The sequence below is a fragment of the Mesoplodon mirus genome (genome assembly GCF_964341445.2).
Source record: "Mesoplodon mirus genome assembly, chromosome: 5".
NCBI lineage: Eukaryota > Metazoa > Chordata > Mammalia > Artiodactyla > Ziphiidae > Mesoplodon > Mesoplodon mirus.
The window spans coordinates 58367285-58511463 of record NC_138980.1 but is presented as its reverse complement, the minus strand read 5'-3'; the positions used below and the strand labels follow the sequence as shown (position 1 = coordinate 58511463).

General features: G+C 46.1%; 4 protein-coding genes across 5 annotated transcripts; 3 read left to right on the top strand and 1 right to left on the bottom strand.

Annotated features, from left to right (window-relative positions):
• Positions 1–23393: 23393 nt before the first annotated feature.
• AFAP1L1 (actin filament associated protein 1 like 1) lies at positions 23394–97039 on the top strand (the record flags this gene model as incomplete). The annotated part of the gene is given in 20 exon segments (XM_082623086.1): positions 23394–23599; positions 23601–23683; positions 49599–49727; positions 50767–50850; positions 51653–51750; positions 52404–52512; positions 56420–56518; positions 57197–57408; positions 59559–59738; positions 61679–61771; positions 64677–64758; positions 65004–65156; positions 66274–66485; positions 68354–68499; positions 69401–69473; positions 71040–71151; positions 88344–88508; positions 90888–91066; positions 93052–93180; positions 95164–97039. Coding segments are annotated over 20 exon segments (2568 nt in total). The 3' UTR covers positions 95188–97039.
• A 2343-nt stretch (positions 97040–99382) lies between these two features.
• On the top strand, positions 99383–109936 carry GRPEL2 (GrpE like 2, mitochondrial). Its single transcript, XM_082623087.1, has 4 exons — positions 99383–99537; positions 102136–102289; positions 103240–103321; positions 106684–109936. Exons 1-4 carry the CDS (start codon positions 99461–99463, stop codon positions 107046–107048), a joined length of 678 nt encoding a protein of 225 aa, XP_082479213.1. The 5' UTR covers positions 99383–99460; the 3' UTR covers positions 107049–109936.
• Positions 109937–112331: 2395 nt separating this feature from the next.
• On the top strand, positions 112332–124579 carry PCYOX1L (prenylcysteine oxidase 1 like). Its single transcript, XM_082620588.1, has 6 exons — positions 112332–112484; positions 116663–116869; positions 118711–118885; positions 120611–120822; positions 123010–123150; positions 123621–124579. Exons 1-6 carry the CDS (start codon positions 112400–112402, stop codon positions 124277–124279), a joined length of 1479 nt encoding a protein of 492 aa, XP_082476714.1. The 5' UTR covers positions 112332–112399; the 3' UTR covers positions 124280–124579.
• Positions 124580–128292: 3713 nt separating this feature from the next.
• Positions 128293–133075, bottom strand: IL17B (interleukin 17B). 2 transcript variants are annotated; one of them, XM_082622877.1, is made up of 4 exons: positions 133040–133075; positions 130441–130730; positions 128916–129190; positions 128293–128365 (listed from the first exon to the last, which is right to left on the bottom strand). In XM_082622877.1, exons 1-3 carry the CDS (start codon positions 133058–133060, stop codon positions 128959–128961), a joined length of 543 nt encoding a protein of 180 aa, XP_082479003.1. In that variant the 5' UTR covers positions 133061–133075; the 3' UTR covers positions 128293–128365; positions 128916–128958. The 2 variants fall into 2 exon arrangements, with proteins under 2 accessions (XP_082479003.1, XP_082479002.1); XM_082622876.1 differs by lacking the exon at positions 133040–133075 and having other exon boundaries at positions 130441–131492.
• Between the last annotated feature and the right edge of the window lie 11104 nt (positions 133076–144179).

Here is a 144179-nt window from a genome sequence, read left to right as displayed (position 1 = left end):
TGATTCACTTTGTTATAAAGCAGAAACTAACACACCATTGTAAAGCAAGTATACTCCAATAAAGATGTTAAAAAATAAATAAATGAAATAATTATATTAAATGTCAATGGACTAAATGCTCCAATAAAAAAACACAGAGTGTTAAAGCAGAAACTAATAAAAAAAAAAACACAGAGTGGCAGATTGGATAAAAAAACAATAACCTACAATGTGCTGCCCACAAGAGACTCACTTTAGGGCAGAAGACATACACAGATTGATGAAAGTGAGGGGACACAAAAGATATTTCACAAACAGAAATGAGAAGAAAGCAGGGGTAGTAATACCCATATCAGACAAAATAAACTTGAAAACAAAGTCCATAAAGAAAGACAAAGAAGGACATTATATAATGATAAAGGGATCAATACAGGAAGAGGACATTACACTCATTAAAATATATGCACCTAATATAGGAGTACCTAAATATACAAAACAAATACTAAGAGATATAAAGGGAGAAGCTGACAGGAATACAATAATAGTAGGAGACTTCAACAAGATCAATGGACACAACTTCCAGGCAGAAAATCAATAAGGCAACAGAGATACTAAATGACACAACACCAGCTGGATTTAATTGATATCTATAGGACACTACATCCAAAAAAAAAAAAAACAGAATGCACATTCTTCTGAAGCGTGCATGGAACAGTCTCTAGGATAGACCACATACTAAGACACAAAACAAACCACAAGAACTTAATAGGATAGAAATTATTTCAAGCATCTTTTCTGACCACAGTATGAAATTAGAAATCAACCACAGAAAGGAAAATGGAAAAAAACTATCACATGGAGACTAAACAATATGCTACTAAAAAAAACCAATGAGTCAATGATGAAATCAAAGAGGAAACCAGAAAATACCTCACGAGAAATGATAATGAAAAAACAATCATACACAATCTATGGGGATGTAGCAAAAGCAGTTCTAAGAACAAAGTTCATAGCAATACAGGTCTGCCCTAAGAAACAAGAAAAACCTCAAATAAACAACCTAACCTACCACCTAAAAGAATTAGAAAAAGAAGAACAAACAAAATCCAAAGTCAGCAGAAGAAATGAAATAAAAAATATCAGAAAGGAAATAAATAAAATAGAGATTAAAAAAAACAATAGAAAAGATCAATAAACCAAGAGCTGGTTTTTTGAAAGGATAAACAAAATTGACAAATCTCTAGCCAGGCTCACCAAGAAGAAGATAAAGAGGACCCAAATAAGCAAAATAAGAAATGAAAGAGGAGAAATAACAACCCATACTACAGGAAAAAATTTTAAGAAAATGCTATGAACAGTTATATGCCAACAAATTGGACAACCTAGAAGAAATGGACAAGTTTCCAGAAACATACAGCCTTCCAAAACTTAGTGAAGAAGAAACAGATAATTTGAAGAGACTGATCACTAAAAGTGGAATAGAACCTATAATTTAAAAATTCCCTACAAACAAAAGTCCAGGGCTGGATGGCTTCACTGGGGGATTCTACAATCAACTACAAACATCAAAGAAGTTATACCTAGCCTTCTCAAAATATTTCAGAAGACTGAAGAGGAGGGAACACTCCCCAAGTAATTCTATGAAGCCACCATCACCCTGATACCAAAACCAAGGACACTACAGAAAAATTACAGACCAATACTTTTGATGAATATAGATGCAGAAATCCTCAACAAAGCATTAGCAAACTTAATCCAACAATATATGAAAAGGATCATACACCATGATCAAGTTCAATTCATTCAGGGTCACAAGGATGGTTCAACATATGCAAATCAATCAATGTGATACACCACATTAACAAAAGAAAAGACAAAAACCACAGGATCATCTCAAAAGATGCAGAAAAAGTATTTGACAAAATTCAGCATCCATTCATGATAAAAAAAATAAATAAAAAACTCACCAGAGTGGGTACAGAGGGAACTTATCTCAACATAATAAAAGCTATTTATGACAAAACCACAGCCAACATAATACTCAATGGTGAAAAGCTGAAAGCCTTCCTGCTAAATTCTGGATCAAGACGGGATGCCCACTCTCACCGCTTCTATTCAACATAGTATTGGAATTCTTAGCAACAGCAATCAGACAAGAAAAAGAAATAAAAGGTATACAAATTGGAAGGGAAAAGGTAGAACTGTTATTATATGCAAATAATATGATAATCTCTCTATATAGAAAACCCTCCACACAAAAAGTATTAGAATAAATGAATTCAGCAAAGTAGCAGGATACAAGATTAACATACAGAAATCTGTTGCATTTCTTTTCACTAACAATAAAATAGAAAAAGAGAGTAAAAAAACAATCCTGTTTAAAATTCCTTCAAAAAAAAATACCTAGGAAAAAACCTAGCCAAAGAGATGAAAGACCTAGACCCTAAGAACTATAAAACTTTGTTAGGAGATCGGATCAAGATCTAAGGCATAGGACATGGAGCTCCCCTCCTCCCATAAATACATCAAAAATAAATGTGGAACAATTCTCACAGAACATCTACTGAATGCTGTCAGAAGACCTCAGACTTCCAAAAGGGCAAAAAAATAGCCATGTAACTGGATAGGACAAAAAAAAAAAGAGAGAGAGAGAGAAAGGAATATGGATGGGACCTGTGCCACTGGGAGGGAGCTGTGAAAGAGTAAAGGTCTTGACACGCTGGTAAGTCCCTCTGCTGGTGGGGAGATCAGCAGGGAGAGGGTGGAGCTTTGGAGCCTCGGAGGAGAGTGCAGCAACCAGTATACAGAAGGCAAAGCAGAGAGAGACATGCACAGACAGTCAGTGCCACTGCCCTGCACTCCCCAGCTTGAGATGCTGGTCTGCTGGTGCAGGAGGGGTTTGGGTGCTGAGGCTTGGGCTTCGGACATCAGACCTGGGGAGAAGACTGGAACTGGCTGCAAGGAGGAGCCCCCTGAAAGGGCTATGTTGTACACCATAAGAGAGGGTGTACAGGAAAGAGCCTGGGCCTGCCAGAAAGGCAAGGTACCATTGTTGGGGGGCAGGCAAGGAGAGGGGCAGTACCACCATAGGAGCTTTCTTCTCTGCACACACGCTCTCAGGCAACAGGACACCACCTACACGAGCTCTGGGGGCAGGCAGGAGGCACCACTGCCATCTCAGGCTCCAAAGGTGGGCGTGGGCCACTGCTGCCACCAAGAGTCCTATGAGCAGGTGCCAATCGCTGCACCCAACTTCCTGGGAGTGCTTTTTGGCCACTGCCGATGAGAGTCCCACAACCAGGTGCCAATCACTGCCCCCGCCTTCCTGGGAGCACATATAGACCACGCACCTACACACCCCCTATCAAGGGGATAACGGCCAGCACACACTGAGGAAAGAGATGGCAAGCATCCAAATGAAAGCAGCCCTCATGCCAAAAAATTATTAAACCCACACAAGCTACACAGGGATGCTCCCACATATAAATAGCCCTCTAAGACTACAATAGATAACTGTTTCTCCTAAACTCACAGAGTAAGAGAAATATAAGTAAAATGAAGAAGCAGAGAAACCACTCCCAGTTAAAAGACCAAGAGATTTCCCCTGAAGGAAGAAACAATGAAACAGACCTCTTCAAGCTAATAAACACCAAACTCAAAAAGGAAGTAATGGCACTTCCCTGGTGGTGCAATGGTTAAGAATCCGCCTGCCAATGCAGGGGACACGGGTTCGAGCCCTGGTCTGGGAAGATCCCACATGCCGCGGAGCAACTAAGCCCATGTGCCACAACTACTGAGCCCACACGCCTAGAACCCATGCTCTGCGACAAGAGAAACCACTGCAATGAGAAGCCTGCACACCACAACAAAGAGTAGCCCCCACTTGCCACAACTAGAGAGAGCCCAGGTGCAGCAACAAAGACCCAGTGCAGCCAAAACTAAATTAATTAATTAATTAATTTTTAAAAATTTTGTTTAAAAAAAAAGGAGGTAATGAAAATACTGCAGGAATTAAGAAAGGCAATTGACAGAAATGCAGATTACTGTAAAAAGGAACTAGAAACTATGAGGAGCAGCCAAGAAAACTTAGAAAACTCATTTGCCAAGACGAAAGCTGAAAAGGTAATGTACAGCAGAATGAATAATGGAGAAGAAAGAAAAAGTGATCTGGAAGAGAGAATAACAGAAATTACCCAATCAGAACAGCAGACAGAAAGCCAAATGAAACAAAAAAGAAAGCAATATAAGAGACCTATGGGTCTAGCGTAGTAGTGTAGACCACACTACTGTAGCGTAGACATATGGGTCTACACTACCAAAGTGTGCCAATCCACACATAATAGGGATTCCAGAAGGAGATGAAAGAGAAAAGGTGATTGAAAATGTATGTGAAGAAATTATGGCTGAAAACTTCCCAAACCTAAAGAAGGAAATAGATATCCAGATACAAGAAGCACAGAGGGTCCCAAACAAGATGAACAAGCAGACCTACACCAAGAAATATTATAATAAAAATGGCAAAAGTTAAAGAGAGGATTCTAAAGGCAGCAAGAAAAAAACAAAGAGTTAATTACAAGGAACCCCCATAAGGCTGATTTCTCTACAGAAACGATACAGGCCAGAAGGGAGTGGCAAAATATTATTCAGAGTCTTGAAAGGGAAAAATCTGCAACCAACAATATTCTACCCAGCAAGATTATCATTTAAAATAGGAGGAGGGACTTCCCTGGTGGCACAGTGGTTAAGAATCCACCTGCCAATGCAGGGGACACGTGTTTGAGCCCTGGTCTGGGAAGATCCCACATGCTGTGGAGCAACTAAGCCCATGTGCCACAACTACTGAGCCTGTGTGCCACAGCTATTGAAGCCCGCGCGCCTAGAGCCCATGCTCTGCAGCAAGAGAAGCCACCGCGGTGAGAAACCTGCACACTGCAACAAAGAGTAGCTCCCACTCGCCGCAACTAGAGAAAGCCCACGCGCAGCAACGAAGACCCAACATAGCCAAAATTAATTAATTAATTAATTAATTTTAAAAAAATAATAGGAGAGGGACTTCCCTAGGGGTTCAGTGGTTAAGACTTCACCTTCCAATGCAGGGGGTGCAGGTTCGATGCCTGGTCAGGGAGCTAAGATCCCATATGCCTTGTAGCCAAAAAACCAAAACAAAAAACAGTAGCGATACTCTAACAAATTCAGTAAAGACTTTAAAAATGGTCCACATCAAAAAAAATCTTTAAAAAAAAAAATTAAATAGGAGGAGAGATAAATAATTTCTCAGACAAGCAAAAACTAAAAGAATACAGCAATACTAAACCTATCCTAAAAGAAATATTGAAAGGTCTTCTCTAAATAGAAAAGAAGCAAGAAGACATAGGAAAGAGAAAATTACAATTGGAAAATAAATCACTTAAATAAGCCAGTATACAGATCAAAAAGAAAAAAAAACCTATTTGGAAAGTGATGATAAACACAGGAACAGCAAAAGGATAAACATGAAGATGTAAAAGAGGACATCTTTCTTTTTGGAATGTGTTTGAGCCTATATGACTATCAGTCTAAAGCAAGCAGATATAGGAAAGGGTTAACATACTTGAAAAACAGAGTAGTCACAAATCAAACACATACAGTAGATCCATAAAAACCAAAAAGAACACAAGCATAAGATAAAAGAAATCATCAAACCACAAAAAGAAAAAGAAAGGAACAAGAAGAAACATAGAATCAACTGGAAAACAAGGTTTAAAATGGCAATAAATACATATTTATCAATAATTACCTTCAATGTCAATGGACTAAATGCTCCAATCAAAAGACACAGAGTGGCAAACTGGATTAAAAAACAAGAGCCTAGGGCTTCCCTGGTGGTGCAGTGGTTGAGAATCTGCCTGCCAATGCAGGGGACACGGGTTTGAGCCCTGGTCTGGGAAGATCCCACATGCCACGGAGCAACTAGCCCCATGAGCCACAATTACTGAGCCTGCGCATCTGGAGCCTGTGCTCCGCAACAAGAGAGGCTGCGATAGTGAGAGGCCCGTGCACCGCGATGAGGAGTGGCCCCCACTTGCCACAACTAGAGAAAGCCCTCGCACAGAAACGAAGACCCAACACAGCCATAAATAAATAAATTTTAAAAATATTAAAAAAAAAAACAAGAGCCTACAATACGCTGCCTACAAGAGACTCACTTTACAGCAAAGGATACACAAAGATTGAAAGTGAGGGAATGGAAAAATATATTTCAGGCAAGTGGAAATGACAAGAAAGCAGGAGTCACAATACTCATACCAGACAAAATAAACTTTAAAACAAAGGCCATAAAGGAAGACAAAGAAGGACACTATATAATGATAAAATGCTCAATAAAAGAAGAGGATTTTACACTCATCAACATATATGCACCCAATATAGGAGCACCCAAATACATAAAACAAATACTAACAGACATAAAGGGAGAAATTGATGGGAATACAATAATAGTAGGAGACTTTATCACCTCACTCACATCAATGGACAGATCTTCCAGACAGAAAACAAGGCAACAGAGGTCCTAAATGATACAATAGAACAGTTAGACTTAATTTATATTTCCAGGATATTACATCCAAAAAAACCCAGAATACACATTCTTTTCAAGTGCACATGGAAGATTCTCTAGGAATGACCACATACTAGGGCACAAAACAAACCTCAACAAATTCAAGAGTACAGAAATTATTTCAAGCATATTCTCTGACCACAACGGCATGAAACTAGAAATCAGCCACAGGAAAAGAAATGAGAAAAAAAAAAAAAAAACGATTACATGGAGACTAAACAACATGCTACTAAAAAACCAATGGGTCGAGACAAGGAAATCACAAAGGAAAATAAAAAATACCTTGAGACAAATTACAATGAAAACACAGCCATACAAAATCTATGGGATTCAGCAAGAGCAGATCTTAGAGGGAAGTTCATAGTGATACAGGCCTTCCTCAAAAAACAAGAAAAGTCTCAAATAAACAACCTAACCTACCTCCTAAAAGAATTAGAAAAAGAAGGACAAACAAAACCTAAAGTCAGCAGAAGGAAGGACATAATAAAGCTCAGAGAGGAAATAAATAAAAGAGATTTAAAAGATAGAAAAAAGTCAATAAAACCAAGAGCTGGTTCTTTGAAAGGGTAAACATAATTGACAAACCTTTGGTCAGGCTCACCAAGAAGAAAAGAGAACCCAAATATACAAAATAAGAAATGAAAAAGGAGAAATCTCAATACCACATAAGTGCAAAAAAACATAAAAGAATACTATATGAACAATTATATGCCAACAAATTTGACAGCCTAGAAGAAATGGACAACATTCTAGAAACACACGATCCACCAAAACTGAATCAAGAAGTAGATAATTTGAACAAACCGATCACTAGAAGTGAAATAGAATCTGTAATTTAAAAAAAAAAACTCCCTACAAACAAAAGTCTAGGAACAGATGGCTTCACAGGCAAATTCTACCAAACACAAAGAACTTATATCAATCCTTCTGAAAGACTGAAGAGGAGGGAAAACTCCCAAAGACATCCTATGAAGTCACCATCACCCTGATATCAAAACCAGACAAAGATATCACCAAAAAAGAAAATTACAGGCCAATATCTTTGATGAATATAGATGCAAAAATTCTCAACAAAATATTAGCAAACCGACTCCAACAACACATAAAAAAGATCATACACCACAACCAAGTGGGTTTCATCCCAAGTTCACAAGGATGGTTCAACCACTGTGATACACCACATTAACAGAAGAAAAAAACAAAAACCACATGATCACCTCAATAGATGCAGAGAAAGCATTTGATAAAATTCAGCATCCATTCATGATAAAAACTCTTAGCAAAGTGGGTATAGAAGGAACATATCTCAACATAATAAAAGCCATTTATGACAAACCCACAGCCAACATAATACTCAATGGTGAAAAGCTAAATTCTGGATCAAGATAAGGATGCCGACTCTCACCACTTCTATTCGACAAAGTATTGGAAGTCCTAGCAACAGCAATCAGACAAGAAAAAGAAATAAAATGTATCCAAATTGGAAGGAAAAAGGTAAAATTGTCACTATATGCAGATATTATGATACTATATATAGAAAACCCTAAAGACTCCACACAAAAACTACTAGAACTGATAAATGAATTCAGCAAAGTATCAGGATACAAGATTAACACTCAGAAATGAACTGCATTTCTTTACACTAACAATGAAATATCAGAAAGGGAATGTAAAAAAAAAACAAACAAAAACCTGTATCCTTTAAAATCACATCAAAGAAAGTACCTAGGAATAAACCTGACCAAGGAGGTGAAAGACTTATACACTGAGAACTATAAAACGTTAATAAAGGAAATTAAAGATGACTCAAAGAAATGGAAAGACATTCCATGCTCTTGGATTAGAAGAATTAGTATTGTTAAAATGGCAATACTGTCCAAAGCAATCTACAGATTTAATGTGATCTGTATCAAATTACTCATGACATTTTTCACAGAACTATAACAACCCTAAAATTTACATGGAACCATATAAGACCCATAATTGTGAAAGCAATCCTGAGGGAAGAAAAAAAGCAGGAGGCATAAGCTTCCCAGACTTTAGACAATACTACAAAGTTCCTGTAATCGAAACAGTGTGGTATTGGTACAAAAACAGACATATGGATCAATGGAACAGACTAGAGAGCCCAGAAACAAACCCACACACCTGTGGTCAATTAATCTTCAACAAAGGAGGCAAGAATATAAAATGGGAAAAAGTCTCTTCAGCAAGTGGTGCTAGGAAAGTTGGACAGCTGCACGTAAATCAATGAAGTTAGAACACAGCCTCACACCATGCAAAAAAATAAACTCAAAATGGTTTAAAGACTTAAAACATAAGACATGACATCATAAAATTCCTAGAAGAGAGCACAGGCAAAACATTCTCTGACATAAATCATACCAATGTTTTCTTAGGTCTGTCTCCCAAGGCAATAAAAACAGAAACAAAAATAAACAAATGGGACCTAATCAAACTTACAAGCTTTTGCACAGCAAAGGAAACCAGAAACAAAACAAAAAGACAAGCTATGGAATGGGAGAAAATATTAGCAAATGATGTGGCTGACAAGGGCTTAACCTCCAACATACAAACAGCTCATACAACTCAACAGAAACAAAAACAAAATGACCCAATCAAAAACTGGGCAGAAAAGGCTTCCCTGGTGGAGCAGTGGTTAAGAATCTGCCTGCCAATGCAGGGGACACGGCTTCGAGCCCTGGTCCGGGAAGATCCCACATGCCATGAAGCAACTAAGCCCATGTGCCGCAACTACTGAGCCTGCACTCTAGAGCCAGCATGCCACAACTACTGAAGCCTGCGTGCCTAGAGCCTGTGCTAGGCAACAAGAGAAGCCACCGCAGTGAGAAGCCTGCACACCACAACGAAGAGTAGCCCCCAGTCGCTGCAACTAGAGAAAGCCCACGCGCAGCAATGAAGAGTCAACCCAGCCAAAAATTAATTAATTATTTTTTTTTAAGTGAGCAGAAGACCTAAGTAGACATTTTTCCAAAGAAGACATACAGATGGTCAATAGGCACATGAAAAGATGCTCAACATCACTATTAGAGAAATGAAAGTCAAAACTACAATGAGGCACCACCTCACACCAATCAGAATGGCCATCATTAAAAAGTCTACAAATAACAAATGCTGAAGAGGATGTGGAGAAAAGGGAAACCTCCTACACTGTTGGTGGGAATGTAAATTGGTACAGCCACTATGGAAAACAGTATGGAGATTCCTCAGAAAACTAAATATAGAATTACCATATGATCCAGCAATTCCACTCCTGGGAATATACCCAGACAAAAATATAATTTAAAAAGATACATGCACCCCTATGTTCATAGCAGCACCGTTCACAACAGCCAAAACATGGAAACAACCTAAATGTCCATTGACAGATGAATGGATAAAGAAGATGTGGTACATATATACAATGGAATACTACTCAGCCATAAAAAAGAATGAATAATACCATTTACAGCAACATGGATGCAACCAGAGATTATCATACTAAGTGAAATAAGAAAGAGAAAGATAAATACCACATGATATCACTTACATATGGAATCTAAAATATGGCACAAATGAACATATGTACAAAACAGAAGCAGACTCACAGACATAGAAAACAGATTTGTGGTTGCCAACGGGGAGGAAGGTAGGGGAGGGATGGACTGGGAGTTTGGGGTTAGTAGATGCAAACTATTACATACAGAATGGATTAACAACAAGGTCCTACTGTATAGCACAGGGAATTATATCCAATATCCTGGGATAAACCATAAAACTGAGTCACTTTGCTGTGTAGCAGAAATTAACACAACACTGTAAACCAACTATGCTTCAATTTATAAAAAAGCAGATCAGGATTGCTTGGGGATGGGAGTGGGGAATAGAGAGGATTACTTTACAAAGGGGGAGGAGGAACTTTGGGGGTTGATGGTTTCATGGGTGTATTCATATATCAAAATTCATCAAATAGTACATTTTAAATATGTGCTGCTTATTATATGTTAATTATACTTCAATAAAGTTGTAAAATATATTTTAAAAGATAAAACACTGTTAAAGGAAATTGAAGATTCAAAGAGATGGAAAGATATCCCATGCTCTTGGATGGGAAGAACTAATATTGTTAAAATGGCAATACTACCTAAAGCAAACTACAGGTTTAACGTGATCCCTATCAAATTACCCATGACATTTTTCACGGAACCATAACAAATAATCCCAAAATTTATATGGAAACATAAAAGACCCAGAATTGCCAAAGCAATCCTGAGGGAAAAAAACAAACAAGTAGGAGGCATAACCCTCCCAGACTTCAGACAATACTAGAAAGCTCCTGTAATCAAAACAGTGTGGTATTGGTACAAAAACAGACATACAGATCAACGGAACAGACTAGAGAGCCCAGAAATAAACCTACACACCTACAGTCAATTCATCTTTGACAAAGAAGGCAAGAATATAAAATGGGAAAAAGTCTCTTCATCAAATGGTGTTGGGAAAGCTGGACAGCCTCATGTAAATCAATAAAATTAGAACACTTCCTCAAGCCATATACAAAAATAAACTCAAAATGGTTTAAAGACTTAAATATAAGACATGACCTCATAAAATTCCTAAAAGAGAGCACAGGCAATACATTCTCTGACATAAATCGTAGAATATTTTCTTAGATCAATCTCCCAAAGGAAAAGAAATAAAAGCAAAAATAAATAAATGGGACCTAATCAAGCTTAAAAGATTTTCCACAAGACAAAAAGACAACCTTATGGAATGGGAGAAAATATTTGCAAATGATGCAACCAACAAGGGGTTAATTTCCAAAATATACAAACAGCTCATACAATTCAATATCAAAAAAACAAACAACTCAATCAAAAGACAGGCAGAAGACCTAAATAGACATTTCTCCAAAGAAGACATAAAGACGGCCAACAGGCACATGAAAGGATGCTCAACATTGCTAATTATTAGAAAAATGCAAATAAAAACCACAATGAGGTATCACCTTACACAGGTCAGGATGGCTATCATCAGAAAGTCTGCAAATAGGACTTCCCTGGCAGTTCAGTGGTTGGGACTCTGAACTTCCACTGCAGGGGGCGCAGGTTCAATCCCTGGTTGGGGAGCTAGGATCCTGCATGCCACATGGTGTGGCCAAAATAAATGAATAAATTAAAAAAAAAATTTTAATGTCTGTAAATAATAAATGTTGGACAGGATGTGGAAAAAAGGGAACCCTCCTTTGCTGTTGGTGGGAATATAAATTGGTGCAGTCACTATGGAGAACAGTATGAAGGTTCCTTAAGAAACTAAAAATAGAAAAAAAAATAAAAATAGAGCTACCATATGATCCAGCAATCCCACTTCTGGGCATACATGTGAAAAACACAAAACCCTAACTCCTAATTCGAAAAGATACATGCACCCCAATGTTCACTGCAGCACTATTAACAATAGTCAAGACATGGAAGCAACTTAAATGTCCATCAACAGAGGAATGGATAAAGAAGATGTGGTATATATATATACAATGGAATATTACTCAGTTACAAAAAAGAATGAAATATTGCCCATTTGCAGCAACATGGATGGACCTAGAGAATATCACAGTAAGTGAAGTCAGACAGAGAAAGCAAATATTATATGATATCACTTATATATGGAATATAGAAAATAATATAGGGCTTCCCTGGTGACGCAGTGGTTGAGAGTCCGCCTGCCGATGCAGGGGACACGGGTTCGTGCCCCAGTCCGGGAAGATCCCACATGCCACGGAGCGGCTGGGCCCGTGAGCCATGGCCGCCGAGCCTGCATGTCCGGAGCCTGTGCTCCGCAACGGGAGAGGCCACAACAGTGAGAGGCCCGCGTACGGAAAAAAAAAAAAAATGATAATAATAATAATAATACAAATGAATCTGTTTACAAATCAGAAACAGATTCACAGACATAAAAAACAAGCTTATGGTTACCAAAACGGAAAGGGAGTCGGCGGGGAAGGATAAATTAGGAGTTTGGGATTAACAGACACACACTATTCTATACAAAATAGATAAGCAACAAAGGTTTACTGTATGACACAGGGAACAATATTCAATACCTTGTACTAACCTATAATGAAAAATAATCTGAATAAAAAATAATACATATATATGTAACTGAATCACTTTGCTGTATACCCGAAACTAACTCAAAATTGTAAACCAACTATACTTCAGTTTTAAAATAATAATAACAGTTCCTCATTATTAAGTACCGACAATGTGCCAAGTTCTGTGCTGAGGACTTTCCACCCATCATCTCGTTTAAGCCTCTGTAACAACCCAAGAGGTAGCCATTCTTCTTACCTGTGTCTCACAGAGGAGGAAGCAGCTTTGAAGAGGACATATAATTCCTGTGGTGGAGCCAGGAGCCAATTCCCTCCTCATTGACTGAAGCAACCAGTTTAACCACTCTTATCAGTCAGGACGCTTTTGGCTGCCAAGTAAAGAGTGCCTCTTAAAAGTGGCTTAGGGCTTCCCTGGTGGCGCAGTGGTTGAGAGTCCGCCTGCCAATGCAGGGGACACAGGTTCGTGCCCTGGTCCGGGAAAATCCCACATGCCGCGGTGCGGCTGGGCCCGTGAGCCATGGCCGCTGAGCCTGCGCGTCTGGAGCCTGTGCTCCCCAACGGGAGAGGCCACAACGGTGAGAGGCTCGCGTATCGCAAAAAAAAAAAAAAAAAAAAAAGTGTCTTAGGGCTTCCCTGGTGGTGCAGTGGTTGAGAGTCCGCCTGCCGATGCAGGGGACGTGGGTTCATGCCCCGGTCCGGGAGGATCCCACATGCCACGGAGCGGCTGGGCCCGTGAGCCATGGCCGCTGAGCCTGTGCGTCCGGAGCCTGTGCTCTGCAACGGGAGGGGCCACAGCAGTGAGAGGCCCGCGTACCGAAAAAAAAAAAAAAAAAATGGCTTAAACAAGGAGAACACATATCATCTTCCACAACCAGAGAGAGGTCCAAGGTGCAGGGCTAGTCGATTCAGCAGCTCAGTGATGCCGTCGGGAGCCCAGATTCTTGGCACCTCTTCATTCCATCCTTGCCCAGGTTCTTTGCATTGCTCCACTCCACCATTCTCAGGTGTGACTCGTCAGGTTTACAAGAGCCTGCTGTGGCTCCAGGCATCATGTCCTCACACAATCACATCGAAAAACAGGAAAGAAATTTCCCTTTGAGTGTCTCTTTTAAGCAGAAAAACCTTCCCAGAAGTCCTCAGTAGGCTTCTCTGCAGATTCTGCTGGCAGAACTGCGTAAGAGGCTCATGCTCTTGCTGCAAAAACAGATGGGAAATTGAGTAATTGGCATTTTCAGCCTCGATAGTTGGAGGCAGGTGTCCCACTGGCAAAGAAGAGAAACGGGGCAGACAGGGAATGGCCACTGGGTAAGTGAATCACAGGGTCTCGGCCACAGCCACTGTCTCTCCCCTCAGAGAATCACAAGCACATTGCCAAAAGTCCTATGAAGTTCTTTGTTTAATTTAATGTTGCAAAAACTAATTTGACATAACTGTTTAAGAAACGTTACACTTACTTTATTTCATCCCTTCTAAGATATATACTTTTTTCACTTTGACATCTCTGATGATGAGATGTGGCTTAAAAGGAGCTCCTTTCCTGACCTTTCATTCTATGATTCTTCTAAGTATCATCCCCACCACAGCCCCTTAAGACAGGTGGCTCAAATGTGCAAAAGTAAACTCAAGAATGTTCCCTTGCTCCCTGGCTACACACAGGCCCAGCAAATATTTACGTATTGAGCATCTGCTGTGAAGCAGGAGCACTGAGGATACAACTGTGTGTGCAAGGCAGGTGTGAGCTCTCATGTAGCTCTGGTCTAAAAGAGGAAACAGATTGTAAATAAGTAAACAGAAAAAGAGATGGCGCACAAAGTTAACTGCCACAGAGACACAAATAGGGCACCAGAAAAGAGGAGCAGAAAGAAACTCACTTCATGCCCTTACTGAAGGATGACAACAAAGTACCAAGGGAAAAGTGGGGATGGGAGCATTCTGGGCACAGAGAACAGCGTATGCAAAGGGACTGAGATGAGTAAAAGCTTGATGTACCTGAGGAACTAAAATACATTGGGGCAAAGCAAAGCAAGGGGAGAGTGACATCACAAGAGGTGGGAAGGCAGGCAGAGACCAGAACATGCAGAGGGAATGGGAGGACACCTCTCATTCATGCAGGCTTCGTGGAGACTGTCTGGCTTGCACTATGGTTGTTAACCTACCAGAAGCAGGGAGAATTGCTCTAAGTCTAGCCACTCAAAGTGTGGTCCCTAACCAGCGCACTGGAGTCACCAGGGAGCTTGTGAGGAATGTAGAATCTCAGGCCCCCTCTCAACCTACTCAATCCGAACCCTTTTTTTTTTTTTTTTTTTTTTTTTTTTTGCGGGCCTCTCACTGTTGTGGCCTCTCCCATTGCGGAGCACAGGCTCCGGACGCGCAGGCTCAGCGGCCATGGCTCACGGGCCCAGCCGCTCCGTGGTATGTGGGATCTTCCCGGACCGGGGCACGAACCCGTGTCCCCTGCATCGGCAGGCGGACTCTCAACCACTGCGCCACCAGGGAAGCCCCAAACCCATATTTTAATAAGACTCCCAGGTGATTCACACACACAGTGAAGTTTGAGAATTGCTGCTATAAACCATCTTTCTTTTTTTGGACAGACATAACAACATTTTGTGTCTGACTTTCTGAAGTTCTAGAAGGGATCCCTTTACCTGTGCACATGACCTCTCTGAACACTGGAGGGCAACCTTATGTTAATAAAGCAGAACACAACCTGGGGGGCCACAGAAATCACAGAAGGTTAGAGCTGAAAGCCAATACAATGGTTGCATTTTGCAGCCACAGAACAGGCCCGCTGAGCATTTGAGCAGATCAGGACAAGCAGCCAGCTCTCCTGCATCCAGAGCTGCTCGTCCTCACAAGGCACCTGGTGTGGAAACATGGGGTCTGGCTGTGGATGGTGTCAGCAGCTGCAGCTGGCCACTGAACAGAGCCAAATGTAGAGTAGAAGGGCTTGGAATTTAAGGGTAACAAAGAACGGCTAAAATTCAGAGATTATTAATTGAGTTTGCAGAGTTATGCCAATTCTGTTAATGCCCCATGTGTAATTAAATTTTAAATACTTCATTCCACATCAGACTTCAAGTTGCCAAAACTCTTGATCTCACAGTGATAAATACCTGCCTTTACACACAGAGCTGTGGGCCACTGCCAAGCTATTCAAAAGCCCTAGAGCAAGACTCTAAATAAATAAAACCCAGAAGCCATGATGACAAGGGCTGGCATCTCACTATCACCCAAGCGTCCACTTGCCTCTTCACCTGGCCTCCAATGTGATTGGCACAGGGGCACAGACAGAGACAGCAAAGGCCTGCAGTCACCCCCATGGTTAGTCCTCAGGGCAAATGAGGGCCAAGTGTATAGGTAAATCAGGTCAAAAAAGTAAGGTGGACATCTATGCCCATGACCAAAAGGGTTTCCTCCTCGGGGGGAAATTATCCTAGTGTTTCCCAAATTTCAGTCACTCAAACACCACCTCCACAAGTTTCATCAGATTATTTATTTACTTAATGCTATTTATGTGATATTTTTCTTTCAATTGACTCATTCCTGACTCTTCTGTTTATCAATATCAAATAAGGACCGATTTTATGCTTTTAATGCACATTCAAATAAATTCATAACTCTTCAAATATGTTGGCCTGAGTCACATCTACACTTACCTTACATATTCAGCACTAGTCTGAATTCCACACTTTGGGAAATATTGTTCCCTCTGACAGAAGTGGGAGGGAAGTAAGGATGAGTATTCCCTCACTTTCTTCATGAGGAGTGGTCTTCAGGAAGCTAAAGGAAAACAAACTGAAGATGCTTCAGGGAAAAGAAAACACAAGTACTTGGACAATCAGGCAGGGCCTGGTTAGCCCCAGCCACCCCAGGGAGCCAAAGCTCTCATATTCCACCAGGGACTTCCTGTTTCCTAAGGTTTTCATTAGATACCATCCCTCCCGCTGCTGGTCTAGGTTGTAAAGACTTTGCCTGTGTGGGCACTACCCTGAGCTGTGGCAGAAACATGACAGCACCATGGCTAGACTCAGTCTCTCTGAGTACAAATCTCAGCCTCACCATTTACTAGGGAGGGTTATGGGCTAAACTGGGTCCCCCCCAAATTCATATGTTGAAGCCCTAACCCCCATTTCCTCAGAATGTGGCTGTATTTGAGACAGGGCCTTTAAAGAGGTGATAAGTTAAAATGAGGCTGTGAGGATGAGCCCTATTCCAATTTGACTGATATCCTTATAAGAAGAGGAGAGTAGGACACAGGGAGAGACGCCAGGGATGTAGGTGCACAGAGGAAAGACCAGGTGATGAGGCAGCAGGAAGGCTACCATCTGCAAAGCCAAAGACAGAAGCCTCAGAGGAAACCAACTCTGCTAACACCTGGCTTGTGGACTTCCAGTCTCTAGAACTAGGAGAACATAAATTTCCACTGTTTAAGCCACCCAGTCTGTGGTACTAACATGTTTTGGGGGGGGGGGTTGTTTGTTTTATTTTTGGCTGCGTTGGGTCTTCGTTGCTGTGCACAGGCTTTCTCTAGTTGCGGCGAGCAGGGGCTACCCTTCATTGTGGTGCACAGGCTTCTCATTGCAGTGGCTTCTCTTGTTGCAGAGCATGGGCTCTAGGCACGCGGGCTTCAGTAGTTGTGGCTTGCGGGCTCTAGAGCGCAGGCTCACCAGTTGTGGCACACAGGCTCTAGAGCACAGGCTCAGTAGTTGTGGCACACGGGCTTAGTTGCTCCGCAGCATGTGGGATCTTCCCGGACCAGGAATCGAACCCATGGCCCCTGCATTGGCAGGCAGATTCTTAACCACTGCACCACCAGGGAAGTCCAGCCTGTGGTATTTTGTTACAACAACTCTAGCAAACTAATACACCACATGAAATTAGACTTGCAAAACAGGAATAACAGTACTTATTTCACTAGCTGGTAAGGACTGAATGATGTGCTTCAGGCACAGCACCTGGCTGCAGGGGAGGTGTGTTTGCTCAGCATCTCCCCCATTCTTAGATCAGGTGCTTCACCCAATCAGTGCCCCCTCTGGGCCGGTGCTGGAACTACAGGATGAGAGGCAAGCCTTTCTCACCTTAATTTCCACCAGTAAAGGTGTGCAGGTCTGGAGCCTTGTGGCCTTCTTTGTTACAGACTGAGGCACCACCTGAAGACTAAACAGAGGAGGGTGGAGTCAGGAGATGGAAAGAAAGTAGCAACCACTCTGTTTGTTTTCCTGGATCTAAGCTTACCTTAAATCCAACTTCACCCTTCAAATCCCCAGTTACCTTCCGAGCTAGTAAACTGCCGTTTTGGTTTTAGCTGGTTTGAGTTGTGATTATGTCACTTGCCACTAACAGAGCTGTGACAAACACAGTGGCCCCCAGGGTGAATTAATATTGTCAGCTTTGCTCTCTGTGTGAGGGAGATCACGCGATCCCAGTTTAAGTAGTACAGGCATCTGCCCTCGCCAGAGCGACCGACGGGCCATGGGACTCACTAGGGAAGCCTAATGAGCACATGTGAAGGGGTCAAAATGTGCCTCAGTCATGGAAAGTGCTTGTAGGGCCTGGACCAAAAGCCTTTTTTACTCCCAAAGCTCTCTTGTGGATAAAGAATTCATTGTCATACAAAAGAAATGGGACTGCCTAGCACACAGGGTCTTGCCCACCTGGTTCAGGAGAAACTGTCAATTTGTCCTTCTGACAAAATAACAGCACTATTTAATTTTTTTAAATATACCTACAAAATGCCACCCCTTCTTAGACTCTGTGGGTAACAGGAGCTAGAAGCTCCATAGTCCTCGTATCTAAGGGTATCAGATGTGCCTACAGGGAAGGAGGAAGCTGGCAGAATCTATCACATTTCCAATGGTCTGGTTTACACAAAACTCCCTGCAGGGGGCAGCCTGGATGTGTGGCTGAGATTTCAGTGTTCCTTATATTTCCATAAGCATCTGACAATGTCTCCAGAGGAAACCCACTTGATTACAATAACTTGCACTTTTACACTAAGCACTTTACAGATCTCACTTAATCCTCTGGGTATGACTTTCATCCTCATTTTACAGATGAGGAAATTGAGCCCTTGATAAGTAATTCATTCAAGGTTGAGCCTTTGGTAAGTAATTCATTCAAGGTTTCACAGCTGTATGTGGCAGAACCTGACATCAAGTCTAGCGCCCTGGGCACCACTCCTGGTTCTGTCTCTAAGATCTTGTGTGATTTCAGGCAAGCTTTCTTCCCCTCTCTTGGCCTCAGTTTCCTCAGCGGACAAACGAAGCAACCAGACTGGCTAATCTCTAAAGTTCTAACGAGACTGGCTAAGCTCTAAAGTTTTTCTAGTTCCAGGTTTAAGAAATTTGCTTTGGACTCTGCACCCTGGCGTCAGCCTGCAGCCTAGAGATGAACAGGGAGCGTGCAGCACAGCCTTTCAAAAGAGAGTTAGTCCCTGCTGCAGTGTTAAGGGTTGGGTATCACCTTGGCCCCCATGTAGAGGCACCCAGCTGGACAGACTCTCTAGAAGTCTTCATGGACCCACAGTTTTTCTCAGGGTTCCAAAGGCGTAGCCTGTATTCCAGCTTAAGCCCACAGGGGTATTTTAGTTGGCCCTTGCAATGTTTTAAAACAGTTGAACTTAGTTACCAACATTTTAAAATCAAAAGCTGAAATCTGGATTCCCGGGTTCTCCTGCAAAGTCGGAAGATCTGGCCGCTGCGGGCCCATGCTCCCCCGGCCACACTTCCCTGAGCTGCTGGCTCCTGGCCTTTCAGCTGGAACAACAGTGCTCTGCTTTGCCAGGTGGTCGGCTCCCACACAGACCTCCCCTGACTGGTCCTGTGGGCACTTCGGCCTGTGAGCCTCACTTAAGGAGCCAAGAGTGCTCTTTTCTTGAGGAAGGACCTGAGGGGAAGGGATGTGCAGCATTGGGGCACAAGAATAAAAGCTCCTTTTCCTCCAGACACAACAGTGCTCTGGGCTCTGTGACAGTTGAAGGTGAACCTGTGGCCTGGGTGCAGGTAGGAGCCAGGTGCCTTGGAACCGAAACCTGAAGGTACAACAAAAGGAGAGGTTTTCATCCAGCCATGAAACTCTCCTTCTCCCAGCAGCCGCCACTCAGATCTCTATCTGCTTTCCGGGGCCCAGGGTGGACCAGCAGGCATGTGTCATTTCCCTGGATAGGGGCTATAATGGGGACATTGTGCTGAGTGGAAAAAGAGAGGTTTTCATCCAGCGACCAGCATTGGGCAGACACTCGAGCAAGGGGCTCTGGGGCTCACCCTGCACAAAGGAGTTTGGGAGCAGGGCCCTGAGCCAAGAAGAAGCCCCATGGGTTGGGCTGCATGTCCACAGTGGCAGGCAGTGGGGCTGGGAAACACAGAGGCATTGCTCCCAGAACACATTATTGCAATCTCAATTTCCTCTGCAAATAGATAAGCAAATGAACAATCCCAGAGGATAAAGGAGACCACCCCAAAAATACCTGCATTAATAGAAACCTCGTTGAGTCCTTGAGCATTTATTCACTGACTCACCCCACAATACTTGCTACCACTTACTAGGTTCCGGGCACTGTGCTAGGCCCTAGGGACCTCGCAATAAGTAAGACACAGCACCCACCCTCATAGTACTTGCAATCTGGGGGGCCATGGAGAGGTAAGGAGAGACCTAAGTAGGAAATTATACATTGATGACCCAACGGAAGAACTGAGAGTGACACAGTAACAGAGTCAGTTCAAGAACCCAGATCTGAGTCCCCAATCGGTAGTTTTTCTTACTCTTCCCAGGGCCTCCTGAGATCACAGCTTGTCTGCTCTGAGGAATGGCGGGTTGGAGCTTAGTGAGGAAGGCACCCCAAATACTATAGTAAGGAATTTTAACTCTACACTGAGGGCAAAGGAGAGCCATCAAGTATTTTTAAGGGGGGTCTGATTCGAACCATGGAACGGTCACTGTAGCAGCCATGATGGAAGCAGACCCGGAGGCAAAGTGACAGGTTAGAAGGCTAAAGTATGCTTCTCTCACTGGGACAAAGAACATTTAGCCTCCAAAATTTTCTTTCCCAGGGCTTCCCAGTTCCACCTGATAAGCTAAGAATGAGACTGGGGAGTATCATTTGTTTTCACAAGACTAGGAGCATGTGGGAGCTGAAAGCTTTTTTCCTGGAATTGTTCACTGGGACCAAATTTGATATCTTTTTACAGAGCTGGAGCTCTCTGCACAGACTTCTTTAGACAAGTACCAGGCAAACCTAGAAAACTTAGTACAACAATAAGAAAAGGGAAGATACGAGGCAGATCCTAAAAATCCTTTCCAGAGAATTGCATTCATACAGGGAAGTGGAAAAGGGAGGAGAAACCAGGCATTGGCATCCACAACTTCCATCCCCATTCTCATTCCAGCACTTCCTACCTGATACCCTACAATCTAGCCAGACCAAACTTCTTTACAGACACATCCTGCCGTTTTCTATCTCTATGTCTTTGCTCTCCCTGTTTTCGCTGCCTGTAACGTTATCTTCTCATTGCAGGCTCACCCAAGTGTCTGTCATCCATTACTGTCTCCATGATCAGTAAGATATTCTTGCTTTGTCTGAATGAATTCCAAGAACACTTTATCTCTCCTCTGGCACTTTTCACATAATAATTTTTAATTAAATTATTTTGTACATATTTATCTCCTCTACTAGATTGTAGGTTCCTTAAGGATGGAGATCATTTCTACTTAGCATTAGTTCTCCCAATAGAAATTGGCACAGAATGCAACAAACATTCCTAAGTGGACTGATGAAAAGTGGGGATAGTTTTTACGGTGACTATAGGCCTAAGTAAAGGAAAAGTACAGAAAAAATATATAGCTATTCCTTGTCCCAAACCCACAGCCTCCTCATCCACCTCACCCAGTTTCCTAACAGCAACCAAGCTGTAGTCAATTGAGTCAACAGTGCCACCTAGTGGGAATTATGGGTAATTATTAAACCAGAACCACTACACCTTCAGAGCGACTTCTTTTTGTTAATCCTTAGGAAAACTGTGCACAGACTGTGTTCTCCCATTTTTACATCTTTCCTAGACCACAGCTCAGTTAATTCCACTCCACAAATTCTTCCATAGGTGCATATAAATTCCCTTTCGCTTTTTTTATTTTTCTGTTCCAATTCTCTTCTAAACATCCAGAGTCTGAAAGTTTCTTAAAGTTTCTAAAAGTTCTAAGCCTCCATCTGTTCTTGCAACAGTTACGTTTTACATATTTTTAAAATTTACTTCAAGTGAAATATTATGCTTTTTAAAGTATAAATGGGCTAGCCTGGAAACTTGACTACAATTTATAGCCTTGTTTCCAAGTGTTTCAGAATTCAAACAGTGAACTTTTAGAAGTTAACCCACTTGTAAATCGTTGGTTGTCTGCTTTAGAATTTAAACTGACCTTTTCAAATTGGAAAAGTGGGCAGGAACAAAGAGGAATTGGCAAACAATAACGGCTCACAGCTATTTAAGGATTACAAAGTGGGTTTGTACCATCATTTCATTTGCCCTCCTAACAGCCTTGTGAGGTCAGTATGAGGTTTCCCACAGCACAGATGAGCAAGCAAACCTCAAAGGCTTAAAGTTGTACACTTAGTAATTAGAAGAGCAAGAGCTCACACACAAGTTTTCAGACTCCAATCCCGTTGTTTTTTCACTACACCATATTTCCTCTGTGCTCATACACAGATATACTAAACAAATTACTGATGCAATCTGGCGAAGCCAGGGCTAATTTCAACTTGCCCATCAAAGCAATGGAGGAAATAGTCCCAGGCCAGGAAAACGCAGGATGCTTTTTCCCAAGTCCTCCCTTGTGCCTTTGCATAAGATGGTCCCAATGACAGAATGTTCTAAGTAAAGGAGTGGCCTAGCCAAAACTTCAAACTGTGACCTGGTCTATCCTGGGGAGGAGGAGTGTCTAGAAGGAGAACTAGGCCTGGACTTCACTTTATGAAGGGTCTTAAATTTAGACATTTCATATTGTCTATAAACGGTTTGGACCTACTTTCACAGAGACACACTAATAGGATGAAAGATGTTGACATTCTTCAGACAACTTTAAACTTAAATCCCATTCCTGACCACACTGGCCATAGCAATATTTTTTCTACATCCTGTAATCATTTTGGGAAGAGCACACTTAACATTGCACTGCATTTGTATGCTAAAAAAGTGTTCATTTCCACAATTTTTATCACTCCGTGTTGGCATTCTTCACGTTTTAGTGCACAGGGAACCTCGAAAGTTGGATGTGTCCCAAGCCACTGCCCACCTTTTAGCAATCCTCTCTTTCTCTCCTTTTCCTAGGTGGTTTTATTTTTTAAAGATCTTTATTACTTCACTCCTCTTTTACACCATTATTGACACTGTACCAGCATAGAGTTTGGTCCACTGTCTTGCACTAGAAGGTGCCCAGGAAAGACCTGTTTAATGGAGAAGATGAACCGAAAGCCAGGAAATGGGTGGCAGCGGCAGGCAAAGAGATTTTGATTCCTCTGTTGAAAAACAGGCTCTAACAGTCTGTACAATCTGAAAATGGACCGGGTTGGGAAGTGCAGTAGTAAGCCCCTCGTCACTAGCAGAATGCAAGCAGAGCTGAACAACGCCTTGGTCTGGGCTGGGGTGGGAAGCGCGGGCGCGGGTACGAAAGAAAGCGTGTGAACTGGGATGTGGGTCCTCTAGCCCCTCACGGAGGGGCATGAGGACTTGCGAAAGGCAGGGCGTGACGCGGAGCGTGTGTGCGGGACAAGGGACACCGGCGGCCCAGGGGGTGAGGCGGGCTCCGGGTCTATTCCGGGAGCGGCGTGCAGGGGCAGGCGAGGGCGGGCGGGGGCGCTGGGCGAGCATCCTGTCGGGGGAGGGGACGCGCGGAGGGCGCTCCAGCGGGCGGGACTGGAGAGCGCCGCTCGCCCGCAGCCGCCCGCCCCGCTGGAGGCACCGCGCCCTGCTCCGCGCAATCGATCGCCGGCGCCATGGACCGAGGCCGCGGTAAGAAGAAAAGTGGTGCCCACACTTGTTGCTTGGTGGGGAGGGGAGAACCGAGAGATCTAGAGGCCAGAGAGGACGAGGGAGAGACGGGCGGTGGGCCCGGGGTGAGGAGTGTGGGCGCGTGGGCGCGTGGAGCGGGTAGGGGGGGTCGAAGGCCGGGCGCTGTGGGTACAGGTGCCTCCTGGGCCAGGGCTGCTAGGGGTCTGTTAGGAACTCATGTGTTAGGGACTCGTCCCGGAGCTGAGTCGCCTCCTGTTTGTGAAACCAGCGTTTTCATACACTTGGAGTCTTAACTTCATAAAAGAATGCCCCACAGGATTCCTGAGGACGGCGAGCTCCTCTGACCCCATCCCACCTCCCCCCCACCCCCGCGGAAAGTAAAATAGGGCTAACGAGTCACACTCCTGAAAACCACCGGACATGCGAAGCCCCTACTGTTCGCTCGCTGAGAAGCCCCAGGAGACGAAGTGTGCAGCTACCCAGGGTATCGGGAGGAGGAGCTGCAGGAGTGCATGTGGGTGGCACATGGGTGTCGGAGCCCTGGCTCTGTTCCTGACAAGCTGCGTGACCTTAACCTACCCTTTTTCTCTCTGGGCTAGTGACGAGGTTAGACCACATGGTCTCTGAGACCCTTTCTTGCTTGGACTCTTTTTCAGGAGACTAGAGTATTTGATAAAGTTTCACAGACATGGTGGGGGCTTGTTGAAACTGCAATTGACAGGAGCAAAGAGAGGGCATTTATGGGGGGCATTCATTGGGGCCTGTGCTTAAGTAAAGGCCTGGACACCTCAATGGGCTCATGTCTGTAAAAAAGGTGGCCTGGGCTTCCCTGGTGGCGCAGTGGTTGAGAGTCCGCCTGCCGATGCAGGGGACACGGGTTCGTGCCCCGGTCCGGGAAGATCCCACATGCCGCGGAGCGGCTGGGCCCGTGAGCCATGGCCGCTGAGCCTGCGCGTCCGGAGCCTGTGCTCCACAACGGGAGAGGCCACAACAGTGAGAGGCCCGCATACCACAAAAAAAAAAAAAGGTGGCCTGCTTGAACATGGGGGCAGTGTCAAAGGCTGACAACCAGAACACCAGTGTCATAACTTCCCACCTCTGGAATCCAAGGAGATCACAGGTGTGAATGCACTTGGTAAACTGGCGAGTGCTGTGCCAACATGAGAAGCATTATCATTCTTGTTATAATTATTATTATTAATGGAAAATTCCTCCCCTTCCCTACAATAATCTTACACCCTTCCTCCATCTGCCTGTTTGCTGTGCTAAGGCCTCCAAGGGGAAAAAAAGGAGTGGCCAGGGGTGTGGAAGCAATTAGGAAGGGCAGTGGGGGCAGGGATGAGAAGAAGAGCAGGTGTCAGGGTAACCTCTCTGCACCCCTGTTACACGGGTAAAGCCAGAGTTCAGACTTCCAGGTCAAGGTGCTGGGGACAACTTCCCCACCCACACCATCTCCAACACACAAAATGCTGCATCCACCCTCTATTAGGAGCTGGAAGGGCAGGAAAAAAATGGAGGGGGCTTCCGTTTGGCTCTCTGGGGACCGAGGCTGTGATTTGTAAAGCAGTTCTCACCTGTTAACTGACTCCTGGACAAGTCTGCAAAGAGCAGACGCACTCGCCAGGGAGGAAAAAGAAAAGAGAGAAGAGGCACCTCTAATATCCCTCAGTCCCCCATCCCCACTTCCCACATTGTACATTTAAAGCAAAGAGCACTGCCCTTCACCCCATCACACCCCAAAAGCTGCCAAATACCACCCTGTCCCCAGTACAAAATCCCCATAACTAGCCTACCTGGAGCTGTGGAAAACAGACCACCCAGAGCTTTGACAGACCATGAGTGATAATAATTCACTCAGTTTAAAATGCTTAATAACTGATGCCTCACTCAAGAAGGCTGCTTCCAGACCACTCTTCCTAGGAAGCCAGACTTCCCGGGAATCTATTAGTACTCAGAATGCTCTAGGGCTCTGACCTTCTCCCCTGCTACGGGCTTTCCTAGCCTACTTTCCTTCTCCTTCATAGCCCTTGTCATGATGTGCCATTACTCTAAGAGCTAGTTATCTGACTATGTGTTTAGTATCGACCTTCCCTGCCAGAATGTAAGCTTCCGGAAGGTTGAGAGTGGATCTGAGTGGTCACCGTGCTGACACCAATGCCTGGCACACAGTAGGAGCTCACTAACAGTGGTTCAAGTAGTTCATTAGTAATATGAAACACACTTTATAGTGTATCCCAAGTTGATTAATTGTAATGCTGATTTTTAAAAATACATACCACAAAATCCTCACATCAGAACCATTCTTTGTGACTTGCAAAGGCCTTCTCAAATGCGAGTGAAGTGGATGAGGCACAACAGGACCAGGTCATCTGTCTAGATCCTAAGCTGTCTACCCTGAGAAACCACTGCAAACACTGTACGAATTAAAACTATATAATGAACTAGAATGCAAAATCTGTGTGGGTTTTTAAGATAAAATGTGAGAGACTTCACAAATCATTCCAGTGGAAATTCCTTCTTGTGCCCATATCCCCAGGAGGGTGTGAACACTCTCTTCTTTTGCCAGGGAAATTTTAAGAAGCACAGGTCTCATTTCAGCCCCATACCGACCACGTGGGGAGTGAGACTGTCATGCCCAGGGAAGGAAACCACACTTCACTAGTAATAACAGTAACAACTGAAATCATCAAGGTCTTATCATGTGCCAGGCAACATGCTCAGCTTTTTACATGGCTTCTCTTGGAAAAAGCGATGAGATGGGGCTATGACTAGGTTCTATCATTAATCCCTACCTCACAGGAAAGCAGGCTTGGCAGTGTATTAGTCAGCTAGGGCTGCCATAACAAAATACCACAGACTGGGTGGCTCAAACAACAAATTATATCCTTACAGTTCAGGAAGCTAGAAGTCCAAGATCAAGGTGCCATCTGGGTTGATTTCTGGTGAAGCCTCTCTTCCAGGCTTGTATATGGCTGCCTTCTCACTGTGTCCTCACATGGCCTCTTCCCTGTGCACAGAGAGAGAGAAAAAGAGAGAGATCTCTCGTGTCTCTTCCTCTTCTTGGAAGGGCATCAGTCCTATTAGATTAGGGACCACCTTTATGACCTCATTTAACCTTAATTACCTCCTTAAAGGCCCTATCTCCAAATGCAGTCACACTGGGGGTTAGGGCTTCAATGTATGGACTGGGTGGGTGGGGGACACAATTCAGTCCGTAACAGCAGGATTAGATCAATGACATTAACTTATACAGTCACTTGCCATGTGAGAGACAGAGCTGGGTTTGAACCAAAGTCCTGATCTTAAGCTTGCTGCTGGCTGCCTCTATAGTGGCAGGTGACCTGCCCAAGCCCTAGAGTAGGGCTTGGACGCCAAATCTTCCTGCTGCAGGTCCAGGCACCTCCATTATGCCACAACTATACTGTTCAGATCTTCAGTAGCAATTACAGCATAGAAGCTCGTCATCGAAGTCAACTGACTTGAGAATGAAAACAAACCTGGGAAGTAGGATTTCTAGTCTAACAGGATATGTGTCTTCCCATGAGTAAAGCAGGATTCATATAACATAGTAACAGATGCAGAAACCACTTACATTATAATGAAATTCCTTCCAGCAGGACTTCCCAATTCATGAATATCATTCAAAGAGAATCAGCCATTGGTGAAGGTAACACCTTCACTATAGACTAATGATTATGGCCACCACCTTCTACAGGACCAGTAACTTAACTCTTTATCCTCTAATGAGGATAAAATATGGATACTGATGATGCCTACTTCTTGGGGTTGTTATAAATATTAAGTATATGGAAAATACTTCAAATAATGCCTAGCATATAAGAACCAATCAATAAATGCTGGCTATTGTAATAATTACAGTCTTTCGTTAATCAGATTCAACATAATAAAATTCTATTGGCCCCAAGCTGGTCTGACTCTGAGGACACTTTTTGAGTCCCTACTCCGTTTTAAGAACTGGGCTAGACAACTTTGTATACAACTCAAAGACAGGGACCATGTCATAATTTCTGTATCCTTGGAGCTCCTTCATGGTGCTTGTCTCTCGGAAATCCATCTCTGACGTGCAATAACTGAACCATCTGATGGGCGTTTCTGAGTGACTGATAAAATATTAATACATAAGGCCAATGTGTCTATTTTCTCTTATTTATTCTATTTATTCCTGCCTACTAACTATGGTTGTGTCTTCACAATTTTGCTTTTGCGAACTTTCTAGTCTTCTCGAGTTATCTTTGCTTTAAAGCCTTTGGTCTAAATTTTCTCTAATTTTTAATACACCTTCTTAATGTCCAAGGTTGTATCTGATATGCCTGGCTCATATGAAACAATCAATTTCCCCAAAGTTCCTTTCCTTTCTACTTGACAACTAGTTCTTTTTCAACTAGTTGCATTCAACCCAAGATGGGAGTTTCTTTTGCTGAATTATATTCTCTGGGAGATCATATTGTCTCCTGGGCAACTCAAGACATAATCTGAAGCTCTGCTTTTCATTAAGTGATATTTTTATTATTTAAGAGATGCTAGAAGAGCCTACTCGTGTCTTGCCTTTGTTGGACCAGCTTTGAGATCTATACTAGGAAAGCCACATCTTCCCTATCTGCGGCTTCCATTGGCCAAGTAGCCCATAGCCATTCCTATGATGAGCTCCCATCCATGACTCATTGCCCAACTTCTGTCCCCAAGGCTGTAAATTCCCATACCTCTTTCCTGACATCTGAGTTCATGCTCTCCTCCTATCAATTACTGTTCTTCCAAAAGGAACATGCACCCATATTCATGTTTTCCCTCCAAACATGTTCCATAAGGTCATCTTTGTCGGCCTGGAGACTCAGTAGAGCTGAGTCATTCAGAGAATGGACAAATTTAGGCTTTCACCACGACTTCCTAGCTGTATGATCTTGTATGAATTGGATAAATTACTTAATTTCTCTGAATGTCAGTTTCATTTCATTTGGAGTGTCATGGGAAAAGGTAATGCAGGTAAGGTAGCACTTAGGAAACATTCAGTAGATGACAGATGTTACATTTATCAAATATAATTACTTGGATTTTAGCCACACTCTGCAATGGGTGTATGTATAGGATTTAACCTTACTCTCTTCCCTGAAGAGGCTTCTGCTGGCACTAGACATCACTTCCACTGCCTTGTCCCACACAGGGTTTATTCTGCCTCTCCCTCAACTATCAGTTTCAAACCCCACTTCTCACATGGGTGAGTACCCTGCCGAGTAAGTTCTTCCCTCCCCACTCTCTGCCAAGAGCCTATCATTATTTCATTCTGATCTTTGGTTCAGAAAAACAACCCTGTTTTTGGATACCATTAGCTTCTCATACCCTTCTTACCCTTCTACAAAAACCTTGCAATTGAACAGAAATATAAAACCCCACCACCATACACACAAACGGCAGCTTCCCGTTTCTTCCTACATACTTCTCTCCCTCCCTGCAGTCTCACTTCCGGTCACACCTTCTGCTGAAAGCCCACATCTAAGGGTCACAAACGGCTTCCATTTTGTCTAATTTTTCACCCTTCCCAGTCCCATCTTCTGGGCTTCTCTGTAGCTCTGACCCTCTACTCTTTTCTAAATGGATTCTCCTATTTGCAAAGATGGAGAAAGCATGGATTTTGCAATCCAATAAACCTAGGTTAACCACTGCTCCATCCCTCTGCCAGAAGCCTTTTCTGCCTCTCCTTCTCCCACCTCCAATCCCACTGTTATAGGTGCTCATAGCCTCTGGGCTTCTCTTGCTCTAAGGCAAGTGACCCAACTAAGTCTTATTCTGCTAGTCTGCAAAGCAGGAATAATGACACCCAAAATTGGGAGACTGCAATTTGGTAATATTTGCACAGCATCCAGCGCCTGGCCCATGATAAGTGCTTACTAACTGTTATTTCCCATCTTTTCTCTAGCTCACTTTTTCTTCTTTGATGGCTCTTGCCCCTCTCTCCCCACCACCTCAGCCCTCTCTCTAAACTCACACCTGTGGACAACGAAGCCCCGTTATGACGTCTACTCTTTTCTGGCTTCTCACTGTTGCGGCCTCTCCCGTTGCGGAGCACAGGCTCCAGACGCGCAGGCTCAGCGGCCATGGCTCACGGGCCCAGCCGCTCCGCTGCATGTGGGATCTTCCCGGACCGGGGCACGAACCCGTGTCCCCTGCATCGGCAGGCGGACTCTCAACCACTGCGCCACCAGGGAAGCCCATGACGTCTACTCTTAATGTCCATTTTCAGCCATGAGTTGAGCTCCACTCTCCTGCACTGGCTCCTGCCTGTGGAAGTTTCCATTTGGAAGTCAACTCAACCTCCAAGTGACCCAATTTTGAACTCATCTTATTCACCACCAAATCAGATCACCCTTCCTGTTTCTCTTTTTCTGTTAACAACACAATCACGTGAGGAGCTATTGAAGGAAATGGGGCTGTTTTTGAATGAGACTAAATTTGAAGGGGGTACATGAGATCAGTTCTCAAACTAGCTGTCCTATAGAAGAGGTGATAGAAAGACTCTCCAGAAGGCTATACAAGAGGTTAAACACAGACCAACTGGGGCACAATCTGGGAGAAGCATACAAATGAAAAGAGCTATTCAGTGACAGAGTAGGAGGTGCCCAGGAACATAATGAAGCAGAGGCTGAGTGGCCACAGATCAGGGAGCCCCAGAGTGGCTCCTATCATAGTAATAGGGATCACAGTAATATATAAGTTAAAACAACTGTCACTCAATTCAAGAGGTTTCCATAGGCATGACCCTTTTGCAAACTATAGAGAACAGGACTTGTAGGAGTATATACTTCAACCTGAAGCATTCATCTTTTTTTGGCGGGGGGGTGGTACGCGGGCCTCTCACTGCTGTGGCCTCTCCCGTTGCAGAGCACAGGCTCCGGACGCACAGGCTCAGCGGCCATGGCTCACGGGCCCAGCCGCTCCGCGGCATGTGGGACCTTCCCTGGCCGGGGCACAAACCCGTGTCCCCTGCATCAGCAGGCGGACTGTCAACCACTGCGCCACCAGGGAAGCCCTGAAGCATTCATCTTTTATTCAAATGTGCAATATATCATAGATTTTAATGGGACTTATGAATTATCTATGCTTGTGGATAGAATTTGGGAAGAAGAGGATGCAATTAAAGATAGTTACTTAAAGCTGTAGATCTGATCGTACTTAAACTCTTTAATGGTTTCTCATTGTTCTTAAGATATAGACTACAGTCCTGGTGGTGGCCCTCAAGGACCCACCCTGCCTGTCACCAACTCACTTTGGGCCCCTGCCCATCTCTTACTATGGGCTCTCCTCACACTGGCCTTTGTACCTTCACCAGGTTAACTCCTTCCTGCTCATCCTTAGCGATCTGCTCAAACATTACTTCCTCAAGACAATCTTTCCCTGTCTCCCAAGCTACATCCCCCATTACAGGTAACCCTAGCACTCTGTACGTCTCATTGGTTACCATCTTTGCAGTTATGATTAATTATGGGAATGAATTAGCTGTTAATGTGAGCTCTGTGAGGGCAGGGTCCTTCTTCCCTTGTTCATAGTTCTTTTCCTAGCTCCCAGTGTAGTGCTTTGCATGTAGTATATTCGCAAAAAATGTTGAGGTGATGAATAAATAAAAGAAAAAATACAAAATTCACAGAGTAGAGTTGGATACGGCCACTTTCAGCTCCAGGATTTTCCATGTCAATGATTCCTATTTTGGGGACAGAAACAGAGACTTCGTCATTATTCATTGTTTCCTTTGCTTTCATCCTTTCTGCAATCACACCCCTAATTCTGTTGACTGTTATTGAAAAACGTATCCTGGATGGCTTCTTCTCCTATATCCCGTCATCTCCTATAGGAGTTTCCTGTTTCTACTCTTGCATGTCCAGCCTCCCTTAAGGACCACTCTCTATTGTCTAAAGCAGTGGTTCTCGAATCCAGCTGGGCCCAGAATCATCTCCTAGGGAGCCTACTGAAACTATACCCCCAGAGGTCTGATCAGTGGGTCTGGAGTGAGGTTTGGGAATGTGTACTTCTTGCAAAGCTTCACGTGAGTCTGATATGCTCACTGTTCTAGTGCACTGGTTTATCATAACCCTTGACCTTGCTCAAACACCTTGCTTGATTCCATTACTTGCTCTAGCACTGCCTTTCACACTTTTCAACCAAGTGAAACTCTAGGGTTTGGGTCTGTTACCCAAAGTGTTTTCCAAAAGCTTGAAATGTCTCATTTTATCTAAAGTCAAACAAATTTCTATTATCGTCCATAACATAACTGAACAAACACCCCCAAAAAATCTTTGTGCAGTGGACTTCCAGAGACACACTGTCTTTTTCTCGGGGTTTCTTCCCTAACCCCACCCTGCCCTCTGCCATGGACTCCCAGGGTCTGTGAACTCTAGCCTGAGAAGACAAACCTCCAATAAATGTGCCAGCACACAGGGCCAGCTGGGAAATGGATCTGGACACAGAAGCAGAAATCCCATGTCCTAGCACTGGCTCAGCCACTCACTTCTGCAATATAAGTACATATATTTTTATAAAGCTTTTAAATTCTAGAAACCTTTTCACATTCATCAGTCGTGTCCATTCCCACGTAGTGTCAGGGTTGTTGATCATGGAGTGCTTCCTTTGGCGCTTGGGCAACCTCTGGTAATCATGCATGCTCTCACTCGTCAGTCATCCACAGGGGGGTCACTCTGGGCCAGAAGGAACCTGTGTTAATAGCAGGGATATTCAGACAGAGAATTGACCACTAAAATCCTTTCTCTGGAACCCTTTCAGCCTTGTGTTTCTCTTCTTTTCTTAACTCTGGCAAAAGCCTTGTGAAGGGATCAGCTGAGACATTCTCCCCATTGGACAGATGTAAAAACTGAGGTTCAAAAAGATGACTCTGCTAGTCCCTCTCCCTGAAAGAGACCACTCAGCATCACCTCCATGAAAACTACCTGCCACATCCTCCCTCGACCTTCCCACTGACTTTGGGTCAGCACCACCCTCCTCAGTCTCAGCTTTTAGAAGATTTTATTGTACTAACTTAAATGCCTCCTCTGTGTGTATATGAACCTGTGCTCTGAGACTGTCTCTACATCTCACTTCCAGTGTCTAGCACATAGAAGATGTTTAATAATAGCCAACTGAGCGCTCACCATGAGTCAGGCAGTTTACATATGTACATTGAGCCATTTAATTCTCTCAACAATCATGAAGTTGATGCAGTTTGACTTTTCATGTACATAAAATATGCCATTAATTTTACTGGGGGAGAAATTCCATCCAAAAATGTTGCCAGCAGTTGTGAGTGGACAGTGTCTGTACAGAGTACAGCTTTTATTTTCTAAAATCACGGCTAGGGCATGTATATCAATTATAAACATATAAATACAACTTTGTATTAAACATTTTGTAGTTTATGGCAAAGTCTGGTTCTGTGGTAGACTAATAAGTACAGTTCTTGTGAAGGCATGTTTGTGGCCCATGTCAGTGTGTGAATGCATAGGTAATTTGAAGCTTTGGATACATTTGTGATATTTATCTTCCCTGAGCCCTGCAGTCTCACCACCACCACCTCCCAACAGAATTCGATGGGAATGTTCATCATGACTTTGTCATCTGATGCATTTTAAGTTTATTTACTGTAATTTATTTTCGGCACCTACTTTAAAATGTGTTGTATATGTATTTTTAAAAATATCCCCATTTTACAGATGAAGAAACTGAGGCTCAGAAAGGTCGATTTATTCACCCAGCCCTGCCCACCTCCAAACATAAATTCTTTACCATTGCTCTCCACTGCTTCTCCAGTGGAGAGGGGCATTCCCAGGTCAATTATGTGAAGGACTTGCCAGATAAGCCACAAGGACTTACTAGGTAAAGATTTCAAGGTGAGAAGCATGGGAGGGAAAGGGGATCTAAACAATTCCGGGATAGACGCCCTCCATCAATGAACGGTATGGCCAGGCAGCTGGTGTGAGATTTTTGTTTCTTACCCTTTACACTCTTCCCACTGTGGCCCTTGGAGTTTTGGTGTTTAGAATTCAAGAAACTCATCCTCCTGGAACTGGCAAAGAGCCTGCCCCAGGAGGGCCCAGGCAGGGTTTGTCCTCCATCTAAAATTCCACTTGGGGAATCCCAGCCACACCCCAAGTGGGGGAGGAGAGGCAGAGCCTGCCAGGCCTGATTCTTCTCCCTGCACAGCTGTCAGGCTGCAGAGGGGGCAGAATGTGGCACCACATTGCAGTCATTCCAGCTCTGGGGAATTTACCGACAGCACATCCCACAGGAGGCAAGCTCAGGGGCTTTTTATAGCCCTGTAGGAACCGAGGAGAAAACTGATATCCTGAGAGGGAGAAGTGGGCACGTGTCTTTTCCAGGCACCATTCCCTCAACCATGTAATCTCAGATGCCCGCAATCCAAATCAGGGTAAGGGTCATGGCTAAGTGAGCAGTGTGGAATGATGGAAGCACGCTCGCTGTCCGGGGGACAGGGGTTCCAACCAAATCCAGTTCCTTGAATCCCCTCCTTGGGCTTCAATTTCTTCACCTGTCAGACTGAAGTATTTATTATAGCACAGGTATCAGCACACCTCAGCTGGTAGACCAAATCCAGTCCACCATGTCTTTTTTTAAATAAAGTTTTATTGGCACACAGCCATGGGCATTCATTATATATTGTCTATGGCTACTTTCTTGCTATTGAGTATTTGCAACAGAGGTCCCGCCCACACATGGCCTGAAAAGCCCAAAATAGCTACTATCTGGTCCTTTACACAAAAAGCTTGCCAACCCCTGGATTAAACTGCAGTGATTCTGGGAGTGTCTGCCTGGAGCACTGTGATGAGGATTCTGAGGGTGTGTCCAGGCTGAGGAATGAAGCACTGCCCTTAGATCATACAAGAGTATATATTCAAGACTAATGTTGGAAAGATGCCAGAATGCCATTTACCAGTGCTTTTCAAACTACTTTTTGCCAACAAAATCTTAAGCAAAGACTTGCTCTGGGGGAAGTGGGAATGAAAATACTGAGTACAGTCCATTCCATCTTCCTACTCCCAAAGGCAGCCCCTAAAGAAGCCTCCCAGATCCCAAAGCTCCATCTGAAGAACATTTGGAAACCGCCTATCTAATCTTATGCCTCTCACTTTACAACTGGGAAAACTGAGGCTCAAGCAGTGGTGTCTTGCCTAAGATCACATGATGGACTCCTAGTCAGCTTTCCCCAGAACCGCTAACATGGTCATGAGGTGTCAGCAGAGCATGGACATAGTTCTGCTGGGGAGAAAACCTGTCCACTGGCCTTGGGGGCCTCAGGGCTGCCATTGGTATATGATTGGTCTGCCATGCCCTTGTTGACCCAGCAACCCCCAGGGGTTCAGGGCTGGGACATGGCTGACACCTGCCCATGCTTCACAGTGATTTAGTCAAGGCTTGGAGCCTTCTTTCTGAGACCACCAGAATCAAAAGAAAAAAATCAATATCGAATTGGACCATATTTTAAAAAACATTTCATTGATACCAGGACATATTTTTTAAATCAGAACGTATCCTAAATTTGATATATTAATTTGTTCATTTTTCTGATTTTTTTTTCAAATAGCTATTATTTAGTAGATAAGATATCTTTAAATCAGTGAAATCTTAGAACGGAGAAATTATGATAATTTATACTAAGGCTTTCTTTTGAAGATGGAATCGGATTTATTCATTTGTAGAATAAATATTTATTCTTCCTGCCCATTCTTGCTGAAGGGTTTGCAAAGAGCAGATCCAGCTGATATGAAACCAAGGGGGATTTTATTTTAGCTTTACTTGAACCAAGAAGAAAACTGATCTAGGAGTGCGCTGGGAAGCTGGAGGGACAAATCGCATTTCCTCACCTCCAGCCAGCAATCAGCTGTAGCTCTAAGGAGTAACAGAGGGGAAGCATAGGGTCCCTGCACCTCCAAATCTCCTAGTGAGGCTGAGAAACTAAGACTCTGTCACCAATTCCTGTGACATGAGGTCATATCTGGCAAGTGTCCATCAAAGAGAATAAATAAAGGCCCAGAAGACTCAAGGGACACTTTCTAGCCAGGAACCTCAGAAACACTGGGGGAACGGCATTCCAGGTGGAGAAAATGTCAGAGTAGAAAGAAGAGAGGCACAGAAGCCATGCTCAGGGCACAAAATGGTCAGCATGCGTACAGCCCAGAGAAGCAGGTAGAGGTAAAATGGAGCCTCAAGTAGGGCCTTATCATCCAGGTCCATAACTGAGAGTGTGACTGGTAACTAATAATAGAGGCAGCATAATGTGGGAGCCGAGTGCACTGGCTGCAGTGTCAGGTTGCCAGGGTTTGAACCCCAGCTCTACTCCTTCCACTTAGTCCCAAGTCTCAGTTTCTTCAACTAAAAATGGAGATAACAATCTCCTGTCTACTATGGGGGATAATTGGATTTGTGCAAGGAAAGCATTCAGCATGCAGGAAGCATACAATTAAAAAAAAAAAAGTTAATGCTTAAACTACAGGTCTACAAATGATCGCCTTTCTTAAAAAATCAGAATGGATTCCAAGTTCTCTCTCTGATGCTTTCCCTGGCACTTCTTGCCTGCCCATCCTGGGAAGGGATGGAATTACAGAGGGAATGATGATAAACCACAGGGAATACAGGGAGCATGTGAAGATCTTTCATCATCTGAGTCACAAAGGAAACTGGTATCTGGGCCCTGGGGAGCTATTGACAAGGTACAAGCAGGAGGGGGTTATGCTATGTGTTGCCATTTGGGGGCAATGAAAGCTCACATCAGAGTAGAAAGGGAGAGATTGAAGAGAGGAGACCAGTTAGGAACTACAGCAAATACTGCAGGTGAGCAGCAAATTGTGTAAGATTAACTCACCTTCATGTTTAAGTTAAGAACAGGGAAACATAAAACTTCACACTCTGTCCATTTTCAAATAGAGTTGAGTGTATAGAATTGTTGATCTAATGGGAGAGCAAAGGAGACACCTGTCTGGGGTTCTTTAAGACTCAAGACATTCTTTCCCAGGACCTTCAACCATCATTTTCTTGATCCCACCCCCAGCCCTGGAGGCAGGAATCACCCTAGGCATCTCTGAAAGCCTGCCCGGGGTGGCTGGGCTCTCTGTGGGCTGCATTCGCAGGGACCTGGCCCAGAACATAATCCAAGGTTACCACTGGAACGCTTTTGCAGGCAAGGTGAAGGAAGGAAGAGAGGGAAGAGGGTGGACCTTCCACCTGGGCAGCAGTCAGGGTGGCCATTCTGAGCCTAACATTTAGCCTCCCATCTAGAATGTCTAGACTAACCTCTGGGTAATGCTTGAATCCCCTGTGATTACTAGCAACAGCAACAACATTAATAGTAATAACCAACCTTTGCAGAAGGTTTCATATGTGCTTGGCACAGAGCTTCACACTTTTCATACATTATCTCCCTTTCTGCTCACCACAGCCTTCTGATATGACTGCTCTCCTTACCTCTGCTTCACAGATGAGAAAACTGACGTCACCTGCCTCGGGTCGCTGGGCTAGGGAGGACAAATCCCAGGTGTGATCCTGCATGTTTCTCAACCCAGTCACCCAGTGTCACAGTTACCCACCGACTCACACCCCCCCACATTCCTGCCAAGGCACTGTCCACCTGGGCTCAGCCCACCTGGCTCTCTTCTTAGTTCAGACTTCTGGAGAGTTCCTATATACAGTGAACCTAATAATATGGTCTTAAGCGGCCACCACTCTTCCAGGACTGCCCTCCAGAGCCCCAGAGAACAAGTGTGCCCCACCTTCCTTCTTCCCCCATCCCCATGAGCCCTTCTGCTCTTGGAGATGGTTGTCATAGACAGGATTAATAGCCCCCTCCTTCGTCTGTGGTTGTTCCTCTGAATTCGGGCTGTTAGTTAATCCCTCTGCAGTGCACCTGCTGTGTGCCCATTACGGTACTGGGCACTGGGCAGCAGTGGCAGATATTAAATCAGGCATCATCCCTACTCTCACTGTTCACACTTTAAGGGAGGACGCTGAACAAATTGTCTGCTCTGGAGGCTATAACAGGGTGACCTTACCTGTGCAGGAAGGCAGGACGGGCCTCCTGGAGGAAGTGGCCTCTAAACCAATTGTCAAAAAATAAGTGGGCACTCTCGGGGGAGTAGGGGAGATTTTAAATAATAACAATAGTCAATTCTGTATGTGTCAGGAACTGTTCTAAACAGTCCATATAACACCTCACTGGATCCTCATGGCAGCCCTGTAAGGTGTAGGTATTGTTATTATCCCCACTATTCAGATGAGGTGACACAGAGAAGTGAAGTAACTTGCCCAGGGTCATACAGCTAATAGGGGATAGTGGTTGGAGAACAAGCCATGCAGAGGAAACACCACAAGCAAAGAGTAATGGGGTAGGGCCTCAGATATTGAAAATAGGTAAGAAATAGTAAAAAAAAAAAAAAAAAAAAAAAAAAAAGTAATATTTTTTTAAACTCCATTGAACAGAACAAAGATAAATACATACTCTGTTCCCATTAGTGCAGCCTGAGGCCTCTACTGACGATTTTCTGATTCTTTAATCACACTAAGACTTCTGTGGGCTGATTGTCAACCTAATCCTTGCCTTTCTGAATAGGGATGCTATTCAGTCTCATCTCTTGAATCCTACACAGGTTACTTTTGTTTGACTGGTGGGGAGGGGAGCAGATGGCACATAGATCACTAATCACAATGTACCGATTTACACAACTTCAGTTTACAGAGTGCTGTCGCTTTTCACAGACATTGTCAAATTTGAGTCTCACAACAGGCCTGAGAGGCAGATAGGGCAGTTACCATCACCCCACTTCAATGTTGAGGAAATTGAGGCTCAGAGGCATGAGGCAACTTGCCCAAGGCCACACAGCCAGTAAGTGTGGAGCTGGACCTTGAGCCCGGGGCTTTTGGCTCTAGTTCCTATGCTTTCTCCTCTACACCAAAACACAGCATACAGTGGGGGCCAGAAAGATGCAAACCTGGCACCTATGACCTCCAGCAAGTTCCTTAGCCTCTCTAGGGCTCAGAGTTTCTTGGCAGTAAAACTGTGATAAGAAGAGCTCCTACCACATGGGGTTGTTGCAAAGATTAAATAACGTTAATAGGCACAGAGTGTTAGGCATGGAGAATCTTCCCACAGTGGAATATCATACAGCACAATGAATGAACACAATGACAGGCAATGATATGGATAAACCTTAGCAGTATCATGGTAAAGGAAAAAGTCACAAAAGATTACCTATAGCATTATGCCATTTTAATAAAGTTTAAAACAACTAAAATTTTGTATGGGTATATCTAGTTGCAATCTACAAGGGAAAGCAAGGATGTGTTGAATACAGCATTCAGGATGGCAGTTAGGTTGGAGGGGGAAGCAGAAGCATGGGATCATAGTTAGATGATGATATCATCTGGATTCAGGCTTTTGCTTTGAATGGTAGATTTGTGGGTACTTACTACATTAGCAAAAATAACTGATTACATAAATAAATAACTAAATAAAAGTGGAGCATGCATGGACCAATGATGAGTGTCTCATGAAGCAAGGATTAGGATTAACCGAAGTTTTGTCCACATGAAGTCCTAATTTATAAAAAGAAATAAAAGTGTTAGGCCCAGAGCCCAGATTGTAAGAAGTGTTCAATAAATGTTCACTGCCATCCTTGGATATCTTTATTATTATGTGCATTATTCACAAACCCCTAGCCAGACATCTTCAATGTCTGTCCCAGGCTATTGGTGAGATGGGTCCTCAAACTCAAACTTCTCAGAAGCAGAAAGCCCAGCCCCATCTAGGCTTCAGACCATGCACCCATCCTATGAATGGGCACCAGTGGGGAATGGTTGTGAGGGACTCACTCACTGCTGGTTCCATCAAGCTTTGGAGGTAGGGAACCTCTGTTAGAAGAAGGCGGCAAGAAGGAATTATGATGCAGCAACTGGAAGTTTAGGCCTTAGACTTAGGTCTAGGTTTGAATCTTGGTTCTGCTTGCCATGTGCCTTTTGACAAACAACTGTGCCTCTCTGAGCCTCATTTGGTTCATGTGTAAAACAGAGGGTGAAGAACAGCAACTACCTCACAGGGCCATTATGAGAATTAAATGAGGCAGTCCATGCAAAATGCTTAGCATAACATCTTGAACATCACTTAAGAGCTCAAAAATACGACCTGCCTTTATCGTTGGGTATCCCAGGCCACTCCTTTTAGTGAAGGAGATGATAGGGACTGCCGCAAATGGAAACAGCTGCCATCTTGTGTGTGAGGCGTGAGCATGTGTGTGTCACAGTTTTCCACTTCCTCCTGGAACCATTTCCTTTGTGAGCTAAACAGGGAGGAATCTGCACACAAAGGAACAATTCTGGGAGAGCCCAGTCCCACAGCCAAAACTTATTTCCTCGGAAGTCAGTGGCTTGCCCCACCCCCTCCTGTCTGGAAATGTCTTGATGAGAGGGAGCTACCGCTTCCCTGGCCGCCCAGGGCTGAGAAACAAGGTTTCCAGAACGAGAGCTGTCCTGGTGGATGACAAGACCTGGGCAGAGCTGCTGCTCAAAAGGCCATTAAGATGCAGGGTGTTTCCCTGAGCCTGTCACCCTGGCCTGATGACTCCCAGGAAGTGAGTCGCCCCAAAACATCCCCACAACCTGCTTCCCCACTGACCTGCAACCCCCCTGACCTCTTGCCTCCCTGTCTTCCTGAAACGAGTGCATCAGAGAATTGTGCTACAGAGGAACGTGTCTATCCCCAGTAAAAATCCCTACAGTTTACAAACTCTTACCCCACCATTCCCCGTTTCCCCTCCCACAAACCTGCACGTGGGGATTCTAAATCCCTTCTTAACAGAAGAGGAAAATGATGCTCAGAGGGGCTGACTGACTTACCCCAGATTCCACACTAGCAAGTAGGAGGAGTCAGAACCCAAACCAGATACTCTCCTACCAAATCCCAAATCTTCCACTCTTCTTTACCACTTCCCTAAGGATTCTGGGTTTCTCTCCCAGGGAGTCAAACTGTACTATTTTCTTCAGCATGAAGGATATTCAGTTTAGTGCACAAGCTGTAATTAACACACACAAAAGCCTTTCAAGGTGACCTCGCCACCCCCTCTGCCTCCCTCACACAGGAGCTATATTTAACTCCTGGAAAGCAGTCAGCACAAGGCAGTGGCTTTGCAGCTGGGTTTCTTTGCTGCTCCTTTTTCATTCTTTTCCAGCCCATATGAACCATGGTCTTCCCTGTATGCTCTGGGACAACAGGAAGTGTTTGTTTTAGTGATCAACAATGCTAGTCCAACCAGTGAGGTCCCCTCCAACGTCCTGCCCACTGTTTGGCCTTCATTTGGACTCAGAGAAGTGCTTGTAAATTCAGAGGAAGGAAGTGAAACATCTCCATGGCCCCAGATGGGTAGATGTGCAGTAACTTGGAAGAGACTATGGGCAGGGGAAGGAGAGATTTCTGTACCCACGAAGTGAAGGGGCAATTCCACCCGCCTCACCTGTGTGACTGGGGGCCTCTCTGCAGAGTTAACCCAGGGCTTAACATAGATGGAAGCAGCATCCTGAAGGAGCACTGGGAGAGGCAACTCTAAGTAGCCTCAGTAGTCTTCCCATTCTGCATTCCTCAGTTCCCACACCTGTAAGAATTAAATTATGGATTTCATTAATAATTATGTAAATAACACATGTAAATCTCTTAAAGCAAGGTATGACATATAATAGTAAAGGAAGAGTAATGCAAATAGCTAATATTTATTCAGTACTTACTATGTGCCAGACACTGTTTAAGGCACATTTTCATGTACTAGGGCCCATTCCCACTGCTGAGGTAGATATGCTCATAGGTCACCAATGATGTGCACCGGGAGGTTATATAAGTGTCCCAAAGGTGCACAGCTAGAAAATGGGGAACAAGACTTGAACTCAAGTAGTTCATATATTAATGTTAATTATTATCATTTATTTGTTAGGGTTAAAATCCACCAATTACAAAATACCCATCAGTAAACCAACTGGCAGCCATATTCACACAAGGGTTACAAGTTCAACCAAATAGGGTTTGAGGAGCTTGGCCACATGAGAAATTGGGCTTCTGCTCCCTTTTGTGCCCTGGGGCTTTTTGTTACCTGTGGGGTTTTTTTTTTTTTTTTCGAGCATCTTCTTACTATCCTGAGTCACCATGAGGACAGACATGGTTTTAAAATCACATTGACTAGCTGTTAGACTTTATCAAGTCCTAGGAAAACTCTGCTTCAAGAATTCACTCATTCCACAAATACTTAAGCACTTATTCTGTGTCAGGCACCAGAAGACGCTGGCACTATTCCTACCCTCAAGGAGTTAAGGCTCAGGTGGGGGAAACTGACATTAATCAGAGAAATACATACTTAAATACAGCCATCCTTTGGTATCTGCAGGGAACTGATTCCAGGACCCTCGCAGCTACCAAAATCCTCAGATGCTCAAGTCCCTCACAGTCAGTCCCATGGGTCCTGCATCCATGGGTTTTGCATCCAGGGATCCGGAAGACCAGTGAAAAGTATAACATTTCACCATGATAAGTACCACAGGGAGAGTGATGCTATGTCAGCATAAAATAGAGGGAATGTATGTGGTCAAGAGGACAGGGAAGGTTTCCGTGAGGAAGTCATGAGTGAGTAGAGGATTGAAGGGGGCCATTACTGGTTAGCAGAAGGGAATTCTGACAGGAAGAGGGAACAGCATATGCAACGACCTGGGGTTAAGAGGCTGAGGAACATAGCATAAAGCAGCCTGGAGGGAGGTCTGTCTGGAAGGGCCTGCAGGGTTGGAAGCCACAGAAAAGGCTCCTCTTTCCTTCCTTCCTCCTACCCAACTATTGAGACCACACCTGCTAAGTATACTGCTTTCCTTTCCAAGGTCAGTCACCGCCCCAGTGCTATAATAGGTCATACCTCATTAATGTGCTAGCTTGTTTAAACAGTATACTAAAAGTCATCTCTAAAATCATGATCAAAAAATTTTTAAGTAATGCACTGGTTCTTTCTCCAGGTAAGGAGCCCTTATGAGATGGAAACTCGGTTATTTTGTGGTTGGGAAATGAGAAAGGAAATTTGAGTGAACCAAAAGAAAAATTGCATATCCTTCATAAAACCACATTCTGACAACTCTTCCTATTTCCATTTTTAAATCATGCTGGTTGCATTTTCTCTGACTTTGATAACAAAGAAGGATGAGTTATCTTTGTCCTAAAGAGGCTTGTCAAGTAGTGAAATGGGGAAAAGAGAAATTGGTTTCGTCCTACTGCTTTGCATTTAATGAAATTGTAACTTGCAAGCTGTTTCCAAGAATTTTTGTGAACTCCAGAGACTAAAAGGTGCCCAGGAATGAGATCACAAGTCAAAGTGCCCACCGGCTAGCTTGGTAGGAGCCCAAACAGGGTTTATTATTCCTGTGGTTTGCTGAAGATGAATTATTCACTTGACTTTTGTCATGGAAATTAGAGTTATTACCTTTGAGATCTCTAAATAAATCTGACCTTCCTTTCACTAGAACCCAATACTGGCTGTGATGAAGGCCTTTTGCTTAAAGGTTTCACTTAGGCTGCACCAGGGATGCGATCCTGAGAACAAGTGGCAGTGCTTTTTGTCTGTAGCTTAAATTTCTGCTCTCTACCACCTCATGTTGATTTCACTTAGGTGGGGAGGGTGGAGGAGCAGAGAGAAAACTGATCTTAGTCTTAGCTGGGTATTCACCAGGAACAATACGCAGAGAGTGGTCTAATCTTAGATATATTTCTAAGTAGGTTTCTAATTTTATTTGGCAAACTTTTTGGCATCCCGGAGAACAACTATCACCCCTCTCGGGTTTCTGTGCCTGTCTATCCCACTTGGTAAAAGAGTGAAGACTTATAAACAATGATTAGACCATTTCTTCCTGGTTTTTCCTCACTGGAATTCACTGTACCTCCCTAAGGCTCAACTAAACCAAACAAGATCCGTGAAATGTATTCATGGTTCTAAATAAAATCTAGTCATAACAGGCAACCCTGTCCTGATGCCCTTAGCTGCCCACAGAGAGCAGGGATGACCTGGACCAGGAGCAAAGGTGGGAGGGGGGTGGGGTAGGAATTGGTGAAGGAGATTTTTCCTGACTGGGGACGGCAGGGACAGGATTCTGGGTTGCATTACTGCCCCTCCAACTGAAAGATGCTGTCCCTCCACGTGGCATGGAGGGGGCCCCTGGGATGGGAGCACTCTGAGGAAGAGGGCCCTACCACCTCCGACCGCCATAACCACCTGTGCTCAGTGTCAGGCCCAGGGCTGTGAACAGTCCACGTGGTGGGGCTTACAGAGTCCCACAATGTCCTCTTGCCCCAGGAACCCCCCTCCCTTGTGCCTAGCACCACACCTGAATCTGCTGGGAGATTACATACAAATGAAGGGAACACCATTGAGTGCACTGAGCACCATATGTATCTTTTTATTTCATCTCTCCAGTGACCATGTGCAGCAGCTACTGTTTTACCCCCACTGTTTACAGGTGAAGAACTGGACACTAAGGAAAGTTAAGGTATTTCCCCACAGCGGAAAATGGCAGAGCTGGGAGGGGGACCCGGATTGTGCACAGCCTGTGCTCTCAGCCACTCTTCTGTGACTTCTCTAAGCATCAAGCCTAGGGTAAATTTAACACTAGATACTCATTATCAATTAGTTGTGTGACCGTGGCTAAGTCAAATAACCTCTTGAATCCTCACTTTCCACATCTTTAAAATTAGAGGGTTGGACTAGGTCATCAAAATATTGTGTTCAACGAATAGATGCTTGTTGGGCATCTACTATGATTGAAACACAGATTAAGATGTGCCCTCATAAAGCCTGTTACAACAACTATAGCAAATCTGTTGCTAAATACTATCTGGTCAATACTCGGGAGTTTGCATAGTTCCGGGGAATATTAGGAAGCAGCAACAACGACGATAATATGGCCTCGTTGATGAGTGCTGGCTCCAGGCACGGCACCAAACAAAGTGCTTTGCAAGCATGACCTTACCTAGTTCTCCCAGCCTAGAAGATTGGGATCCTATTCTCACTTTACAGATGAGAAAACCATGGCTCAGAGTTCTCTAATGTGCCCATCTTTGTATAGCTCGGAAGTGGCAGCACAAGAATTCCAATTCACAGAGGTCTCACCCCAAAGCCCTAATCACTGTGCTCTTCTAAGCAAGACTCCACGTTCCAGCTAGTTGCAATCTTCTGTAGGGGCTCTTATTCCCACCTTGACTCTCAGTTATTTCAGAAGGGGATAGCTAATGATAATTTTTTAAGGAATGAGGGAGGTCTTCCCACATTCTTTATATTCACAGACATGCCCTCTAGTATGTTTTCTGGTGGAGTATTTTTCAGAGGTTGAAACTTGGAATCACCTGGAGGTGCAGATTCCTGGGTCCCAGTACAAGGCCTACTGAATCAGACTCTCAGATAGGAGGTCCAGGAATCTGCACTTCCAGCAAACCCCCTGGGAGAGGGTATGACCATTTGTCATAAGCATTATATCATTATATGCATATGATTTCTCTCCAAATTAAATTCTTTGATGGTTTAAGTCCCTGTGGTTTGAATTCTCTGGTGTTAGAGATGAAGGTGCCATCAAAGGCACATCTGTATTCACCACACCTGAAAGCTAGCTGGAGAGTTCTGTATTGTCTTTAAAGAGTGGAGCGCTGGCTGGAAGCTTTCTTGTAACCATGATGTATAAGTTTCTCCCTGGGATGACATTCCACTGGTAAGTCAGGTATCAGCTTTGAGTCACTTGTTTTTCTTCTCTGAGATCTACACACTTAGGGCTCTAAAGTTCAATGGGCCCAGTGGAGAAAGGCCCACTGAGCAGGATTTCAGCCCCACAATAAGGGTCTCTAATCCATCCAGTGAGAGGACCTCCAGGTCAGGAGCCCCAGTGAAGTCATGACCCAGCTCAGCAGGCAGGCTTTGAGGGACCACCCGCCTCCTCCCTGCTCCACCTGGCCTCCCCTTCTCTGAGCCCAAGTCCTCTGGTGGAGGATTCAGGCACAGGGGTGCAAGCTTTGAAGTCAGAGAGCCTGGCCTTACAGCTTACTGGCTGGGTGACCTCACTTCTCTAAGCCTCCGTTTCCTCCCGCTTAGAACATAGATAGAGAGACTTGTGTGGTTTGTAAGGATTAAATGAGATAATGTGCATTAACTGCCCAGCACAATGGTAACTGCTCAGCTCAAGGAAGGATTCTTGCCCATTAATGCTACAAGCTGAGCTTTCTCCCAGGGCTCACACTCCCTCTGCCAACTGTACTTTAGGATCGCTATGTAACTCTCCTGCCGCCACCTGCTGCCTGCCAGTTCCCAGGCTGCAGAAACCAGTGCCACTAGGGCCAGGCAGCTCCTGACTCCCCATGTGCTTCTCCCAGATTACTCAGCTCCCTCCTTTGCTCTGTTTGGACTTTTGTGATCACACCTCGGTTAAACGAAAAACACTTAGAAGTCAAGGGTCCATGTCAGGAATCCCACCAAGGACCAGGAAAAACAAAAACAAAAAAAGGTGTTACAAAGCTTGGGTACTAAGACTCATGTTTTTAAATGCAGAGAACTCACTCAGAAACTAGTTGTTCTTACTTTAGAAGCAGGAGAGCTTTTAGAAGCCAGAATGTTGCCCACAAGGCACTTGCTGATAGCAGCAAGAAATCCTTGGAACCTCACAGCCAAAAAAAAGAAATAAAGGAAGGGCAGCAGGGAGGGAGGGAGGGAAAGACAGACAGACAGACTGACTGACTGATGTAAGGAATACAAAAAGCTTAGCAATCTGAGGTCATTTATTGAAGGATAGCAATTCTCAGAAAGGTGTGGCTGGGGATAGGGATGCTTTGGGGGGGGGTCCCCAAGGTCAAACCTACTTTTATATGGTACTAAGACCTTATATGCCCTCTTCACTCTCATTGTCTTATGGGTACACAGTAGAGTTTTCCAAAGGTTACATAATGTGTGATGATGTGGTAACTCTGAAGGTTAATGGAATGTGTGACTATATACTTTTGTGTTTTAAGTTTTTCTCAGTTTTAAGTGTTAATAAACTCAATACTGATAGATATAACCCCCACAAAACAAAAGCTCTTTGGGGGTCTTCAATAATTGTTAAAAGTGTAGAGGAATCCTGAGTCCAGAAAGTTTCAGAACCACTGGTTAGAGAGATAAACGGCCACTGCATTCTATAGCCTTGACACTCCTCAATAATAGCAGGGTAGCGTCATGGATTTTCAAACATGAACCATGGCTGCAGGCCACAAGAAAGCTCTCATGGTTACCCTCTGGTGCCTTCCTTAATAGCATTTTCCACAGCCTCCCTGGTGAGTAATGAGAGAGAGAGAGAGAGAGAGAGAGGGAGGGAGAGAGAGAGACAGAATGCCACTGGAACAATATCTTACTCATTTTCTAATTCCCCCAAGTGGCCAGACTGGCACATAATTAGAGTAAATCAGGACATATTTTGGAATACAGTTAACTGACTTTTGGTGTGTCTGTTGGTGCCAGAGAGGTTTGTGTTTCCATTTGAAAAGATTTCCTCCAAAACAGATAAAACTTGGCTAAAATGATTTTAAATGATTTCCTACTTCAAAGAGAGAGCTGTCCCTCCAGAACCCTCGCCCAGTGGTACTGCAGGGGCTCCGGCCCTGGAGGGAGCAGGGCCTCGAGGCCCCTCACGTGGGCTCTGGAGTGAGGCCTGGAGGTGTACAACACAGCAGCTCCAGGAATCACGCAAACTTGGGATCAGCCTGGATCCTCCTCTTTCAAGCTGTGCAACTGTCCCACGGCTTCCCTCAGCCTCAAAGTCATCTCCTAGAAAACAGGTGTCCCAGTAGGACCTACTCACAGGCGTGTTGGGGGGATGAGATGAAACATGGTGTGGAAAGCCCCTACCTCAGGGCCCAGAGGTAGAGAGAGCCCACGAGGTGGTAGCTGTCAGTATCAGCCTTGAGCTCATTTCCAGCAAATCTGAGGTGATGTTGGAATGGCACAGAGAGATTACAACATCACATTTTTCCAACAAGTGCCACTCTCTGTACATAAAATTTCTATTTTTTAAAAAAGTGGTCATCTCTCCATCCCCTCTCTCATCTAACATACATAGAGCACCCACTCTGAGCAGGCCCCATAATAGATGCTAAGAAAGCTGAGATTCATAGTACCGTTCACACTTGCCAGAGCCTCACGGCCTCTCCCTCTTCCTGAGGGAGACAGATATTCACATCTCACAGCACAGATCAGCATGGCAGATACTATAATGACAGTAATCACAGCTGACTTGTGGTAAGATTTCCTATGTTCAGGGCAAGGCAGCTTCCACACGTGGCAATATTAATCCTTACAGCAACCCTATGAGGCGGTGCTGTTATTTCACCCCCTTACAGAGAGGGAAACTGAGTCATAGGTTAAGTAACTTGCCAAAGGTCCACAGCTGATGAATAATCGAGTCTGAACATGAACCCAGGAAATCTGGCTCCAGGAGTGATTCTCTTATGCACCATGTTACAGCCCCTCTTACACATCCAGACCTGTAGCTGCAAGTCAGAGTCTCACCATTTCCTCAGGAGGGCCCTGGTGGGGAGAAGCACGTGGAGTTGGGAGTCAAGAGATTGGGGCTTAAATCTTGGCTCTTCTGCTTGTCTGTGTAACTTCAAGCAAGTTACTTATCTTCTCTGAACCTCAGTTGCTTCACCTAAAAAATGGGCATGATCATTGGACCAATCTCAAAACTTGGCAGGATCCTATAAAATACTGCAAAGCCATCTAGTGCCATGGTTTAAAGTATAGAGTGAGGGAACCAGATTCAGTTGAAGCTTTGCTGGCTGTGTGGCACTGGAGAAGTTGTTTAAACTCTGAGCCGTAGCTGTATCCTCCATATAATGGAGATAATAAAATGTACGCTATGAGATTTAAATAAGACAATAAGTATGAAAGGACTTAGCACAGCTCGGAATACTTATTCAACACACGTCAGCTCATATTATTAGGCACAAGTGACTGGCAAGTTGCAAAGGAGGACAATACTACTACTGTAAAGAAGCTGGTCTTCAGCTCTAAGGCAAACCAAGTCCCAAGATACTGCTTTGGGACAGGGAGACATTGATGACATCATGGTCTTGGCATGCTCCAGTCTTTTTAAAGGACTCTGTGCTCTAGGATTTTGCAGCTCCGCGTGGTCTCAGACCAGCACCATCAGTTTTAGCTGGGAGCTTGTCAGCAATGCAGAATCTCAGGCCCCACACCAGACCTCCTGAGTCAGAATCTGCATTTTGACAAGATCCCCTGGTAATTCCTATATACACTTAAGTTTGAGAAACACTGGTGTAGCATGGAAAAAAGAAGAGCAACAAGAGTTTTGGGCCAGGGGTGGGAAGGGTTAATGTTTAGTTTGGCTCCTGTCAAGCCACCGGAAACAGAAGGTTCCAGAGATTGAAGGGTATGGACTGATGGGACAGGAAGGCTTCCTTCCTGCCTTGTGTCCTGGACAGCCAGGGCTCCTGCCTGGGCCCTGCACTGACCCTCGAGCTGCAGTGAGGAAGGACCCCTAGACCTGCAAAGCAGAGGGCAGGCTGGGACAAAGAGAGGGCTAAGTGCCTCCGCTCAGGCTACCTGGGAAGTTCAGTCCTCAGGCCAAGCCCAGAATGAGGTCTGAGGCAGAGTGAGGAGGCCGGAAAAACGTCACAGTTAACTGAGCAGAGCTCTCCCCAGGGAGGCTGGTGGCCAGCGCTGGGACAGCTGTGTGAGGGCCTCCGAGGTCTCCCTGTTGCCCTGGGCCCCGTCCTCTGGCCCCTGCTTCCCTGGGTCCTGGAGGGTGGGGGCGGGCCCCGATCCTGGACATAGAGCCATGACCATGCTCCATGGGCCTTCCTCCTCAGTGCTGGAGCAGCTGCTCCCCGAGCTCACAGGGCTGCTCAGCCTCCTGGACCATGAGTACCTCAGCGACACCACCCTGGAGAAGAAGATGGCTGTGGCCTCCATCCTGCAGAGCCTGCAGCCCCTCCCAGGTCAGCCATCAGCACTCCGCCCAGAGCTCCTTGAGAGCCCTCAGGAACTCCCCAGGGCCTGCTGGCAGGAGGAAGCCTAAACCGCACAGCATGGCATTCACCTCTCTTCATGGTTTAGCCAGCGTCCCCATCCACTCCAGCCCTTCTCCACCACAGCCCTGACTGTGCTCTTTGTCCTCCTCCATCCCCAGCCCTCTACAAACTCACACAACACACATGCCACGCACACTCGTGTACACACTGCTACCGCACTCACATGCACAAAACATGCTCTCACGTAGACCTCACATGTGTGTAACAAACACACATCTCACACAACACACCCCACATGCTCTCTCACATGCAACACACTCACATACTCATCACATACACATCACACACTCCTACACTCAGATGCACACTCACACACTCCCTCACCTTTATAAACTGCATACCTGCCCCCCATCTCTACTCACGCCTCTCCCTCTATTCCCCACAGCTTCTCTGCCTCGCTGTGTGCTCAGCAGCAAAGCCTCCTCATCTGTTCCAGCCTTTTCCCCAACCTCAAGTGAGCCCAAGAGATGATATGTGTACATCAAGAGCTCAGGAAACTCTAATGAGCTGTATCCTGTCCCGCAGGGTTGAAGGGGTCTGAGTGACGTGGGGGGAAGTCACCACTGGGTGACACTGAGCCTCACTTCCCAGCGACAAAAGGGGTCAGTGTCATCGGCCACCCTCACAGGACTGTTGGGGGATGAAAGGGGCAGCAAAGCAGTTTGACGACTGTCCCCAAAGCAGCCCCTCTACTCTGTTCTCTATACTGGGCTCTGGGCATCCTTTCACTTGGAGAAGGAGATCCTCAATGACAATGTAAAAAGGGAAGCAAAGTTTGAAAGCAGGGAAATGATTTAGGCTATGCACATGCTTTGCAACCTGAGTGCTGTGTCCTGTGTGGGATAGAAGTCCAAGTGGGCAGGGTGAGCTGGCCGTCCTCAGCATCAGCAGCGGCCCTGGGCCCCCTCCCTCCTCACTGAGGGCCTGCTCTCCTCCTTCCTCACAGCCAAAGAAGTCTCCTACCTGTATGTGAACACAGCGGACCTCCATTCGGGGCCCAGCTTTGTGGAGTCCCTCTTTGAAGAATTTGGTAAGCAGCCCTCTCCTGACCTCTGCTGGAAGCCGTCCTTTCCCCCACATGCGTGTCCACTGCCCCCGTCTCTGGAACGGTCCCCGGATTGGGCGGGAAAATACCTGCATCTGGGCCTGGCTCTAACATTACAACATTGAGTCACTTTGGGAAAGTCCCTTTGCCTTTCTGGGCCCTGCCAGGTCTGAAAATCTAGACAAATCCGTACAGTTATGGGAAATCATCCCTGAGATTTGAGGAAAGGTAGGGATAAATGCGCAGTACAAAGAAGGCTGGCCTATAGGGCGTCATCTCGTTTGCTGCTAACATCCATCTTAGTAGCTACCTGGTCTGTGAGTTGAGTGGTTCCACAGCTCAGCAGTAAATGGAGCTGTGAGGACCAGCAGAGGCGCCAAGGGTGTGGAAGCAGCTGAGCAGTGCTGCGTGCAGGGTGTGTGTGATCCCGGATCTATCCTGAGGGAAGACAGCACTATTCAACACAGGGAGAAAGCTATGGGTCAGATGAGAGGACTTAGGGACTGACAGACTTTGGGAAAACACTATGCCTTCATTACATAACCCTTGAAAGTTTCCAAAGCACTGTACCAAACAGTATTATCCCATTTGATCCTCTCGATAACACTGGGGGCTAGACAAGGCAGGGATCATTGTGACCACTTTACAGATAAGAGGGATGAAGTCGCTTGACCAGGGTCACTAATGGAGGAGGTGGTGGAGCTTCCTGACCCCAAATCTAGCCCTCTTCTCACTCTGCCATGTTCATCCTCCACTTTCTCTGTCCCAATGGCCTGACCCTGCATAGACTGTGACCTGAGCGACCTTCGAGACATGACAGAGGACGACGGGGAGTCCTGCAAAGAAGCCAACCCTGAGCCAGCCAAGAGCCCATCTCTGAGACACGTGAGTTCTTACACTCTCAGGCCCTCTGTTCCTCTGGAGGAGGTAAGGAAAGCTCTCCCTGCTAATGCTGGGGACCCTCCTGGGGGTCTCCCTCTTCAGTGTGGTGGTCAAGGGCAGAAAAAGCACTGTGAGAACATTTCAATGACTCATGACATGCTCACTGTGCCCGTGCCAAGCAGGGATAATGTGGTAAACTGACCTGTCCCTTCAGGCCCAAAGGACGTCCCCACCCCAACCTCCGATTTCAGTACCACAGGAAGAGTGATGGGGGAAGCTCTGGGTCACAAGATGGGTGGCCTCTGCCCTCCTCCCTTCTGCTGTGTGGCATATCACTTCCTGCCTCTGAGCCTGAGTTTTCCAGCTACAAAAATGAAGGTCTGGATCATATCTAGGGTTCCTACCCTTTGGTGCCATGGAATTAGGACAAGGGGCCCAAATCACATCAAACATTGTCTGTTAACTGCATAATTCACTATCATCATCACCATAAATGGTACCAATTGTTGACCACTCATGACGTCCTTTCATATTCAGAGACTGCATCCTGCCTTCTAGGAGCTCCCTGTCCCCCAGCCTCCTCCCTGTCACTCTGCCTGCTCCCCTCTGCTCTCCTGGCCTTCTGGGTTTCACACACCTCCTCTGTCCTCCTTCAGGCAGCCGACTTGCCTCCACCGCTCCCCAAAAGGCCTCCACCTGAGGACTACTATGAGGAGGCCCTTCCCCTGGGGCCTGGCAAGTCCCCCGAGTATATCAGCTCCCACAGTAAGTTCTTGTCCCTGAGGGCTGGGGCGTGCGGAGGAGAAGGCTCATCTCCTGAAGCTCCTGTGTGTCCTGCTGGGGCTGGAGCTCCAAGCCTGGCACCATTCAGCCATGCCCCACCTACTGAGGAGGAGCTACCAGAGCACCTGGCTTCTCCAGTGACAGCCTGGGTGGGCCGGTAGGCATGACCTGGGGGTTAGGGGCTTGGGTTCTAGTCCCAGTTCTATGTGACCGTGGACAACCCCCTTCCCCTCTCTGGGCCTCTGTTCCCCTACCCTTAAAATAAGAAAGGGGCTAGATACACACATATAAATGCACTAGGATGGAAGTTCACAGATGAGTGCTACTGGCTTGAGTATAGGGACTTAACATTACATACAAGAAACTCTACTATGGTTTTTGGATGACACAGCATGTGTAGTTGAACCTGTATAAGATGTTTGTGTGTTGTTATCCTATCATTCAGCAGCACAGTGGAATATTCTCCAACCACCAAAAAATACATAAGATAGGTCTGTCTGTGCTGATCAGAAATGAAGCCCAAGATATATATTGGAAAAAAATCAAAGAGAATACTGCATATAACAAGATCACATTTGTTTTTAAATAGGGTACTCACACGCACATGCATTTAACAGTTTTTCTAGGATATGCAAGAAACCCTTAACAGTATTTTCCTATAGGAAATGAATAGAAATCTGGGTGAAAGGGAACATATTTTCCCATTCATACTCTTCTGTACTGATTGTGCTTTTCACCATGTTGTAGTAAATACACGTAACATAAAATTGACCACTCCAACCATTTAAAAGTGTCCAGTCAGTGGCGTTTAGTGCATTCACAGTGCTGTGCAGCCATCACAGCTACCTAGTTCCCAAACATTTTCATCACTCCAGAAGGAAACCCCATACCCAATAAGCAGTCACTTTCTGTTCCTCTCTCAACCAATCTGTTTTCTCTCTCTATGGATTTGCCTAATCTGAATATTTCATTTAAATAGAATCACACAGTATGTGGCCTTTTATGTCTGGATTATTTTATTTAGCATAGTGTTTTCAAGGTTCATCCATGTCATTGCATGTATCAGTACTTCCTTTTTATGGACAAATAATATTCCATAGTATGGATATACCACATTTTGTTTATCATATGTCAGTTGATGGACATTTGGGTGTTTCCACCTTTGGGCTATTATGGTATATTATTTTTATGATTAATAAACTAGTTCAAACAAAACTACTGAAATGGTGGGGTTGCACCAGGTGATCAATGCCCCTCCTTCAGCCTTGATAGTCTTGGGGTCTATGTCACTGCCAGCAGCTGTTTATGTGGAGCAGGTGACTTTATTTTATCCACTTGAGGACGGGGAAGAAGGAGGGGATGAAGTGCTGCTGGGCCCTGAATCCCAGGACCAGCCCCTCAGCTGGGCAAGGCTCCTCCCCCTCCCCAGAGAGCTCGGATGGGGCAGAAAAGCTGCCTCCTGAAGCAGCAGGGATCCTGGGGCGGGAGGGTAGGGAGTGCCTCAGGAAAGGCCAGGGACCTTATCCAGGGAGAGGGCACCAAGCCCGACAGGAAATATCCTTCCTCTCGCACAGGGTCCAGCCTACCAGGTGTCCAAGTGCTATGACCCTGGGGCTCCCTCCCTCTTCCCCCTCGCACCTCTTCCTTCCCCACCCCCAGCTCTGGCCTGAGCAACCCCAGGCCACCTCACAGGGATGTCACCAGCATCTGAGACCTCAGAATGCCTCCTGGGAAAAGCAGGCTCTGAGCCTCACTTGGGAGATACACTTGGGTGTCCCAGTCACTGGGAATTTGAGTGCTGCCGTCCTCAAGAAACAGATGGACAGCATGGGCTGAGAGCCCAGAGCAGTGGTCTGAGGAACAGGTGGTGTGAGAGCAAGGTGGTCTGAAAGGAGGAAGGCTTCCTGGAGGAGAGGATGTGCACCTGTCCCCCAAGCTGGCAACCTCAGTTCTGATCCAGGCTCTATCACTAGCAAAATGTGTGGCCTCAGTTTCTTCATCTGTGAAGTGGGTCTGATACCCACCTCCCTGCATTGTGGGAATCAAAAGAGATGATAAATATAATGATATCTAGTATTTGCCTAGGATGTTCTGTGTGCCAGGCATTGTGCTGAGAGTTCATATGCATCATATCACTAATCCAAGGTCGGAACTGTTCATGTCGATTTATAGGTAAAGAATCTGAAATGCAGAGAAACTGTTTTCTTTCCAGGGTCACTCAGTAAATGATGGAGATAGATTTGAACTCAAATCTGATTAACCCCAAAGCACATGCCCTTAATCCACTGAGCTTCAAAGTATGCTCCAGGGACCATCTGTATGAAAACAGTCTTGTTTTAAAAAAGTCTGATTCCTTGGAGTTCCATATATTTTCTCTTTTTACATATGTTTAGAACTATGCTATTAAATAGTTTTTTTTCTTAGTGCAGATTCCTCAGCTCAGCCCACATCAGTGAATCTGAATCTCTGGGGATACAGTCCAGGGATCTGCATTTTAAAAAGACCCCCAGTGAATGTAAATTGGTGCAGCCACTATGGAAAAAAATATGGAGGTTCCTCAAAAAACTAAAAATAGAGTTACCATATGATCTAGCAATCCCACTCCTGGGCATATATCTGGAGAAAACTCTGATTCGAAAAGATACATGCACCCCAATGTTCATAGCAGCACTATTTACAATAGCCAAGACATGGAAGCAACCTAAACGTCCATCAACGGATGAATGGGTAATGAAGATGTGAGACAGATAGATAGATAGATCTGTGTATATACACACAATGGAATATTAGCCATAAAAAGAATGAAATAATGCCATTTGCAGCAACATGAATGGACCTAGAGATTATCATACTAAGTGAAGTCAGAGAAAGACAAATACCATATGATTTCACTTATATGTGGAATCTAAAATATGATACAAATGAACTTATTTACAAAACAGATACAGACTCAGACATAGAAAACAAACCTATGGTTACCAAAGGGGAAAGGTGGGGGGGGGGATAAATTAGGAGTTTGGGATTAACAGATACAAGCTACTATATACAAAATAGACAACCAGCAAGGCCCTACTGTATAGCATAGGGAACTGTAATCAATATCTTGTAATAAACTATAATGGAAAAGAAAAATAAATAAATAAAAAGACCCCCGGTAATTGTGATACAGAATACAATTTGGGATAACCTCACTCCTATACTGTACTGATTCCCATGAATGGGAAAGTGAAAGTTCAGCATCAGCAGCTGTTGTGTTATTGTATGTATTCACCATTTTATGTGTTATTATTATCTCCTCTAGTCCAGTTCCTCCTCTGTAGTCACAGAAATTTAGAAGGAGAGGAGGGGGTGGATGTATTAAGAAGTGAGCGGAGGGGCTGAAGTGGAAGAAGATGAGACAAAGGCAGAATAGAAAGGGGGTCTGGGCCCAGGTGCTGGGACACCACTCCCTGCAGTGCAGGGACCAGAACTGTGACTGAGACACACACCCACACACACCAATGCTCTGGGGTCAGAGGAGAGGGGCTGACCACTCTCTGCCTGGGAAGGTCAAAGGAAAGATCTTCGAGCTGGGTTTTAGAGGGTGAGGAATGCTCTAGCAGTTGCTAAGAGGGCAGAGAGAATAGCATGAACATAAGCCTGGAAGTGTGACAGGGCCCAGCAAGGCAGTTCCTGGTGACAGGAGCACAGGGGGCAGGTGTGGAGCTACAGCAGGTGAGATGCAGAGACGAGGCCCCACACCCTGGCCGGGGAGTGACAACAAGAAGCTCCACTCCCTCTTCCCTCCCTCTTCCCTGAGTAGGGCATGGTGTCCACGATCGTCCCCAGTCCTGGCGCCTGGAGTCTGCCTGCATTTCTCCAAGTACTGCTCTTTCTGCCAACCCCACAGACGACTGCAGCCCAGCCCACTCGATTGTGGACAGCTACTACGAGGATGCAGACAGCAGCTACCCCGCGACCAGGATGAATGGGGAGCTGAAGAACTCTTGTAAGTACCAGGTGGATGTTCAGTCTAATTCCATCCTCACGAAGAGCAGGCCTTGACCTGACCTTGGCGTGCCCTTGCCTACCACCCCATCACCTCCCTGGGGTCGCCACGGAGGCCTCATAGCCCTTGTTCTCAGAGACACTGGGATTCAGTGGGAAGACTGCTGGCATGGGAGTCAGGAGCCCCAGGCCAAGCCCTTGCCCTGACTCTTGGTGACTGACCTTAGGTGCGTGATTTATTCTCTCTGAGCCTCCAGATTCCTCTGTATAAAATGGGGACTTGCTGGGTGTCATGAAAATGACCTGAGACAATGGATGCAAAGATGATGGGTAAAGACAAAAGCTGATGTTTACTGAGCCCTCACTGAGTGCCAGACACTCGGCTAAACACTCTGTATTTGTTGCTGTTCACAATAGCCCAGTGAGGTAGGTATTATTCATTATTATTGACGAGGAAACTGAAGCTCTGAGAGATGAAGTCACTGAGATCACAAAGCAAGTAGTAAATCTGTAAGACACAGTGCCCATGCGGGGGCTTAGTCATTACCAACATCACACCTCACACCTACCCCTTCACAGCCCTGGGGCCCCAGAGCAGGGATGCCTGCAGAGGGGTAAGAAGGTGCCCCCCCCACCCGGTGACGGCACAGGGACGGGTCCTTTCCCGTGGCTCCTGCAGACAATGACTCTGACGCCATGAGCAGCTCCTACGAGTCCTATGATGAGGAGGAGGAGGAAGGGAAAGGGCCGCAGCCCACACACCAGTGGCCTTCAGAGGAGGCCTCCATGCACCTGGTGAGGGACTGCAGGATATGTGCCTTCCTGCTGCGGAAAAAGCGCTTCGGGCAGTGGGCCAAGCAGCTGACCGTCATCAAGGAGGACCAGCTCCTGGTGAGTGGCCACAGAAGAGTGCCTCTCGGCCTCACGTGGACTTGCATGTGCCTGCGCATGTGTCTGTGTATCTGTGTGCATTCAGGCATGTCTGCCTCGGTTCCTCTAGGTTTGCTTTGCGCACAGAGGCTCAAAGCCCGGTGCTTGAGATCAGGGCTCTCCTGCTCGAGAAGAATTAAAAAACAAAACAAAACCTGAAGACCTGATAAAGACTTTATCAAGTTTTGTTTTGCCAGACATGAATTTTTTATCACTTTAAAACAATGTTTATCATTTTTCATTATGCAAGTAACTGTATTTATTTATAAAGTCAGAAGAAAATAAAATGAAAAACGATTTTTTTTAAAAACGCCACCTAACCCCGTTGACCAAGAGCTAACCACAGTTAGATTTTGATGTATAAACTTCCACCCTCATTTCCATACATCTTTTCTAAAACTGAGCCCATGTAATACTTGTTATTATATAACTCACTTTTTTAAACTTTTTTTTAATTCACCATCTCTCATCACTAGAATTTCATAAAAGAAATGTACCTTTAATTCCAAAGTATAAGGATGGACATAATTTCAGGAAAAAAAAAAAAAGAGATAGGTTGTTCACCTATTGACAAGTCTTACCGAACGTGCATACATTTGAAACATGAACTTTTCTCATGCTGCAGCAGTGAAAAGCTCATCCCAGGCCAGAACCAGGCGAAGAATCATGACTTACTTCTTTCCCCACCTTATGCCTTCTATCTTTTTCTTGACTTAGTGTACTGCCTAGGACCTCCAGTACAATGCAAATAGAAGTGGTGAGAGCAGGCATTCTTGTCTCAATCCAGATCTCAAAGGAAAGTTCAATAATTCACCATCAAAGCTGACGTGCGGCATGGGTTTTTTATAGGTGTTCCTTACTATCACATTAAGCAAGTTCTCCTCTAAGAGTCTGCTAAGAGTTGGGCTTCCCTGGTGGCGCAGTGGTCGAGAGTCCGCCTGCCGATGCAGGGGATGCGGGTTCGTGCCCCGGTCCGGGAGGATCCCACATGCCGCGGAGCGGCTGGGCCCGTGAGCCATGGCTGCTGAGCCTGCGGGTCCCGAGCCTGTGCTCCGCAACGGGAGAGGCCACAACAGTGAGAGGCCCGCGTACCGCAAAAAAAAAAAAAAAAAAAAAAAAAAGAGCCTGCTAAGAGTTTATGTTACAAATGGGTGCAGAATTTTATCAAATACTTTTTCTGCTTCTATTAGGATATATGGTTTTTCTCCTTTTTTCTGTTAATATGATGAATTATACAGTTAATTTTTGAATGATAACCCACTCTTGCACTCCTAGAATAAACCCCACTTGGTCTCTATGCAATACATTTTTATGTGTGTCTGGATTCTATATGCTAATATTTTGTTTTAGTTTTTACAACTATGTTACGAGAGATTAGCCTATGATTTCCTTTTTTGTAATGTCATTGTCAGGTGCTGGTATCAAGGTAATGTTAGCCTCATAATAAGAATTGGGGGGCCTCCCTGGTGGCGCAGTGGTTGAGAGTCCGCCTGCCGATGCAGGGGATACGGGTTCGTGCCCCGGTCTGGGAGGATCCCATATGCCGCGGAGCGGCTGGGCCCGTGAGCCGCGGCCGCTGGGCCTGCGCGTCCGGAGCCTGTGCTCCGCAACGGGAGAGGCCACAACAGTGAGAGGCCCGCATACCGCAAAAAGAAGAAAAAAAAAAAAAAAAAAAAAAAAAAGAATTGGGAAGTGAGAATCATTATTGATATTGACTTCCCAAGCCCAACCCTCCATCTCTGCTAGAATTCTCTCCCCCACATTTCTGTCATGTAGCCCATTAATAGCAGGGAGCTGGCTTCCTCCCAAGACAGCCTGTTTCTTCTATGGTTCTTTAGACTAAAACGGTCTTCCTAGTATTGTGCTAAAATCTGCCTCTTCCTAAATAGGTAGTTGTGACCCTTGGGACCACTCAGTGGCCCTTGAGATCTGGAGATTGCCCAAAGATGCCCCTCCCAGGCTTCTCCTCTCTGTGGTGAACAGCCCCTGTCTTCATGCAGTGCCCACAGCTGGACTGGGTGGGGAGGTCTCTATGGGGTAGGTTGAGTTTCCCTGTCTCCTCCGTCTACTCTCCACTCCAGGAGGCCCTAACCCCTTCTATTCCTGTCCAGTGTTACAAAAGCTCCAAGGACCGGCAGCCACATCTGAGGCTAGCGCTGGATGTCTGCAACGTCATCTACGTGCCCAAGGACAGCCGGCACAAGAGGCACGAGCTGCGCTTCTCCCAGGGGGCTACCGAAGTCCTGGTGCTGGCACTGCAGAGCCGGGAGCAGGCCGAGGAGTGGCTGAAGGTACAGGGGGGCTGTGCCTTCACCCACCTCCCCTCCCTCCTTCCTTGCTCTCTTCCACACACCCAGCCCTCAATGGAGTGGGCCCCTGTCACTGGAAGAACAGGCCTTGCTCAGGGGAGAGGGAGTCAGTGCTCTTCACATAAAGCTAGGGCTTTATGTGGAAATGGGCTTCGGACATCACCAGGAGACAGACCTCAGGTTGGAGACCTGTGTTCCTTCTAGTTATCTGAATCCCCTTTCTAACACGCCTACTGTGGGTTTATCCTACCTGCAATGTACCTCTCCAGGAATGGGGAGCTTAATACTTACAAAGTAAGTTGATTTTATCATTAGACAAGCTAATCCTTTTTCTTCTTTTAATAAAGGAGAAATTCTTTCTTACCTTAGGTGAAACGTGCATACTTATCACATCCACCTATGACCCAGCCTCTGCATCTTGCAGTTACACAACAATTAGAGTTACCATGTACTGAGCACTTACTTTGTGCCATGCATTGTGCTAAGAGCTTTATACACATGACTTCATTTACTATTCACAGTGGGACTAATTGTTCCCATTTTACAGATGAGGAAACTGAGGCACAGAGAGCTTCTGTGACTCACCCAAGGTCAACCACCAAGTGGTTCGGGCAAGGATTAGAAGCAAATAAGGAAACCTACTCCAAAGGCGACAGGCAGGGTGGCATACTGATGACAAGGGAGGACTTGGGTGCCACACAGACTTGAGTTCAAGTCCCAGACCTAAGTGGCATTTACTGGCTGTGTGATCTTCTGCAAAGGACTTTGCTTCCCTGTGCCTCAGTTTCTTCCTCTATAAAATGGTTCTTGTAAGGATTCTAGAGAGTACTTGATACAGGGCCTGCCAGGCAGTAAGTCCTGAGTAACTGTCAGTGACTGCTCTGCAGTGATGGTGAAGCCCTCACCCCCAGGCCCTTACAGCAGCTCTCCCCTCCTCTGATCTTCCTGCTGGAACAAAGAAACCAAACCCCTCCTTCCCTCCCTCCCCATCCTCCCTTCCTTCCTGTGATAACCAGCTCTCCCACTGGGATGTTTACTGTTTCTCATTACTGCCTTTGTCTCAGGAGGGGAAGGAAGAGAGAGAACCTGCATGCTGGGGTGGGGGCGGGGGAGAGTGCTCTGTCCTCAAGGCGCTGGTTGGTTCAGAAGAAGAAGCCCTAGACCTAGAGTTAAGAGGCCTGCCTTGGCAAGCCAGTTAGCCCAGAGGATAGGGCAGGCAGCCATGGCTTCGCCTCTCAGAGCCTCATCATCCTAATCTGTAATTTGGGGATCAAGGTGCCCCTGCCCCACAAGGCTGCTGTGGGGATACAATGGGATAATCCACGCAAAGCCACCTGACAGATAAGGAGCAAGTGGTCCGTTATTATTTCATGGTCTGGATGCTTGTGCTGCATGGCCTCAGGTGAATGCCTTGGAGTCTCAGTTTCCACATCTTTGAAATGGAGAGAATAACCCTGGCTGCCCTGCAAGTTGTTGTAAAGTTCCAACATGTCACAGAAGCGAATCCTCATGCCTGTGCAGGGCATCCTGGTTCACATGGCCCTTCACACCCATCATCTTACTGGTCCTCACACACCCAAGGACGTAATAAGCAGAAGACCACTGATATTTCCATGTTACAGATGGGGAAACTAAGGCCCAGAGCGGGGAAATGGCTTTCCCAAGGCCACGCAACTAATTAGTAATGGCACCAGGTCTAGAAGCCAAGCCTCTGGACCCAATTCAAGGGACAGACACAGGAGAAAGCCTGTTCAGATCCTGATGTGCCCCACAAATGGGGCAGGAGGCCCCATCAACCCATCTCTTCCACCCAGTGATCCCAGCTGCTCTGCCTGATAGCCCTGACCACACAGACCCCATTCTTGCTTTTGCCTCCACAGAGTCCCTGCCCACCTGCTCACAGATGTGTGTCCTCTCCACAGGTCATCCGAGAGGTCAGCAAGTCCGTTGGGGGTGCTGAGGGGGCAGATGTGCCCAGATCCCCAGTCCTCCTGTGCAAGGTGGACCTGGACAAGGTACCTCTGTCTTCTCAAGGTTCCCTCTGGGCCAGGCAGTGGGGATTCTGCACGGGCTCTGCCCCAGGGGACCCGCAGGCTGGTGGTAAAGCCAGGCATTGACAGTAGGCGCTCAATAAATGTCTACTGAATTCATGAATGAATGAATGCCTGTGTCCAAGGTGCAGTACAAGCCTGAGGAGGGAGTGACTACCCTGCCAGGACAGGAAGAGGTCACATTGGAACTGAGCCATGCAAACTAAATTGGAATTAGTCAGAGAAGGAGCGTGCCCCACTGGCACATAAGTGAAATGGTCGTTTCATAGTCTGTCAGGCAAAAGGCAAATATGTGCTAATGCCTATGCTTCACCAGGTGCTGTGGGTGATCAAGGGACTCCACCCCAAATCCTAAGGGGAGAGTTAAGACTCCCATACATGGGTCTCACATGACATAATAAATGCTAGCATTATAGAAAATATGACTGTGTGGCCAGGACTGTCCTAAATGCTTTATGTGCATTACCTAATTTAATTTCTACAGCAACTCTGATAAACTACATTTTCAGAAGAGGAAGCCAAGGCACAGAGAGGTTTAGCCCAAAGTCACATATAGTTAATAAGGAACAGAGCTAACTGATTTACACCCCACAAGCCTGCCTCTCAAGGGGAGCTTCCTGAGCTCCACTGGACGAGTAGTTAGCATCTGCCGTGCACTGGATACCGTGCTAGGCACTGGGTGCAGTCCTAACAGTAACAGACACAACTCCTGCCCTCCCAGCAAGGGGTTCAGACATGAATCCAATCACATAGATTTAGAAATGCCAAGCTGGGTTAAGCGCCGGGAAGGAAAAGTACCAGGTACCCTGGGAGCACGTGACAGGGGCTGCTCTTGTCTCAGGGTCAAGAAAGGCTTTCCTGAGGGAGCACAATTCAGAGAAGGGTGAAAAATTAGTGAGGAGGGGGAGGGAAAAGGCATTCCAAGCAGGGAGAACAGGCCCTGGAGCAGGAAGAAGCATGGATGGAAAGAGGCCAGGGTGGATGGGTTCGGAGAGAAGGGGAACGTGTCAACTCTATTCGAGTGTCCTGGAAAGCCGTAGTGAGGGGACAAGGGCTCATGCTGGCTGGAGGGGCAAGGGGGGTTAGGGAGGTTGGGCACCTATGTTGAGCCTTAAAGAATGGGCAAAACTCTGCCCCACTGGGGCATAGGTGGATCAAGGGACAGGGGCTGCAAGGGAAGGGAGCAGCAGAAGCAAAGGTGGGGTCAGCAGATTCATTAGCAGAGGAAGGGTGGAGGGCTCACTCGGCCTTTGCCATTCGTAGAGGCTGAAGGAAAGCAGTGTTGAGGGCACGTGTGTGTGTGTGTGAGTGTGAAAGAGTGTGTGAGTGTGAAAGAGTGTGTGTGTGAGTGTGAGAGAGAGAGTGTGTGTGTACACACACCTGCAGCTGCATGCTGTGGTGCAGTTCAGAGGGTGGGTAGAGGGGAGGAAGAGGCAAGCCTGTAGAGATGGGCTCTCCTGTGGCTGAGTGTACAGGGGGAGGGTAGCTAAAATGTTTAGCGTGGTATTTTTGGAGAAGAGGGGGAGTGAGGACGTGGTACAGGTGGCTCTGTCTCTCCCTGGACTCCTGTGATTGACGTGTCATCATCATTAAGTCAATTCCAAAGTGCTCACAGTGTTTCTTTGTATTTGCTCTCTATCTTGACGAAAAACTTACCATCTGTACACCATCACAGAATAGAACCATAACTTCTGTCTCACAATTTACAGGGGTGCTTCTTTATACTTGACAGTTCTAACCAATTTCTGACAGTTGCCATTTTTCCAGCCTTTGGAAATTGGGGGGGAGTACATGGCCTCTCTTATCTTCCCCGGCTTTCTAGTACTATGCTTACAGCAAAGCATCCCTGAGCCTGGTCTGGGGTATCCTTGGCAGGAAAGGTTTAGGGGCCTCAGAGCTCTGTAAGTCCACCTTTTTAAGTGGATGGGTGTCATTTTAGTCTTGTCCTGAGTCTGGCTGGCATAATTTAGCTTCTTAAAGTGAGATGGCTGCATACCACACAGGTGTTAGAAATGATACAGTTTGTTGGCCTCATAGTTTCACTTGGGCCAGTTTCCTGGTACCTCACGGCAGCCCACGGAAAGGGGTGTAATTCAAGTGAGAAGCCTTGGGGAGATGAAAGGATTTTCCCACATTCCCACAGCTAAGTAGAGACTTCATTTCTTCCAAAGTCCATCTGACTACTCTGTACCACTCCCTAATAGGAATAAATGAATGACTGGTCCAGAGTTGGCATAATGAGTAAAAATTAATGTTGGCTGACAATGAAGTTGTTACCATGGTGTGTATGTGCGTCTTTACCATCCTCTCATCCAAGCTAGAATTGTAATGGACTCCTCTCTCATCACCACTCACATTTACTGGTCACCAAGTCCTGTCATGACTATTTTGAAAATGCTAATTCATCTCTTTTTCTCCATCCTCACTGTCGCTTGGTTCATCCCCCATCAAGTCTCAGCTTGCCCAGGATGACACTCTAAGTGCCTCTTTTGCTTCCAGTCTTGACCCCGTCTTATCCATCCCCATGATGCCGCTGGGGGCAGCTTCCCAAACCAACTCCATTAGTGTCCCACTTAAATACCTTCTCAGCTCCCCATCTACCAAATGTAGTCCAGACTCCTAGGACATTAATCTCAGTCTGTTATACTGAATTCCTCACTCCCCAAATAGACTGTGAGTAACTGGAAGACACAACCATCCTAAGTCATCGTTCTCCTCCTCGTACCAGTACAGTATCAGGCACATGACAGTTGCTGACAAATATTTGTTAGCTAATCCTCATGTACAGGGGTCAGGGGGAGACTGAACCAACAAAGGAGAACTTTCTAAGTGTGCCCTCTGATAGGGGGCTGTCTGTGTCCCTCTCCAGAGGCTGTCCCAAGAGAAGCAGACCTCGGATTCCGACAGCATGGGCCTGGGCGACAACTGTTCCACCCTTGGCCGCGAACACGGTAGGAGCCTCTGGGGGCTCAGGCGGGAAAATGCTAGAGCTGGGAGAGGCCTTGCCACAAGCACACAGTGCAGAGCAGGTCCTGACCACTCTGGAGACCTAGGTGATGTGACCTGGCCTATCCATACCTGGAGCTGTAGGCCAAGCCCTGTGTGCAGGTTGAAAGGTTGGGGGGAAGGGCTAGGGGCGGGTGGATCTGGGACTTGGGGCTCCCTCCCCTCCCCTAACCCATCTCCATGGCAACAGGCAAAGGGAAGAAGAGCAGCCTGTCAGAGCTGAAGGGTTCAATGAGCAGGGTTGCGGGCCGCAAGATCACCCGTATCATCAGCTTCTCTAAGAAGAAGGCACTGGCCGATGACCTGCAGACATCCTCTACCGAGGAGGAGGTTCCATGCTGTGGTGGGTACCGGGCATGTGGAGGTGAATTCAGACCCTGTCGATGAGGGCTCCTGGGGCCAAGCCAGGAGACCCTCCAGGCCTAATCTACCTCACTCCCAAGGCAGAGGACAGAATCCTCCTGCTGGAAGGCTAACCCCCACTCCATCAATAATCCATGCCCTTCCATCACTTCTCCTCCATGAAGCCCTGACGCCTAACAGAAGGAAAAGCCAACTGACTCTATTTCTATTCTCCCTGTGACCTTAGTGCCAATCACTGCCCACCTCTGGGCCTCAGCTTCCTCTACTATGACAAGAGGAGAGTATCTTACTTCTGAGTATATAATATGCCAGGTGTTTAAGTTACGGCCCAGTCTTACAAGGATATTTCTTGGATAAAATTTTTTAAGTACTTTTCATTATAAATGCATTCAATGTGAGTTAAAAGGAGTTTGGAAGGAAAAAAAACATATTGTCTATCTAAATGCAGTTTTCCATGTACCGGAATCCAATAGAAAATCATGTATTTTAGATAAACAGTAATATTCTGCTAACCTGGAAAGAATATTATAAACGCACATGGCTATAAAGAAATATTTTGTAAGTGGATCAGGACATGTTATGGTAAAAAATAAGTTAAAATCTAAAACGTTGAGGGAATTCTAAACTCATCAGCCATCAGCCTGTCCCTTACTTGTTTTACAGTTCTTTATCTTGCCTAGATGTTTTTGTTCCCACATGCTGCCACCAGGTGTCAGCATCACCCATTATTTTCTGTCTTCAGTAATAGTTTTGACATTTTAGGAGGAAAGGCAAGAGGAAGAGTTGTGTCTTTTATTCATTCTGTATGGTAGTTCTGCCCTTTTCATCAAGCTTGGTATAGTCTAAAGGCTGTGCATGTATGTACAAATATGATTATCAGTCCCCATTTCATAGATAACAAATTGAAACTCAGAGACAGAAGAGGATGCCTGAGGTCATAGGCCACGAGTGAGCTGATCCGGGACCCAGAGGGCCTTCTTTCCAGCTAGAGGACAAGGGTTATCCAAGTGCTCTGTCCCCGGGGTGTAGACCCACGCACCCTGACTTGTATCCCCCAGGGCTGTTAGGAGGTCACACCACTGGTCTCCCCCTTCCAGGTTATCTGAATGTGCTGGTGAACCATGGCTGGAAGGAACGCTGGTGCCGCCTAAAGTGCAACACCTTGTATTTCCATAAGGACCGCACGGACCTGCGGACCCACGTGAATGCTATCGCCCTCCACGGTTGTGAGGTAGCCCCAAGCTTTGGGCCCAGACACCCATTTGCCTTCAGGATCCTGCGCAACCGGCAGGAGGTCGCCATCTTGGAGGTGAGAGGAGAAAATGCAGGTGGGCCTTGGTGGTAGGATGTGAGAGGAGCTCTGGCCTGGACTTTGGCTTTTGTCCACGGTACCTTGCTACTGACATTATAGGGACTAAAGAAGAGGGAAAGTAAGCCAACTGTTGCCAAGTAACCAACAGAGTTGCTGGTTAAACTACAGAACACCCACTTAAATTTGAATTTCAGATAAACCACAAATAATTCTTTTTAATAGAAGTGCATACCATATTTGGGACATACCTATACTAAAAAATGATTCACTGTTTATCTGAAACTCGAATGTAACAGAGATTTCTGCATTTTTATTTGTTAAATCTGGCAACCCTAGACCCAAGGTTTGTTTATTCTGCCTTAGAAATATAATCCCAAACCTGAAAGGCATCTAGTCTGATCTAATTTCAATCTGATTCTGGAATCCTCTCTAAAATTTACTTCCCACCAGTGACTGTCCACCTCAGATAAACCACTGCCCTTCAAAGTAGCTTGCTCCTCCCACCAAGCAACTAAATTTTTACGAAGATTTTCTCCATATTGAGTTGCAATCCTAAGCTCTGTGAAGGTAGTGACCACACCTCTTCTGCATACTTTTGTTTTTCCAGAACCCACCATGATGTCCAGCACATACTAAGGGCTCAATTAAGATCTGCTGAACAAATGGCTGAATGACAATGTGATTTCACTTCACGCATTCATTTTTCATACCTACCCGCCAGCACCAGCCCTCCTCTCGGGGGTCACCCAGAATATGCTGACTCTCTCTTTACATGTCAATCCTTCACCTATTTAGAATTTAAAATATTAACTGGGAGGAAAACTTAAACAACTAGCCCCTCACATTACAGATAAGAAAAGTGAGGCCAGGGCAGGCATGTGCCTCATCCAAAGCTCCACAGAGGATCAATGGCCTCTAGTCTTTTCCTAGAATTAAGACCCAGCCTCTTGGTCTTGTTTTCTTTGCCCAGTACCCACTGCCTGTGTCAGTTCTTAAATTTCAGGAAATATTGACTCTGTAAGTCACTTTTACTTTTGATAGTTTGAGATGGGTCTCTTATTTCTCTTCAATTAAACAAAGAGCTTTCTGGCAAAAAGTGTGCTTTTTAAATTCAAGTTCAGTATTTGTGTGCTAACTTGATTTTATAATAATGCTCTTTAAATAAGAACATAAGTATATGTTTAGTTGACCAGCAACTTCTTGGAGATTTTCCTGTATACAGTACTATATATAATTGGCATTTATAATACAAGAAAAAATTTTGATTGGGTTATGTGATAAATAGCCTCCTCATTTAATAAAAAGCAAATATTTAAAAATAATTCAGGGCTTCCCTGGTGGCGCAGTGGTTGAGAGTCCGCCTGCTGATGCAGGGAACACGGGTTTGTGCCCCGGTCCGGGAAGATCCCACATGCCGCGGAGCGGCTGGGCCCGTGAGCCATGGCCGCTAAGCCTGCGCGGCCGGAGCCTGTGCTCCGCAACGGGAGAGGCCACAACAGTGAGAGGCCCGCGTACCACAAAAAAAAAAAAAAAAAAAAAAAAAAAAATTCAGAGAATACCTGAATTTTGTTTTCATATCCAAATGGTCAGGAAGGCTCTGAGGCTAGTGAGTGAGGTTATGTGTCTTAGAGAGGTAGTCAGGGAGGGCTTCTCTGAGGAGGTAGCCTTAGAGCAAAGACCTGAATAGAGGGAAGGTGGGAGCCACTTGGGTTTCTGGATGTGTGTTCTAGTCTTGCTCCTCTTGGATCCCTAAGTATTGGATACATAACAGATACTATATGAATATGGGTTTGGCTGAAGTGAGCAGGTAGCCAGAGGCTCTGATGGTGCCAAAGTGAACCCAGATTGTGCCTCCTCTCCCTCAGGCAAGCTGCTCCGAGGACATGGGCCGCTGGCTCGGGCTGCTGCTGGTGGAGATGGGCTCCAAAGTCACTCCCGAAGCGCTGCATTATGACTACGTGGACGTGGAGACCTTAACCAGCATCGTCAGTGCAGGGCGCAACTCCTTCCTGTGAGGGCCAGCACCCCATGGCCCACGGCCACCCGCAACCTTTCCTATCTCAGCTCCCTCTCAGAGGCGGAGTCCAGCCTTGGGAATGGGAGGGGAGGGAGGAAGGGCTGAGAAAGGCTGCTTCCTTGGGAAGTCAGAGTGGGTGCCTTCCTCTTCTAGCAGGCAGGAGTAAGCTGGTTAGAGGAGGTAGCCCAGGGTCACAGGACACCGTGGACGGAATGAGCCAGAAAGGAGAAGCTTTTTTGTACAGTGGCCTGCGCTCTGCTCTCATGCCATGGAAACTTAGAGTCCCCATACCCTTGAGCTTCTGGGCAGGCACAGGGCTGGTGTGCAGAGCTTGGCATTATAAATACCATATTCAAGTCACGGCTCTATCACGACCAACAGCTTGGGCTGGTTGCTTGCCAGCCTGGATCCTCTGTTTTCTCGCTTATAAAATGGAGGTGATGAATCACCTGCTTCCTGAGTTGTTATGAGAATCCCATGGGCCCCTGCCTATAAAGCTCTTAACACATCAATGTCCTAGTGCTACCTGGCATGGTTGCTATCACTAACTTTCTGACCTCCATTAAAAGTTGCTGCCAGGGGCTTCCCTGGTGGCGCAGTGGTTGAGAGTCCGCCTGCCGATGCAGGGGACACGGGTTCGTGCCCCAGACCGGGAAGATCCCACATGCCGTGGAGCAGCTGGGCCCGTGAGCCATGGCCGCTGACCTGTGCATCCGGAGCCTGTGCTCCACAACGGCGAGAGGCCACAACAGTGAGAGGCCCGCGTACCACAAAAAAAAAAAAAAAAAAAAAAAAAAGGTGCTGCCAGAATCAAATGAGAGAATGGACAGGAAAGCACTGTAAGCTGCAACGTATCATTGTCACCATCATCATCATCGTCCCTTGTATTTTCTAGATATGCAAGATCCTGCCAGGATCAGTGGCCTGAGCCCCGAGTCTATGATGATGTTCCTTATGAAAAGATGCAGGTACGGTCCCTCGGGACTTCGGGGAACATGGCAAAAGCCACTTATTAGCTCTCCCTCACTACTCCTTTTTTCCTTTGCCTCAGAGAGATCATTTTCGTTTAACCAGCAGCTAGAAGGCGGGGGAGAGGGGACCTTCTTACGACAGACCATGGCTCAGGGGAAAGAATCTCTGGAACAGGAGACTGAGCAGTGCAGTGGAAAGATCCCCTGACCAGGAAGAAGAAAGCGCTCTGCATCTATAAAGCACTGCTCCAGTCTGGGCAAGGTGTTGGACTGTCCACCCGTTTACTGCTCTGTGAATTGACTGATTCAGTAGTGTCTCAGGGGGATGATAACTGGGTGGCTGCCCCCAGAGGCCTTTACCTGGTGGCAACCACAGTCCAGGCTTCAACTCCCAGGACATTCTCCCTGTCTTGCTCACTAAACCAAGGAGATGCCAGCTTATTAATTTACAGTGAGGCCTCTGTAGCCATCACTTGACCCATACTGCCCTGCAGCATGCCCTGTGCCTTCTCCTGCCACAGGAGAGTGAGAGGATGACATTCTGATCAGACAGTGGTTGGTGGGTCAGGCCTCACAGCTAGAGGAGAGAGAGAGGGAATCAAGCTGCCAAGGAAAGTAGATGTGTTTGCAGGCCAGGACCCCTGCCTTGGACCGTGCTGGATGACACTCTGAGCTCTCACCTCTAGGACTCCCTTTGCTACTAGAAACTTCTCCAGCCATCCTTCTGTTTACATGGTCTTTCTTCAGACTCATATGAACCAGTAGATGCAGCCTGAGACTGTTCTCAGCTGCAGAGTTTAGTAGCAAGACAGCTTAGTGCTTAAGGACATGAACCTTGCACTCAGGGCTGAGTCCAAGTTACCTTGGGCTTCATTTCTCTGGTCCTCACTTCCTGGCTCCACATAAATATGATAAAAGCTACCTGATAGGACTACTGCAAAAACTAAATGAAATACTTTATGGAAAAAACTTAGCACAGTACCTGGACATTGGAAGGTCTTATACAGAGGAGTAAATAGTACTGTTATCAACAGCAATATTATATGACATTATTATCATATTCCACTCATGGTTTCCTGAGCTTTGACAAGATTTTGAGCGTTCTCACAACTCTTCATGCAAAAATGTATAGCCAGTCTATTAAGTTATGTCACTTCTACCATGGGCTGATCTCATCTATGACTTTTTTTTTTAACTTAAGACTTTATATTAGCAATTTGGAAAACTTGAAGGATACGTCCAAATGATGTGAGGACAAAAATATCTATGATAAATCAAATATGGTCACCTTCGGTCTTTTGAGACTTCCTAATTTTCCTCTCAGCAGAAATTCCAGTTTAGGGCTGCCTTCTGCTGCCCCCCACAGGAAGGAATGAGGATCAAGTAATACACTGCTAGAGCAAGTGGTTTACAAACCGTCGAGGGCTGCACACATCCAAACGTGTAAGGCCAAGGTCTCAGAGGTCACGCAGTGCTCAGCCACTGAGCACGCACCAGAAAGCACCTACACTGAGGATTCTAAGCCCGCCCACACTTTACCTTCTCCTTCCATCTCTCACCCAGGATGAGGAGCCTGAGCGTCCCTCTGGAGCCCACATCAAGCGCCACGCCTCCACCTGCAGTGAGAAGTCCCATCGGGCAGACCCACAGGTCAAAGTCAAGCGCCATGCCTCCAGTGAGTTCTGTGTGTAAGGGAAGAAGGGAGGGAAAAAGTCCGGGACAGGAGCGGGGTCGGGGGGGTGTCTCAAAATCAGATCCTTGCTGGGGTCACGTGGGTAAATAAGTGAAGAGAGGTATAAGAAAATACTCTAAGAAAAATAACAGCACAAGCAGAGTGATAAAGGGCAGCTAGCAGGCGGCCTCAGAGGGGAAACAACAGGGAATGGGTTGGGGGAGACTGAAGGAAACTGCAGTGCTCAGGCCCCAGCTCTAGGGGCAGCTACTACTTAGCTCCAGCCAAGGCCCCCATGCAGCAATGCCAGCCCAGATTTGCCAATTATTCAAAAGAGACCAGAAATCTACTTATTTTCTAATATAAGCAACTATTTAAAACTTTTAACACTACATAAAACCATATATATATGGCTTACCTCTGTGTCCCAGCCCAAGCTCTGCCTAGCACCCCATAGGAGCTTGCTGAATTGCCTGATCGCCACACTGCACAATAAATAATGACTAACTATGCCAGACAACTCTATGTAAGTTCTCTTTGATTCCCAACATTTATCTCTACTCCTGTATGATTTATCTTTATGAGCAAGCCAGCCTCCTGTAGGACAGCATGTCCTAAGAGTCTTTTATTTGTTGTTTTTACTTTCTTCCCCTGTACTTGAACAAAGTCAAGTTCTAGTCTTTGCTTTTTGAAGATTTATTTTTTAAAATACTTTTATTTATGATAGCTCCATTTCATTAGTGTAGAAAATCTCTTCTGGGAGTCAGGAGACCTATATTCCATTCCTCACTTGGTCACTAAATTACTGTGTAACTTTGGAAAAGTCCCCTCCTCTCTCCAGAGAGTTTCCCCTCTGAGCAATTAGAGGTTTGTTGTGTAGCATTCCTTACACTCTGTGATCAGAGACGCTAGAAATACAGGGCCTTATGAAATGCCCATTTCAAGATGAGAAACTAAATTGAAATAAGCATGTAAGATTGAAGAAATCATAAAACATAAAAAGAAACCCAAAAGCAAAGATAACAAAAAACAGACTCTTTCTTCAAATTAAAACTTACATTGAAGCCCAGTTTATAAGAGAGAGAGAAAAGTAGAGCTGCTTTGCCTGGAGTCTGGAGGCCCATTTGGCCTCCCCTTTGCTCCACATGGTAGCCTGTTACCCATCACTACAAAATCATAGGGCTCCTTGCAGACAGTTGAAACTATGGATCTAGTCCAAAAATGTTTTTCAGATGAAGGAACTGAAGAACGTAAGAGAAGGGTCTCACCCAAGATCATGTATTAACTACCTACTGCTACATAACAAATTACCCAAAATTTCATAGCTCAAAACCTAAGTGTGTGTTATGTCAGTGTTCTGTGGGTCAGGAATCCCGGGGCAGCTTAGTTAGGTAGTACTGGATCGGGGACTTTTGTGAGGTCACAGTCAAGACTTCAGCTGGTCACTTGAAGTCATCTGAAGGCTTGACACGCTGGAGGATCTGCTCCCAAGATGGTTGATTTGTATTCCTGGCAAGTTTGGGCTGGCTTTTGGAAGGAGGCCTCAGTTTCTTGCCAGGAGGACCTCACCATTGGGCTGCTTGTCCTCATGACAAGACAGCTGGCTTCCCCCAGAGCAAGTGACCCAGGAAGGAGGAATAGAGCAGAAGCTGCAATGTTTTTGTGAACTAGCTTTTGTGATAATTTCTGCCATATCCTAATGGTTACACAGGTCAGCCTATCTAGTGTGGGAAGGGACTGCAAAAGGACACAAATATGAGAAAACAAAAATCGTGGGAACTGAGGGCATTACTGAGAAAAATGGTGGCATGAGAAGCTCCACAGACCCATTCCCCAGAAAACAACCAAAACTGGTGAAGATTGCTAAATCAGGGCTTCCCTGGTGATGCAGTGGTTAAGAATCCGCCTGCCGGGCCTCCCTGGTGGCGCAGTGGTTGAGAGTCCGCCTGCCGATGCAGGGGATACGGGTTCGTGCCCCGGTCTGGGAGGATCCCATATGCCGCGGAGCGGCTGGGCCCGTGAGCCATGGCCGCTGGGCCTGCGCATCCGGAGCCTGTGCTCCGCAACGGGAGAGGCCACAACAGTGAGAGGCCCGCATACCGCAAAAAAAAAAAAAAAAAAAAAAAAAAAAGAATCCGCCTGCCAATGCAGGGAACACCGGTTCAAGCCCTGGTCTGGGAAGATCCCACATGCCGCGGAGCAACTAAGCCCGTGCACCACAGCTACTGAGCCTGCATTCTAGAGCCCGAGAGCCACAACTACTGAGCCCACATGCCACAACTACTGAAGCCCGCGTGCCTAGAGCCCGTGCTCTGCAACAAGAGAAGCCACCAAAATAAGAAGCCCACGCACTGCCACGAAGAGTAGCCCCCGCTCACTGCAACTAGAGAAAGCCTGCGTGCAGCAACGAAGACCCAACACAGCCATAAAAAATAAATTAATTAATTTAAAAAAAAAGATTGCTAAATCAATCATCTGAAGTCTCTAAAAACTGTCCTAAGGGCATATGGCAAATGAAGATTTATTCTAGAAAATTTACTAAATCTCAGTAAAAACAGTGAGAGTTTGTGGCATCTGAGCCACCACCTTCTCCTTTACCCTTTTCCCAGCTCAGTGTAACAAAATCTCCAGATTGGGCAAGAAAACGAGGCTCTGTCTCCTCTAGCTCCCAGTCAAGAGGTATAGTACCTCCCCAATAAGAGCAGGTAACCAGCATTTCTCATCACCCCTAGCTATGTGCTACAGACACTAAATCCCAAGTGAGTGCAGCCCAGAAGTAGGGTGCTCCCTTTCTCTACCCAGACCCCACTCATACAGCAGAGGCTCTACTGCAGGTTGGGCAGGCCAAAGATGTGGGGGCCCTGGCTGCCCTCACCCCAGCTCACTCATAATGCAGGGGTTCCACCCTAGGAGAGGAAAGCTAAGAAGACCAGAGGTTACAGTCCCCACCCAGCACCCTGCTCACAAAACAGAGATGTCACTCCAAGAGAAGCAGGCCACTGTTCCCACCCCTAGATCCAGAACAGTGACTCAGAGATTTTACCCAAGGTGAAAGGCAGGTCATAAAAACAGTGAACTCCAAAGCTCCCCTTCAAAAGAACTGACTTTAGTGGAAACAGAGTGTGGAGCAAATGATGATACAGAGCACTTCCCTGGTGGTCCAGTGGTAAAGAATCCTCCTTCCAATCCTCCTTCCAATGCAGGGGATGCTACAATATATTATATAAAATGTCCAATTTTTGAAAAAAAATTATGAAACATGCAAAGAAACAGGAAAGTGTGACCCATACAGAGGGAAAAAGGCAGGCAACAGAAACTGTCTATGAGAGGACCCACATGTGGAATTTAACAAAGATTTCAAAGCATCCTTTGTAAATATGTTCAAAGAACTAAGGGAAACCATGCTTAAAGAAGTAAAGGGGGCTTCCCTGGTGGCACAGTGGTTAAGAATCTGCCTGCCAATGCAGGGGACACAGGTTCGAGCTCTGGTCCAGGAATATCCCACATGCCGCGGAGCAACTAAGCCTGTGTGCCACAACTACTGAGCCTGTGCTCTAGAGCCTGCAAGCCACAACTACTGAGCCCGCGTGCTACAACTACTGAAGCCCACACTCCTAGAGCCTGTGCTCCACAACACGAGAAGCCACCACAATGAGAAGCCCAAGGACCACAATGAAGAGTAGTCCCCTCTCGCCACAACTAGAGAAAGCCCGTGCACAGCAACAAAGACCCAACGCAGCCAAAAATAAATAAAAAATATAAATAAATAATTTTATTTAAAAAATAAGAAGTAAAGGAAGAACTGGAGAGTACAAAGTAAAACTGTTACTGTTTGCAGACAAGACACCACCAAAAAACTTCTAGAGCACATCAGTGAATTTGGTAAAGTTGCAAGATACAAAATTAATATAGAGGAATCTGTTGCACTTCTATATGCTAACATAGAACTATCAGAGAGAGAAATTAAGAATAAAAATCCCATTTACAATCACATTTAAAAAGAATAAAATACCTAGGAATAAATCTCTTTTTTTAAACTTAGATAGGTTTTTTTTTTTTTTTTTTTTTTTTGGCCATACCATGTGGTTTGTAGGATCTCAGTTCCCCAACCAGGGATTAAACCCAGGCTGCAGCAGTGAAAGCCAAGAATCCTAACCACTAGACCACCAGGGATCTCCCAGAATAAATCTAATTAAGGAGATAAAGACCTATACTCAGAAAACTATAAGACACTGTTGAAAGAAACTGAAGACAACACAAAGAAATGAAAAGATATATCAGGCTCATGGATTAGAAGAATTAATATTGTTAAAATGACCATATTACCCAAGACAATCTACAGATTCAATGCAATCCCTATTAAAATACCAATGGCATTTTTCACAGAACTAGAAAAAATAATTTTAAAATTTATATGAAAACACAAAGATGCCAAAGAGCCAAAACAATCTTGGGGAAGAAGAACAAAGCTGGAGATATCATGCTATCTGATTTCAAACTATACTATAAAGCTACAGCAATCAAAACAGCATGGGAATGGCACAAAAACAGACATAGAGATCAATGAAACAGAACAGAGAGCCTAGAAATGAACCCACACTTATATGGGCAATTAATCCACGGCAAAGGAGAGAAGGAAATACAATGGGGAAAAGACAGTGTCTTCAATAAACAGTGTTGGGAAAACTTGACAATCACATGTGAAAGAATCAAACTGGACTACTTTCTCAAACCATATACAAAAATAAACTCAAAATGGATTAAAGACTTAAATGTAAGACCTAAAACCATAAAACTTCTAGATGAAAACATAAGCACTCACTCTTTGACATTGGTCTTAGCAATATTTTTGGATATGTCTCCTTAGGTGAGGGAAACAAAAGCAAAAATAAACAAACAGGACTACATCAAACTAAAAAGCTTTTGCACATTGAAGGAAACTATCAACAAAACAAAAAGGCCACTGACTGAATAAGATAAAATATTTGCAAATAGTATATCCAATAACAGATTAATATACAAAATATACAAAGAACTCATACAATTCAACATCAAAAAAATAAACAATCTAGTTAAAAAATAGGTATAGGATTATAGACATTTTTCCAAAGAAGACATACAGATGGCCAAAAGGCACATGAAAAGATGCTCAACATCACTAATCATCAGGGAAATACAACTCAAAATCACAATGAGATATCACCTCACACTTGTCAGAATTGCTATTATCAAAAAGACAACAAATAACAAGTGTTGGTGAGGATATGGAGAAAAGGGAACTCTTGTGCACTGTTGATGGGATTGCAAATTGGTGCAGCCCCTATGGAAAACAGTATGGAGGTTCCTCAAAAAATTAAAAATAGAACTGACATATGATCCAGCAATTCCACTTCCAAGTATGTATCCAAAGAAAATGAAAACACCAATTAGAAAAGATATATGCACTCCTATGTTTATTGCAGCATTATTTACAACAACCAAGATATGGAAGGAACTTAAATGCCCATCAAAAATGAATGGATAGGGCTTCCCTGGTGGCGCAGTGGTTGAGAGTCCGCCTGCCGATGCAGGGGACACGGGTTCGTGCCCCGGTCCGGGAAGGTCCCACATGCCGCGGAGCGGCTGGGCCCGTGAGCTATGGCCGCTGAGCCTGCGCGTCCGGAGCCTGTGCTCCGCAACGGGAGAGGTCACAACAGTGAGGGGCCTGCGTACCGCAAAAAAAAAAATGAATGGATAGAAGCCCTGCCCTCATTGTCTCAGGAATGCATGGATAGCAGCCACGCCTAGGAGACCCATAAGCAGGCGCCAACAGCTGCCCCCACTGTCCCTGGAGCACACAGATAACAGCCACCCCTAGGAGACCTATGAGCAGGTGCCAAGCCCTGCCCCCACTGTCCTGGGAATGCATGGACAGCAGCCTCTAAGAGACCATGAGCAGGTGCCAAGCCTTGCCCCCGCTATCCCAGGAGAGTGTGAATGTACACGCCATATCAAAGTGATAACTGCCAGCACATGCTGAGGGAAGAGGCAGCAAGCATACAAACTAAAAGCAGCCCCTCGATTCCAGACAAGAATGCGGAGTAGAGGGACTTGAGCTCACCTCATCTCACAAAAACACCAAAATCACAACTAACTGCTGAGCAACCATCAACAAAAAAGATTGGAACCTACCAAAAAAGATATTTTACATCCAAAGACAAAGAAGAAGGCACAATGAGATGGTAAGAGTGGCGCTTTCATGACATAATCAAATCCCATACCCACCAGGTGGGCGACCCACAAACTGGACAATATTTATATTGCAGAGGTTCTCCCACAAGAGTGAGAGTCGTGAGCCCCATGTCTGGCTCCCCATCCTGAGGGTCTGGCATCGGGAGGAGGAATCCCCAGAGCATTTGGCTTTGAAGGCCAGAGGGTCTTAAGTGCCGGAGTGCCACAGGACTGGGAGAAACAGAGACTCCACTCTTGGAGAGCACACACAAGGTTTCCCATACACTGGGACACAGAACAAAGCAGTAACTCCGTAAGAGCTGGGGCTGGACCTACCTACGAGTCTTGGAGGGTCTCCCGGGGAGGCAGGGGTCAGCTGTAGGTCAATGAGGGGGCAAGGACACTGGTGGCGGAGGACCCAGAGAATATTTTGGCTTGAGCTCTCCCAGAGGTCGCCATTTTAGCATCAAGACCTGGCCCTACCTAACAGCCTACAGGCTCCAGTGCTGGAATGCCTCAGCCCAAACAACCAGCAGGATAGGAACACAGCACACAGCAGGATAGGAACACCCATCAGCACACAGGCTGCCTAAAGCCATACTGAGCTCACAGCCACCTCTAAACACATCCCTTGACATGGCCATGCCCACCAGAGGGACAAGACCCATCTCCACCAACAAGTGGGCAGGAACCAGTCCCTCCCACCAGGAAGCCTGTACAAGCCTCAGGACCAACCTCACCGGCCAGGGGCAGACACCAGAAGCAAGAGGATCTACACTCCTGCAGCTGGTGGAAAGGAGACCACAAACCCAGAAAGTTAGAAAAAATGAGACGGCAAAGAAATATGTTCCAGACAAAGGAACAAGATAAAAACCCAAAAGAGGGACTTCCCTGGGGGTCCAGTGGTTAAGAATCCATCTTGCAACACAGGGGATGCCGGTTTGATCCCTGGTTGGGGAACTAAGATCCTACATGCCGCAGGGCAACTAAGCCCTCATGCCATAACAAGAGAGCCCATGTGCCGCAACTACAGAGCCCACGCACTCTGGAGCCGGTGCACCACAACTAGAGAGAAGCCTGTGTGCCACAACTAGAAAGAAGCCTGTGAGCTGCAACAAAAGATCCTGTGTGCCACAACTAAGACCCAACGCAGCCAATAAATGAATAAATAAATAAATATTTAAAAAAAGAACTAAGTGAAGTAGAGCTAGGCAACCTATCTGAAAAAGAATTTAAAGTAATGATAGTAACGATAATCCAAGATCTCAGAAAAAGAATGGAGGCACAGACTGAGAAGATACAAGAGATATTTAACAAAGAGCTAGAAATTTAAAGAACAAACAGGGACTTCCCTGGTGGCACAGTGGATAAGACTCCGTGCTCCCAATGCAGGGGGCCCGGGTTCAATCCCTGGTCAGGGAACTAGATCCCACATGCATGCAGCAACTAAGAGTTCACATGCCACAACTAAGGAGCCCGCATGGCACAACTAAGGAGCCCACCTGCTGCAACTAAGACCCTGTGCAACCAAATAAATAAATAAATATTAAAAAAAATAAAAAATAATGAACAAACAGAGATGAACAATACAATAACTGGAATGAAAAATACAGTAGAAGGAACAATAGCAGAATAACTGAGGCAGAAGAATGAATAAGTGAGCTGGAAGACAGAATGGTGGAAATCACTGCTGTAGAACAAAATAAAGAAAAAAGAATGAAAAGAAGTGAGGACAGGCTCAGAGATCTCTGGGACAACATTAAACGCATGAACATTCACATTACAGGGTCCCAGAAAGAGAAGAGAGAGAGAAAGGGCCTGAGGAAATAATTGAAGAGATTATAGCTGAAAACTTACCTAAAGTGAGAAAGGAACAACCCACTAAGTCCAAGAAGCACAGAGACACCCATACAAGATAAACTCAAGGAGGAGCATGCCAAAACACACATTAATCAACCTGATGAAAATTAAAGACAAAGAAAAAATATTGGGAACTCCCTGGCGGTCCAGTGGTTAGCACTCAGAGCTTTCACTGCCGTGGCCTGACTTCAATCCCTGATTGGGAAACTAAGGTCCCACAAGCTGCGTGGTGCAGCCAAAATAAAGATAAACAAAATTGATAAAGCTTTAGCCAGACTCATCAAGAAAAAAGCGGAGAAGACTCATATCAATAAAATTAGAAATGAAAAAGAAGTTATCACTGACACAACAGAAATACAAAGGATCATAAAAGACTACCAAAAACAACTACATGCCAATAAAATGAACAACCTAGAAGAAATGGACAAATTCTTAGAAAGATATAACCTTCCAAGACTGAACCAGGAAGAAGTAGAAAATATTAACAGACCAATCACAAGTATTGAAATCAAACTTGTGAATTAAAAACATCCAACAAACAAAAGCCCAGGACCAGACTTTACAGGTGAATTCTATCAAACATTTAGAGAAGAGTTACCACCTATCCTTCTAAAACTATTCCCAAAAACTGCAGAGGAAGGAACACTCCCAAGCTTGTTCTATGAGGCCACCATCACCCTGATACCCAAACCACACAAAGATACCACAAAAAAAGAAAATTACAGGCTAATACCACTGATGAACCAAGATGCAAAAATACTCAACAAAACTGGCAAACCGAATCCAACAATAGATTAAAAGGATCATACACCATGATCTGGACTTTCCTGGTGGCACAGCGGTTAAGAATCCACCTGCCAATGCAGGGGACATGGGTTTGAGCCTTGGTCTGGGAAGATCCCACATGCTGTGCAGCAACTAAGCCCATGTGCCACAACTACTGAGCCTGCACTCTAGAGCCCGCAAGCGACAACTACTGAGCCCACATGCCACAACTAATGAAGCCTGTGCACCTGGAGGCTGTGCTCCTCAACAAGAGAGGCCACTGCAACAAAGAGGAGCCCCTGCTTGCCGCAACTGGAGAGGGCCCGTGTGCAGCAATGAAGACCCAACACGGCCAAAAATAAAAAGATAAATAAATTTATTTTTTTTAAAAAAAGGATCATACACCATGATCAAGTGGAATTTATCCCAGGCATGCAAGGGTTCTTCAATATCCACAAATCAATCAATGTGATACACCACATTAACAAACTGAAGAGTAAAAACCATATGATCATCTCAATAGATGCAGAAAAAGCTTTTGCCAAAAATCCAACACCCATTTATGATAAACACCCTCCAGAAAGTAGGCGTAGAGGGAACTTACCTCAACATGATAAAGGCCATATATGACAAGCCCACAGCTAACATCATCCTCAATGGGGAAAAGCTGAAAGCATTCCCTCTAACATCAGGAACAAGGCAAGGATGTCCACTCTCGCCACTTTTCTTCAACATAGTTTTGGAAGTCCTAGACACAGCAATCAGAGAAGAAAAAGAAATAAAAAGAATCCAAGTTGGAAAAGAAGAATTAAAGCTGTCACTGTTTGCAGATGACATGATACTATACACAGAGAATCCTAAAGACGCTACCAGAAAACTACTAGAGCTCATCAATGAATTTGGTAAAGTTCCAGGATACAAAATTAATACACAGAAATCTCTTGTGTTTCTATACACTAACAATGAAAGATCAGAAAGAGAAATTAAGGAAACGATCCCATTTATCATCACATCAAAAAGAATAAAATACCTAGGAATAAACCTACCTAAGGAGACAAAAGACCTGTACTCTGAAAACTATAAGATGCTGATGAAATAAATCAAAGATGACACAAACAGTTGGAATGATATACCATGTTCTTGGATTGGAAGAATCAATAATGTCAAAATGACTATACTACCCAAGGCAATCTACAGACTCAATGCAATCCCTATCAAATTACCAATGGCATTTTTCACAGAAGTAGAAAAAAAATTTTTTTATTAGTATGGAAACACAAAAGACCCCGAATAGCCAAAACAGAGCTAGAAAAACAGAGCTGGAGGACTCACGCTCCCTGACTTCAGACTATGCTGCAAAGCTACAGTCATCAAAACAGTACGGTACTGGCACAAAAACAGAAATATAGATTAATGGAACAGGGTAGAAAGCCCAGAAATAATCCCACGCATCTATGGCCAACTAATCTATGACAAAGGAAGCAAGACTATAAAATGGAGGAAAGACAGTCTCTTCAATAAATGGTGATGGGAAAACTGCACAGCTACATGTAAAAAAATGAAATTAGAACATTCTTTAACACCATACACAAAATTAAACTCAAAATGGATTAAAGACCTAAATATAAGACTAGATACTATAAAACCCTTAGAGGAAAACATAGGCAGAACACTCTATGACATAAATTGCAGCAATATCTTTTTGGATCCACCTCCTAGAGTACTGGAAATAAAAACAAAAATAAACAAATGGGACTTAAATAAACGTAAAAGCTTTTGCACAGCAAAGGAAACCATAAACAAAACAAAAAGACAGCCCACAGAGTGGGAGAAAATATTTGCAAACAATGTGACCAACAAGGGATTAGTCTCCAAAATTTACAAACAGCTCATGCGGCTCGATATCAAAAAAACAAACAACCCAATCCAAAAATGGGCAGAAGGCCTAAATAGACATTTCTCCAAAGAAGGTATATAGATTGCCAACAAACACATGAAAGGATGCTCAACATCACTAATCATTAGAGAAATGCAAATCAAAACCACAATGAGGGCTTCCCTGGTGGCGCAGTGGTTGAGAATCTGCCTGCCAATGCAGGGGACACGGGTTCGTGCCCCAGTCTGGGAAGATCCCACATGCCGCGGAGCGGCTAGGCCCGTGAGCCACAACTACTGAGCCTGTGTGTCTGGAGCCCGTGCTCCGCAACAAGAGAGGCCACAATAGTGAGAGGTCCGCGCACCGTGACGAAGAGTGGCCCCCGCTTGCCACAACTAGAGAAAGCCCTCGCACAGAAACGAAGACTCAACACAGCCAAAAAATAAAGAAATAAATTAATAAACTCCTACCCCCAACATCTAAAAAAAAAAAAACTACAATGAGTTATCACCTCACACCAGTCAGAATGGCCATAATCAAAAAATCTACAAACAATAAATGCTGGAGAGGGTGTGGAGAAAAGGGAACCCTCTTGTACTGTTGGTGGGAATGTAAATTGATACAGCCACTATGGAGAACAGTATGGAGGTTCCTTAAAAAACTAAAAATGGAATTACCATATGATCCAGCTATCGCCCATGACTCCCAAAAAGAGTCATGTACCACAATGTTCATTGCAGCACTATTTACAATAGCCAGGACATGGAGGCAACCTAAGTGTCCATCGACAGATGAATGGATAAAGAAGATGTGGCACATATACACAATGGAATATTACTCAGCCATAAAAAGAAACAAAATTAAGTTATTTATAGTGAGGTGGATGGACCTAGAGTCTGTCATACAGAGCGAAGTAAGTCAGAAAGAGAAAAATACCGTATGCTAACACATATATATATAGAATCTTAAAAAAAAAAAAAGGCTCTGAAGAACCTAGGGGCAGGACATGAATAAAGATGCAGACGTAGAAAATGGACTTGAGGACATGGGGAGGGAGAAGGGTAAGCTGAGATGAAGTGAGAGAGTGGCACTGACATATATACACTACCAAATGTAAAACAGACAGCTAGTGGGAAGCAGCCACATGGCACAGGGAGATCAGCTCGGCGCTTTGTGACCACCTAGAGGGGTGGGATAGGGAGGGTGGGATAGGGAGGGTGGGAGGGAGACGCAAGAGGGAGGAGATTTGGGGATATATGTATATGTACAACTGATTCACTTTGTTATAGAGCATCAACTAACACAACAATGTAAATCAATTATACTCCAATAAAAATGTTTTTTAAAAAATGGGCAAAATGACCTAAAGAGACATTTCTCCAAAGAAGACATACAGATGGCCAAGAGGCACATGAAATAATGCTCAACATTGCTAATTATTAGGGAAATGCAAACCAAAACTACAATGAGGTATCACCTCACACTGGTCAGGATGGCCATCATCAAAAAATCTACAAACAATAAATGCTGGAGAGGGTGTGGAGAAAAGGGAACCCTCGTACACTGTTGGATGGAATGTAAATTGGTACAGCCACTATGAAGAACAGTATGGAGTTTCCTTAAAGAATGACATATAGAACTACCATGTAATCCAGCAATCCCACTCCTGGGTATATATATGGAGAAAACCATAATTCAAAAAGATACATGTACCCCAATGTTCAGTGCAGCACTATTTACCATAGCCAAGACATGGAAGCAACCTAAATGTCCATTAACAGAGGAATGGATACAAAAGATGCAATACATATACGCAATATAATATTACTCAGCCATAAAAAAGAATGAAATAATGCCATTTGCAGCAACATGGATGGATCTAGAGATTATCATACTGGGTGAATTAAGTCAGACAGAGAAAGACAAATATCATATGATATCACTCATATGTGGAATCTAATTTTTAAAAAATGATACAAATGAACTTATCTACAAAACAGAAAGAGACTTACAGATAACAAAAAAAACAAACTTATGGTTACCAACGGGGAAATATGGTGGGCGAGGTGGGGGGGAATCAGGAGCTTGGGATTAACATAGTCACACTACTATATATAAGATAGATAACCAACAAGGACCTACTGTACAGCACAGAGAACTCTACTCAATATTCTGTGATAACCTATATGAGAAAAGAATCTGAAAAAGAATTAATATATGTATAACTGAATGACTTTGCCATACACCTGAAACTAATACAACATTGTAAATCAAATATACCCCAATAAAATTTAAAAACAAACAAACAAAAATGAATGGATAAAGAAGATGTGACATATATATATACTATGGAATATTACTCAGCCATTAAAAAGAATGAAATCTGCCATTTGCAACAACATGGATGGCCTCAGAGGGTATTATGCTAAGTGAAATAAGAGAGAGAAAGACAAATACATATGATTTCACTTGTATGTGGAATCTAAGAAACAAAACAAACAAACATAACAGAAACAGAGTCAGAGATACAGAGAACAAACAGGTGGTTGTCAAAAGGGAGGAAAATGGGGGGAGAAAAATGAGGGAGATTAAGAGGCACAAACTTCCTGCTATAAAATAAATGAGTCATGGGTAAGACATGTACAGTGCAGGGAATATAGTCAATAATTATATAATATCTTTGTATGGTAACAGATAGTAACTATACTTATCATGGCGATCGTTTTTAAATGTATAGAAATATCAAATCACTATGAGGTATACCAGGAACTAACATATAATATGGTAGGTCAAATACAGTTCAAAAACAAACTTATAGGAAGAGAGATCAGATTTGTGGTTACCAGAGGCAGGGGGTACAGAGAGGGAAACTGGATGAAGGTAGTCAAAGGGTACAAACTTCCAGTTACAGGGTAAATACCAGGGATACAATACACAACATGAAAAATATAATTAACACTGTTGTACATAATATATGAAAGTGAAAAGAGTAAATTCTAAGAGTTCTCATCACAAGGAAAAAATTTTTTTCTATTTCTTTAATTTTGTATCTATACAAGATAATGGATGTTCACTAAACTTACTGTGGTAATCATTTTATGATGTATGTAGGTCAAATCATTATGCAGTATACCTTAAACTTACACAGTGCTATATGTCAATTATGATTTCAATAAAACTGGGAGAAAAAAAAATCTGAGAAATGTCACCACCAAGAGGAGCCTAAGGAGATACAATGACTAAATGTAATGTAGTAGCTCTGCAACAGAAAAAGGACATTAGGTAAAATCTAAGTAAATCTAATGAACTTTAGTTTAAAAAAAAAAGGAAAGGAAGATGACAATGTCCTATCAAATGGTTCAAGGGTACATTTGAACTGGCAAAAGAATCAGTAAACCTGAAGATAGATCGACAGAGATTATGCATTCCAAATAACAGAGAGAAAAAAGAACAAAGAAAAATGAACAGAGCCTCAGAGAAATATGAGGCACCATTAAGTGCACTAACATACGCAAAAAGGGAGCATGAGAAGGAGAAAAGAAAGAGAAAGGAGCATAAAAAATATTAAAAGAAATAATGGCTGAAAAGTTGCCAAATTTATTGAAATCATTAATTTATATATCCAGGGAGCTCAGTGAAGTTCCAGTAGGATAAAGGCAAAGAGATCCAAGAAAGACACATCATGCTCAAAATGCTAAAGCCAAAGACAAGAAGAAAATCTTGAAAGCAGAAGAGAAAATCAACTGATCACTTACAAAGGATCCCAATAACATTAATAGCTGACTTCTCATCAGACACAATGGAAGGTTTCCCCCTAAGATCACCTGGACTATTATTCACCAATAAAAAGGAATGAAGTACTGATACATACTACAACATTTATGTATTAGTTACATTACTAACTTGGACACTAAATATTCCTTTTTTCCTTCATTATGGAGGCCCAGATTTTTCTGGAAGGTGCTTGGGCAATTCTGTTTTATCACGAATACTATAAGACCCACAGAATTGTGGCTCCTTAAAACTTACCGATTAGAAACAATCTAGTTTCTTCTTTACCACCATTTGAGTGACTCAAGCATTACAGGGTTGGGTATGAAGTAAGCTGCTCTCTGTGGTGCTGACACATCAAGGTGGACCAGGGTGATGGCTCCCAAAGCTGAGTCTACTTGCTGGTTTGGTCCCTAAGGAAGTTTTTACTCATCTGCAATGAAATGAGAAAAATAAGCACAGTGCATAAAGTTTTTCATAAAGTTAATGCTATTCAGTATAAACAACTACTTTATTGTACATTTGTGTCCAACTCAGGATGTTAAAATGTTATTTTAACACAGAAAATAAATAGAAAATAGTGGGAATAATAATATTGGTAGTTTTAAGGTCCTTATCTGATACAACATAATGGTGACAACCCTTTGTTGGTATCCCTATTTATTTTTATTTTACCAGTCTATAAAATCCAAAAGTCTGGGGCCTCCCTGGTGGCGCAGTGGTTGAGAGTCCGCCTGCCGATGCAGGGGATACGGGTTCGTGCCCCGGTCTGGGAGGATCCCATATGCCGCGGAGCGGCTGGGCCCGTGAGCCATGGCCGCTGGGCCTGCGCGTCCAGAGCCTGTGCTCCGCAACGGGAGAGGCCACAACAGTGAGAGGCCCGCATACCGCAAAAAGAAAAAAAAAAAAAAAAAAAAATCCAAAAGTCTGAGAGCCAACTCCCTTGGGATGCCATTGTGTAACTGGGAAGTATGGGGAGCCATGCGTCCCCTTCTCTGTCCTCCATGCTTTATTTATAATGAGGCTTGAATTGCAGGGTAGATGTAGCAGGAACTGATTTTTGCATAGGTCATGGGTGACCACTGCAATCCCTACAGAGCTGGAGAGACAAGACCCCCAATTATCAGCAAACCATGGGAATTGCTCCACACCCCACCTACAAAGGACTATGTGTGGCTGTCTGTAGCATAAAAATATAAATAAAACTTTCACTGAGAGGTTCGACTATGACCTTGTCCAAGCTAAGGTAGTATTGCATAGCATGGACCCTGGAGTTAGACAGACATGAGTTCAAACCTGGGCTCTTCCATAATTAGCAGTGAGACCTAACCTCTTTGTGCCTCAGTTTCCCAACAATAAAGAAGAGCTAATAATTGTGAGTTTTGTGAGGATTAAATACAAATGCATATAAATAGCACAGTGTATAGTAAATGGTCAATAAATTTTTGCCATAATAATTTGTAGCTATTGTCCACCATAGTGTAGAGCCTACAGTAGACTATGAGGTCCCTCTCTCCCCCCACCCATTTCTCAGTAATAAAATGGGCAATGCCTGACTTTAGCCACAGTTCTCAATTCTCTGTAGATGAGTTACATGTACCTGTCTCTTTATCTTATGTGTACCAAGAGTTAACTATAAAAATGCCCTTTTAAAACCAAAGTGTGGGACTTCCCTGGTGGCGCAGTGGTTAAGAATCTGCCTGCCAATGCAGGGGACATGGTTCGAGCCCTGGTCCGGGAAGATCCCACATGCCGTGGAGCAACTAAGCCCGTGCGCCACAACTACTGAGCCTGAGCTCTAGAGCCCATGAGCCACAACTACTGAAGCCCGCACACCTAGAGCCCATGCTCTGCAACAAGAGAAGCCACCGCAATGAGAAGCCAGAGCACTGCAACAAAGAGTAGCCCCTGGGCTTCCCTGGTGGCGCAGTGGTTGGGAGTCTGCCTGCCGATGCAGGGGATGCGGATTCATGCCCTGGTCCGGGAGGATCCCACGTGCCGCAGAGCGGCTGGGCCCATGAGCCATGGCTGCTGGGCCTGCGCGTCCGGAGCCTGTGCTCCACAACGGGAGGGGCCGCAGCAGTGAGAGGCCCGCGTACTGCAAACAAAACAACAACAAAAAAAAGAGTAGCCCCTGTTCACCACAAATAAAGCCCACGCACAGCAACAAAGACCCAATGCAGCCAAAAATAAATAAATAAAATAAATTTATTAAAAAAAATTCTAAAACCGAAGTGTGTATGCATCACAAAATTTGTTTTACATTATTATTATTATCTAACGTTTACTAAGCACTATTTGCCAGGTACTATACTAAGTACTTTTCATGAATTATCTCTTTTAAACCTTATCACAATGCCAAGAGGTAAATTTGATTGATACCCACATTTACAAGTGAGGAAAGTAAAGCCTAGGGGGAAGGCACAAAAACACCACATTCACTTTGCCTGATGTCACACAACCAGTAAAGGGCAAAAGAAAACACAGACCTTGATTTGTCTGGTTCTAAAGCCCTTACTCCTCATCCCTGTGCACTACTGCCTCCCTTTGGCTCCTTGTTTCCTCTCCTTCACACTAAATATATCCAGGGGTATAGACCTAAATATTCCCATTTTATAGACAGACAGATTGAGGCTGAGAGAGAAGCTAACACCACCCAAGTACTCTCACCAGAGCTCAGAATTGAGGGCCTTTTCCTGCCTCATCTCTGCAGGTGCCCATCAATATAAGTACGGTAAGAACCGAGCTGAGGAGGATGCCAGGAGGTACCTGGTAGAAAAAGAAAAGCTGGAGAAAGAGAAAGAGACAATCCGGACAGAGCTGATGACACTGCGGCAGGAGAAGAGGGAACTAAAGGAAGCCATTCGGAACAGCCCAGGTATCTATGTGGGTGTGGTCCTGAGCACAAGGGGGTCTCATCCTTGACACCTCCCCTGGCACCTGCCACCTGGTTTCTTACCAGGAACAGGTGGGCTTCTCCTCCCCCTCCTCCTCCTCCCTCCTCCCCCTCCCCCTCCTCCTCCTCCTCATCATCTCTCCTGACTAATGGAAGTGCCACTGATTTAATAACTGCTTTTAGAGTGAGAAGGTGAAAAAGCATACAAATATGTACACTTAATGTGGTAAAATGCGATCTGATTTTAGAAATGCTAAAATGTGAAAAACAGAGTGTGCCTTAGTATCATGGAAGAGATGTTTTGAACCTCACATTAACTCATTCATTCACAGATATGCACTGAGCACCCAAATGTGTGATACATTGGTTCACATACTGGGAATAATGGATGGTGACACTTTACCAGGATCTTCTTCTGAAATCCAGGTCCGTGGCCTCTGCAGGCTCTGCATGCCCTGGGCTCCTCTGCACCCCACTTTCTGCTGTGTTTCTGTTGAATTCTCTCTATAGCTGCAGTTCAGCACACTTTCAGACTGAGGTTTCTGAACATGCTGGAGGGAACAGAGGTCCTGTCCTTATAAAGAATACATCCAAGGTCACGTAGCCCCATGAGAATCTGATGGAACCTATGGACCTTTTCCTAACGGAGAAAACCCCCACAAATCACAATGTTGCAAACCATATCAGGAGCTCCTGTGCCCCCAGAGTCATAGATTGCCTAGGAGTCCATGAGCCTCAGGTTGAGAAGTTCTGGCTTAAAGACTTGTTCTGTGTGGCTAGGAACCAGAATCAATGGGAAGAAGGCACATAAAGGCAGTTTGGTTTCTGGGCTTCCCTGGTGGCTCAGTGGTTAAGAATCCACCTGCCAATGCAGGGGACATGGGTTCGAGCCCTGGTCTGGGAAGATCCCGCATGCCGCGGAGCAACTAAGCCCATGTGCCACGATTACTGAGCCTGTGCGCCATAACTACTGAGCCTGCGTGCCACAACTACTGAAGCCTGCGCACCTAGAGCCCATGCTCCACAACAAGAGAAGTCATCGCAATGAGAAGACCGCACACCACAATGAAGAGTAGCCCCCGCTCATCACAACTAGAGAAAGTCTGTGCGCAGCAACGAAGACCCAACGCAGCCAAAAATAGATAAAATAAAATAAAAATTTAAAAAATTATTTTTAAAAAAAAGGCAGTTTGGTTTCAATATAAAGAACTTTCTAAGAGTCAGAATAGGGTTTGGAGCAGGTCAACTTGACTGTCCAAACTTGTCCTGCTCAGTTTTTTTCTATAGCATATCAGTTTTTGACATCTTAGATTATTTATTATATTGTTTTCTCTCCCTCCCTCCCTCCCTCTCTCCCTCTCTCTCTCACACACACACACACATACAATTGTAAGTTCAATAAGGGCAAAGATCTTTGCCTGTTTTGTTCACTGATATATCCCAAGGGCACAGAACTGTGCCCAGTACCTAGCAAGCACTCAATAACTATTTACTGAATGAATGAATGAACGAATGAACAAATGAATGAAAAGAACCACCATTACTAGAAAACCCTCCAGTGCAGCCTCCTCAGGACAAACAATGGAACTAATCTTTAAACGTGGTAAGATCCAAAACAGCTCTTGGCACAAAGAAGGTCCTAATATAGGTTTGTTGGCTTAAACTGAATAAGCAGCAAAATCCTAGCAGGAACTTGTGATCAATGTAAAGCCTGTGTTATGATTCTTGGTTACAAGTAAGAGAAACCAAAGTGAAACTGGCTTAGAAATAAAAAGAAAAATGTAATTGGAAACTTAAGTGATCAGATATAGCAAGGTCCAGGGACTTAAATGATGTCACCAGGAAACATATTTCTCTAATTCTTGCTTCTGCCTTCCCCTGCATTGGTTTCATTCTCTGCCCCTCATGGTGGTATAAAGGCTACATAGCTCTAGCCGTCACCGAATCCGTGCAGCCACTCCAGCAGAGAGGCTTCTCTTCCCAATAGCCCCCATAAACACCTCGGAATTCACTTTGATTGAACCAGCTTTGATCCCTCAACCAACCACTGTGACCAAAAAATGAGATATAATTATGGGCCAGGTCTAAGTTATGTGCCAATCCCCTGAACTAGGAGTGAAGTCAGCTCCAGCCAAACTACAGGGAATGAGAAGAGAATGGGGAAATGGATATTGGGCAGATAAAAACCACACACCCCTGCATGGAGCTGGAACCCCAGGTCCAAAGTCCATCCCTTAACAAGGAGTGAGGCCTGGAAAGGCCCTCTGGGAAGGCAGACCAGGGCCTGAGGCCCTGCCAAACTCCCTGATGCTTCTGGCCAAACCAGGTTCAGCTATTTCTCATAGATGTCTTTGCACACAGGGGCAAAGTTAAAAGCTCTGGAAGAGGCCTTGGCCACCCTGGAAGCTCAGTGTCGGGCGAAGGAAGAGGGCCGTATCGACCTGGAGCTGCGGCTGGTGGCTGTGAAGGAGCGCTTGCAGCAGTCCCTGGCAGGGGGCCCAGCCCTGGGACTCTGCGTGAACAGCAAGAGCAAGAGCGGGGTGAGTCTACTCCCTTTTGCCCCAGGGGGAGCTGCTCCTCAATACCCTCATATGCTACAGATCTTCATGATCATTCTTTGGGGGTGGGAGTTATGCTTATTTACAAATGAGAAAGCTGAGGCCCTAAGAGGAGAGGAAACATGCCATAAGTGGCACAGCTACCAAAGAGACTCTTGGAGCAAGTTCTCTGGCCTGTGTTCTCTCCACTGAAGCACTACTATTTGACTTTTTATACTGAATGTGATCTTAGAAGTGGCCTTGGGGTTATTGATAATAATAATATACTATACTGAATAACAAACTTGTATTGCTCAAGTTTGTTATTCTTATTCAAGTACAGGTTAAGATGCTGTACTGGCCTATTGTACCATAGGCCAGTACAGCATCTTAACCTGTATGATTTCACACAACCTTGGCAGCAGTCCTATGAGGTAGTACTATGTGTATTCACCCTATATGACAGACAAGGAAACTAAGGTTCAGATGCTGCATTATGTGCTCAAGGTCACTCAGTTAAGTGGGAGGCAGGATCCCAAACCCAGGAAGTCTGACTCCAGAGCCTTGCTTTAGCCACCAGGCACACGCCCTCTCCTAGGATCCCCAGTGTACCAGTCCCTGTACTCAGGGCTTTGAATCCATTCTCTCTAATGCTCCCAGCAACCATCACCTTGAATGGGACGTCCTCAGGGAGAACTTCACGGACCTCAGTCTGTATCAGTGTCTCAACCTCAGCACTACTGCCAATAAGTTTTTTTAGGACTGTCATGTGCATTGTAAGATGCTTAGTAGCATCCCTAGCCTCTACCCACTTGATGCCAGTAGCTCCATGCCCAGTTATGATGACCAAAAATGTCTCCAGAAATTGCCAAATGTCCCCTGGGAGGACAAAATTGTCCCCATTTGGGAACCACTGGTCTAAACTAACAGTCCCATCTGTTATTCTGCCTCATAGCACTTAACCACAATTTGTGTGTGAATATATGTATATATAGTATATTCATGTCCTTACATTGTCTCCCCGACTAGATTGTATTTTTATTAAGAACTGGACTATGTCTGTTTTGTTTATCATTATAGCTCTAGTCCTTCAGAATCTGAAAAATAGTAGAAGTGCAATAAATGTTTGTCACATGAATAAATGTACCTGCTTTTACACAAGGAAATGGAGGCTCAGAGAGATGAAATAACTGGTCTGATAAGTGTGAGTTGTCATTGGGAACAGTATTCCTATTGCTGTCCTAGGTCAGGCACACCTCATGACTCTAAAGCCAGAGCAGTTTCTTCTACTCCCAGGGGCATTTCCAACCTCATTTACAGAAGAAGGGCTTAGGGGCTAGGGACAAAACAACTTCCCAGAGTCACAGAGGGCTGGTGGAGGAGTAGAAGTGGTTCCCTCATCCCAGCTGCTTCCTCCCACCACGCCCTGATGTTCACATTCCACAGGGCTTTTCTCTCCACTTTTGATCCTTGTGATGGCCTTTGGAGACAGAGAGTCTTCTCTAAATTCCTTACAGGCTTAGCCATTAGTATGTATGTCACACTCAAGGAACTACATACAGCAAGGTACTAAGCAATCACCTGGAAAATATGAGTAAAGGCAGTGTAGAAAATGTGAAGGAATACAGGAGAGAGGTTAAGAGACAGGACTGTGGGATTTGAATCCCACCTGTCTCACTCACCAGCCTTATGGCCTTGAGCAGTGACTTGACCTTCTCATCTTCCTTATTTGTAAAATGGGACAACATAATAATAGTACCCGCTTTATAGGATTGAAAAGGCTAGATGAGCTAACCTGGTCCGTAGTGAGGGTTCAGTAATTTTAATTTTAGTAATTTTAGTCATTACCTTTATTCCAAGGCCCTCAAGTATCTTCTACCCCTCACCCTGTTTGATGCTGACATGTTTGCACAGTGCCTTCTTGGCAGGCTGGGTGTAAGTAGCGAGCACTAGACCTCTCCTATATTACTATTTCTTGTTATCAACAGGAAACTGCAAATAAACCCCAGAACAATGCCCCAGAGCAACCCCTCCCTGTCAATTGTGTTTCTGAGCTGCGGAAGAGGAGCCCATCCATTGTAACCTCCAACCAAGGAAGAGTGCTACAAAAAGCCAAGGTACGGCCATAGATCAGCTAATCAAAATTCAGAGATCTGGAAGCTTCCTTTCTATGGAACCTCACCAAGAACCAAAAAGTCAGCTAGTGAGAAAGGCAGAGAACTGCCAATATATCCATGCAGTAAAACTCATGAACTTTGCTCAGAGGGCAAGACCTTCAAATCTCCTTCAGAACCTACTTATTCTTTCTTAACACATAGTTCTAACAAGCTTTGGTTTCTGAGCCTACAATATATTTTGAGACATGAAAGGCCCCATTTCGTAGGTGAGGAAACTAAGTGAAGGGACTTGCCCAAGGTTATGCAGGGCATCAATGAGAGAGCTGGGATGCAAATCCATCTCTTCCAAGTCCATAGCTCACTCCATGATACTGGTCCACAGTACTATCTCTGAAACTTGTGTTTCAGAAGTTCTTGAATTTTAGAAAGGTAATATGGTGCATATACTATATATGATGAAAAACCCCAAGTTCTCAGGAGGTACTCTGTAAGCAAACACATTGATAATTCTATAGCAAGACACATGAATATTCACATCACATTGAATAAATACGTTACAAACAGCCTCATATCAGTTCAGGTCAGGTTTTGCCACTAAATGAGTTTGTGCCAAAACACTTAAAAAATATTTTGGTTTCAGAGCTCTCTGGATTTCAGAATTGCAGATAAGAAAGTGTAGACCTGAGAAACAAATACCTGAGCATTAGGACATGAGATTAGAGAAGTAACCAGCCGAAGGCCAGATCATCTAGATCAGATGTCAGCAAACTTTTTTTTCTGGAAAGGGCCAGATAGTAAATATTTGCAGCTTTGTGGACACATGGTCTCTTTCACAAGTCACCTCTGCCATCATAGCAGGAAAGTAGCCACAGACAGTATGTAAACAAATGATTAACATGGCTGTGTCCCAATAAAACTTTGTTCATGGACACTGAGATTTGAATTTCATGAATTTCAGGTGTCATAAAAAACTATTTAAAAAAAAACATTTAAAATCTGAAAAGTCATAGCTGGTGGGTCATACAGAAACATGTAGTGAGCCAGATTTGGCCCATGAGCCATAGTTTGCTTCTCCTTGATCCTTGTAGGCCATTGGAAGAATTTTGGATTTTGTTCTAACATAATGGAAAGTCACTGGCAAATTCTGACCAAGGAATTTTTAGATATGAATTACATTTGTAAAAGATCATTCTGACTACTATGTTGAGAATGGATGAGGGGATAAGAAAGATTGGTTAGAAGAAGTAACCTTGATGAGAGATTAGAAAGGTTTGGTGGAGGTGATAGTAACTAGCTGGCTTTGGAGGTAGAACAGAAGGATTTGCTGATGAGGATGTGGAGGATGAGGAAAAGAAAGAAACCAAGGATGACTCCTTAGGTCACTGCCCTGAGCAACTGCAGTCAAGGTGATGAAGACGTGAGAGGGACAGATTGGGAATGGAGAATCCTCCCACCAAGAATTTTCTAACCATCATCTTCTGCCCTGGTTCACCCCATCCCCTCCAGGGCTGGCTGGAAATGCCATGGATTTTTTATAGGTAAAAAGCCATTCACTGCTGGCCCTGACTTCAGTATTCATCTCAGGTGAACTCCTAGACAGCCCTGGGAGAATGAACAGAGCCCTGTGGGTTGCCTGTCCTCACCCTTCCTTACCAAGCTGCTTTGGCCTCTCTCCCATCAGCCTCCTACCGCAACCAAGGTGCTGTGGAAAAGCACTGATGCAGTTCCCACTCCCCAACTTCTTCTGGGCCCCAGTTTCCTTGTCTGAGAAAGACAAACTGTGGTGTTTGAACCCCCTTAGAGATGAGACCCAGCATGGAGAAATGACTTACCCAAGAAAGAAAGAGGGTGGGACTAGGACCCATGACTCTCTGATCTGGCTATGGAGATCTTTATATAATTAGGTACAGTGGTATGTTTTTATCCTGCAGGTTACACTAGAATATTTAACAAACTGATACTTCCTGTCTTTCTGTACTTCAGGAATGGGAAATGAAGAAGACCTAGAAAGAGGATGAGGATTTCATCCAAAGGAGATAACACCTTGTCCATCCAAGGCAGAAATGCTTTTTTCACAAGGAGACATCAGAAGACTGGAAGTAGCCCACACTCTCTGGGGCACCCAAAAGACCAGCCTTTATTGTCTGCATGATTATAGGGGACATGGGGAGGGAAGAAGGAGGAGAGAAGAGGGAAATGGAGGGCATCCTTATAACTTTACAGAGGGTGGAAACGGGGGTGGAGGGAGACAGAAATCTGCAATGGTAAAGGTTTTGTTAAATGTCTTTGCCTTCCCTTCTAAAGAAGAAATGAAAGCACATGTGAATAAGCCATTCCACCCCATTCTCAGCATCCCATTCCCAGTCCTTAGGAAAAAGGAAGGCAGTGCTGAGGCATCGGTGGTACAGTATAAAGAGACAGGACTTCATCATCTGATCCTGCTTGTGCCAAATGGATTCATATTGGGCATTACTGACCACCTCTGGGCAAGATAAATAGGCTGAAAAATCAATACAATTATCCCTAACTTGCATGAAGTGAACAAAAACTACAGAGGTCACATAAATTCTACAATCATTCCTCATGATTATAGAATCCTCATGATGCAGAATCCAGAATCCCTGATTTGAGTGTTTACAAATCAGAGATCTGGCAAAGAGGGGTTCAGCAGGCAAAGAGGGGTTCAGCAGTTGACATACTTTAAGCTCACAGTGCTACTCAGCGACAGAAGCGTGGATTTCTAATGTCCACAGGATGTTGCAGGCATTGTAGGATGGGGTCATTTGCTGTCAATCAAGTCCCCTACCTAATTTATATGGCACTCAGGCTCTGGGAGCTATGGCTAGAAATCCAGGTGACACTCCTTGTCTTTAATCTTACCTTGCACTTGGAGGCCCACCAGTCTGCCCTTTCATACCTGCTATCAAGTAAAACTATCATGGAGAACCAAGAGGATGGTGGCTCATTTCTGCCACAGGGGTGCTAAACTTTTTACAGACACTTGATAATTTTTATAGGGGAGCAAGGACCTCAAGTCCCAGGCAGTCTCCTAACTGCGACACTCACTGCTTTCTCAACACTGTAGGCACTTTATAGGTCTTTACCACCTTTCCCTCCAATAAAGATAAAACCATTTAACTGTATAAGCTCAGAGGTTAGCTCAAGGGGAAAGAAGAGAAATCCCAGAATAACCTCTGGACACTTTGCTAGAGGCTACACACACTTTTCTTACTTAAGACTTTACATACTTGAGCCTCACCCAAACTTTATCACCCTCTGAGGTAGCTAGAGACCAAAGCAAGTAAAATAACCTGACCAAAAGCACCTGGCTGCCAGTGGCAGAACATAAGACTTAGGGCTAATGAGCCTGGATCCAGACAAGGCTGCTTGAGCCCTGCCTCTGCCACTTACCAGCTGTGACTCTGACTTCTCTGATTGTTTTCCTTACCTGTGAAAAACATGTTAACAACTGTACTCTTCTCCCGAGACTACTGGGGGAATTCAGTGAGTTAATACACAGGAAACATCTTGTACAGCGTCCAAGAAAGAGGAAATGTTCAGCCATAGTGGTTCTTCTTATTAGCTAGGTAAGAAACGCCTGACTCAAAATCCTGTGTCCTTTCCACTGAAGAAGAAATGACTTTCATGTGGTTATTACGACCACCAAAAGCTAAAAGGCAACCAATCTATAACTAACAGCTTTCATCCAGATTCCACCTGAGTGGAGGAGGAGTTCACATTATCTGAATTGTCAATGTTCTTTTTTAAAATGTGGGTCCTGGAATGGCACCCAACAATCCAACTGTCTGCAGTGTGTGTCACATTCTTTCTTATGCAGTTATTTTGAGGTTAAGTGCCTTTTGCCATCAATAGATCTTGGCTCTTTGAGAGGGGGTACCCTAGGAAATTAATAATTAACATTTATTGAGCACTCACCACACATCAGACACTGTTAGCCATGACTGGCTACACAGGCATACAACCTGTGCAGTCAGCCCCACACCTAGCAGGGCCCTGTGCTTGGTTTATTGCTCTGCTGTTACTCTCTCAGTAATTTCGAACAACGGGCTCCACACTTTCCTTTTGCCTTTTATGTAGCCGATCCTGGTGCTAACTAATTACTTTTCTAGGTATTATCCCTTTCATCTTTACTAAAACCCTGTGAGATACGTTCTATTAACCCAGTTTTCATAGTTCAGGAAATGGAAGCCCAGAAAGGTTAGGTAACTTGCTAAAGCCCACAGTTAGGAAGTGGGAGAGCCGGCACCTGAATACATGAAGTCTGACCCTAGAACTCCCCTCCTCTTAGTCCCAAGGCTCTATTTCACTCATGTCTCCCCCTCCTCTTGCACTGCAGTATTCAGAAGCACACAAACACTTAATAGATGAATAAGTGGATGCAGTACATTTGGTGTAACTTAGCTAAGAGAAGTGTTAACAAAATGGCTAAAACATGGATACCAGTTCTGGTTTGGTTGTTTTTTCAAAGTGTAGGGTCATGGTTCTAAAGTGGACCTGAAGTTTCATCCTCCCCAACACTGCAAAGTGTTTGGACTATCAGATTTCTAGTATCCCTGGATCCTCAGTGGGGGTCTTTGAGCAGGTTCACCAACCTCTCTGAGCCTTAGTTTTCTCATTTGTAAAAGAGGATCATAATCCCTCCTTAAACCATGCTGTTCTTTTCCTAAGGCCAAAAGGAAACATAGGGTTGCTGGTTACAACACATTTGAGCTAGGCCCTGGATAGAATATAAGGATGCAGAAAACTCTAGCTTTGTCCTTATGGAACTCACAGACAGGCAGAGAAAAAATATGACCCAAATAGCTATTGAACAAGTAAGCCATCCTGTGGTGAAGATTCAGAATGTTGAAGGCACACTTCCCATCCCTTAAAAAAAATTTTTTTTTGACATTAGGGACTATCCAGTGACTAGTCTGGCAACTCCAAGTGCCCTCAACCCCAATCACCAGTCCGTTCTCACAACCTGTCAGTTTTCCATACTAAATCTCTCTAAAATTCATCCACTTCTTCCTATCTTCACTGGCACCATCCAACTTCATTAATTCATTCAACAAATGCTGGAACATCTACTATGTGCACCTACTGTACTCGATGTTAGAAATCACTGCTGTGAACAACACAGAAACTCTCATGAAGCTCATACCCTAGTTGAGAAAACGAACAAAATCCAGCAAAAGCGCTGGACATAACTAAAACAGTAGCGACCTTAGATAAAGTGGTTACAAAGGTCTCTCCTGTGAGAAGACCCCAGGACAGAATACAACCCTTCTGTGCACGCACCAGTCCAACAGCTTGTCTCCCCACCTCTTAGACCCAATCTCCTCCTCACAGCAGTCAGTGACCCATTAAACACGTAAAGGCATCGTAACATGTTCCCCTTGCAATCAGAGTAAAACTCAAGTTCATTAGACAAAAAAAAAACTTGAACTACATTAGGGCACTGTTCCACTCTGTTCATTAAGCATGAACAGACAAAAAAAAATCTCTGCCCTAATGCAACTGACACGTAAGGGGAAATGAGAAAATACACATTTGAAAACACAGTAAGTCGGGGGGAAAGGAGGAATTGGAGAAAAAAAAGCAGGGAAGAGTGATAGGAGATGAGGGTCAGGCTTCGACTTTTTTAATTCCTCAAGTGCTCTGGCCCTGCCTAACCACCGTCTTGTGTTGCTCCTCCGCTTCCTCAAGTACTTCAGTGCCTTACTCGCAATACGCTCCCTCTTGACTTTGCAGATGCTGTTTCCCTCTACCTGAACCAGCTGCCTCTTCTTTTCATCTACTCATTATTCCGCTTTCAGTTCAAAAGTTATTTCCTTTGGGAAAACGCCCCACACTCGGCCATATCGTACTCTAGGCTTCCGCAGCACCAAGCCCCTCACCTTTAAACACCGGTCATATTTTGACTTTATAGGGCGTTAGCAATTGTTTGTTGTGCATAACTTCATGTAAGCTCCTTGAGGGTACAGCTGTTATTCCCTTTGGTCGCCGCGAAATCCGCGCGTAGCACGGAGCCCACGCCCTTGTGACAGGAAACCAACCTACTCGCCGAATACGCAGGGGGCCGGAAGGGTTGCGTTTCGTCGGAAGACCGGGTAGGAAACGGCGCAGGGCGAACCCGACAAGCAGCGTTCCCATCCGGGTCCCTGAGAGAGAAAGCCTTCCCGCGAAGGCTGCCGGGAAGCGTGGTTTTTGAAGCGAGCGTATCTCGTCACTTGGGGCAAGTGCGCGTGCGCAGCCTCAGTCAGCCGAGGTGGGGAACATGGCCGTCAGGTTCCTGTGGGCGGTCCGGCGGCGGATGCAGCCCCTCCTGGCCTCGAGTGGCGCGTCAGATGGCAGGTAAGCGAGGCAGGCCGGGGAGCCGGGACGTGAGGACGATGCAGGAGAAGCGATCCGGAGGGGCGATTTTAGGCTGGAGGGAGAGAGGACCTACCAACCAAGCCTCTCGGCCGCTACGACTGGGCGCTCACGGCCCCATCTTACAGAGCGGGAAACTGAGGTCTACAGCCTTGCCTCCTTGCCGGGCCGAGGACGGTGGAAAGATCCGAGGTCACGCCCTCGGAGGTGAGAACTGTTCTTCAGCCCGAGCGTCGATTGAATTGGGGATGTACCCTTCCCACCCCCTTCTCGACAGCTTTGGTGTCTGCCGGTAATTTGGGATTCTCTCCCAACACCCTGTGTGATCGTATCTGAGCTTCACTTTACCTATCGGTAAAAGTAGGCCGTTGGACTTGGTCTTTACAAACGGCCCTTCCACCTGCCTTCGGGAGTTTGAAGTTCCGGTTGCTACTTTTATCCATCGGTTGCGACTTTTACTGATCATTTATCATGCCAATTTCAGAACTATGGGTAGTTCTTTTTATTCTCCCGTTTAATTGAGGAAACTGAGGTTTAGAAAAGTTGAGTAACGTCTCCAAACTTAAATACTCGTGAAGTGGTGGAACCCAGACCTGAAACCAGTGAGGGCTGTAGAATCGGCCCTTTAAAATTAGTGACCAGTGTTACTTATTCTTAGGGACTATTCCCCGTTGACAGTTTATTTATCGGAAAGAATAAAAATTGCTGAGTAGGGGGATGGGTCAGGTTGGATCTCTGAAAAGTAAATTAAATTACGGTGAAATCCGGAAATTTTGCATAACTATATGTCACCTTTTTAACACACCTGACCCAGCACTCGGGTGAGAGGTTGAATTCCTGGTTTCAAGCTTTTTTTTTTTCCTAGTCTTTTTGACAGTTTGTGGTGTAGGGAAGTGATCAGAAGGAAAATGTTCTCTTCTAATAAAATTTCCCCGACTCCAGTTCTGAAACAGTAGCAATTGAATGGATGCGCTGCAACTCCCTCTTTCTCACGACTTGGGCCCTGGCCGTGTGCCCTTTCAACTGGCCCTGAGGATATCTTGACCTCCTTTCAATTGGATAAATGTAGTTTGTTAGGAGTTTAGGAGAAAGGATCTATTTCACCCTGTGCGATGTGTCCCAGATCTGTGGTGACCAATTTTCGAAATAAAAATGTGTAATCTTGTGTAATATGACGTCAGATCATAATAACTGAATTCAGGACTGGCCTGGAAGATAAAAGTAATCTTGCCCACACCCTTATACTGATGGTTCCCTCTTCCCTTTCTTTTTTTCTTTTTTTTTTTCACATACATAATTTTTAATATAAGAATTTACCCATGCCAATACAATATACATATTATTTTAAATGTCTCATCATATTCTGTCAAGTTGAATGTATCCTAACTTACTTCCTCTGTTCTATGTTGGACATTTAGGTTATTTCTGGGTTTTACATTACAAATAATCCAGTATATCTCACTTTTGTATTGAGAATTATTTTTGTATTAAAAATATTCCATCGTCTCTTTAGGTATAGGTTTTCAAAAATGAAATTACTGGGTAAAAGGACTTGAACATGCTAATGGCTCTTGACCTCTTCCCTTTCTTGAAGTAAACTCCTTTACCCCCTTTAAGCCTTTTCTTAGATTTCACCTCAGTGGCCACTTTTCAATATATACCAGTTTATATAAATAAACTATTTGTTTTAAAGACCTTTTGCGCTCACAGATTTCTTGATGGTTTTACTTCATATTAAGTTATGATGATCCAGGAGGTGTAATGGAAACTTCCTTGAACAGGGGGGTCAGAACTGCTACAATCCAAGATCTGCAAACTAGCCCCTACTCTAAACTTTTTATGTGAACTGAACTATGTGTCTATATGGTCTGTTTCATTCACCTGTATATAGTTCATAGTCCACAACATATAGTAAATGTTTTATAAGTTTTTGATTGACTTGATTTTACATATAGGTGAGCTCCCAACTCATTTTCTCTTAGTGTAGGTTCTCTTCCATAAAAGCCTTGCTTTTACTTAGAGCTTGTGATCAAGAAGGCTTTAGAATTCCAGGCCTCACTCCAATTCGATAAGGTACCTTTACTGGGCTTAATTTTCCCCACCTATAAAGTGAGGAATTGAACCTGAACTGTACGGCTTTTTGTTTTGAATTCTCGCTTCTGATATTGTCCTGCTGGTTCTAGGTATTATAATTTCGTTTTCTCTTGCTGACTTTTGTGTCCCCACTTCCAGCTATTTCTACTGCCTGATGCTCAGTACCCTGATTCAACAATACTAACTATGTAATCTTGAGCAAGTCATAAGCCTCTCTGAGCTTCGGTTTTCTCATCTATAAAATAGGGATGATGATAGTATTTATCTCACATGTTGTAAGATGAAAAGATGATTTAAGTAAAACCCTGTCAACTGTGTCTGGCATTTAGCAAGCACTTTATAAGTGTTTGTACTGTTAACTGAGACTGAAAGCACTTTGTCTAGAGAGAGTCAATCTGGAAAACACTCCAGCCTCTGAACCTGGTTATAACTTCAGCTGTTTGTGATGGCATGTCTTCATAATGCACCTCCTCCCTCCCACTTTAGGGGATGGCTGCATCCTTTCAGCACTGCCACCCAGAGAACCGCTGGTGAAGACTGCAATTCTGAGGACCCTCCTGATGAACTTGGGCCCTCTCTTGCAGAACGAGCCTTAAAGCTAAAAGCTGTTAAACTGGAGAAGGAAGTCCAGGATTTAACAGTGGGTAGATTTTATATTATCTGTTCATATATTCTGTAACATATATCATATTTTCTATTATCTGTTTATATTATCTATATTCACATCTTTTCCCTGATTTAAATATCCACGTAAAGTTTTTTAAGTCAGTTTTTAAACTGTTTCTTCTAATTAGCTCTTTACCCCTCTTGCTAGATACACTAGGCAAAATAATCTGTACTAGTTCAAAAACATTACTGACTATGGATACTCATCTCTTTTCAGTTCCCTGGTGTGTCACAGTACTTAGATACCTGATATTTTGGTAGCTTCAAAGGAGGTACAGTGCCTGGCATGTAGTACACACTCAATTAATATTTGTTGAATGAGTGAGGTCATTTATCATTGTATTCTGCCAATCAGACTACCTCTGGCTTACTGTGCCAGTACTAGACTGACAGACTTTGAGAAAGAGAAATAATTAGAGTAATTCCAAAGCAGGACCACCCAAAAATGGTAAGGGATTTGGAAAGTGTGTCTTGTGAGAGGAATGAAAGGAACCAGGGATTATAAGAATGAAAGAAGAAAAGACTAAAGAGGCTAAATAATTGCCTTCAAATAGATGACGTATTTTTAAAACTTACTCTTGGCTATCCTAGAGTTCAGTTCAACAAAAGAAAGTTGAAGGGTGGAAGTGTTGCCTGAAGGTGAAAAAGAAAGCGTTTTCTCAAGATAATGAGCTTGAAAACAGTTGTTCTGTGTTCAAACTGGCAGCCTAAATGACAGCCTATCAGGGCTGCTATAAAGAGAGATTCCTGCTATGACTGGGAATTTGGAGTAGCTGATCGAAGATTTCTACACAACTCCTGTCGTTGTTGTTGTTTTAATAAAAATCTATACCAAGGGTGAAATTTGTAAAGTAAGCAAAAAGTTTCTTTTCCACCAATAGGCATTTGTTTTCTTATCATTTTGACTTTGCTTTTGATGCTCAGGTGAGATACCAGAGAGCTATAGCTGATGGTGAAAATATAAGAAGGCGAACCCAGAGATGTGTAGAAGATGCCAAGATATTTGGTGAGAGGTTTATTAATAATAATACCTTTTAGTTTAAGGGCACTTACTAGCAGTTGTACGCACTGAACTTAGCAAAAGACACATCTGGGTTCTTAACCAATCTATACCCTACCCTTCCTCTATCCCCCTAGGCTTTCTGCTCTGCTTATTGGGAATGTTGTCTAGTGAACCATTTGCTAAAGTAATGTTTGCCTTCATTTTCACCTGACCTTTGTTATTTTATTTTTCAAGCATGTACCGTTAACATTCTAGTGCCTATACAGGCAATTCTGTTTAACTCATTAATGAACAAGTGAATCATTAAGATGTTCAGAAGAGAATCCAAAGAGCAGACATATAGGCAATCATAAACGCTGAGATTTGCTTCACATAAGCAAAATTGGTCCATAACCATAGTGCAGTCATCAACTGTATCTCCACCAGACAGTTTTCACAACTATAGACAAAAATCATTTGCATTACTCTCAGTGTTCTACAGCTTGCTGAGTTATAACTCAGAGGTTCAGACCACATGGAATCAGATAACCCTGAAAGCTGTGCTAGATTGAATCTATTTTTTCACTGATGGCATTGAATAATCTTTTTGGTCCATTTCAAAGTCGTTCAGAAATTTTTTCCTAAATGCACCACTTCTTGTTCCAAATTTGTTCACGAAAATGTTAATTGAATAACAGGGATTCAAGAGTAAAGGGCAAATCTGTGATTACTTGCTGTACTCACAATTTAATATGGAGCATTATACTTTGACTACACATAGAATGGAGTGCTTGAGGGGCCCTTGGATTCTATCTAGTCCAGTCTTTTATAGGCAAGCTAGAAAAAGTTATTTGACAACAGGTGTAGATACGAATCCATTGATTCCTGATCCCTAATCTATTATTCTTTCCCTTATATCACACTCCTTCCTGTTCTCTGGATTTTATCCACTATTTGTACAGGGGATTCACTCCATTCCTGTCCTGTCCAACCCTAGTCCTTTGGCTTAGCCTCCTGCTTTTCGTTCAGTGCTGTGGATGTAATGTTTCAAGACTTTGAGTAAATACTAACCCCCAAATTGTATTCTTGAATAGCTAAATACTGACCCCCCCCAATTGTGTTCCTGATATTTCATCCAAGTTTTAGTCTCATATTTCCAGCTATCAGGGCTCAGTGGCCAAGCCTGCCACCCGTTAGTCCATAAATACAGTTCTGAATTTAATCAGAAAAAATTTGTGGAAATTTATTTTCTCTTTTGTTAAATAATCACCTACACAAGATGCTTGATTTTGCCTCTTGTCCCACAAAACGTAAAATATGTACTATATGGCCCTTTAGAGAAGAAGTCTGCTGACCTCTAACCACAGGGAATTTTTGTAGCAAGTAGAACAATTGTGATAAGGGGAAGACTTCCTGCCTGCTTGAGGGGAGCAGGGTGAGTTGGCTTACCAGAAGTCAAGCTTCGATGCTTTAGGAACTGGCTTATGTCATTTTCCTCAAGAATTAATAAGGTTCTCAGGAACAAGTACATATTAAATAAACTCAAAAGAATTTGGTAATCTAATTTGTTAATTTATAGAGAAAAATGTGTCAAGCAAAACATGAAGATTGCTCAGTGAGCATGGAAGTAGAAAAAAAGAAGAAAGCTTTCATTGTCATTTAATTAACATACAGTATAGCATGATGACTATCCTCCTTCCAGGGACAGTCTTGTCTCAGTAACCCATTTTCTCTTAAACAGGTCACAGAGATCCCTTTTCTCCCTCTAAGAAATGTTGCGGACACCAACCATCTATTGAAGTAACACAGTAATAGGAATAGGATCAGAGACTGAACCCCTCACTGTACAGACAAGAGAACCTAGGCTTCTGTTTACCCAGATTCATACAGCTTTACTGACTAGAAGCCAGGACTTTTTGTACCATGGCAGTGTACAAATCAGTCCAGCAACTTATAGCTTTCAAATTCAATTTGAGTATTTGTCTTCCTTTGTATAGCCAGGGAAAGCCTTTGATGTCCCTGATTGATCTTTATCAGACATTCTTTCCTCTTGGATGGAATTCCAAATTTTTTCATTATACTTTTCAAGCCTTTAGCTAATCTCTTTTACCTTTTCAGCTGATGTCATTAACAGCCATTAATATATATGGCTACCATCCCTCATAGTGATGGGAGAGGTATCTTGTGGAACTCACCAAGTCTAGTTCCCTGGAAAGGCCTGCTGCTTTCACTCTTCCCTCTCCATTGCCTCCTCTCCTACTCCAGACCATATTATACCAAGATGACTTCAGTCGGCTCTCTTCCATTTCTTATGATATCTTTTCTCACCCATCTGTGATGCCCCCAGCACCCCACATTCATTGTGTATGTTACTAGACAATTTGACTCCTCTTCCACTTGTTTTGCTCAAGAAGCTATAATGGATTTCTATTACCCAGAAGTTAAAGGTAGAATTTTTGCCTCTCTGTCAGTCATTCCTTCCCATCCAAGCAGTACATACCCGGGAAATCTCTCCTCTGTCATCATCTGTTTTATTGCCTGCCTGCTTTGACACAGGGCCTTAAACCTGTCGCTGGACTAAAGCTAGATCAACAAAGTCCTTCGCCCCTCACCAGCTCCTACCAGGGCCTTTGTGTTACCATAGGTATCTGTGATGCTGATGTTCCTTATCATTTCTGTAAGAAGAATAAAGAATGCAGCATTGAGAGTAATAAGATTTCTCAACAACTGAGTTCACTTTTATAAAGTTTATGTGACTCTAAAAAGATTAGACAAGCTTGGTGGGCTGTCTCCAGCAAGTGTATATAACTTCATAGCAGGCATTAAGAGACTTACCTCATCCATGGAGTATATTTTTTTCCTGTTCCTATTTAGCTAATCCTCAAGAATAAACCACTCTTTGACTCCTCCTTAGCACAGTCTTGTCAACTATTCTTTTATTATTCCCCCATCAATGAAATACTAGTGTCTTATTCCTATTGAGAATGTATGCCTTTCCACAAATGAGACAGGTGGGAATTTTCAAAATATTTATAACTTAGTACTAAAGGTGAATAGCAACAAAGATACAAGAAGCATATAAGTCAAGTTTTTAAAGGACAGGTTTCTGAACCTTTTGTATATAGTCTCACCTAGTTCTTGGGTTCTAACCATCTTCCCCATTTCCCAGAATACTTCCTAGTCATATGCCTTGCAAGAGAAATGCTGGCTCGTCAGTTGGGTTTCAGGGGTAATCATTGGTGATGATCCCTGGATCCTTTGTGGCAATCTTTGCATTTCCTGGCGTACCCAGTATACCAGCCAGCTCTCTGAGCCTTCCCCAAACTGCACCCTCAAGAGCAGAGTGGTTTCCTCACAAACAATAAGAGTATTTGGTTTCTCTGTAGGAATTCAGAGTTTCTGTAAGGATTTGGTGGAGGTGGCAGACATTTTGGAGAAGACTACAGAGTGTATTTCTGAAGAAACAGAGCCTGGGGACCAGAAGCTCACTCTGGAGAAGATCTTCCGAGGCTTGTCACTTTTAGAAACAAAGCTGAAAAGCGTGTTTGCCAAACATGGCCTGGAGAAGATGACACCCATTGGTGACAAATATGACCCTCATGAGCATGAACTCATCTGTCATGTGCCAGCTGGTGTTGGGGTGCAGCCTGGCACTGTGGCATTAGTAAGGCAGGATGGCTACAAGCTTCATGGCCGCACCATTAGACTCGCCCAGGTGGAAGTGGCAGTGGAGTCTCAGAGAAGACTATGAATGGGCCCAGAGGAACTGAATGTGCTCCCGGAGTGCAGTCACCTGTGATTCCTTTATTTATTAAACTAGGTTCGTATTGTACATGAGGTACTTCATGTGATCTGTTTTGGATTTAGTCATATTGGCTTTATTTCTAAGATACTCTTTTGATTTAATGTGACCTGCTTGGTCTCATCAGAAGTCTTGCCATTGGGCATTTGAACAATGTGACAAGTGTTCCTGTGGCCTTATCAAAATATGTTTAAGAAAATTATTTTTAAATTGGTACTCTGATGACTTTCAATCCAAAATTTTTTTTAAAGGTGGAAATGAGTATATGTTTATGTATTTTCAACTAAATGTTCCTTACTAATGGTCCCTATAAAAGGAATTGTATAGAATCTTGTATTTGTGGGAAAAGGAGATGGTAGGGATTGGTGTAACATTTGGGTACTTAAATGATAAAGCTTTATAGTTGTATGAATTTAAATCATTTCGGTTGATTTTTATGCACGTAGATTTTCAGGACTTCCCGTTTTTATTTTACTTTTCTTTTAGCCATCTTTTGTCCTTGTAGTTCCTGCCAGATAGACTTCATATTCACACTCATTGTCCCTTTTCAAATCCCATTTACAAGGCTAATGGCCCAGGCAAGACTTGGAAGGCAGAGACTGGCAAGAAATCAAGATACCAGGTCCCTTTCAAGCTAGTATGGCCAAGAAACCTTATGCTTTCTTTGTTGAGTTATCTTCAGATTATTTTCAGCCTCCTCCCTAGGTATATAATCATTTCAGGGAAACTGAGGCGGCACCTACAGCTGAAGACCTAGCTTGGTCTCTATAGGTAATTTATCCACAACTTCTCTTTCCACCAGCCCTTAAATCCTCTGCCACTCTGTCAGATTTACCTTATGATCCTTTATTAGATGACGTGGGGAGGTGGTCAGGACAAAAAAATGTTAGGTTCCCATGATTCCTCATTAGTTATGCTAGGTTTGGGGTGTTTTTTTTGCGGGGGGTGGGGTACTCACAATTCACTACCTCTCTTACATTGACAAGCTTTATTTCCTAGTTTTTGCGTCTGTCTTATGTCACGTGTAAACATCTAGCTCCCCTTTTATGTATTGACCTCCTAGAGTTAATGAGCCTATGTGTATATTTTTTATTTCAGTCTTGCTTATAGATAGTGTTCTGTAAAAAATTTATTCAATAAATGAGTTAGTGAAAGAATGAGATATATATATATATAGATATCTATCTATATATATATATCAATTGGACATTAGAAAGGAGGTCATATGGTTATTTTAATGTTAGAAGCAGCCTTCATGGTGACCTAATCTCACCCCTTCAGCTTCTTCTGAAATATGAAAACATAGTCCTTTTAGGACTAGACTCAAAGAAAAAAAAAATCTCTAAAACTAGTAAACTAAATTTTAGTGAGAACTTAAGAACTAGATATTAACTTCAGTCATTTAAGATTCAACAGTTCTAAAACAAACATGCAAATATGTCCCCAGCAGAGAATTAAATGTTGTTAGGTGTCCAGATTGTCCAGGTTTAGGTTTAAGTTACTTACCCATAAAATAAATCCATTCCTACTAGAACTCTATGACCCCATTCTGTGGGGTGGTGAAAGTTATCCTCTTAGACATCATAGATAGTTCTAGCATACTACACAAGCACGTATCAACAAAGCATCCCCCAGTGGGTCCTACCACCTCCACCAGATTTAGACACTTAAGAAAAACAAATACATGCTTCTAAGATGCAAGCAAAAGACTTTTGGTGAGATTTTAAAACCAGAACCTCTTTTGGCATTCCACTAAGTACATACTGTAAATATAATGAGCAGTCAGATTTCACAATAGGAATTTGTCTTTTTTTTGCCTTCATTCCTTTGAGATTAACAAATAGTGACGACAAGAAAATGAGCCAATTATGATTTCCTTTGTGTTCTTGGATCACTAGCTATCATTACCAGTGAATTAGAATAACCATAATTTTAGGTGTGGAATGTTCTGATTACTTGAAGAGTTTTTAAATATTCCTTGCAACCTCCTGTTTTAGCAAGTAGACTGAGAATAATTTTAGATTCTTCTATTATTCAGTAGTTTTGCAGACGTAAAAGTATAAATTTAGAAGATGGAGCCATAACAGTGAGAATCTCAAAATGCTGAAGGGCTTTCACGAGCCAGTGCAGCATAATAGAGCATAGTAGGCTTAGGAGGCATCAACTTGAACATAATTCCCAGCCTAGTCACTTCACTCTTCTGAGCCTACTTCCACGTTTGTAAAATGGTTATAATTCTCAAAATATTGCGAGGATTAAGCGAAATGTGCAAATTGCCTATTACAGTAGGCCCTCAAATATTTATTTTTATTGCCTTTTATTATACACATTGTTTTTCGTATGTTTTAATAGTTGCCTAAGTCTAGGAGAAGGGAAAGACTGGTTAAGTGGTGCTTGACTATAAAAAAAATGGTAAGCTAATCAATCACAGTGAACTTATTTTCCTTTTAGCTTCTGTTTTTTGTGTTTGTCTGTTTTAACCATAACAAGGAAATCTACATTTTTAGACTGGAGAAATAAGAAAATTGTTTCAGTGCCCTTAATTATTTTCATCTTTATGGTAAAGTAAAAAGACATCATTGGCTTGCAGATGATATGTGTAAGGAAGCTTTGACTCATTTGAAGAGGGATCTTGGTGCTTCAGTACTTGGATTTTACGAATCTTTTGTGGATTTTCCTCACTGCCATAAAGGAATTATTCAGTTTGTTACTGATATAAGCTTGTGGTGCTCTTTCATGGCAAAGGATTTAATAAGTGAAGAAAGGTTCTTAAACACTAAAGCAAAATCAAATAAGGAAGACTAAGGATGAAATATAATCTTCAGAAACAACTTTAATAAAACCTTAATTGAAATAACTGTGTTTCACGTGTTTCGTGTCTTTGTCTGCCGTGGTCACTTCACTGATTGCTGACCCACCTTGTTGACACTCAGTGGAGGTACCAGCAGCCCAGCCAAGTGGATGCAGTGTAGGCATTCCACACCTTGCCTTGGTGTTGAAGTCTTGTCTGTTCTTCTACCTCCTTGACTTGCTTCCTTCTGATTTCTATGTATTTCTTAGATCTGGACTCCTGTTTCTGCCTTCCTCTCTGGCACTGCCTTTTCTTGTACTCGCTTCTTGGTTCTAATTGTCTTACCTGCTTTAATCATTTCACTTGAACTGCAGGACTTCTGACCATCCTCTCAACCAGATTACTGGCATGTGGCCTACTGCTTCCATAAGCCCTTCCCAACCTTTGCCTGGCCTTTCCTTTACCTCTGCTTCTCCACTGGCTTCCACATACCCAGCCTCCTGGCTAAGTGCCCCTCTTTGGAACCAGCCTTTCCTGTAGTTTTGGCCTTGCATTTTCATCATTCTTCCAGTCTTGTCTGCATACCCTGGCTCATACTCCCAGTGCTAGGTTGTAAGTATATTCTTATTCCTGTCCACTCAGACTTTGTCCACATTCTCAAATTCACTGGAGGTTTTAAAACACGACTCCAAAATCTTGAATCTGGACCAACAGAATATAGGGAAGTGACACTGCTGGTTTCTGACCCAAACCTTCTTGTCTCTGGATGCTCACTCTTGGTACCCAGCCATCAGACCAAAGAGTGAGCTCAAGTAGCCTGTGGAGTGGAACTGAGGGCCATGGCTGAGCTTTCAGCTGACAGCCAGTAGCATCCTGCCAGCCATCTCAGTGAGCCACTTTCAAAGTGGACTCTCCAGTCCCCAGTGGAGCAGCCCCACCTGACATAACATGGAACACAGATGAGCTGATCTCATTGATCCCTGCCCAAAGTGCAGATTCATGGGCAAAATAAATGACTGTTACTTTTAACCACTAAGTTTTGGGGTGGTTTGTTATGCAGCAATAAATGATTGAGTCACCCAACCTCACTTCCAGTCAAACTACTAGTTTTGCACCTCGGCCACCAGAATTATGCCTCCTTGCTTTTCCTCTTAAACAGCCTTTTTGAACTTGTCCTACAACTTTGATACACATCATCGATGCGTTGTAGGATTGGAAGAACTTTCTAACAGAAGAAAATACAACTCTAGAATCTAGAGTTACCGAGGACCCTAAAATTAAAAGCAAAGTAGAGTCAAGTTGAGTTTTAAAGTTAATATGATTTTACCCTATTAAAATACTGCAAGAATTATATTGTTAGCACATAAGAGAACATGGCACAAAGTGATGGTGAATGCTTGTTTTAAAAGATAATTTAAGGGAATATCTTGAGTCTGGAAATGAACTTAAAAGGTTTTCCATTCTAACACAAATATTGCCAAAAAGTTTTTCTTTTTAATATGAGAAATGCATGTTTATTCATCTACTACTTTACTAGTAATCTAGATTGGCCCTGTTAAGACTCACAGAGCTGGTTGGAAACTCAGATCTATGCCCTTTTACTATTCTCCGAGTCCCTTCCATTTCTTCTCTTAGCCATAATCTGACTGAATAAACATGAATTTTCCTTATTTTATCCTGAAGCTCATCCCCAATTTTATTTTCTGCTAGAGGAAATCTGTCCTTCATAGTGTGGCAAACTAGCCACAGTGAGCTGCTCTTGTTTTCTGAGGGTGAAAATGGGAGCTTATCCCTTGCTTCCTACCTTTCCTCCCCTATGAAAGGAGAGTGGATGAAACTCTTACCTTTTGTTTTTAAGTAGAAGGCAGAGACATAAACTGTATGTCAGAACTGCAAATACACGTAGTAACTAACAGCAGTCTTGAAAGCATCTGGCCTTGTTTCAGCATACGCTGAAACCAGTAGCATCTAGCCATCCCAACTGCATGACTGGTCAGCAATTTCCAGCACTTGCAGACACTGCCAAGTGATTTCACATCCCTTATCTCACGTGATTGCCACAACCACCTAGAAAGGCAGAGCAGGGAAACAGAACGAGACACAGACAAGGCCCGCTACAGAGCCACTAACACTCTGAGGTTGGATTTGAACCGAGATCGTCAAAGCTTCAATTCTTTCCCTACCGTCAATCCCCCGTAGCTGGGCCCTGGTCCTGAAGCTGAGCACTCGAAGCGCGAACACCTGCGCCGGAGCAGGACGAGCCAGCCAATGAGGAAACCGCATCCAGGAGGCGGGACGGAGAAGCTGCCAATGACAGAGCCTGCCCCCAGAGAGATGCGGCTAATGAGGGCCTCCTGCCGGAAAGGGAAGGCTGCTTGTCCAATGAGAGGCTGCGACCAGCGAGGCTGGAAGGAGGAACAGCCAGTGAGGCGCCGGGCCGGGGGCGGGGAGCCCAGCGCAAACCCGCGGCTGCCGGAGCCCCGGCGTGCTGCTCCAGTCGCTGCCCGCCATGGCCCGCGCAGCCCGGCTCTTCGCCGCGCTGGCCGCCCTCCTCGCTGCCGCCGCTACAGGCGATGCTCGGCCCAGCAAAATCGGTGCGGGAAGGACCGGGTGGGGTGCTGATCTGGGGAGGGCTGCGAGGGAAAAGGGTTGTGAGCCGCGAGCCTCTGGATGGGGGAAGGGGAAGGCAGCTGGGCGAGGGAGGGGTCCTCGGAAGAGGAGCTGGGTGGAGAAGAGCCGAGGCACTGCGACTGGGCGAGGAAGGGGACCGCAGTAGGCAAGGTGCTGATGGCGTGGGCTTGTGTCCAGGGCTACCTGGGGCGGAAAAGAGGCTTGGGGCAGGACTGGTCACCGATCTTACCGGAAGGTCCAGGGGCACTGAGCATCTGCCGTGGAGCTGGCTCTTTGCCAGGTGCCCCCAGGACAGAGATTCTGGCCTCTCTGGTTGACGTCATTCACACAGGTTTATTGAGAGTCGTCTGTGTAGCGGGCACAGTGCTCCACAGTTCCTGTGTGGAGGAGAAGAGACTGCACAATACAAGGAAGTTAGTGCTAGGGCTGAGAAAGCACTGTGAATACAGAGGAGGGGCACTTGACCCCAGTCTTTGTGGGCTCTGGGAGGGCTTCCTAGAAGTAACACCTAAGCCAAAACCTCATGGAGGGTAGGAGGCAGTTCTAGGGGAGACAGAACCCATGGTAAGTCCTCTGGGGATAGATTTGCTGAATGACGAAGTGGGGAATTTTTAACAGCAGTCTTCTTACTTATTTGCTTTCTTTTGAAATTTTCAAACATAGACCAAAGTTGAAAGAATTGTACAGTGATCACCTGTATACCCAGCACCTAGATTCTGCCGTTAAGAAACTGCTACTATATTTGCTTTATCACATACCTATCACATGTGCATTAATCCATCTTACATTTTAATGCATTTCAAAATAAATTGCAGACATCATGACATTTTGCTAAATACTTCATCATGTATATAATTGACTAGAATTCCATATTTGTTTACACTTTTTTCCTCTTAACATTTGTCATTTTAACTCTACATGAATCAAAGGTTTTCAAGTCCCTCGTATATAAAATTCCCACAGGCAGAGATGCTGGGCTTCTGGTGTGAAGGAGGAGTCCCTAATCCACTAGGCTGCCCTCTTTGCGCTCTAGGTGGCAGGGAGGGATGCCCCATGGGAGCACCACGGACCTAATAGGGCCAGTGCAGTGCTAAGGTTTGGATTACCAAACCACAGCTCAGGCCATAAAGGGTTAAGACAGGCTGAAGCGTGACAGAAATCAGTTTGGGACTGAACATTTAGGGTTTTCAGAGGAAAGAGGATCCTGAGGGCTGGAGTGGCCAGAGAAGGCCTAATGGAGGAGGTGGATTTGGAGCCAGGGTTTGAAGGATGGGGAAGAATTGGGCAGGCAATGTCTTGAGATGCAGGGCCTCCCCCATCTCTTGGGAAAGGGCAGCAGAGCAGGGCATTTCCCACTGGCCAGTGAAGAAGGGGCAGGGCCTCCTCACAGCTCTACCATTTCTGGCAACGCAGAACTTGCTGCCTTCCTCATTCCAGCCAGCCCTACCCACCTCACCCCAGGCATCATCAAGGCAGGATACCTGGCAGTGCCATGCTGCCCTGTAGCTTTCCTGATTTTCCTCAGCCCTCTGACAAGAGCCTCTGTCTGTCCTTTGTGGTTTGGACTTTACCCACAATGGGAACGAACGAGGAGCTTCCTGTTAAGATGGCTTAACCCTCAGGCTGCTGCATGATCAAATCTGAACACCTCGGTGTGGCACTGGACCCTTTTTCTTTTAATTTATTTATTTTATTTATTTATTTTTGGCTGTGTTGGGTCTTCCTTGCTGTGCGCGGGCTTTCTCTAGTTGCGGCGAGCGGGGGCTACTCTTCGTTGTGGTGCGTGGGCTTCTCATTGCGGTGGCTTCTCTTGTTGCGGAGCACAGGCTCTAGGCGCGTGGGCTTCAGTAGTTGTGGCTCGTGGGCTTCAGTAGTTGTGGCACACGGGCTCTAGAGCACAGGTTCAGTAGTTGTGGCGCACAGGCTTAGTTGCTCCGTGGCATGTGGGATCTTCCTGGACCAGGGCTCGAACCTGTGTCCCCTGCATTGGCAGGCGGATTCTTAACCACGGCGCCACCAGGGGAGCCCACATTGGACCCTTTAAACTCCCCCATAGTTCCACATGTGACCTGCTCATGCTGTTCTCTCTGCAGAGAATGTGTTTCTGCTCACTGGCAAAGCCTATTGTCCTCCAGGGTCATTGCTTCCCTGTGAAGCCTGGGGCCCACACCCTCAGGCAGAATTCATTGCTTCCCCAGGATTCTCTGGAATCCTGCTGTTGCACTTGGTCACACGTTGTCATTGCTAATAGTGCATGAGTCTGTCCACCCTCTCCCCGCCTATGCTCAGGGGGACAGGAGCTCTCCCTGTTAGATTCATCCTATGTCCAGCACATCTTACCATAGACCAGAGAGTGGGTGTCAGTTTGTGGGTGTTGAATAAGCTGACTCTCAATGAGGTGAGGTCTTCTGCTTCCCTGTAGTCCTTGGGCAGCTTCCAGGCCTTGTGATAGCAGTTTCTCTGGGTGGGGGGGGGAGGGTAATTTGGGGCTTGGTCAAAAATGGAAGTGGTAGGGAGCACATTGGTTTAAAAGGTTAAGGGCATTCTTGGAAGTGGCTTTGTAAACACCGAGAAGAAGGAAATAGTTTGTTCTTTCAAGATGCAACAAATAGTGAGCTCTACTGCCTGCCAGGATCTGGGGACATAGGGACCTGCCCTCAGACCTTAACAGATCATTTGAGTATAGTGTGCCATGGACTAGGCCAGGGTAAGAAGAGCGCTGTGGGACTATGCAGGAGGGACACTTGTCTTAGGCGGGTCAGGCAAGCCAGCTAAAAAGTACATATAAGGGCCACAGAGGTCAGTGAGGCAAAGGGTGACAGCATTTCTGACAAAGGAAGCAGTGAGGGCAAAGGCACAGGCATGAGAGAGCAAAGTCCCATGCTCCACAGCAAAAGAAGTCAAGACAGACAAGAAGGTGGAGTGTTGCAAGGGTGAGGCAGGCAATGGAATAAGTAAATGGAGCCCAGATCATAAAGAACCTTGTATTTTTGCCTTCTAGACAGGAGCCTGTGGTCTTAGGGTCCAACATGGGTCTAGTAAGCACAAATCACACCAGCTTTATCTCATTCTCTTTTTGAGTAGGTTACAAGACTGTCAGATGAGAGGAAAGCTGTGTCTTGGATATGTGGTGGGCAAAAATTGTGGGCAGCATGGCCATCCATTTCAGTAGCTGTCCTCTCAGTGCTATGTAATGGTTACTGTCTGTTTGGTCAGTGGTTCCTAGCAGCACCTCAGAGCCCTGTCCAATGAAATGCTTTTCTCAGTGACTTGGATGAGACTATTGATGGTATATGAACCAAGTTTGCAACTAACAGGAAGGCAGGAGGCGTAGTAAAGACAGTGGGTAAGACCCAAAAAGACATCAGTGAGCTGAAACTTCATAACAAGAGTCCAAACCAGAATAGATGTCCTATACGGTGATGAGTGACCCGTCACAGGGTGAATTCCAGGCTCGGCAAACACAGATGTGGAATGACTTAGGTGTCAGTTGGGAGGTTGCAATAGACCAAGGGGGTTGGCTGACTTCTTCAGTAAAGGGCCAGAGAGTAAATATTTTAGGCTGTGCTTACAGTCTGTTCCAACTATACTCAACTCTGCCTGGCATGAAAGAGCCATAGCCAATAAGCTAAAGAAAGGGCAAGGCTGCATTCCAATAAAACTTTAGCTTGCAAAAACACGCATCTGCCTAGATTTGGCCCTCGGACTGTAGTTTGCCAACCCCTGGATTAAGGAGTGGATTCCAAGTACAAATCTAACCTAATGTGCCTGTCGGTGACCAGGTTTTCACCAATTCGCAGTGAAATAAAACTAGGGACAATGTAAAGAGTCTGTATAAAACTAAACTTACATTTTAAAAATAAGCATCCTGAATTTTGAGATTCTTTCCTGTTCCTTTGCTGCTAACTTGTCTTTATCTTTATAAAATAATTATAGTAGGTGGCAGTGTTCAGGTTGACCTTTGCTGTTTATTAATAGCTTTACTAAGAACGAGTCTGCAGGTCTCCTTTTTGAGATGTTAAAAGCCTATGAGATGCAAATACCTGGGAACCACCGGCCCAGGAGGCTGAGAAGGCGTGACCCGCAGTCTCACGCCCATGCTCTGTCTCTCCCCACGCCTGCCTCCCGGGCCTGCTGACAGCCGTGGTTGGAGCCGGAATTGGGGGCTCTGCCGTGGCCCATTTCCTCCAACAGCACTTCGGCCCCCGGGTGCAGATCGACGTGTTTGAGAAGGGCACCGTGGGCGGCCGCCTGGCCACCATCTCGGTCAACAAGCAGCACTACGAGAGCGGCGCCGCCTCCTTCCACTCCCTGAGCCTCCACATGCAGGGCTTCGTCAAGCAGCTGGGTGAGTGCGCCGTCCTGGGGCTGGCGGCAGCCATTGGGCCCTTCCCAGATTACCCTGATGGTCAAGGCCGGAAGGTCATATAGCTCAATCTCCTCGTTTTACAGATGGAGCAGCTGAGACCAGAGAGGGGAAGGAACTTGCCTGAGGTTACACAGTGAGTTAGTTGCAAAGCCGGAATTAGAACTCAGGTTTGACCTCCCCCCCAGGCCAGTTTCTTTCCCTTTCAATATGCTGCTTCTCAATAATCATAATCATAATTGCTTCCACATGGTGTGTGCTTGCCAAGTACCTGGCATCCTTCTAGGTGATACATAGGCATTACCTCCAATCCTCCCTACCAGCCTGCAAGATGGGTGGTGTATCTCCTCCCAAAGAAACTGAGGCTCAGAAAGCATATACACCTCGGCTAAGTCCCTGCAGCTAATAAGTGAGAGAACTGAGATTCAACCCCAGCAGCATCTATCAAAACCACAAATATGGGGCTTCCCTGATGGTACAGTGGTTAAGAATCTACCTACCAATGCAGGGGACACGGGTTCGATCCCTGGTCCAGGAAGATCCCACATGCCGCGGAGCAACTAAGCCCGTGTGCCACAACTACTGAGCCTGTGCTCTAGAGCCCATGAGCCACAACTACTGAAGCCTGCGTGCCTAGAGCCCATGCTCCGCCACAAGAGAAGCCACCGCAATGAGAAGCCTGCACACCGCAACGAAGAGTAGCCTCCACTTGCTGCAACTAGAGAAAAGCCCACGCGCCTCAACTAGAGAAGGCCCACGCACAGCAACAAAGACCCAACTCAGCCAAAAATAAATTAATTAAGTTTAAAAAAAAAACATATACGGTTGGATGCAGAAATTCCATTTCTCAGAAGTGATCCTGTAGGTATACCCGCAGATGTTCAGAGTGGCAGGCACACAAGGTTATTCGTTACAGCATTGTAATAGCAAAAAGTTGAAAATATCCCACCTGCCCACCCACTGGGATCTGAGATTAAACAAAGTATTGTTTAAGTACACAGCCAACTGTTCAGCAGCCAGAGTGAGGAAGTCCTGTAGGCCCACGTATAGAACAGTCTCCAAGATACATATGTCAATAAGGTGCAGACCAGTGTATATAGTATGTGAGGGTGAGGGGAGGGATAACTCAGAGATAATGTACACATTTATAGGTGTTTGCACAAAATATCTCTAGAAGGATGCTGAAGGAATATACTTACTGGTTGCCTCTGGGTAGGGGAACTTCGTGGCTTTGGGACAGGAATAGGAGGGAAAGAAATAAAAACCCGTAACTCAGGGCAGGTCCTATAATCGCTCAGCCTCACTTTCCACATCTTTACCTGGAGGTGCTAACACCTGTTCTGCCTCTCCCGAGGCTGTGAGAAGGTGAAGTGAGATACGAAGACCCAGTGCTCTGTTAAGTTGCAGAGTGCAGGCAGTTGCCAGGAGCTGTGATTCCTTCCATGTGGCCTTGGTGCCCAGGGCTGCCATCTCAGAGCAGGCCCTGTTGGCTGTCAGCCCCAGACGGTCCAGGATGATATCTGAATTTCCCTCACTCGTGGCTAAGTGGATCCCTGTTGGAAAAAAATACAAAATGGTACATTAGTTTAATTTTCATTTCTTTGTTGACTAGCCAGGCCAGATATCTCCCCAGTGTATTGTATACTGTTCTTAAACAAGCAGCACAGATGCACAAACCATAGTGTTCATATTCCCTTTAATGGAGCCGATCCATGTGCATCCTTCAGGACGGCCCCTGAATTTAAGCTTCAGGAATTGCTAGGTTCCCCCGGGGCGGGGGGTCCTCCGAAGGGGACCTGAGGGCCTCCTCCTTGTCTCCTCAGGGCTGCGGCACCGGCGTGAAGTGGGAGGGAGGAGTGCCATCTTCAACGGGGAGGACTTTGTGCTGGAGGAGACTGACTGGTACCTGCTGAACCTGTTGCGCCTCTGGTGGCATTACGGCATCAGCTTCCTGAGACTGCAGATGTGGGTGGAGGAGGTCATGGAGAAGTTCATGAGGTAGGGCTGGGTGGGGCGTGGGGAGGGCATTCTAGGAGGAGAGAGGAATAGAGGTGCCGAAGGAACCAACGTGACTGTACACTGTCCAAAAGGAAAAGGTACTTGCTGGGTGTGAGAATTCCGCCCAGGCTCCGAGCACGCCCGGCGTCGGCAAGGTGCATGCTTAGTGCAGCGGTAGTTGGTCTCTCACGTTGTCACACTGGCATCCTCTTTCCCTCAGCTAAACTGGTAAATAAAAGCATGGGTTGCAAACTCAGCCACCTTCAAGGGCCCACCTGGGGTGTGAATAAGTGAAGCAGTTGGGTGGAAGGGAAGGCTAGGGAGTGAGGGGCCCTGAAGAGCCAGGCCCCCCTCTGAAGGGGCGGCCGCTCTCTGCTCGAGCCACTGGTGGCCATGGGGGAATGCCATCTTCCCGTGTTTCAGAAGAAGCTGGAAATCCAGTTACATGTGACATATCCCAGTTTTTCAGTGTGCACAACCAATTCATCTTATAAGGCAAATGAAACATCTGTCAGCCACAAGCAGCCTGTGGGCCACCATTTACAAACTCTTCTGTCCCCCAGTCCCACCATGAACAAACAGCTTTCTTTACCACCTGTCTCCTCCTTGGGTCCTGGACCCCTCCCCATCGACTCCAAATAACGAGGACAAGTGGTCTGTTGTCACCCTGTCCACCTCTCGTAATCCACTCACTCACCAGGCTGGTACCCAGCTCTTCCCCACAGTCCTTCCTGAAGGTTCTCCCTGTTTCCTGGCCCAGATGCAGAGGCTGTAGCATCTGACTCTCAGTCGTCGTCTCTAGGCCTCCTTCCTGGTTGCTGGCACTTCTCTGCCCTTCCCACTCCTGTAACTATGCTTTTCACGGCACTTCTTCCTTATATTCTCCGGGTGTCCCCAAAGTCATGTCTTCACTCCTCTTTCCTCTTTCTTATATTTTTCTCCCTTGTCAATTTCATCTAAACTCCCAGGGCCAAGTTCTCCTTTTTGTGGGAGACAGCCTCTACCTGTCGGCCCCCAGTTTCCCCTTAAGTTGCAGACCCACTAACTAATCAGTTTCTAACTGCTTTGTGGACACCCCCACCTGGGTGTCATGTCCATAACCAAACTCAACACGTTTACAGAGCAGCCCAAGCAGAGGCAACTTTTCAAAGGCCAGCCGTCCAAAAGTCCATCAGCAGATTGTTCCAGGCAAATGCCAGCCCCTGAGATTGGGGGAGTTGTGGGAGAACAAGCCATTATCGAGGGGGTGAGTGGGAGGCCTGCTGGACCGAGCCAGACAGCTTTGACATAAGGCAGTTGCCATCGGGTCCGATGCAGTCCTAGAAGCCACTTCGGGCAGAGCCGACATTGCTGGAGAGGGGATGTGTCAGTGGGGGCGGGCATAGCCCACTGCTTGGCAGTCCCAGCTGAGTGAGGACTGTGACCTCAGGCAGGGAGTGGCTTGAGAGGTGACATGTTTGTCATTCAGCAGAGCCACGATGTGAAGCCAGGTCTGGTGGGATTCCAGAGTATTTGCCCTTCCCTCTAGGCTGTCCCTCTAAGTAAGACAGGCCGACCACAACCAGCGAATAGGCCAGAGGTCCCATAACCAGCCTCCTCTCCCACCCACTGCATGGAGAGGAGGGGCGGGTCCCTGCTGGGCCCCCCCAGGTGCAGTGACCCAGCAGCAGGTGGTCAGCTGAAAGGCCTTTCTGCACAAGGGCTCTGGCTCCACTTGTCTCCCAGGATCTATAAGTACCAGGCTCACGGTTATGCCTTCTCGGGTGTGGAGGAACTGCTCTACTCGCTGGGGGAATCCGCCTTTGTCAACATGACCCAGCGCTCCGTGGCCGAGTCCCTGCTCCAGGTGGGCGTCACACAGCGCTTTATCGATGATGTCGTCTCCGCTGTCCTGCGGGCCAGCTACGGCCAGTCAGCAGCGATGCCTGCCTTTGCCGGTGAGCCTCCAGCCCTCGGCCTGCCCACCTGCCCTTCCCTGGCCCTCCCTGTAATAACCTCACATTGACCCGGCTCAGTACAGTTGCCTAACCAACACTGCCCCCTCTGATTCTGGCATCTATCCTCCAAGCTGTCGGGAGATGGTATTCATCCCACTTCACAGACGGTGAAAGGGAGGCTCAGCTCTCAGGTCCTGTGTATTTCTACCACTCCTGTTTGGATCGGTTTCAGGGGCTGTCCCGTTGAGGCCTCTGGGCCCCTGGGTATTTATCTGTTAGAGCACCACATCTTCCCAGCTCATTACTGGGGCAGGTGGGCACTTGTACCACCCACCATCCTCCAGCACAGGCCACAAATCTGCCCAAGAGTCATCAGGGCATGATGACCATTCTGGGCCTTGAAAGATGCTGTAGGATTTTGCTGGGGTGGTGGAGGGGCAGAGAGGGGCATTCAAGGCTGAGGAGCTACACGGGCACTCACTGGCCTGCTTGGCTGTGTCCTTCTCCTCTCCCCCTCTTAACATGGAAGGCCCAGACTCGGTCCTTTGTCCTCTTCTGCTCTCAACTACTTAGCCTCCCTTGGTGGGCTCAGCCAGTTTCAAGGCTTTAAATTCCACCCACCTGACTCCCAAATATGACCTCCAGCCCAGACCTCTCTCCAAAAGTGCAGGCTTATGTGTCAGCTACCACCCTTGTGTCTGCACTGGAAGGGCTAATGGGCGTCTCAGACTCAGCACATCCAAACCTGAGCTTCTGATCTTTCCCCTCGAGCCTGCCCCTCCCAGCGTCTGCCCAGCTTGGCTGGTAATTACTCCTTTCCCTTGCTCCAGCCAAAACCTTGAATCATTTCTTTCTCTCATATCCTTTATGTCATATGTCAGGAAATCCCATCTGCTTTACCTTCCACGTATACCCAGAATCTGACTGCTTCCTACTACCGCCTTGTCCTTGGTCTAAGCCACCAACATCCCTCAGCAGGATTACTGCAACTCTCCTACCATGTCCCCCACCCCCTGGCCCCCCAAGCTCAATGCATCAGCCAGATGATCCTTTTAAAACAAAAGACAGATCCTGACAGGCCTGCATGTAAAACTGTAATGGCTCCTACTTTCCTTCAGGGAAAACCCAAAGTCCTTCTAGTGGCCTGCAGGGCCCTACATGGTCTAGGCCTCACCACCTCACCACTCCCTCACCCCACACCAGCCACTCTGGCCTCCCTGCCATGTCTCCAACGTCCCAGGCGCACTCACACCTTGAGGTTTTTGTGTGGGCAGCCCTCTGCGTGGAGCATTCTTTCCTGAGACACAATCATGGTAAACTCTCACTCTCCCATGTCTTTGTGAAGATGTTGCCTTTTCATTGAAGCTGCCCCTGCCCCTCCTGCCCTGCAGGTATCATCTTCTAGCAGACTGCTTGATCCGACTTACTTGATCTCCTCCCACTAGAAGGCAGGCTTTCCAATGGGAACCTCTGTCTCCTTCGTTTACTGATGTATCTTTACAATAGTGCCGACCATCATAGGCACTCGGCCCATTTTTGCTGAATAAATGAATGAAAAGGTTTATAATTAACAAGCACCTCCCATATGCCCAGGATACTGTTCCTCTGGCTCTTGGCACTGCTAGCTCCTTCCCACCCTTCAGGTCCTGCCTAGTTTCACCTCAGCGAGACTACCCTGCTCACTCTGCCGGTATCTTGTATGTATCCTTCAAGATATAATTCACATACCACACAGTTCACCCATTTAAAGTGTAGGATTCAGTGGCCTTCAGTATATTCACAGAGTTGTGCCTCCATCACCACAATCAATTTTAGAATATTTTCACTGCCCCAAAAGAAACCCCATACCTGTAGCCATCAGTTCCCCAACATCCCCCAGCCTTCCAGCCCTAGGCAACCATGAATCTACTCTGTGTTGCTATGGATTTGCCCATCTGGGCAGTCTGTGTAAGCAGAATCATACAATCTGTGGTCTTTTATCGTGGCTCTTGCACTGAGCCTAATGTTTTTACTTCACAACATTGTGAATTTTGTTGCAGTTATTTGTGTGTGTCGTCTCTCGGTGCCCAGGGTTGGGAGGAGTCTTGGCCTGGGAGAGAGGCCCCGGTAGGATGGTGCTGGACTCTCCAGCCCACCGCGCAGTGGTTCTGAGCGCCCACTGGCCGCCCTCCCTCCCCCTTTGCCCAGGAGCCATGTCACTAGCCGGGGCCCAAGGCAGCCTGTGGTCTGTGGAGGGAGGCAATAAGCTGGTTTGTTCCGGTCTGCTGAAGCTCACCAAGGCCAACGTGATCCACGCCACGGTCACCACTGTGACCCTGCAGCAAACGGGTGAGTAGACAGAGCAGGGGCCATGTCCACTGCATTCCTAAACAGTGAACACTTCCACCTCCTCTGTCCCTAAAGCCCTGGTTTATGACCTGCTGGGGAGTGGTTCCCAGCACTGCCGAGTGACACCAGAGGGCACTGTTGCCCCGATTCAAAGGTCAGAGCCAGAAAGCAGAGATGTGCATCGATCTAGTCCCATTCATTTGACCACTGAGGACTTTGAGCCACAGCCTTGCCCACGTTCCCCCAGCTGGTCAGAGGCAGAGCCAGAGAAAGCGCTCGGGGTTCCTGACTCCAGTCCAGGGCTCGCCCTGCAGCCACACCAGCACAGAAAGACTGGGACCCAGCAGCTGGAAAGCCCAGCTGCACCCATTGAGGGTCTCGTCCCCTCAGTGCAGGGCCCCAGATGGCAAGTAAGTGGGGAGAAGCTGAGAAAGAAGCGGGCTTTTGTGCTCTCTTCCCTCTCCTTCTAGAGGGGAAACCCTTGTACCATGTCAAGTATGAGAATGAGGTGGGCACAGGCTCTGACTACTACGACATAGTGGTCATCGCCACCCCCCTGCACCTGGACAACAGCAGTACCATCACCTTTGAAGGCTTCGACCCGCCCATCGATGTCGTCCAGGGCTCCTTCCAGCCCACCGTCATCTCCTTGGTCCATGGCTACCTCAACTCTTCCTACTTCGGCTTCCCCGACCCTAAGCTTTTCCCCTTTGCCAGCATCCTCACCACAGACTTCCCCAGCTTCTTCTGTGCCCTGGACAACATGTGTCCCGTCAACGTCTCGGCCAGCTTCCGGCGGAAGCAGCCTCAGGAGGCCGCCGTCTGGCGAGTCCGGTCCCCCCAGCCCCTCCTTCGCTCCCAGCTGAAGACCCTCTTTCGCTCCTACTACTCAGTGCAGACAGCCGAGTGGCAGGCCCACCCCGTCCACGGCCCCCGCAGCCCCCTCCCACGGTTCGTGCTGCACGACCAGCTCTTCCTCCTCAACGCCCTAGAGTGGGCGGCCAGCTCCGTGGAGGTGACGGCAGTGGCTGCCAAGAATGTGGCCCTGCTGGCCTTCAACCGCTGGTACCAGGACCTAGACAAGATTGACCAGAAGGATTTGATGCACAAGGTAAAGACTGAACTGTGAGGGCTCTGGGGAGAGCTGGAAACGTCCAGCCCCCGCTCAAGACGGTCCCCCCCCCCACGCAGCGGCCACGGTTTTACAAGCCACACTCACCCACAGAGCCCTTCTCTGACCCCTCGTGTGTGGAGCGTCTTTTCTCTCCAGTGTGGGTCCTGGTGACCAACTCTCTGCCTCTCCATCTTAAGGATTTTCACAGTGTTGCTTCTTTTGAAGGGGGAGAGTAAGAGAGGGGGAAGGACATTCAAGCCAATGTATTCATTTATTTATTTTTTTTAAGAAGAAATAAAAATCCATCTGAAGCTGCTTCTGACTTGGTTTTCTAACTAGGAGACAGTGATAACTATGGGAGGCAATATAAGGCAGAGAATTCTGAATCCAATTTCCTTATTGTTTTCCCCTGCCTATTCCCAACATGTACCTGAGGCCACACCTACAATGAAACATATGTAACCAGATGGTTACAAATAGAGGGAAGATGAGAAAACATGAGACAGGATTAAAGCTCCTACTTACTGTAGGCTTGCTAGATGCAAGGTACCCAGTCAAGAACTTAATAGACACCATCCAAGCCTCTAGACAACACTGCATATTGGAGGAGATGACTGTGGTAAGATACAAGGAAGAAACGGTTACCCCAGCAGAGCTGGCAGTATAGCTCCGAGCTTCCTGGTAACCAGTGGAAAAAAGGGAAACATACCAGGCCAAAGGAAGAGGAAAGCTTTTCCTTGGCACCTGGAAGAAGTGACCATTCTGTCCCTTAAGCAAGAGTTGAGGAGTAATACCATGGATCTGTTTTATAAGAAAACAAGTTCCCAGCTGGTGGAGGGCAGTCCTGCCTCACCCCCAAGCACTCGCCCCAGAAGAGGAAGCGGAGAAAAGAAGGTGCTGAGATGGAGTTCTTCGGAGGTTGGATGCCCAAGTCACATCCAGACCTGCTAAATCTGGCTCGGGGGGGGGGGGGGCCAGATCCCCAGGATGACACAACACTGCCAAATGACATTGACATTGTGAATTCCCAGCAGGAACAGCCCCAGCGGGCATCCAGCTAACTTCCCTCTTTTGGTAGAGATGGAGATAAAAAGTCCAAAGTGAGGAAGGAATTTGCCCAAAGTCTCTGGATGAGTTCATAGAACTTAAATCGTGAATGTCTCCTTAAAAATTAATTGGATTCAGTATGGGGCAAAATACCCTTCAAGGAGGCAGAGGCCCAAACTGCCTCTGAAGTTGTTTTTACTATGCGGAAGTGATGGTAGTTAAAGAGATGGTGCCTTTGAAGTGCAAGTAGCGTGCACTCATTGGTCAGAGGAAATATGAGGCTGACACATCAGTAAGAATGCTTTGGTTGCAGTAGTAGAAAACCAAATGCAAACTAGCTTAAGCGATAAAAGGGTCTTATTGGTTATCATAAAACTCCAGGCACAGGGCAGGCATCGAGCACTGTGGGATGCCAGCGTGGCCTTCACTTCTCTCATGGTCAGAGATGGCCATCAGAGGGTCTTCTCCCATGGCCCCTGAAGCAAAGTCTGGGCTCTGGGCCAAATTGGGCCCCTACTAAACCAATTCCTGTGGCCAAGTGAATGCCACATGCTGATTGGCTTAGGATTCAGCTACCGCACCAGTACCTGGGACACAGGTGATAAGATTAAACTGATTGGCTTAGAACAGTCAAGTCCCACCCCTGGGGCAGAGGTGGTCTCCAAACTCTAAGATCAGAGGGGTGGAAAGGGAGTTGGAGAGAGGTACACTGACAACCAGATTCAGGAGGGGGCTGTGCCCTCCCCTTCCTCTCAGGTCCAATGAAATCAGTATGTAATGACCTCTTACAGTATGTCATGGCCTGTGTTTGAAATAAAGATGCTCTGGGCTGTCATGGTGTAACCAGTGATCGCTGGTATTGGGCCAGAGGACCAAGGCCAGTACCAGACTTGTCCCTAATAACCACCCGTCCCTTGCATCCCTAAGAATGTATGCACAGAAGAGGCAAACCAGGGCAGACACACTTGATCCTCAGCCTGACTGCAGTGGAGCGGGCTGGTCCTTCAGAAACTTCCTTTATCTGGGTAGGCAGGCCTGAGCAGCTCAGACCAAAAGCAGGCCAAAATGCCTACGCTGCCTGCTTCCGCCAGCCCAAACCTGAGAGCTGGATCCCACCGCCTCTCTGCCTACAAGGAAAGGCCAGAGATTCCTGAAGGCATCAGAAGGGAGCATGGGAACCAGCAGGAAGCCTTGGCCCCAGGGCCACCCTAGCCTTCTCAGGCCAGGAAAGAAGCCCCCAAGGGCCCACAGCTCTCTGGGAGAAGACAGAGCATTTGCAAAGACAGAGAGAGCCCTATGATCTGCCAAACAAAACAGGAAAGAGACCACACCACCTCAGGAGTCCCGGGTGCAACGCAGTAGACTTTTAACGCTTCACCCCTAGACTCCACCCCTAGAGCAGGTGAGCCAAGCAAAATTTCAGCACTTTGTGGGGAGGAGGGCTGTAGAGGGTAGAGTTTGAGGTGGGTGAGGAATAGTGAGGGAGAGAGGAAAGCCTTGATCCTGACCCACCTTTGAAGGAGCCACAGGGGAAGCTAAGGGCAGAGCTTGGGCTCCCTCTAGAGGCTTCTGTGCATGTATGCATTCATTCGTTCACCAAGCCCTGCACCCCTATTTTGCACGGGGCACTTGCTAGGTATTGCCCATGCAACGCTGAAGGAGTTAAATGAGGCCTCTGTTCTCACGGAGTGGGAAGTTCTCACCAGACAGTGGAAAACATGAAACCCACTTAGAGCAAATGAGGTTCTGTGGTAGTGTAGACCTGCCTCTCCAAAGGTCCTGAACTCCCTGCTGCTGCCTTTAAACCACGGAACTGGGAAGGGCCAGCTGCCAGGCCAAGCTCCTAAGTCACGGAATAGTAAAACCAGAAAAGACGCTGGAGATCCCTAAATCCCACCTGCTCGTTTCACAGATGAGAAAACCGAAGCCCAGAAAGAGGAAAAGGCAAGATCCGCATAAAACTAACTGGCATTTGTTGAGCATCTCTGTGTGTCTGATGCGCTGGTAGGAGGAGGACAGCCAGAACCACCCAGATGAGGAGCTTCTGCACCCGATCCCTATGCCCTGGGCACCCAGGGGGCTCCCAGGCCCTTACCCCACAAAAAGGCCTTGGAGGCCATGGGTCCCTTGTGTTCAGCTGAAGTCTTAAGGCCTGGAGAGCAGGCTGCAGGGGCTTCAGAGAAGAGCAACCCCCCAGGGAGGAGAAGCGGCTGCTGAAGGCATCCGCACGCGCTGGCACATGAAGTCTATTTTCCATGTGTCTGGAACCAGGCCGAAGCTTCCTGGGGTAATTTTAACCAGTATCCACTCTAGAACAATACCAAAAAAGGTAAGTTACTTGCCAGCCCAGACAGGCACATACCTAACCACTGCCCTCTCATGAATTAGACCCTGAAAACATTCAGAACTAAAGCTGCTTCAGGCGCTGAAGTTAGAGCAGCCAAGCAAAGTATTCCTGTGCTGGCTATTGGCCCTCTTATTGAAATTAACTGTAAAGTGCCAGCTATTCTTACCCTCAGAAAATAGCCTGAGCCCCTCAGCTGTCTTCGGAGAGGGAAAGTATTTTTAGCCCCTAGAACAGCTGACTTAGGATTTTCTGCAGGAGCTAGGAGGGCAGGGGAGGATTGAATTGCAAGGGGCTAATGGGAGAGGGGGTTGGAATTAGCATCCAGGGGTCAGGAGCCAGCAGGGGCTTTAGGGCAAGTCAGTCCACACTGCCTTTTTGATCAGCAAAGGGTCTTCGTATAAGCCAGTAGTTCTCAAAGTGTGGTCCCCATACCAGCAGCGTCAGCATCACCTGGGAACCACGGGGTTAGAAAGGCAAAGTCTCAGCGCCCCCCTCAAACCACTGACTCAGAACCGCTGTGCATGGGGCCCAGCAATCTGTATTTAAACAAGCCCTTCGGGGGATTCCAGTGCTAGCTATAGTTTGAGAACCACCGATACAGCAAACCATCTAACCAGATCCCCTTGTGGATAAGGCTGGATGAAAGAATGATCTTCATTAATGTTCTCAACTCTTGAGTGTTTGTTCAAAGCCAGGAGTCTCCAGCCCTGAAAGACATGCCCACATGAAAATTTAGGTGCTAACTGGCCCAGGTTAAAACCCCCTGCTCTTTGGCAGCCTGGAGGCTCTTCTCTGGATCTAAGTCTGACATGCAGAGAATCTGGGTTGAAAGAGACTATGTGCATCATCGACTCTATCCAAAGGAGGAATCCGCTCCACAATACTCTTTAGAGGCTCAGCCTTAGCTGGACCCTTCCAGAGACAGGGAGCTCACTGCTTCTAAAGGGCCTCTTTGTAATGGCCCTTGACTTAACTGGGGAGAATCAACTCTTGTTCATTGCTAGATAGGTTTATACCAACCAAGCTCCAATAACGTGGCTGAAATATAGGCTTATAAACCCAAATTAAAGAAAGTAACTGTCCTACATGGTAGACATGAATGCAATATTTTTGTAATAACCCATCTCAGCGCTGGAGAACACGGGGTGATGGAAAAATCCTCCTTCACATTGATCGACATCTATCTCCCACCCGGTTTTGGCTTCAGAGCCACAAGGAGCAAACCCAAAGTCTTGCTTTCCGAAAGACAGCCTTTACTTTTCAGTGCCTTGCTCGGCACGGGGGTGCAGGGAGGGCTGTCTCAGAAGATGCAGGTGCAGCCCACGGCGATGGTCTCCATGACTGCGCGCTGGCGGCAGGGCCCGGTGCGTGGCGGCAGCGGGCAGAGGCGACGACGCACAGGCACCTGGCTGAACACGGGCACGCTCACCATGCTGCGGTCCTCCTGCATGGTGAAGGGATTCACGCAGCCCAGACATAGGCACCGCGCCTCCGGCAGGTCTGCAGGAATGCGGCTAGGGTCATGGTTGATGCTGCGGGAAGGCAGGAGAGAGCACAGGGCAGAAGGAAGGTTGTGGGAAAGACAAATTGGTGCCCACCCCCGATGCCCCTGCCTTTCCTAACCCAGGTTTTGATTGTACAGCAAGACCGTGCCGTGCTGGAGGAAAGGCAGTGGGCTTGTGGACCTGCAGCATCAGCATCACCTGGGAGCTTGTTAGAAATGCAGAATCTCTCCCTACCCCAGACCTCCTGAATCAGAACCTGCATCCTCTTAAGATCCCCAAGAAAGTCATGGGCACAGTGAAGTAGAAGGCCAGCTTCGGAGGATCTTTATGGACCCTTCCAGTTGCCACCTTCCAGGTATGGGAGTCACTAGCAACATGTGGCTGTTTGGGCTTAAAATAATCAAAATTAGCTCCCCAGTCACACTAGCCACATTCCAAGTGCTCAGTAGTCACATGAGGCTAGTGGCTACCATATTGGTCTTTACACTGTCACAGAAAACTATTGAACATACTCTTCTAGAGTCTCGGGACGTAAGGTGTGTGGCTAAAAATCTCTGGCCTGGGTTCATGAGTGAGGACCCTTCAGGGTCAGTCCTTCTCTTCATTATTTATTCTCCACATATACACATGGCCCCTTCTGTGTGCCCAGGTGGTGTGCTGGGAAGTGGAGCTACAACCAAGTTAAGACACCACTCCTGTCCCCTAGGGGCAGCAGGTCGTGATTCCCAAGCCCAGCTGTGTATCCTAACCATGTGGAAATGTAGATAATGCCACTTGCTGAGCCTCATCCCTGGAGGTTTTGATTGAATGGGGCATGAGAATCCTGAGATGATTCTGATGCAGGCACTGGGATGGTCCCAGTCTAGCATGAGAGACAGATGTGCACACAGCCAACTCAGTACTGCCCGGAAGTGCTGTAACTAGAGGTGTGTACGAGGCACTCGGAGCTGGAGGACGTGACATTTGGGGAATGCCTTGCAGGCCCTTCACTGGAGACTTGGAGAACACAACGGCAGTGCCCTGCATGGATATCTCATTTAATAACAAGCCTATGAAGTAGATATTATTATCACCTCCACTTATAGTTGAGGAATCTGAGGCTCAGAGAGGCTAAGCCACTTGCCCAAAGCCACACAGCCAGTAAAAGGCAGAGCCAAGATGCAAACCCAGGCCTCCAAATCCAAGGTCTTAGCTCTTACAATGACAGGGAGAGTGGGCAAGGCATCCCCTCCAGCCCCCAACACACAGCTTACCCACTGCTGCCCAGCCTGGCCTACCTGTAGCCCCAGGGCGACAGGCTCCTCTTGTTGGACAGCCACAGCTGCAGGTTGACCTCACACTTCCTCCTGGCCGGCTCGGAGCTGTTCCTCAGCTGGGCCACCATCTCCCCCAGGTTCCTCTCATATTCCTCCATGCGGGCATATGGCTTTGCCTGGGACACGAGGTCCAGCGGCACCTGGTGAGGCCCAGAGGCCAGGGTCCCAGGCCGCCCTTGCCCCTTCCTCTTGCCTTTGGGGTTCCTGGGCTGGCCCAGCCCCAGGAAGATGGAGATGGTGAGAAGGAATAGCTGGGGAGGAAGGCCACAGGTCAAAGGTGGGAGAGCCAGGTCTCCCTCTGGGCTAAGATTTGGGGCCCAAGTAAGGGGGAAGGAAGAGGCAAGGCCTCTAGCGGGGCCACCCTCACCTGTCATGCCCTGGCCTGGTCCCACCAGCCCACCACATGTGTACAGATGCATGTATGCACCACGGTCATCGCTAAGTCCTGATGCACCTCTTAAGAATCTCCCCAGGGCTTCCCTGGTGGCGCAGTGGATGAGAGTCCGCCTGCTGATGCAGGGGATGCGGGTTCGTGCCCTGGTCCGGGAAGATCCCACATGCCGCGGAGCGGCTGGGCCCACGAGCCATGGCCGCTGAGCCTGTGCGTCCGGAGCCTGTGCTCCGCAAGGGGAGAGGCCACAACAGTTAGAGGGCCACGTACCGCAAAAAAAAAAAAAAAAAAAAAAAAAAAAAATCTCCCCAGCCATCCACTTCACTATCTGTACCACCAGCCTCCCCTTCTTGGACAGCTCAACCAGCCTCCTACCTGGTACCCCACATCCTCCCCCGTCTCCTTCCAATCAATTCTCCACACCCTGGCCAAGGATGGGTGTTTGAAATGCAAACCTATTAACATCACCTGCCCAGGCCAGACCTCTGCTGAGTTCTCCTCCCTCAAATCACTCCTGGCTGCCCCTCACACCCGTGCTTCAGCCTCTGGCCTTCTCGCAAACCTTCCTCTCCCCATGCTCCTTTCTGCACAAGGACCTTGCACAGGCTGTTCCCTGCAGAGTCCTGCCTCTCACCCTTCAGGTCTTGGCTCCAGTGCCGCTTCCTTAGGGAGGCCTCTGTGGACCTTCTTGGGCTCTCAACACCTGATGCCTCTTGCGTGACTGCAGTCTTATGGTGCATACATGTGATTCTTTCATACGTTGGGCCCACACCTAGCACAGGCTCCATGAGGGCCAGCATCGTATCCGTTCCCACACACTGCCTTGTCCCCTGTGTCTGCACGGTACTGGGCACTTAGGTATTCAGTAAACATTTGCTGAGTGAATGAATGCCTGTCACCATCCCTGCCCATCTGTCGCTTACAGTCTGGCAAGGAAAACAGACGGCGAACAAGAAAACGTGCACCTAAGCCTCGCTAGCAGCAGTGTGTGGATGGGACCACACAGCACGTGGTTAGAGAAGAGCAGGGCCACCCGCTTAGCCTTGTGGCAGTGGGGTGGTCTTGCAAAGACTTTCTGGGGAGAGGGAGTGTCTGGTGAGGTTTGAAGGCTAAGACAGAGGCAGATATGGGCAGAGGGAGCCTAAAAATTGTACGGGGTGGGGGAAGGAAAGTGTGAAATGAAGTTTCAGTTGGTTAAGAGCTTTGCTGAAAGGAGGCTGAAAGAAGCAGCTGGGAGATGCAGCTGGGGAGGTGGGCAGGTCATGGCCAAGGATCCCTGTTGGCCTCCATGACAGCTTTGCTCCCCTCGTCCACACCCGGACCCTCTACCTGCCTGACCCCTTGTCCACCCTCACCCAACGCCATCCACATCTGGGAGCATCAGGAAAGCCTCTCACTCACACGGGAGAGGACCTGGGAGCCCAGCAGAACACAGACTCCTCAGGAAGCCGGGAGAGAAAGGCCAGGACTTGGGTGGGGGCCAGGGCTGGTCAGAAGGGAGGACCCTCTAGGGGGAATTTCATCTCCTCGTTGAATCTAGCCAGGCTCCCACCTGCCCTGTATCCCTCACCCTACCACCCACACGGCCCGTGCCAATCTACCCAGCCAGTCATGACCCTTAGAAACAAGTTCTGGCAGAGCCCCTCTCAGCAGAACCATTTCTTGGCACAAAATCCATGACAGATTCAAGTGGCTGGATTCTTCCATTTTGGTCCTAAATTCTGCTGCAGAAAAATGTCTCCCTAACAATAGGCTTTCTCATCGGAGCTTCTCACATGGCGTTCTTAAACTCTGGCTCTCCCTTTATAGATGGGAAACAGAGAAACAGAAGGACTTGCCCAGGGTCACACAGCCTAGATCTCAGGACCCAGAGACTCTTTGGAAAAACCCCGATAACAGAGATGGCCAAGATCTCCCCATATGCCTTTGGCCTGAAAGGGCTTCAGTGTCATGGGGCTGAGCCCAGCTCAGGAGCCGAGCTACTGGCCATGGCTGCAGCCTCTGAGACCCGTCTCTGTTTCCTTCGTGTCCTGGGGGAGAGGACAGAGGGAGAACTCACCTCTGCAGATTCCAAGCCAAACAGAGGCTGCTATTAATCAATAGAGAAGAAGTAACGAAACATTCGGGCCCTAAAAAGGGATGGGGGTGGAGTGGGGAATCGTCACGTACCAGGTTGTGTGGCCAGTCCATCCTGCGAGCCAGGCGATCGGCCTGCAGCTGCCACCCGCCTGGAACCCCAGATGCCTCCGCCAGGAGAATGGCAGCAACAGGACTGCGCGAAGCAATTATAGCTCGTCAGGGGGCTGCCGGGGGAGTGGGTGGGTGGGCTCGTCATCGCCTGGGAGCCTTGGGCCCCCAGCTGGCTGGGCCTGGCGCAGTGGCAGGCGGTGAGGGGCGTGGGGGCAGGCCAGGAGCTGGGCCGAGGTGCCCAGGGGCTGTTGACTGAGGGACAATGCCCTGTGTGTCTGATGGGGCTCCGGCGGGTGGCACCTCCGCCTGTGGCCTGCGGCTGGCCGCCCAGCCAGCACCCACAGGGCCGCCTGAGACAATCGGCTTCGTTAGTTTGGGGGATGGCAAGGGGGCAAGGGTGGAGGAGGGACAGGCTGTCCGTTGGTCAGGAGATCAAATGTTCTCAGAGAGAGCTAGCCAGGAGTGGGACACAGGCCCCATCTCCCAGGGAAACAGCCTCAGGCACTCCGGCCTCAGCCAGCCTCAGGTGAGCTCCGTGGCCCCCAGTACACTGGTAGCTCACAGGAGGGGAAACTGAGGCCAGAGTAAAGAAGGGACTTGTCTAGGATTATACAGTGAGTGAGAGATGACAGAGCTGGGGTTCGTATCTGGTCCCCATGTGGGGCTTCATCCACCACCCCACTCTGTTTTTCTTGGCGTATTTTCTGCACAATTCTGGCCTGCTATGAACATGTTTCTGAATCTGTGTGCTCTCACGCAGACCACGTCACGGGTTCGTGAGGACTTCACGGCCGGTTGTCCTGGCCTTCCAGATGCAACGCTCCCCCTCGTGTAGAGAAGGTCTCCACTCCAAGGGCCTGCCCCTTTGTGGCTGCTTGTGACTTCCACTCTCTCTCAGCCTCAGTTTCCTTCTCTGTAAAATGGGAGTCGTACCCAGGAATCGACAGTGGCCTGGCCCATTTCTCCCTGAAATCTTTCTGAGTCTCAGTGCCCCCATCTCTAGGATGGGGCTGTCATAGTAGCCACCTCTCGGGGCTGCCACAGGATTAAGGGAGATAACCCATGTTAAACAACTGGCACAGTGCCACGTAGTATGTGCTCAATAAACACAGATGTTTATTATGAAAGTTATCATTATAAAATAATTGTATAATTGTTACTGGGAACGTTAGCTGTTCTATTAGCATCAGAGCAAGCACGGTTCTCATTGCTCAGCCAGTTCTCCTTTCTACCCCCTCGGGCCCACCCTCATGGCTGAGAGACTTCTGGGCTTCACAGGCTCTGGCCACAACTTCATGAGCTCAGGTGACCCCAGGCTCTACACATCCTGGAGTCACAGGCTGAACGGACCAGCCCTGCTGGTCTGGATCTCTCCCCTTGAGTGAGCAGCCCAGCTGAATGTAAGCGAACAAGTCCCCCCACCCCGGGAGATGGAGGAGGGGGTGGAAGGGGGTGTGAAGAGGACAGGGGAGGGACACCGTGAACAGGCATCCAGGACTGCACCGTCCTACTCAGGGCCACTCTTGGCCATTTACAGGAATCACCGAGGGGAAGAACGCAGGGTGCAAGGCGCTCCTGAATGTCACAAGATTAATCTGTCCGGGGCAGGTTTCCACAGCATAACTGAGAAGCTGGCTGAGGCTTGAGCTCATGAGAGATACCACCATATTTGGTCAAATACTAGACAGGGCTCTATTCTACCACTGGAAACTCCAGAGGGAGGGGGACTCTGAAAATACTTCCTCAAGCAACAAGGGCCCCCAGTCCCACCCCAGGCTGTCCCAGCACCCCCCCCACTGTCCTTTGAACAAGTGAAACAGCCAGCACAAGGGGGAGAAGGATGGGGGAAACCTGGCTGTAACCTGTGCAGCCTCCTTGCTGTCGCTCTGCTGCTGCTGCCGGTGGGGTCCAACAGACACGCAGCTGGGGGGACACATCCCTGCATCCACGGAAAGGTGGAGAAATTAAAAGATGGGGATTGGGCTGCTAGGGGGTTCCTCTGCTTCTCAGGACCCCTGAAACCACCACACTCTCCTTACCTGCTGTCGACACACACTGCTGGCTTCCGTCTCCCGAAGACAGGACTTGGCCGCCTCAGCTTCCAACTTCACGTAGATTCCAGGGTTCTGATGGGGCGGGCCCAGGAATTTGCACCTCAACAAGGCCCCAGTCTGGGAGCTATAGGGGTCCTCACCTATCCCCTAGCTCATTCCCTGCCCCACCGCCATTCTACCACAAGGAGACCAAGGCCCAGGGAGGGACGGGCCTTACCCAAGCTCACACAGCATGTCGGTGCAAGGCGGGGTAAGGCTGGTTTGAGCACAATTCAGTCTTCTAATTCTTACTAGTTTTCTCCAAACTTTATACATACAGCTCTGGGCTGGGCTAGGCCTCTTGGCTGCTTAAGAGGGAACCTAGGAGCCAGGCCAGTCCCTCTGGGAGTCCCAGAGCCCCCTCAATGTGGAGGGAGATCTGTGTGTACCCAAGCAGGTACAGTGGGGAGTCAAGGATGGGCCCAGGGACCATCACTGGGTTTCCCATTCCTGGGCCATCTCAGGCCAGGAAGGAGGCCCATTCTTCCAGCCTTGGTTTATAGAAACCACTGAGAGGTCATCAGCCCTGAAGGATATCCTGAGGGTGAACCCTGGCCAACCACTTAGAGACCCTACCCCTCAGGTCAGAGCCAGGCCTGAGGGAGGCATGGGAAATTGGGCTTCAGGGGTCTCTGCCCCACAGCAGAGTTGGGGTCCTTAGGTCTTTTCTCGCAGAAGGTGGTCAACACAGGGGAATGAGGAAAGGGGTGGATGGGCTGGAGAGTGAGTGTCAGGGAATGGTCGTGCTCAGAGCCACCAGGTCTGTTAGCTGCCTCCCAGCTAGGAGCAGTTCTGTACTTACCACCAGGTGGCGCCACCAGAAAGCCAGACACCCCCAAGGAGCAGGCAAATCCTGGCAGAACCTCCGTGCCAGCCACCCCTTTTCCCTAGAGTGGACCCTGGGCTGAAAACGAGGGAACCAGGTAAGTAAAAGTCCTTTGCCTGCCCCCGGCTGCCCAAGTGACCCTACTGTTGATGAGGACCAGTGTCCGGGACACCTTCCACATCAGATCAGGAACAGCACGACCAGCCAAGAGTGAGGGGGCAGAGGTGGGGAGGGTTGGGGGCTTCTGTGTGCTGTGTGAGTGATTCCCTTCACGTGGAGCACCTACCACGTGCTAGGCCCTAAGCATCTGGCACCTGGACACCGTAATTTTCAGAAAGAAACAATTAGCAATAATAGCTGCTGTATAATTCTACTTACTGACCACCAGGCACTGTGCTAAGTCCTTCCTGTGCATTGTTTTATTAAATCCTTCCAACCACCCTGTGGTGAGGTCCTAATTTTATCCCGAATCTACGGATGGGGAAACTGAGGCTCAGAGAGCCCAAAGTCACAGAGCATTCAAAGCAAGTTTGTCTGATTCCTGCACATGCTGTTGTTCCCTGCTGTGCGGGAAGGAGAGGAGCATCACAGCCAGGAAGGAGGCAGGAATGTCCAGGAAGGAGGCAGCTGATCATCAAGGAGGGTCTGTGCTTGCCTCAACCTCACCCTGACATCTTCAAACCAGATCCTGCATGTCAGGGAGGTCACTGAGCCCAAGCCCAGACTAGAGTCCTCCAAGGGGATCTGAGAGCTCCCAGGGTGTGGGCATGGCACCCAGCAATGTTCCTGGCACATAGTAGGCCTTCACTGAATACTTGATGCATTGAATCAAAACAGCCGTATGTATGTGATACAGGGTGATAATGCTGGGATGGAGCACGGGAGCCCAGAGCAGCGGGGACCCGGAGGAGGAGGTGCAGCTCAGGAGGTAAGAGTTCAGACTCCAGAGGTTGACAGACCTGAGTTTTAATCCTGCCTCTGCCAATTCAGAGCTGTGTGACCTTGGGAAAGTTACTTGACTTCTCTGAGCCTTAGTTTCTTCTGCAGAGTGGAGATAATGGTAACTTGGCTCTCAGTGGATGGTCGTGGGGACCAAAGACAATGCATGTTAAAGCACTTAGCAGAGCGCTTAACAAAAGTAAGCCCTCAGTTAGTGGCAGCTGCAATTGTCACTGTGATTATTAAAAATAACTTTTGAGTTGGGCCTTCAAAAGGATGCTTCTGGAGTGTTCCTAGGTAGGAGGTGGGGACAAGGATAGAACCAGCAGAAGAATGCAGAGGTCCCTGTTCCCAGTGGGCCCACCCTGGAGCCTCGGCTGGGCCAGGAAGACCTGCGGGATTCGGTGTAGAGATTTGCCCAAGTGGACCCAGTAAGGTCGGGGAGGCAGGAGGAGACTAGCAGGCGCCTCTACTGCAAGATGGAGGGGGGCTGTGGCCAGGAGGGCGCATCCTCCACTGGAGGTCTTGGCTCTCCTGCCGCACTGCCCACCCCACCCCACCCCCACCCTCTTGGGGTAGGAGTCCTTCTCCCAGGCCCATATTTGCACAAATGCCTCCCTCACTGCTCACTCCAGAGCCCCAGCCAAGAGGCACTATTTTAAGCTCCCTGGATGGGAACGCTGTTGGTGGGAACAGACCCAGCCAGAAAGCTCCCAGTTCTCAAAAAGGGCAAGGCCTGGGTGTTGAATGGGCGGCCACTGGGACGTGCAGAGGGTCCGCCACATCCACATGACCCTCTGCCCAGGCCAGGCGCCAGTACCTCCTCCCCCAGGGGAGCCGTCAAGGAAATGCGAGTTGAGGAGGAGAAGGACTGCAAGGGGTGGGCTTGTGCTCTGGGGCTGGGTGGCCGAGGCCTCCCTTCCACCCAGCATCCAGCCTCGAAAACACCAAGTTTGTGTTTCTGGGCTGCGGATTGACGCTGGGGGATATCTTGTGTAGGAACCTCTTCTAAAGCATCTTTGCTAGACACGTCCAGTGCAGGGAGATCATTCATCTCTGAGGATGCACATCCCGCTTTGTAAAGCTCTCGATGTTGAACATAATAATAATAATGAGAAAAGTTTTCTCTTTCGTTATGCTACGGTGCCCTCCTATCACGCAGGATGGTGTAGCGGGAGACGGCAGACTTCAGAAGTGGGGCTTGGACACATGCTCTGCCCCTTCTAACGTAGCCACACCCAGTTTTCCTAACTTCGATGAGCCTCAGTTTCCTCCTCGGGTTGTTAAAGTGGCTTTATCAGGAACATTATGATTTGCCTGGCATACAAAGGGTGCTTAAGACTTGGCCAGTTTGGGTTGTTTGTATGGTAACGCGGTTGGTTTGTGTGTGGCTGTGTTCGTTGTATGGTGTTTTTGTGTTACGTGTGCTATTTTTTGCTTTTTGATTGGGAAAAACCAGTATAGGCTAATATTTAAAGCACACACTTTGAACTAAAGCAACTGAACCCCAGCCCCTCCACAAAACTGCTGGGTCACCTTGGGCAAGTGGCCTAACCTTTCTGAGCCTATGTGTCCTCCTCGAGAGGAAGGAGAATTTAATGGGATAACGCACATAAAGCACCTGGCACAGCGTGAGCTCAGTGAATGGCCCTGCTATTATTTTGTTGTACACATTATTCTTAGCTGTGCTCAATCAGCTCACACTGAACAAGTCTAGAACAACTTTTTTCTAAAACTTTCCAGCTGCCAGAGTGCCAGTAATAGAATGGATTGCCCTGAGCTCCCCATTAGCCAAGGTGTTTTAGCAGAGGCCAGAAGACCAGTTGTGAGGGAGATGCAAAAAGAAGAGAGAGTTGAGCTTGTTGAGCTTTAGAAGTTCCCTTCCAGGGCTTCCCTGGTGGCACAGTGGTTGGGAGTCCTCCTGCCGATGCAGGGGACGCGGGTTCGTGCCCCAGTCCGGGAGGATCCCATATGCCGCGGAGCGGCTGGGCCCGTGAGCCATGGCCGCTGGGCCTGCGCGTCCGGAGCCTGTGCTCCGCAGAGGGAGAGGCCACAACAGTGAGAGGCCCGCGTGCCGCAAGAAAAAAAAAAAAAAAAAGTTCCCTTCCAGCCCAGAGAGGTCGGATCTTATGTCCAAGGCCTCAGGCCCCATATGGGGCTGTCCTGCCTGCCTCTACTTGCCCAGACCTAGACAGGAAGGAGCCCAAGGGGGCCCGTGAGGGATGTTGAATAAACAGCCTGTCCCCAGGGCAGATGGAGGCGCCGGGCCCCCTGCCCACCAGCACATCCTCCCCTCAGTCCCAGGGGATGTTTATACTCTGGTCAGAGTTTACAGGACGTCTGAACTTACAAGATCCAGAGTTCTGATCTTCCCCCACAAGCTGTCAGCCCCTCCTCTTGCTGGGTGGGTCTGCATCTATTTTGGGTGGGAAGCCCCGTCCTCCAGTGGAAGCAGGAAAAGGGTACAACATGAGAAATGTTCTCTTCAGACCCCCAGAGCCCGGACCCTGGAGGAAGAAGAGCTTGTGCTGTGGAGGATGAGGGGAAAAGGGGGTGGAGTCTCCTGGCTGTTTATGGGAGAGGAGTCCTGGGAGGGAGAGGCAGGGGGAGGGGGGACACTTCCCCTGCAGCTTGGGTTCAAAGGCCTGCTCCCCCAACACAGCTAATAACGGATGGTACTTACCAAAGGCTGAATTAGATATTGGCTTCAGCTATTGGCTCAGATAGCGCTGTTTTTATTGCGCTGGTTTTGGTGTATATCTGCGTGACTGCGAATTTGCGGCTGGGGTCTTGCACGTGCGTGTTTTGTTTTACTATTTTTTTTGAAGAGTCACCAGGTGGAAGCTTCTTGCAGGCAGCGGACATGCCTTATTCACACGTGCTTCTCAGCGCCTGGCTCAGGAGCCTGGGCCCCCACTGCTACCAGAGCAGGACCTGCGGAGAGAACAGAGAAATCCTGAGGCTACTCACTACCCACCACTTGGGGGACAGGCAGTGACTCCAAGATGCATCACCTCACATGTCAGCAAGCGTTATGGCCACAGCCAAAGCCTCCAATCCCACCCTGCCTCCCCCACTGGAAAACAGCCTCAAAAACTTACAGGCTCTTAGAGCTGCAGTGAGCCTCAACCCAGGCCTCCCTGCAGAAGCTTGTCTCTGTGGCCTGAACCTGTTGGGAGAAAATATTGAGAAGCTGCCCCAGGTGGTGGTTTAAATACCTTGTCTGAGAGGCTCTGTAAGTTTCTAGGAGCTGTGGCCTTCAAGGTAGGGGCAATGAAGAGCCTTGGGAGGTCTCGAGAAGGGTTTATTCCCTTCATTTATCAAATATAGGGACTTCCCTGGTGGTCCAGTGGTTACAAAGCCACCTACCAATGCAGGGGACATGGGTTCAATCCCTGGTCAGGGGACTAAGATCCCACATGCCACAGAGCAACTAAGCCCATGCGCCACAACTACTGAGCCTGCGCTCTAGAGCCCGCGAGCCACAACTACTGAAGCCTGCACGCCCTAGAGCCTGCATGCTGCAACTACTGAGCTCACATTCCACAACTACTGAAGCCCGTGCGCTTAGGGCCCGTGCTCCGCAACAGGAGGAGCCACTGCAATGAGAAGCACGCACACCGCAACCAAGAGTAGCCCCCGCTCACCGCAACTAGAGAAAGCCCACGCAGCAACGAAGACCCAATGCAGCCAAAAAAAATTAATTAAAAAAGAAGGTTTTTTTAACTTAAAAAAAAAAGTTCCTGAGCTCATGTTCTTGATGGTGGAGGTAACAGTACCAACATTTTAGGACCAGCCTGTGACTCAGGGCTCTTGCTGGGCCCCTCTCCTCTCAGTCCCCTGTACCCCCTGTGTCCGTGGGAACTCCCTCATCTCCTGGGAAGCCCATGACCTCAGCCCTCGGGGCATGTGGAGGAAGGTACAATGTCTCCAGAATGTGAAATCTTGCCAAATTTCCATTGGAAGGTCGGTTCTCATAAATATTGTATATTTGTGGAGAAGGAGGAAGAAGTGGCTAGCATGGAATCTGACCATTTCCAAAGTCCATTTCCAAAGAAGCCTCGATCATTGTTCTACTGTTAGAAGACAGTGTCAAGGTTTCTGGCCCTGGGAGACAGAGGTGGTCCGGCCCTAGGACCCAGGCAGTTGCTGCAAGTAGTTGCCTAGTGTTAACAGTGATATCCCTCTTACATTCATAGCACTCTACAGTTTACAAAGCACATTTATATCTGTGACTTTATTTACTCCCGGCATCAATCCCATGTGAATATAAGATTTTCACAGAAGACAAAATTGAGGCCCAGGGAAGGGAAATAACCTGCCCATATTCATATAGTGAGGAAAAGGGGGCAGAGCTTGAGATGAAAGGCTGGGACTCTGAGACCACTCTTGACTCCCACCCCACCCTAACCTTTTTCCCAGTTAGGGAATGAGCATTGGAAGTAGGCCGTGGTTAGAAGTGGGCATCCTGTCAGTAGGCAGTGGACACAGAGCCAGAGGCCATCCAAATCATTTCTGATATGGCCTGGCTGTGCTCTACGGACAAACTTACATTAGAGGGAAATGTGTCTGGCGAGAGGGCTCAGTGCGCAAGGGGTATGTTTTCTGAGTCAGCTCTGGAGAGAGTTCAAGGGTCGGGGTGACCCCAATCTCCCTCTCCACCAGCAGTGTGCTCTTGGAAAAAACTGGGATTGTTTGGCTCTTCAGTCAAGCAATCACATAGCTATGCCCATCATTTTTTGTCTTCCATATTGGGATTCCTTTGCATTCTACCTCATTATCTCAACCACAGAGCCAGCTCTGACTCTGTCATTCCAGAATCACTTACAAATCTTGTTTTTTAGACCAATTCTTAGAATCACAGGCTCAGTGGGACCCTACAGATCATTTTGCTGGCATCTCAGTGATACTCCTGTCAGATGCTCCCAAGTTTCTTATTAGTCTCTACTTGTTTTAAATGTCTACCTCCCCGCTACTTCCATCTGCTGATGACAAATTTCCTTTTGAGAATACAAAGAACAAAGCTGCTCCCTTTGCCTATGACAAGTAGTATCAGTCAGGATGGGCCAAGTTGTGCTGCAGTAACAAACAATCCTCTTGGAGGCTTAGGCCAGCAAAGGCGTCTTTCTCACCTATATTACAAGTCCTGTGTAGGCTGCTTGGGCATGCTATGCTCATCAGAATCACTCAGCAACACAGAATGACAGAAGCTTTATCATGATACTTTCTTCCGCAAGCACCATAATGGAATCAGAGGTATGTAGGCAGTGGATTTACAGCAGTCAATCATGGGTTCTGGAGTCTTAGCTCCAACCACTTATGTCCTTCAGGCAAATTCTTTCATCTAAAAAGACTGTCAGTTTTTTTATCTATAAAGTGAGGATCATGACAAAGTACTTACCTCACAGATTTGCTGTGAGGTTAACTAAAAGGATGAATGTAAACCCTTAGCCCAGAGTCTGGTTCATAGAAAGAATTCAATAAATGTCAGTTATTATGTATAATGTTAACATAGTATTATGTTAACTTAATAATGCCTACCATCTCCAGACAGAACAGTGCTTCTTTCCACTGTTCCTCATGTTGACCGGTTTGAATTCCTTCGAAGAGTTCTTTTTTTTTCTGCAAGTCATTTTCACATTATTTGCATGCATTCTATCCCATGAGAGAGGCCCTAAGGGTTCAGAGCTGAGGCACAAAAGGATACATCCATGTGTCTTGCCAACCCCAAGCAATTTATCTAGTTCAAGGTACATTACCAGGTCCTTCTGAGGAGTCCAGGGAAGGGAGGTCAAATCTGGAGAAGAATCCTGGCTTGAGATACAACCCTATGGTAGAGAGACACAGAAATCAAACTGTAGAATGTCAGAGTTAGAAGAGACATTTAGAACAAGCAAGTCTCATCATGTCTTCTCTTTTACAGATGGTGAAACACAAGTCCAGAGAGGGAAAGGGACTGATACAATGTCACACAGCAATTCAGTGTCAGAGCTGGGGCCAGAACCCACTTCCTTTAATCCCAATCTTGGGGCTTCCTGCACATCACGTAAGGAGATAACATTCTCTACCATTGGGTGAGGAGGGGGCAGATCTCTCAGAATTATGGCTTGTCCTCATTTCACAGAGTTGTACTCCGACGGAGTTGTAAAGTTAAGAACTTTATAAACATTACCTTATTAAGGCTTCTTGGAAACCCAAAGTCACAGCTCCTCTGGGTCATGGGACATGCGTTGAGCATCCAGTGAACAAACAAAGGGTAATGTTACATTTTTCACTTCGTTTAGGAAACCTGGCTTCTAATTATAGGATTTGTTTAACAGTGCCGGGTGGTTTATGAAGGCCTGGAGTCAGCCTGCAGTCCTCAGGGCTGCTGAGGAGTGTCAGATGGGCAGACACGGATGGGGTGGGGGTGGGGAGCAGGGAGGGGACCTCAGCGGCAAAGGGGAGAGAGGGACAAACAAAGTCAACTTAAGCTGAGGCCTTGAGGGGGCTATTAATTTTCCCTAATCCCATCAACCAGGTTGCTCCCATTTGGAAATTATCTCCAATAACCCCACTCTGTTACCATAACCCTTTCATATCTGGGCAGTGCATCAATTTGCTCTGTGGCAAGCAGTGAAACAAGGACCACATAACTCTTGGGTTCTATGAAAAATTGAGCCCCCTCCAATAGCAGTCATGATTAGTGTCCCCCTCCCTGGGGAAAAATGGAATAGGAGCTGGCTTGATCTCCATGGCTATTTAAATAAATATATTTTAAGTAAGTTATTTTTAAAAATAAATCTTTATAAATTTTGTAAAGTACTACAATATGAATGTATTATATTCCCTTAACACAAATAAAAAATAGAAATTAGATAGAAATAAAAATAGAAGTCTGTAATATTATATACAATAACTGTATATATAACTATAGTATAGAATATAACTCAGCCCCTTTAGTTAAGCTCATTACCTCAATGTAAATCAGGAAAAAATCAAAAACAGAAAACTACAATGAAGTAAGCCAAAATCACCCAAATTCCCACATTCTTGCAAACGGCTAACAGTGCATTTTCACACACATGTGCAACCATATGCACACTCACACATGTTACAGGGTGTTTGTTGGCACCATTCAGGGTGTGATTACTGCAGCTCAGTTGGTCCTCATACTTCAAATGTTCAAGGCCCATATGCCAGTAAGAGCAGGAAGTCAGACCTGCAATGTAGCCATTCTCCCCAAGGTTCTTACCATCTTCCTCTTATGCACCCAGGGGTC

Bases quoted from the DNA above. Each gene is read 5' to 3' on its own strand.
- GRPEL2 (XM_082623087.1), top strand. From the start codon at position 99,461: ATGGCCGTCAGGTTCCTGTGGGCGGTCCGGCGGCGGATGCAGCCCCTC. The intron at 99,538-102,135 runs GTAAGCGAGGCA...CTCCCACTTTAG, and splicing joins AGTGGCGCGTCAGATGGCAG to GGGATGGCTGCATCCTTTCA. The intron at 103,322-106,683 runs GTGAGAGGTTTA...GTTTCTCTGTAG, and splicing joins AGAAGATGCCAAGATATTTG to GAATTCAGAGTTTCTGTAAG.
- PCYOX1L (XM_082620588.1), top strand. From the start codon at position 112,400: ATGGCCCGCGCAGCCCGGCTCTTCGCCGCGCTGGCCGCCCTCCTCGCT. The intron at 112,485-116,662 runs GTGCGGGAAGGA...GCCTGCTGACAG, and splicing joins TGCTCGGCCCAGCAAAATCG to CCGTGGTTGGAGCCGGAATT. The intron at 123,151-123,620 runs GTGAGTAGACAG...CTCTCCTTCTAG, and splicing joins TGTGACCCTGCAGCAAACGG to AGGGGAAACCCTTGTACCAT.
- IL17B (XM_082622876.1), bottom strand. From the start codon at position 131,186: ATGGCTGGGGAGATTTTTTTTTTTTTTTTTTTTTTTTTTTTTTGCGGT. The intron at 129,191-130,440 runs GTAGGCCAGGCT...GCCTTCCCGCAG, and splicing joins CTGTCGCCCTGGGGCTACAG to CATCAACCATGACCCTAGCC.